A 144,179-nucleotide genomic window follows, 5' to 3' on the forward strand; every position below is an offset into this window, starting at 1 on the left:
TAGTGGCACTCTGTGCAGGAGTATTAGAGGTAACCCTGAAAAAGTTTTAAAAAATCGATTTACTCGCCGAAAAAGTTGAATATTCGCATGCAATTAATTGTGCTCTCCATCCGCTCCCTTGATCAAAACATTTTAAAAAGGTGGGGTGACTAAATCAGAAAAATATATTCGATTCCTCAGCGGAAAGCAGAAGCACAAAAAACCCTGTTATTCTATATGCATATATAAAAATAAAATAACATTATTTCATTACAGTACTATAACTATACATATTTTTTTATACACAATTGGTGAGTTATCTGTTTTTATTTATCTATTAAGTGTAGATAGTTGTATAACACCATCACATAACCAAAACTTTTATACTTATATATTATACTTGATTATTATATAACTACAGTTATGTACATTCATACCAACGTTTTAAGCGAGCGGAACCGTAAACACATAATATACAATTTATATATATATATATAAAATATTTTTCTCGTTATGGGTTAATTTTGACTTGGGTGATTCTTATGATTTTTTCTAGCGTTTGGGGGTGGTGGTGGAGCGGTGTGAAAGAATAATTGTCTATATCGTATTATATTTGGATGGTAATTGTCTTTACACGGCTTTGGGATAGTATAAGTTTACTTGCTGTCGTTTAATTTATTTATTAATTTTAACATGATAGTAATTTTAGACATGGATCTAACCTGGAAAATTTTTGAGTTTATTTTTTACATAACTAATAACTATGCTATTTTATGTTTCGAACAACGGTAATTATGTGTATGATTTTAAAATATCACACTCCACATTTTAAAAGTACAATAAAAATATAATGTTTTTGTCGATATATTTTATTCAAACTATAATTGCCAAATTCAATTATTGTTTCACACTATACAAAACATTGCCATGCTTCTACAATTATAGCTTAAACTCAATTTTTTTATTGATCAAAATCACAAAAACGTAATTTATTAATTTTAAAAATAGTTCACCAATAATATTTGCAATTTTTTCATAGTATGATATTATGAGCAATTTGTTCAATTTTAAATGTTTGGAAGTTTTTGATATTATCATGATCCGGTAATACAGGTTTTTAGCCTAAATTTAAAATATGTTATAACATATCAAATATGCCTAAAGGTGCCAAATCTATTTTACAGGTGTATAAAACGAATACCATGGGCCACGTATTAATTAATGGTCGTCCGGCAATGTATAATGAGATGATGCACACTAACGGGATAAAACAACTTTCTTAAATTCGAGTTAGGTGGGAAATAAGCTTTTGTTTTGATATGTTTTTAGAATATTGTTATATTCAAAGGGAAATATTTACTTCATATTGAATAACCCTAAACGTCCTTAAATAAACAAGCGGGTATGGTGAGCAAACTTTTTATGACATATTTCACTGTGATGGACATATATATTTATAAATTATATTATGCATTTAACATTGAAAAGTTCAATTTCTTCCACTTGAAAATGAAATAATTCATATGTATCGTTATTTATTCTTAATTTAAAAGTGAATTAAATATTTTAATTTATATCCTATATTTAGTGGATGGAAAATAAGCAAAATATATTTAATATTTGAACGATCCCTTCTACCGCAGATCTATTCTAACAGTTTGACGTTGAACGCTGTCGCATTATGATACTCACAACGTAATCTGATATAATTTATAAATTAAATTATAAACTAACAGAAACTGCTCGAAGAAATTATTTACTACCTTTGAATTTCATGAATTAACCTCAATTATACGGTTTTAATGATTGCGTCAGTACGTAGATAAAATAAATATTTATGTAGGTAATCATATTTAATACATGTGCTGCATAGTTCATACACATATTATGTTTATGGCAAAAAATGTGATTAATAATTAAAATTAAAAACCAGCATTTTTCGTTAAATAACTATCTATATTATATTATTAATTATTATGCTTATTTTGTGCAATACTATATAGAGTTTGCACAACATAGAGTATTAATACAAAATACGTTTTAAACAAGAATCGTAAAACATTTTATCTATAATAAGCAATATGAACATCCATGGTACAAACATTTATAAAGTCATAGGGTTTAATTTAAGTTATAGGAAAAAATAAAGAAAAAGGTTAAGCTATGCAAATGTAAATATGTAACCATAACTTGAGAGCGATATTCAAATCCAGAGATACAGTGAGATCTGCCAAGCATGCTCACACACATTTTTTTTATTATTTTATTACATTTATGATTTTTTTTAGTTGGTACGTATATATGTAGATACTTAAATACTACAGTTTTAAAATATTAGATTTGTTTAACACTAAAGAGTGCCCTGTGGATTGCGGTGGAGATGGTATGAAACTATTTATTTATTTTTTAAATGAGAGCCATCTGTGATTCGTTCTATATAAATAGTAGATGATTGAGTTGAAAATATTGATTATCTGAAATAAAATTCAAATGGATAGTTAATACCCATACAGAAAAACTAAAAATCACAATTTTATCAAATGTATTATGCGTTATGTTTCAGGATTAAACCTGTACATCTACACTTCCCTACCAGAACACCGCATAATGATGTAGGTACAATATTTTGTTTAGTTCCGTCGGAAGAGAACGCGATAAAAAAAAAATCGTTCGTACTGCTCGAGTAAACGAATAATATCACACATATTATATTTCTTAATAATATTATATGAAACACTTCAGGATTTCGGGAGGTTCTCGGGGTGTAAATTACATATAATATCTCTGGTAAATTATTTATAATATCGTAGAACTATATACGTTGTAGTCACTTTTATTTTATCTACCTATTTATAGTGCACGATTTCCATACATCGTGCAGGGATATTATACTCGTGTTATTCCTATATCCGACAAAATTCGTTGTAATATGCTCTAATATTATCGGTTTTTCATTAGTCGGTGTACTATAATATTAAGAAGTATATTGCCATATAGGTATAACGTATACTACAATATATATATATTATATTGTTTGTTTTTACGACCGATAAAGTCTCTGCGTTTCATACCATAACGAGGTGCACACACACGCTAGAGATAGTAAACACTAACAATGAAAGTAGGTACTCACAATTCGATATAACAAAAAATATATGTAGTCAAACAATATACAGAGTGATCTACCGTCTATATATCTTTAAATAATGTACTAGGTAATAAAATTTCTGACTTCAGAGTTTTTTGTGTATACTTATATATAAACTTATACAATAGACCACGATTCGCAGATACATAGATTTTTTTATAACGTTAAATTTTCTATTTCATTTAATAAGGATATTTTTTTGTAGTTATAACTCATAATAGGTAAACATATTTTTTTCGAATGAAAAATAACATTTTTTTTACATTAAATTATTGTTAAACACTCAAACAGATTTTTTTGGTGAAACATGTTGATGAATCCAAATTTAAATTTAAACGTGTCTGTTTTATTTGACTATAATATAATATGTTCTAACTTCTAAGGATAAAAATCATTTACGATTTTTTTATATCAAACATAAAATAAAAATAAATAAATAATATTACTTGCTCTATTGCTAATCATTATTATTAGTAATCGGTCATTTTTTTATAAGTTTACAAAAGGCCAGTAAATTAATCGGATACTATAACTTTTAAATCATTATATAGCCTCAATAATAAATTTTAACCTATTATCATATGGACTAGGTAGTATGTCTCTTACCATTCTTAATGTATAAAATCGTATTACTCAAACACTACCTAGGTACACTAATATTTTACAGAATAAGTGATTCTCATAAAATATAAGCATTTTGAAATACAATATTCATAATTTATATACTTAAAATTAAATAATTTTTATAATTTAATAAAGGAAAATGGGAATGAGCGTGCCTGGTGAATCATCCTGTATGCAATGAACATTATATCGTTCAATTAAGTAGCATAGAACAAATACATAACATTATATTCAATGTTATAATAGATTAGAGTTGGTAGGTCACTGAAACATCACCAAACTAACCGTTCATATTGTTATCACGAGCTGAACTAAAAAACAGCTACCAAATTTAACTAAACTCAGGTATAGGAGACACAAAAAACAGGGAGTGCCTCCGGTTCCTGTTATCTAGCTGTATTCTAATGCTTTCCGATGTTGAGTATTATTTAATCTACACAACGTAATCGATTATTTAGATATAACTACCATTATACATAAAACATCAGTAGTGTGATACGATACATATCAGTGCAGAGCCACTCATATATACGTTGTATACATTTTACGATGATGGCATAGGCGCACATTCAGTTTTAAACTTGGAAGTGCTAAAATCTTTTACCTCAAAGTGACTAATGGAGGACTTTACTCACATAACATATACGGTTACACTTACTATTTCAAAAAATTACTACATTAAATGTCTCAAATTAATGAATCTGATTTTCAATATATCCTATAACATTTTTTTTTTTTTTTACTCAATATAAATTTACTGGAAATATTGAAACAAGTTATATTTACTACTCGACGCCTCATTAATAAATTTTTGGTATTTATATGTACAACAATGGAAATAATGATAAAATAAAATAATTTAATATCAATGATGTTGTCAGTGAATCGAGAACACTATATTAAAAAACTACTAAATAAGAATAGATGGCTGAACATTTCTATACCATAAAACTAAACTATTTTAGTTAATATAATTATATTTTCATATCAATAAATCATAATTTCGATAGACATTGCAGTATACGAAAACAAAATTTTTTAGTAAAAATTAATGCATTACCAATATAAACTGGAATTAATTCATAATAAATGCAAAATTACACTTTACACAATATTTTTAACCCAAAATAATTTGAGGGTGCTAAGCACCCTCTGACACCCCCGTATGTGTGCCAATGGTTAAAAAAAAATCTAAACTGTGATCTACCAATAATTATCGAGTAGTCATATATTTTAAATACTTATAAACTTTATAAATGTTTTTGTTCTAAGGTTTCATCAATCAAGCAATATTAAATAATTTTATAACTGTGTAATGTTATTTTTAAGAATATTCATTCTGCTTATCATCACATACCTATCTACTATAATCCATGTTTTGCTTGATTTAAAATATAACACATTATAATTGTACCATTCACAATATTGATTCACTAAGCATGCTCGCCCACATTTTTTAATTTTTTTTTAAGGAATTAATTCAAATTATGGTTTTTTGAATTTACTAGTTAAATACTACTTACATATTTTATTCTTTATATTACTTGTAATAAGTTTCTTGTTAGAATCAATTTTTATTAATTATACGTCAAAAAATTAACACAAAAAATGTAAACTAATTCCTAATTAGTAATATTTCCCTGGTAAAAATACAAGTCAAATTGTTGCGGCGTTTCGCTGAACAATAATGCAATTTCGTTGCCTGGGGGTGAGAGCTATATAAACGTTATTAGATATATTACGTGCATGGATTATATATATATATTAATTACGTTTTGACTGACTAAGTCTGCAAGGCGCATAGACGCATATATGTACAATGTACATGGTATTAGAAGATAATTTATAGGTACTTGAGAAGTTTCAAACCTTGTAAATCGCGGTTCCGTGTTGAGCACCTCTCTGCTATAGTCCTCAAGATTGATCGCAAATCGGTTTCTCCGAAGAGACAAAAAGTCGTTCAAAGTGCCGGAAGCGCTCCCACTCCATACTTCATTTATTTTACTATATTATTATTATTATTATACAGGCACGTTTATTTTATAATATACAATAATACGATATAATAGTGATAATAATGATCATAATATTTCCAACCATTTATATCAAGTCTGACTCATATAAAGCACAAAAGGTTTTACGCGAGTATAGACTCAGATTCCATAATTAATAATGATTTTAATATTATACTATATGGTTGCAAGAGAAGTGGATAACTTGCATACAAACCATTATATAATAATAAAATAATAATATATATATTGTAGTATCGAAGTACTTTATACGGTATTTCGAGACTCAACATGGTCGGATTATTGTTTTCAACGATCAGCGAGATCCGAAATAAGTGATTATGTTTGCTGACTAGAATATTATTAATATTATTATTACGTACAAGCACAAGCGTTCATCAGTTTTCCAAGAGGTTGCGTTATGCTTATTATGTTCTAATTACATAATATTATATCGTTCAGGTATACCTAGTAGTCTAGTACAGACGAAATTTGCACGTTTCATACGGTTTTAAGCGCGTCAATGATCGTTTTGAAAATTATAAGCTCAACAGTTATGACAATAAATATATGTATACGTATAGGTACATAATATCATGTCATACCTACATAAATAGTGAATAGTGCAAGTTTGTTATATATTTTTTACAATGGTTTACCTGGTTATTTATTTAAAAATATTACATAAGTAAAAATGAATTTTATCATTTGAGTGGCTATAAAATATTCTATGACCTTCGTCATTAAAATATGATATACTTAATTACGCACCACGGGTTTTCAAATGAAAGAGAATGTGACGGCGGTCGGACGATATTTTTGAATTTCAATAGTAAGAAGGTGTCTTAAAAGTTTAGCCTGAAGCATCTATTCTAAATTTCTACCGTATTATTTTACTCTTATCTAAGAAGAGGATAAATTTAAAAAAAAGATAAATAAATTCAGTCGAGAATGAAAAACTTCAAACTTTTCACTGTTATTTATGTTACAGTCAAAGAAATAATTCACACGGTGGTCGAAATTAACCACAGCGAGAGCGCAATGGCCGATTACTGATGAATAATTTTCAAACACCGAAATGCATTTGAATTTTGCTTTAAGTGTTTATTGAAACCATGGATTGTAATATCCAACGTAAAGAACCTACCGTGTTAGATCCGGTGACCCATGCCGGAAGCCCTATAGGTGTATTATATATATAAGTTTATATATATATATATATATATGTAACTTTAAAACTTTAAAACTTGAAATTAAATCCAACTCGATTTTCGAGATAGAAGTTTTTCAGTGATTACAGATTATTTTTTATTGTAATAAATCGTAGGTAATTAAAAAAAGTTTTGCTTTCTGCTGATCGAGATTATCACATCAATTTGGCAATGTCAAATGTTTAGTAATGAAATACAGACGTATATTATTATCTTATTTTATGACCAAACTGGCTTTTATTATTATTATTGATCTTAAGGCATCGCCGCATCGGCAACTAAAGCTATTAGCACTTTGTAGAGGCGTTACGGTTAGTTGATGAATACGGGTATGTGGATCGAGGATTCATCACTAAAATCCCTGGTGTTTACCCATCCGGTAACAAGCGATTTCGGCCGACTCACCGACTTCACTGCATTTCTTTTTATCTTCGATGACCAATAATTAATTATTTTCAGAATGGATTCAAACAAATAGCGAACAAATTCACTCAAACAAACAAAAAACAGTAAACCATAAATGTACATGGATACTGTGGCGCCCAGCCAATATGTGAAAAGAATGCTTGAGTAAATTAAATTCAAAACCAAAACCAACTTAAATTAATGCGTATTTTAGTCATCATAATATCTATATTTACTGGTACTTTTTTTTTTTTTTTGAGGGAAGTGGGGTCGGACACATTAAAATTACATTAGACGATCGGTGTCCGCTAAACCACACTGATAATTATTATAGTATTATATAGGTAATTAATACAGGCGCTCATTAGTACATTTTTTTAATGTTTTATTTTATTAACTGAATATTATTACCGACCATTAGAATTATTACTATACCTACTTATAACTAATAAGTATATCATAACTCATTCCTACTTATATAGGTATAATATAGGTATTAGGTACAAGTGCAGCTAGTGAATATAATGGTTACCAAACTTATTCTCACTAAAAATTGCTTTCTGCAGTTATTAAAATTCACAGATATATTTTCAATAAACACTTTATAGGTACTACCCAATATAAAGTAAAAAGTAGGCGGTATATCTGCTTTTAAGCCCGAAAAAACATACGGCACGTCGGCACATACATACCATTGATTTTAAAATCAATGATAATAGGGACAATATTAAATTGAATTATTAAATTATTGTTTTTTTTTTTCTATAAATAGTTAACGTACCAGTATAATAATATTTATTATTTGGTATCTACAATGATTTATAATTTTTTTTCAAACTATACTGTAAAACTAATGTTTACTGTTATAAAAAAAATAAGAGCCTTCTAAAAAACACTTAACGTCAATTAATAAGCCTAGTCTAAATAATGCCACAATACGATATTTTGTTTCGACCGCGGTTTTGATTTGGCAGCATCCACAATAATAACAAAAGTGTGAATAATTCTATTTTATTATTTTAGTCTATATAGCGACAACTCCCGATTTCAAACTCCGAGAACACGAACAATAGGTCCTATATTGATCAAAAAAATATTCGGCCATAAGTATACTAACTCTACCATTGAGAAAATAATAATGCACTATGGCACACATTATGTGGTGATTTAAGCGGATCGGTAAATTCCCTCTATGCATTAATATATAACATTAAATTTCATTCAATCGAACGTTCAAACCTTACACCCAAATACCCAATCGTTTAGTACATACCTAATATTCTGATTGGATTCCTTCGTGGTACGATGAGAAATTATATTTTATATTTTAAGATAAACAGTTGAATAAGGATAATTTACGAGCATCAACGCGATATCATACAAATAAATGCTCGATTCGGACATAATAAAATACTATAAATATTAAAATATATTATATATAATATATATACCTTCCCATCAAGTGTATAGTATTTAGCTAGGCTTGTGAAAAGGTAAATGACAATATCACGACTTCAAGAATCGATGGCTCCGCATCCGCTGATATACGATTACGTACGATTGTCCCTTTTAGTAAAACGATTGCGTACGTTTTTACGATTGCGTACGATTTCTCTACCTAGGCCTCAAAAACATTACGATTGCGTATGAAAATGAGTGCAACGTTGCCAACATGTACTAATAAATTAAATTAAATTAAAAATAATAATAATATAATTTTAAAAAAATCATTATTATAATATTATAGTCAATAAAAAAAATATAAAATATTTAGGCATATAAAATACAATAATAATACACATAAATTAAAACGTTGGTATCGATAACCAGTTCCTGAAAAAAAATTTATTATATTACCATCTATTTTAAATTGGTCGTATAGTTTTATTACATGGTTAATTTTTTGCATATCTTTAGGTGGAATAGCTTTAGATATATTTTTTTTATATTGGTTTCAGCCTGAATTTCTTTCAATGCCTCAAGCACAAAGTATATTGGTGGATGTGAGTTATAGAATTCAGCGTTAAAATTTCTGTGGAAACTCTCTGGACCATTTGTTGTTCTGACATTAAAATACGTAAAAATTACGGAATTAATAATAATCTAAATATTTTATGACACTTTATTTTTATGTATCAGAACATAAACTTTAATGTTATATTGTACAAGAATACTTCTAAACTTTTTTTATAATTTATAAAAATGTGATACCTTTTATTTATTGAAGGTTCTTCAGCCCATATATTAGTTGGAAATATACAATTTGGTTGTATATAATTATTTAATACATAGCCTGGAAATAATAGTCTCGGTAACGTTTATGCAATTGTATCAAATATAAGCAATCGTTTCCTAAAATAAGTTATATTACAAATTTTCACGATTTTGAACAACGGCAACGTTGCACTAAGTATTGGTAGGTAGAATGAACGCAATCGTAATAATGAAAAAGATCCATACGCAATCGTAACGCACCCTCCGCATCGACACCAAAGACATCAGGTACCTAACTCGATTATATAGGTCTTACTTATATTTTATACGGTTAAACGTATGTTCACTACTTCACTTATATAAATAAAATACACACTTATACATGTTTACTCTGAGCATCGCATGCATAATATATTTATATATATATATATATATATAACTTATAAGTTATAAGTTATAACTATATAAGTTTGAGTAAAAACCTAAGTATAGGTAAGTGTAGGTTTCAAAAAATCATCGGACACTGCAGACAAAATAAAGCCAAACAATGATTAAAATGGTATATTTATTTCATCTAATCTATTTTTATCAATATAATAAAACGACTAGGTATATATATATAATATACAGGTCCTGTATAGACACTAAATACAGTTGACACTCGATTTTCATTTAGAGTTTAGGTATATTATTTGACTGACTTTTTTTTAAGCTGCAGTGTAATGTTTTCGAGACAGTCTTTCGTGCGGTTTTATGGAAAACCATTGAGGGGCTTAAAAATATGACTTGTCTAAATAGCACCATCTGCTGCGTTCGATCGGTTTACAAATCTTCACGGAGGAGAGCCGCATAATATGATGGTTCTTTTTTTCATTACAGCCCGAAACGCAAGTTGATATGAAAAAAAAAATAAGAGATGAAAATATCACACTTCATAATAAAAACCAATATAGAATATAATATATGTTACATAGCTCACTTGTTTCGCGCTCAGAATCTAAACACAACAAAAATAGCATATAGCTATACAACAGTGAAAGAAAATGGATTTATAAAACACGCGCTTATTTTGCATTTTACATTCGAACCTCGCGCGTATTAAGTCTGTAACCATCATCATATATATAATATATATATACATGCGTTATCATACAGTACAATATATATATAATATATATATACTATTACGATTAACATACATTATAGGTCGTCACGTATCACAATAGTATTATATGTATATAATATACCCACCTATCCAAAATGTATACCTATATGTATCCCTATGTATATATAATAAATCATATATTATATAGGTACATATATATATTCGGTTCTTATATAGTAGTGCATACTAGAAACAAAATTATAAATGAAAAAAAAACAAGAGTATAGGGCGCAATAGATTTTATAGCGTAGAAGTAGTAGAAGTATAGAATTACTATAATAATATTATGAATAAGTATGTTATTACCTATATATGCGTACAGTTGTCGAAATTCGATTGCATAACCATGCAATTACGCTCGTTTTCAAATTCCAATAAACCTATAGAGGTACATAGTATTTGCGCGTATTTATTTCTAAATTATATAAATATATATTTCAATAACAATAGAATAACATATATTACATATACTTACCTATAATACTATTGTATTGGTCTCGACACATAGCGGATGACAGATTGTTGTTATTCGTGTTATACTATAAGTCATTACTTATTACTTATCAACCTAACCTAACCTAACTATAATATACCTGCAATGATATATCATTAGGCACTTAGAATTATAATAAAATGTCAATACAGCTGCACAGATAAAAGTTGAAAAATAAAATATCTTTAATCATTAAAATACTTTTAGATTAAAGAAAATAAATAGAATATTATTTATACAACTGCATAAACATTAAATAGATTAATATTAATTAACTCACTTTTGGATTTTGGACAGTAAATAATCATAATCTTTGCAGCTGTATAAACATAAATTATTTAGTACATATTACCTATAACAATTTAACAATTTACTTATAATGTCACGGAAATAAGTAAGGCGGCAACTCGCTAAGTCGAATACAAAGTCGGCCATCAATATCTATAAAAGCAAACACGAGAATCAACACCGTGCTCAGTCATCCAGTAGCTCACCCGATGTTATATTTTTAATAATTTGTAAATTTTATATGTGTCGATTTTTATAAGTAGAAATAAATTCAATTTGCTGTAATTATTTTTACCGATTTGTTCAATCACAATATTTTAATATACCTCTCACTATTCTGGTCAGTCGACTTCAACAGTACATTGGATTGTACAAGATACAGTTTTCTATCAGTGGGTTCTTCGAAAGGTAAGTAAAAATTATACATAACAAAATATATTCTAATACATTTGTTTATTTGGAAAGAAAAAACTCTCGTACCTATCCCCCGTAATATATTTCATGAAGTGATGAGTTAAAAAATATATAATAATAATTTAACACTTAAAATACCTTTCAATACTATCATTTTCTATTTTCTTACTTCATATTTTTAACTCATTACACCTGAGAGACATAAATGACGCACCTACTTACAATATATTATGTTTCCATTGTATAGTCTCACCCACCAAATGCTCCTACCCATAATAAAAATACAATAAAGTTTTATACGGTTTAACATGCAGTGGAGGCGTATTGTATAGGTATTATGGCACAGCATGCATGCTGCTTGCCTGAATGTTCGACGTACCTATAATATACTACTTGTGTTTATTTCAGAGTGACGAGAGCGCACGGGATTTTATCCAACATTATATCCATATATCCATTATATAAATGAGAACAGCATTTTCGAGACGTAAAAAAACTGAACACCTACACCTAATTATAAATCACGAAATCAAATCCTGCAAAACAAAACGAGAAATCAACCTGCAGTGTTAACCGGTAGCCCTCTCATGGTCTGTTTGTATGAACAAAATAAAACTCGTTTGTACACCAACATCGAATTAGTTTTAAAACTTTTAATTTTGATTACCAAATATAGAACAGATAAATTTACTCGGGAATTAATTTTTTCTTCCTACGAACAAAAAACAATAAAGCATATTATAGGCCAATAGGCTATAAGCTAAAAGTATAGGTATAATTCATACCTTACGTTCGTCATAAGCATAACTTATAAGAAATAATTATAATAAATTATATTTTCCCAAATTAATCTATGCTGAAACGTATAAATGTTTAATAACAAATTATATTATGTAAATGGACTATAAGCTATTTTTTTTCATACAAATTACAAATTATGTGTGTGACATAATATCACGGTGTTCACTGTTCTTTCGATAAATCTATACCACACATAGTTGACATTGCGTATAGCATAATTTTTAAGTATGAGTTTCTATTAACAAATTACCGTGGTATGGCTCATTTGACATTTCTGATGTAATCAGATGTAATTTACATATTTCTTATGTACCTATCAATTTAGTTGCTTTAAAATGTTGTGTTCGGGCTATAGATAGAGGTATTATCCGCATTTTTAATTTGTTTCTCTTTTTAAAGACCACACTAAATTTTACCTTGACCGATAATGTTCTCAATAGGTAACTTTTTTCTATTTGTATTATAACTAATCATAATTATAGTATATAGGTACTAGGCAGCACTTAGTTGATAACCTGAGATCAACTAATATAATAATTTTAGTAAGTACTAAATTAATTAAAAGTACCTCATAGTTTATCAGTTTATCACTATACTTTTTACAACAAAAACGTCAAAAACGTGATTCTACTGCCTTAAATTATTATTAAGTAATTCAACGTAATTTCATTAAATGCATTCAATACCTATAACTAATTTTCATACCTACTGATAATCACGAATTCACAAAGGAATGTATGAATATTTTATTTCCCCATCATTTGATGTGTAATCTTATTTTCCGATGAAAAAAATATTAAAAGTGATGAGCAATGAGTGCTTTAATACAATAATATCCATTATCCCATTATGCAGAGTAGGTACAGACTTTCAAGCTCACGCATGTGTCGTACAATTTAATACGATAAGGAAATAAAAATGATTATAAATAATATTACGGAGTCGATTAGGTACATAGCAAAATATATTAACTAATAAGTGTCTATTGGTTTTAAACATTAAACGTCGTTCGAGCTGGGTCGCGTGCTCACTTTTCGAGTAAAAATCGCGTAAATCTGCCGTCGTGGCGGGTCCGCCGCGCGCGCTGAACGTCGGCAGTTCGACACGTTCGAGCGTCGAGCCACCGACGTTATCAATCGCAGCATTGCTGATAACACGCGGTGTGCCGTAGATAAGAGCGTATGCGAACGAGTACATCAGCGGCGGGCGTACCGCAGACAAAGTACACCGACAAACTGAGAAACTGGAGATCGTAGTCGAATAGTCGATCGAGAGGTGTTACTAACCAGCCGTTGTTAATATTATTAGTTGTTAGTGTTATCGTCCGTTTATTATTGTTTTTGTTGCTGTTTCACCGGCCCAGCGCCAACGTTATTTGTTCGTTGGATTTCGTTACGTCGTCGATTTCGCGTCTCGATCCGGTCAATAGAACACGAGGCATTTCGGTTCGTTTACTTACCTCGACCACCGGCCGATGAGTTTGTCGGCCGGCCACGGCTCCTAAGACACTAGTGTGTCATTAGCTGACAAAGCAGAGCGGTGACGTTACGAGGTCGGTGCAACCAACGTCCGTCGTTATTATGGGCGCCGGACCAAGTCATGGTGAACTGGCAGACAATGACTGTTTGCTGCGGTTGGCCGGTGAGCTGGAGATCACAATAGACGACCCTTTTTGGGATACATTCCTCACGTTCTCGTTGAATCCGCCAACCTGTAGGTGAGTAGACAATTAAAGTTACAGAGGTCTTCTTATTGACGAGTGTATTCGCATCCCATCACCGTTTGAACATTCCTCTTTTTTCAGCCAAGATGACAAAATGTTGACTGATCGTCTCAAGAGCATCTGTGAATCGCTGGTTGTTAACAACAGAAACACTTCAAATTTCAAGACATTGATCAGACTGCTGTTGGATAAAGTCGATTTCCAAAAGCTAGAAGCCGAAGAAAAGTAAGCTTTTCAACTTATTGAGAATCAAAGCATCCCCTTATTGAAATATTTATTTTATTGTCCATAGCAATATTCTACGGTGGCAAGTATTCAATGGATTGTTTATTGCTCGATATTTTCTTAAATATCTTGTCCAAAACGCTAAAGAAATCGAGCTTATCAATCAATTTGAGTTACAAACTGGTGAGTTATTACCTATTCAACTCAAAGCTTTTTCTTTCTAATTTCAATATGAATTTAATTATTCAACACTTAAATTTTATGTTGCTCACTTTGATTATTTTACTTATTAAGATTTTATTCTAATAAGTAAAATGTCTTTTAAGAAATTAATCAATTTAAGTAGATATATCATACCAATCTTTTTTTTATGAAGTTTAAGAATTGTAACAACCATATATTATATTTTTTTTCTTCTGTTGGTCAGTGGTATAAAGGAATTATTAACCAGCAATTACAACTTATATAATAATATCCATAATTTAAAATTCATAAACTTCAATAAACTTGCTGAATTTCTCAATAGTTTCATGTAACAGTATAATTGAATTATTGTGTTAAATACTATTATCCTTAATTAATAAATATAAAATTAATATTAGACATTAATCAAATTTTTATCTGTGGAGTATTGGAACATGATTAATTTTATCAACTACCTAGAATTTGTATAGTAAAATCAAATATACTTTAAAATCTGTTACACATCATCATAATCCTTTATTGTTTACATATTCAATTGGTAAATGTATTTATTATGAAGTTAAATTATCTTTAATCATAGAATTTATTTTGCCCAACATTGGTGCCATTAAACATCTACAGCCATTCTGCTGTTTCTTAAATTTCCAATGTATGAAGTTTACAATAAAATTGTTAAATTAATGTTGTTTATATTTTTTAAATGCACAAGGCACAACACATTTAAAGATTTATTTTCTTCTTATGTTTTAGATGGAATTGAAGTAGCATTAGGTGATCGTAAGGAGTACGCTGTTCCAGAAGATTTAAATGAAACAACATCATTCAAGTTTTTAGCACTTTTAGTTAAAATTGTTTCTGAATTAAAAGTAACGTAAGTAATGAGTATACTTGTTACGTTGTTGTAATCAGGTATTTCATTAATATACATTTTACACAATATTTTTATTTTTCATAGGGATTCTACCTATTCAATTCATTTAGAGAGTTTAAATTGTATTATAATTGTTTTGTCTATTCAAATGTATACCATTCAACCATCTAGTAGTCTTATCATATACAGGTAAGTTATCATTAAATTAATTTTGAAAATTCTTACCTGACTTGAATCATAATTTTTTTTAAGAATATTCATGGAAAATATTGATGCACCAAAATTGTCAAAAGCATTATTACAAAGGTATACAGAACAGATCAAGCCACCCATTATGTCAGGAGGTGGAATTTTCTATGGAATAGCTTGTGAGAATATAATTACTTTTTTTTTTTTAAGTACTAATTTTTTGTAAATTATTGAAGCAAACTTATGGAATATACTGACACTCAGTACTAATGTTCCTGTCCAAACCAATCAGAGTCCATTAAGTTCATTGTCAATTAGTGTGTTGTTGATATTGATTAATCACTGTACATCACCGCCGCCTCCAAAGGGAAACCCATATCGTACCTGCATTGCTTCGCTATCTGGTAACGATTGTTTCAAAAATAATAACAATAATTAAATTATGACTAAATAATTCTTAAAATTGTTGTTAAACGTATTGTTTGTTACAGATAATCTTGTGGTAATTTACCAATTTTTAGGTGAGAATCCAGATGCTCCATTAAGTGAAGAAAAGACTTTATTATTGTATCATCTAATACACTGTAACTCCAGCTTTAAATCATTTCTTCTGGCTCGCACTGATATTGAAGTAGTGGTATGAAATATTTATTTTCACTTGTATTTTATGCAGAAAAATTCTATATAAATTACTTATTTACTTTAGCTGATTCCACTTTTAAGAACAATTTACAATACACAGAGCAGTAGATTTCAACATATGTACATGGCACTTATTGTACTCTTAATACTGACAGAAGATCAACTCTTCAATAAAACCGTCCATAGTATTATACTGAAAGGTGCTACTTGGTATCAAGAAAGAGTGTTATCAGAAATCTCTCTAGGAGGTCTTATAATTTTGGTCACTACGAGGACAGCACAATACAATTTACTGAAAATGAGAGTAAGCAATTATGTTCTTGTCATAATCCAAAAATGTTTTCTTTCCTCTTACTCATTTTGTTCATTCACATTCTTTTCAGGATAAATACTTACACATTAATTGTTTTGCGGCATTAGCAAACATGTCATCGCAATTCAATCAGCTGCATCCATATGTTTGTCAAAGAATGTTGAGCCTATATGAAGTGCTTTCAAAAACATTTTTAAGATGCCCAAACCAAGATGTTAGTTTAGTTTTTAAATACCATGAACCTTTAAATTTGGCTTATGTAGACTTACTAGATTTCATTATATGAAATTCACATGACCTATGTTGTAGATGAGTGCCATTGATGAAGCATTGCGTATAGTATTGGAAGTGATAAATTCGTGTCTATCCAATCAGCTAATACACAATCCTAATTTAGTGTATGCTCTACTTTACCAACGTAAGGTGTTTGAGCCGCTAAAGAGCCATGAAGCATTCCATGACGTAATCCAGAACATAGATATGGTAATAACATTCTTTTCAGCAAAACTCGAGCGTGAAGAAGAATTATTGAATTCATCTGATGTAAATACAATGCTATCCCGAGTGCAACATTGGTCCCTTCAATGGCCTAGAGACCTTATGAAGGTAAAATTGCAAAATGTTTTTAGTTATAGTTAGCTTAAGTTTTCTAAAAAAAAAAAAAACAATATTTATCATTAATTGCATATTTTTACAGAAATTCCCAGATCTTAAATTTAAATATGTAGAAGAAGAGAAGCCTGAAGAATTTTTTGGTCCATACGTTTGGTCATTGGTGAACATATTGTGTGGTATTAACTTTGAATCAACTCTCTATAAATTTAATTAATTGACAATAATATAAATCTTAAGTTTTTATTATTATTAATTTTATTTCATCAATACTTTATACATAATTTTTTGTTAACATATTATATTATTATTGTGTGATAAGAGTTTGTATGTAATATGTATAGTTTAACAAATACTAAAATGCTTTACTTAAACCACAGCTTTGGATAAAATGCATAAGTATTATCTAAAGCCGTGGTTTAAACCATTGTTATTCTTACTGGAATATATTTATAATAATTATTTTCATAATTAATTGTTAAATTTTTATGTTTTTATATAAAAAAAAATAATTTATGTTATTCCCATATACTTTTTAATTCATATTCCTTTTATGAAAATCGATGAAAATGTTTCTTATTTATAGTTATATTACCTACAAGGTTTCAAATGAAAAAAACTTTTGTTTGTACAACAAACGGGTAAATGCCATTAAGAAATCATTAAGTTAATCTTGTGTTAGTTGGCAAAACAGCTTAATAATATTGATTTTGTTATATACATTTTTAAATTTCCTTATTGAATATTTTAATCTGGACAATCGTTTGTAAGTATTGAAAAATATTTTAACAGCTTCAAATCTATTAAATTATAGTTATTTGCGTGTACTCAGTCTGTTCAGTCATAAGTACCACACTACTTCAAGTCTTGAAGATTTCATTAATTCTTAACATTTCAAAGCAAATTCCTTTGCTAACTATTAACAGTAAAGTTATAAGTAAATTAAACATTTTTATTAAGTATTCCATGGTCCACTGTGAGGCACTGGTTAAGGATCGCTACTTAACAACACTGAACTATTAAATTACAAAATGATGTTTTGTGGAAAAAAACTTCTTTACATATTCATCTGCCAATTACCCGATACCAGTCTATTTTCAAATAGGTATTTTATGCATGTTATTTTTACAAATGTGCGAGTTTTTAAGAATAACAGGTGACCCGCCGCCTAAAAAGGTTGAAGACCGTTGATCTAGATCCTAGATTGAAAAAAATGCATAGTTCGTGCGATTAAAACTTTATAATACCATAAAAAAAAACTAATCAAATAAACCTGAGTCACTGTTTGGATTTACCGCCGTGACTCATTCTATAGACTTCTCGTTTTGTGCTCAAAATGGTCGATGCGTATCATTTCTTATTAATATTATATTGTTTATTAAAGTTTACAATCGTTTCATTTCCCAATACAAATATAATACATAGCCACCTAGGTATACTGTATAGTATGTAATAATAATGTTTACTTTGTTTTACTGTTCTATACTCTATAAACAGTATAAAATAATCATACAATAACAACAACAAAATCATAGACACGGCTAAATAGCACTTATAGCTCTTCCCACATCGTATAATATAATCATAGCTTTAGGCTGCATATTTTGAGTTATAATAATGTTATATAACTTATAATATAGCCATTCAAGTGATAAAAATGACATGTTATATATGACTAATTATGCAATATGCAGTCTTCGGCCCGAAATTGGATAAAACGCTCCAAAATATACTGAACAACACATATTTCAATGAGAGTTCCTAGTCAGTAAAGGTACCGTTACTAAGTTATCACAGAACAACATACTAGTATAACATAATACTGTATTGGTGTAACTGTGTTACGGTGTAAGTATACCTAGTAGGAACCTACCAAAGAAGTCAATCGTAGAATAAGGAATTTGTTCATCGGACACGTGACGTGAATATGATATTAATAGTATCACGGCCTTGATCAAGGTGATTCTGTTAAAGGTAAACACCTATTTCTCTCGAAAAGTAAAAAATAAAATAAAATTTTTAACGAGTAATTGCTTATCCCATGACGAATGGAGTAATGAACATTTGGCGAAGTACTCCCGAGTTCCTGATCATTCCACTTCGCTCGTTTAAACTTAAAATTTTAAGTACTTATAAGTTATAACTAGGTAATTATATAATATATTATTATATTATTATATCATATTATTTATATTAATATTATATAATATTCGTAGTACTAGTGTACTACATATTATATGAAATTAAAAATCTATACAATACTTATTGCTTTTAATTACTTTTAATGATGCTTAGAAAATTAAGTGAATAACTTAAAAATGTGTACAACATATATTATATATTTAAAAAAAAGACTAAACGTGATTTTGGAAAAACAAAATAATATACTCTAAAAAACTTTAAAAGTTTTCGAGAAAATTAGTGTTTACTAATAAAAGATTCACTCTGTATATTAAGTACAAATTATATCATGTTATGATGTTAGGGTATAGTTTAATTTATTAAAACTATTTTTTTACAGTGATCCGCGTGCTATAACAACTATAATTATACAGCCGTTTGGACATTGCGTCGTGAAAATTCATATTGGTGGGGAAAACTAGTTTTCAGACTTCAACTATACACAATTCCCTTTCCCCTTTAAAACGACACGCCTGTAGCGGACAATCGCGTTTCCGGAATATTATAATAATAATAACACGAACGACGTATTATAGTCACTATCATCTTTATAATATTATAATTATCATCAACGCCGTCATAATATTATTATTATTATTATTGTTATTGTGTTGTACGCGTACCTACCTGCCTATACGCGCACTCGCGGCTGTCGTTCGGGTAAGAAACGTGCGGCAGCGCCGAGAAGTCACTAGTTCACTACTCATTATTCAGAAACAGTCGCAACCGGACCACAGTTGGCGTAGCTACCGACTGACGGACCGTAAAATTTTATTTTATTTTAATAAATAATATTGTTATTCCGGTATACCTAGGTAAATGGTGGTAGAGATCAGACGTGTGTATCTCGCTGTTGGTTATCAAACGTATAGTTTTCCGTTTTACGCTTACCCACGCTTTCGACGCGATTTAACGTCGTCGAAAATTTCAATTATAGTGTCATTATAGTCCGTTGACTTAAATATTACTATTAATATTACCTACTAAATTGAAATTATACCAACAGTATCGCCAGCGCCGAAATCCAAGTACTAGCGATTTGTCTCCGTAGCGATGTAGGTATGAATTCAATATAAATAAGTAGGTTGGTAACTGTTTTGTTTTACATGTTTTATTATTGATATTTCCGGATGGAAGTTTGTCACATTTGCATGTAATTAGTAGGTATAAGTACCACTACTATATACACGGGTGAGAAAGAGCAGTATTTATTTAGAACACGTCGATCAAATTTCCGCCGTATCGACGAATAATGTAAAAGGTGTAAAGTTTAATAACACAAAATGTTTAGTAAATTATTTTAGGTGTAATTTGTATTTAAAAATTTTAAATAAATTACATTTGGTATGTTATGTTATGCATAGTTTTTCACTTTCATAATTTATTATATAGGTAATTTAAATGTTTTTTTACTACCATTCCCTATTTTTTAACCTTGAGTAAATACTTTTTCTCGTGTTAACAGCTCCTAAACCTAGTTGACAAGAATTTTCAACTTAGGATGCTTTTCTGGTTTTCTTTTCAGTTCACACTACGATCTGCAGTCCATATCCCTTACTATTTGACTTATGCAATCCAGTGGTGGTCACCATCTGCTGTTTTTCCCACTCGATGGCACCTTTTATATTATTCTGCTAAGTAGATTGTTATGAAGTAGTATGTGTCCAATTAACATGGTAAATAATTTATGCATTTATGTTTTAAGTACTTATAGACTATAGTAACATACATAGGATGAAGTCTCTTAATTTTTCAGATGGCCAACAAATAGCATAAATTATTATGGTATTATTCACCCTCAAGCCCCCCTCGGTCCCTCCAAAAATTGAACTATGATCGCACATATTATGTATTTAAGTAAAAATTGTAAGGTTACCTAGTATAGACTATAGTCACATATGGCCTGACTCGATTTTAACAATGCAGATTTACATTATTAATCGTTAAAATGACTAACTCTTGTTTCTAAGTACCTAGTTATAAATTTATAATTTATAATTTATTCATTTTATTTATATAATAAATAATTAAACTTTATTGAAACCATCGCTTTTGGCAGGTAAACGCGTATGGCGAAGTGATATATAGAAATCATTTTCAATCAAAATAGATTTTTAAGATTGGCGATTTTTCCTATCAATTTATTACCAATAAACATTATTTTTTAATACATTTTGACCCACGAACACCAAATTAAACACTTTGATTTGCCTTAAAGGGATGGCTTTCCCGTTTACTATGACAGGCTTACACTTCTAGTGAATAGAAGTTTGAAGGTGATTATTTTTTGTTTAGTGGTTTATACATATGAATGAGTATGGTTTGAGTTGGTGGGGGAAGGGGCATGCTTTGCCTAAAAGTCGAATATTATAATTGTTTGAAATTTAATAAAATACAATGCTTTTGTATAGAACATTGGTTTGGATGGATTTGAAATTTGCGGATTTAAGAAGAACCGAGTTTTTGAGATAATAGTGGGTATTTTCGTTATTATACGTATACCGATGTTTTGGATGGATTTGATAATTTTCGTTATGAGGGACCGACGAAAGGGGCCCATTAGGAGCCAGCATATGTAAGAACAGGAAAGACGTAGAGTATGCTAAGTTGGTTAGGTATGGAATAGAGTTAAACATCATTACATGGCTAATATTTATAATTTGATGATTGAACGGTTGATATAATACATTATACAAAAAGGGAAGTCCTTAGCTAAGGTTGTATAATATGATAATTCTATTTATAGATATTAATTGGCTAAAATGGACATCAATATAAATTATAAGCCTTTTCACTACCCAACTGATTTTCACACTGCAATATGTCCATCCTACATAATTTTACTTTCATTTTACCTACCTCTCATGTTTCGACTCTTAATTTTAATTTTTAATATCTATATATAGAAGCATCAAGCACCTATAAAGTTATTACCATTCTTAAATCATTATAAACATGACTATTTATTCAAGTTTTTTTTTAAATGTGTTTCTAAGTTTCTGAGGGTGCCTACGCTCAAGGGAGGATCTTCGATATTTCGATAGGGGAAGGAACATTTATAAATTGTATAATTTTAATTTTAATTAATAACTAATGGTCATAATTATAAATAGGTATTGATAAAACACTAAAGCTGTAAATCCTGTTTTATCAGCTTGAATGCAAATAATGATTATAAAATTATTAATTGATAGTATTATTTATTATTAACTTTTCGTTTATATACTTGTAGTTAGATAAAAAAAAAAATTGTCGATAGTAAATTTATGGGAGCACGTGCACCTGTTCCCCTCCTCTGAATCCGCCACTGCTTATGTTACAGAAACATTTAAAATGTACTGAACTCATTGATTTTCTATAAATTCACGTGAATTGTTGGCAAGAAATGTACATTTTACATCTCAAGATTCCTATCATCATTGTTTGTCGTTTAAAAAATATTATACGAATACAGATGTTCGGATTTCTCTATACCTGTATTATAAATTATAATATATCTGAATTATTACACATATATTTTAGTATATTAATAGACACTATTGACAGTCCATATTTATACATACTAATAATATCATTTTACAGACAAACCAATATAACCGATTGGCATTCCAATTGCGTTTGTTCGAAATTACTGTTTAATTATCCATCTATAAATTCTTAATGGTTATTTCGTCTTGCAGTTCTTGTAATAGGTACATACATTATATTATGTACATTATACTAGGTATTCTAACAATTCGCGAACTAAAATGTATATATTATTATTTATTACCTATGTATAAGTGACGCGAGCAGAGCAAGATTTATTTTATGCAGTAATTAGTAATACAATTATAGTTCATAATGAGTTCCGTTTAATAATATATGTATAATATACTGCATCATAGGTCTTTTTGATTATCTATATAAAACATATATATATATTTTTTAAACAAGCTATACATAATATTATTGGAAGAAAAAAGTATTATCAGAATAATATAACAATACCTATAGTACATAGGTGATTTAAATTTGGCGTAGTGTAATTTATTTTCCATATAAATCTATAATATCAAAACATGTATAAGTATCTACCTAATTTTTATGTTATGGTGAGAATAAATTATGATATAACATCTGTATTTATTATTACTCCTGAAGTCATGAGTAAGGTTAGGATGTTTATGACCTTAAAAACATTAAAAAATGCATACAAATATGCCCAATAAATATCAAAGTACCTATGCCCTTAGAAAAATGAAATGTTTTTTTTTTAAATTTTATTACTAATCAAAAATGTATTCTAAATTAATATAGGTATAGGTAACTTTTTTTTTTATTTAAAATTAAATACAAATATACAAAACTATGGGTTTGACTCGGGTTTTGATGATGTAACGAATCATTACAGAACAAATTAGTACAGAATTTGTTTTTTAAAGATTCAAATAAGTTAGGTTTGCGTCGTTGGTTAAAAAATAAAACTTATAGGTTAAGTTACATTGTTAGATTAGTTTACATAGTAAACTATCCAGTACCCGTGGATCATGGCACACCATACCGATGGTGAACGATTCCGCAAATTTGCGGAACACCACATCTCATTTTGACAACTCTAATATTTTTATATGTCATATAATTTGTATAATTAATTATTAGCTAATAATTTTCTTTATACTTAATTCCTTTCATATGACTACCTATTATCTAATATCTATTTAATATAATTATATAATTATGTTTTATATTTTAACCAGCTACTTGATTTTTTTATTAACCAAACAACTAAAATTAAAAATAATAAGAGAAAACATTTGTATGCAAAGTTTCATTTAAAATTATACGGAGTCGTGTATGTATATCAATGGCTATTAAAATCTAGGTTTATTAGATTTGCGAATGCGTGTTATAACCCAATTAACTAAAGATTTTATAATGGAAGTCATTATGTCTTATCGGCAACACCATTCTATCGCGAGCGATTATCGGTCGTATACATGAATAATACACCTAGAATTGTAGAGTTATAGTAAATATAGGTAAGCAATAAAGATATTACTATATTAGCAATAATAATATAAACTATAATTTCATATTTTCTCGTTTACGTTAGTAAGTTATGAAATTAACAAAGTAATTGCAGTTTGATGAAATATACATTTATTTAGAGTTTTTTCAAAATATGCATTAATTCATAAAAATCCCTAACCGGAACAAAAAAACGTAATTAAAAAGCGGGAAAGTGGACATAGCTCTGCTGTATAGTATAATAGGTTAGGTGTGGGTTACTATAATATGGATGGAATTAAATTTAAATCCAATGATATTATATCATTATATTTGAAAAATGATTCTGAGCGGAGACGGTTTATCTGTCTAGGATATATTTTTATAGATTATTATAACTTATTGAAATATTTGACTTTCCGGTTGATATTTTTTAAATTTTTTTTTTGATAAAGGTAAACATACTCATAAGGAATCTTGAATTAAATTTTCATATCTTAGATTTAAAAAGAACATTTTTATGAATTTCTAGCTTAAAATAATTTGTGATTTTTACGTTTTTTATCAAAATTCAAACTTTGAATGCTTATAAAAAACAATTGTGACTATGAATTTATTTTATTTTTCACTGCTATTGTCAAGCTTTTCTACCCAACAAATACATTTTTATCGATATTAATTTAAAAAAAAAAGCGGTTAAGTGGATGTCGCTCTGCTGTACATTAGGTGGTGGGGTGGACCTCTGACTAGGGTAGGTTAGATTTGAATGCAATGATAGGTATCATTGTATACGAAAAACGATTCTGAACGGAGATGATTTGTCAGTTTAGGATATATTATATTAAAATATTGTCATTTAATATTCTATTTTGAAACAAATATATTATTTTTCAATTAGGACGCAACTTGAATAAGGCATGGTCAATCAATTTTTTCAAAAACATTGCATGTAGTTATCATTATTCATAATACCTTATATTATCATAGATATACATATACCTGATTTCATAAAAAATTAAAACTCAAACGCTCAAAACATTTTTCCTATAATGACGCTTCAAATTTTCTATATAAATACATGAAGGACAACTTATGGAAAACTTAGTGTTGTATTTTTAATCTTAAGTTATAAACACAAACATTTTTATGATTTATCAAATACAAAATTACTTACAAATTTTCGCGTTTTCGACAGATTTCGTAAAAATTTGAACTATAAACGCTTATAAAAGAAAATTTTCAAGTTTTTTTGGTGATCCAAAATTTTTTTACCGACACTTCAAAAAAAAATTTTCATAAAAATCGAAAATTTTTTGAAAATTTAACTGTACCTATATAGATAATACTAACATAGGTAATCATTTAGTGAAAATTTCAAGTATTTACAGTGATTAGTTTTTGAATTACAAACATATTATAAAAAAATCGATTTGGTCGAAAACTGGTTTTGCGTAAAAATTCCCGTTTTTCTGTCATTTTTTTTTGTTTTTCTCGATTTTTTTGAAAACTTTTAGAAAATGTTTACTTTTGACTTATAATGCACCAAGAATATTCCCTTTTACATCAGTAACCACCCCCAAAGTTTGAAATTGAAGCATTATTTCGACTAGTTATGTGCTGTACACACACACAAAAAAAAAAAACACATCATTGTAAAATCATTACATTCATCACTTCGTTCAGAATCTAAAATCAATAATGATCGAAAATTGCAAATACCTATGAATAATTGAATAGTTCAAGTTAAGTCAAACATTTTTGAAAATTGCATGATGGATAGAATATACTTATATAAACATTCGGTGAAATTTCATGTACCTATCTATGGTCATTTGTTTTAAAGTTATATCAAAAACCAAATTCGATTTTGCAAACTGATTGTGCGTAAAATTTCCCGTTTTTCCCTTAATTTTTAGTTTGTTTATCCTGATTATTTAGAAAAATATTAAGAATTTTTTACTTTACTAACCCCCCAAAGTACCAACTAGATTCACTTTCTGATCGAACGAGCTACTGAAATAAAAAATCGAAGCACTTTTACTGCCCCAAAACGTGATGACAGGCACAAAAAAAACACACATTATGGTAAAATCAATACATTCCTCGCTCCGCTCAGCATCTAAAATGTACCAAAAATATTGGAAAAATTAAATAAAAATACCTTATAGTAGGTATAATATAATAAGTCTTACATCATTGATTATACGAATATTATTAAAATCAAAATACTGCAGATAATACGTATTCAAAATTCTTATCCGCGGATTATTGTAAAGAGTATATACTATATATCGATATAGTTTCGACTGTACTAATGAAACTACTATACTTAGACAGCTTTTATTTATTACTACATAAATGGTTTAACATATTATTTTTTTAGGATCCCTATACCTACTATTAGTGACCTTAATTATATTTTCATTGGAAATGAAATAGCGCTAGTCTAACAGTAAATTCGTGTGTTGTGTGTTTGATTGATTGTAATGATTACCACGGTAAACTTCCGATCCCTTTATTACACTTCACTAATCAGTAATACTACATAATATGGAAATATTGAATTAATACAAAGTATACTATACACTATTGAACAATTTTCTTGATAATATAGTATAAATCTGAGCGCACGGCAGTGCGCCAGGCCAAGTTACAGCAATGCCAGTGTATCTTTACACGAGCCAATTCGCCCTTTTTTTCTAACCCATATATCTCTGTTTCATCTTAAGATACAATTTTGAAATTTAAAACATAGATTAACCTCTAGTAGCTTAGGACGCTATAAGAAAATGAGCCCTTAATATTGTGCCATTTGAAAATGGCAGGATTTAAAAATTTGCAATATTGTTATTGAATCACTGACTCACTCACTCATTGACTGATCATCAAAATTATAAGACACTTCCCGTATAGGTAGAAACGTGAAATTTGGCACAAAGGTAGATTTTACAGTGTAACTAAAGGGAAAAATCTAAAAATAGTATTTTTTTCAAAATTAATGCCTCTCCAGAGTGTGTATTTCTAAACGTATGAAGTGGCGCGCTTAGCACGCATAAACGTTTACTTTCAAACAGCGTTACAATATGGTAATAAGAAATTGTTTGTAGTTGACTTATATATATATATATATATATATTAATTATAAAACATAATCATGTTTTCGTACATTTATTTTATTCAAATACAAAATATAATATACTCATACAAATACAGAATATTTTAATAATATTCGTCGGTTTGCGAATGATAATTTTACGTGATAACTTCACAAAAAACATTGATGACAAATTGCATAATGCATACTCTTACGCTGAAGGCTGAAAAAAGGCAAAGTTCCAAAATCCCTCCCAAAAAAGTCGGCCTATCAAAGTAGTGAAATCTACATTGTGGCCAAGTCTGCTATTTTTTAATTCATAACCTCAATGCACTCCTACATTAAAGAGCAACACTTCTCTTTTATTTGTATTTTTTAAGACTTGGTCAGTTTCTGAATTAGGAATAAAACATCATTATCGAATGTGCTCACTTATGACTTACGAGGATGATGGGGAGAAGAAGATTCAGAAAAAAGTAAAAGGTTTAGATTTCTTCTCAGAAAAGACAGCGAATCATAGTAAGTAGTAGTATCTACATTGCGGCCAAGTCTAGTTTATTCCTCATTCAGAAACTGACCAAGTCTTAAACAATATAGGTACCTAAGTTTGTAATCATATATAATATGCGGTAGAGGTAGTACTTCAAAATTTTACGAATGAATATTCATTGAAGTTTATCAATTATTAAGTACTTATTATAAAATGTATACTGTATAATAATACTGACGTGGTTCGTTTATATTTTATTGGCATTTATAATATCTAATGTTATTATAATATTATGTAATAATCAATGAACAGATACTAAGGTATAATCTGTTATAACATAACAATAATAACTACGAATTTTATTCTAACAGAAAAAAAGCTATACATACCTACAATATTAAATGTTTTTAAGTCCAGTAATTTATAATAGATTTTAATAATATTGAATTTGTAATTTGATTAAAGATTCTATCAAATATGTTTATTAGTAATTAATTAATAAAACTTACGTATTACAGTACAATATACAGCTTAATATAAGTAATGTATTATAATACTCAGTTCTAACTTCTAATCAATTCGATGGAAATATTTTATACAGCCATGTTGGTAATCTGATAATGTAACAAAAGCGCACTTTAACCTGATTATAGTCATTACTCATTATTATAATACCGAGTCTCGATAACTCGGATCTCAAAGGGAATAAAAATAAATTCGAATTTTTTGAGTTGTACCTAATCTTCAAATACTAGTTCAAGTTTTCGAGTTATCGAGTTATCAAAACTCAGCTGTATTTATATTTTGTATTTAGGATTTACATGCATTGTAACAAATAACTAAAAACTGTTCGTACTTGTTGTAATTATATAATAAATATTATATTATATATTAAATAAAATTTTACAAAACCATTTCCTAGTGTTTTATTGTCGCTGTATGTATAAAAAAAATAGTTATAATAATTTTAAAAACAAATTCCATTTATGACTTAATGAGTATTAATATTATTTAAAGTATTTAATAAATAAAAAGTTTAAATACAGCTTTGAAAAAATTTTTTTTGTTCTTAATGGATACTTTAGGTATGATTGTATATGTTACATGATTACAGATTCAGTGATACAGTATTATATATTTACATTATATTTGGTATGCGTAGATTTAGCTTATGATACTACCTATTATGCAGTTACAATAAGGTATTTTGATTAAAAAAAAAAATTAAACGCTTTTTTAATTTAAGCAAGAATACCTTTGTTACAATCTGTAATATGTGTATTGTAAAATATAAGTAAAACTAAGATTCAAGAATATGAAATTATTGAAATTGTTTGAGGAGGTTATGGGCCGTACTAGTGTGGAAATCCTCTTTGACTTGGGCGAAAAACCCTTTTAATGATTGAATAAAAATAAGTTTTGTGTGACATAATAATAAAAGTCACTTCTATAAATAAATTAATGATTCAAAACCAGATTATACGGTCGTCACGTACGTACCTACTTTATGTGGATAATAATATGTACAATTGTATGAACATCATAATATTAGGTATGTAGGTAATTTGTAGGTATATATATGTTTATAATCGCGCTTGTTAAATTATTATTATTAAGCATTCATTATATTTCAATCAATAGCGTGGTGATAAGTAACACATTATTTATAAACTATGTATATTATATATAATACATAAAAACGGCAAAACATATGAAATCGACACATGCGTTTACAATATATGTTATTCGTTAATGTCAATGTATCTTCTACTGAATATATTATGTATGACTGGATATGGGAGCTATATAAATGATAATTTGAAGGTAAACAACGTTATGCATTTAAATGATCATTCGATTTTAAACCAAAGCTTTGATATAAGTAAGTAGATAATAAATAATTGTACGCTATAACCTTAATTTAGTTTATGTTAAAATAAATACATTTCAACCTGAGGAATAATTTAAAAATTATTTTTTCTAGTTTCTATAGGTTGTTAGATAACTTATATTTTGAACGACGAGGCAATTATTTCTAAAATATATTATTTAAAACAAAAAATTGAAACTAGTGATTTTAATTGTATACTTCACAATCACTTTTTAGTGTTTATCAACAATCAAATGTTTAACATTTTAATTTTGAGGCTAAAAAAGTACATTTAAAATAAAAATTAAAAAAGTAAAACCCGAGGTAAAACCCTAAATATTATAAGCTAATTTAACTTGTTTATAAAAAATTTACTCACCGAGTAGGTATTCCCGATAAAATATAACATAGTATAAAAGATTAAACATAAAAACGATAACATAGTGCAATATATATCATTATTTTAACTTTTTGTTAGTTAAGAAGTCATTCTTATAATGATAATGAATACGATTTTTAGAATAATTTAAAATTTAAATATCTATTATAGTATTATAAAGAAACTCATCTGCAAAGTTTTAATAGAACGCCGTTTGAAATTTGAATTGTTTCAAAATACAATATAATCATTAATCAGTCTTATGGTCAGTATTACACACAATGCATCATATTAGCTGGGTGTATTTGAATTAATTAAATATCGAAAAATACTACTTATTGTATTCTTATAATTTTTAAGTAGTAGGTTAGTTTAATTATTATTTTGATATTCATTCAAAATCTGTTTTTCAACCACTGGATACGTATAAACGTATAAATAATAATAATATACGAGACAGAGATAAACATAAGCAGTCGTCCTTCGGGCTTCAACGTCTCAACACGTCGTCAGTATATTTTAATATTTATATGTGATTATATTATTTTAGATCCTGACCGGAGTGAGGAAGAAATTACAGGACACTACAACGATGTGAGTATTTAATTTTAGAAATCTAAATACCTATTTTTCGTATAGTATCCCATATTTGAAACTTAAATATACACTTTGTTGTTACTTTTCAAACTTATGAATACTTATTAACTGTAATATTACGTTCAAAGAAATCTGCTGAAGATTTAAGTGAGAATGTTAGTCTTATAAAAAACCTCAAGTCTTATGATGGTGTTTACAGATCGTTTTAGACCTTAACTGAGACCGAAATCCGAGTGAGATGTACATGTGTAAAATCTGCGCCACGAAGACGACGACAAAAACTCTGTTAGTTCAGAAACGTAATCCTGTGCAGATTTGACAGCAAAAATATTAGCATAATAATATTATTAAAATACATCAGTCCAGGAAGAAGAGGGGCAAATCACAAAGAATAACACATCTAGCCCAAAAAAAATGGTACGTCAAAATGTCAAATAATAAACAGTGATTAATTCAACCGTACTATAATTTTAACGTAATTCTTACACTTCTTCGTCAATGTATTTGATACATTTTTGTTGTTTCATTCTATCTCTTTCGTTTAGCAGCCATTAAAAGTATATGGACTGTTGTCGTTAGTATGGGTGCTGTTTGTTCGCTCGTCTTTGGCTGCACCCCATCCACCATCACCTTGCCCTGATATATTCACTTATGAAGGCTCGGAACCGGAAAGCAACAGGTGGTATGGCGAAATATCGCTGCGAACTGACGAGAGCCTGGTGGGCATCCGACTGGACATCGAACTGGATCGACCTTCAGATTTGATGGTAGTAAGTTTTGTATATAGTATAATATCTATACTCTAAAATATGCATAAAATATAGGTTAGGTTAGATCTCCAGTTGGATGTGAATTTCCGTGCTCCAATCAATTAATAGTACCTCACACTTTCGCACGTCGGGAAAACCGAATAATATAAATCGTTACAGTTTTTTTTCTATAAAATATTATTATGAATAAAAGTAATTTAGTATTCATTGATGTCATATTTTTAGGTTATAGTTGCCTAATATGTTATGCCTAATGGCTAATACGCTTACATTAAGTATATAACTATTATGGTTTATGACTTAAATTGGACGAATAAGTTAAGCTTGAATAAAGTATTAATTTAAAGTACCTAGTAATTTATAATAGATACCTAATAGGTAAACCGTAAACATATCTAGACGTACTACCTAACACATCAAAAATTTTGAAAAATCATTTTAAATATTTAAAAAAAAACGATATGGGTTTAAAGTTATTATACATTTATCATCGAACGATCATATAAAATCTCGAAGTAAGAATATTTTATCATTCGTGCCCACTGTGCATGATTTGAAAAATACGTGACGTCATAAAATCTGGTATTTTAAAACGTTCTGTTTGTTTAAGGTTTAAACGCCGTTAGATTAGGTCACAAAATAAGATGTGTATCTATAGATAATATAATATATAATTATCACGCCGTTTATTCAATTTCAGTCGTGGATGGGAGAAATAACGACAAGTGACAATGTGAAATTCACAGTGTTGAACTTAAACCAAAAACTGAAGCCCGGGCCACCGGTACTGTCAAGGATAATGGTCAAGTTCAACCGGTCGACGGGCAGTCCTAAATTGCGCTTCATCCGACTCAATGGTCGTAAGATCTGCCCCGAAGATTCCAGTGAGTGAACTTTTATATTATAAACCTGTTTATTGAAAATAAAAATATACAATGATTATTGTTATTTTACAAACATAAAAAATTATCACTAAACAGATTTAACCCTTCAAAAGGAACTCGCTTTTCCCTTGAAAACATAATATTTTGTAAGGCTCTTACAAAATTCATTATTTACAAAGTCCCAAATTTTACAAGAAATACATCAGCGTTACTTAGTTTTGTTTCTACATATATATTTTTCGATTCGTAGTGAAAAATTCCGGGTAAAAATTTCCGCTGTAGATAAGTCCTGAACTTAAAAAGTCCGGTATATATAATATACTGCGATAATATAATATATTAAATAATATTTAAAAAAATGCTATAGTTATAATTTTAATAATATTAATAACAATGTTACTTATATTATGATTTATCAATTTAATTAATTATCATGAAAAGAATAATATACTTTTAAAAAAAGTCTGTAGGTATTTATAATATGTATAACAGTATTTAAAATAATTTATAAAAAAAATTCAATAATTATAATAGGTATTGTTAATAATATTATTACTAATTAAATATGTTTCGGACTTTTTTGCTCAGAACATTTTAATAATAATAATCTTGATCAACGGAAATTTGATTCCAATATACATTTTTTTTCTATATAATATAATACATAATATGTTTATACTGTTTATAGCAATGAGTCTTTAATGATAGGTACGAATTTATAATTTACAAAAATAATTTACAACAGTTTTAAAATTAAATCAAAATTGTTTACACAAAATACAAAGAAATATATGAAAAACTTAAATAAATAATAAAAATAAAAACAAAAATCTTTATAATTTTTATTTTTTTATTTTTAATATTTGAACAGAAATTCTATCAAAGTGTAGTACAAAAATCAATATTTTCAACATAATTACCAGCTAACATTAGAATATTTGATGGTGGATTTGACATGTATATGACGTGGTTACATTTTTTATATAAAATAAGTTTTTTTCCCGACAATGTTTTGCATTTATTTTAAAATGTAAGTTTTGGAGTGTTTCAGAGCAATCAATCATATTATTTATTTTTTTGTATAAAAATTTTAGTTTTATTTGAAGGAAACGGTTTTCAAACGTAAATATGTTAAAAAATACTTGATTCCACTTCGTAGCCTGAATATGGTTGTACCATAATTTGGTAGTATATTTTTCATAGGTCACATTTAACATTTTTATGGAATTCAACTTGATAATTCTCTAATTCGTATTACTCTGTGGTGGCGACTCAGAATTTTTATTAATAAAATCTGAAATAATATTAAGGTTATGAATAATGATTATTTAGGTATACCAAAATAGGTACCAATTATACACTTCGTGTCGTACTGATTGGCTGACCACTCAATTTGCCGACACCGGAATTTCCGACATTAAATAATATCAAATATGATATCATAATATATAGTCAATAATGTAAAATATAATATCATTAATAATAATACAAATTCTATATCAACTATATAAGACTATATCAATATATATATACATACATACGTGCGAGTAGACAGGACAGCTCTCCAAATTACCCACCATTCATGCGTTTTCAAAATTGTACATGTTGTATGAAAGTATTTTCTGGACCTCTTCCTGACTTCTCAGGCCGACCGGAATCCGCCGCCCTTGAATTAACGTGCCTGTCATCCGGTTGGCGAGCCGATCGGAGTCCGCCATTCTGCAGGATGTCTCTTTATCTGTCGGGACAGTCACAATCGTGCAGCGCGCACGTTACCTTGTTCCCTTTGCAAGGCCTCATCTTCGCGTTCATCACTTTCGTTTGTCGACAGAATCGTCTCGACTATGCGGATGAACTTCTGGCGATTGATTCCAAACCATGTGATGATTCTCATTCGGGCTTGAGCGTCTTCTGGCATGTCGTGTGACTGGGGCTGCACAGAATTTCTTCCACGTCGCCTGCGTGGATCGGAAATCGCCTCATAAGCTCAGTCATTCGAGAACCGCTTTGTAGCCTACAATTTTAATTTTAAACGTTCGAAAAAAGAAATTCAATATAGTTATTCAAATTAATTAAAGTGCTATATACCTTTGCAAATGACAACCATTGATAACATTCCCTCCAAATTACATAGCTGATTACAATTTTTCTGTGATATATGAGGTCAAACTCAAAGTCTGTATGCTAGTTTTAGATTTTAGATTGTAATATTTACACATACAAATAATTTTCGTATTTTGTGAACCTACGATTTGTTGGTGAGTTGGAGCTTCTTCCATTTTTACCGGTGATTAATAGTCGACGAATCAGGCCTGATTCATACCACTTTATGTGGTAAAAAATACTAACTAATAACAATAATAACCAATCATAATTATTTGTTACACAGTTCTAACTTATAAGTTGTAGATAATTTACACATAAATAATAATAACTAATATTACAGAAGACGGATTGTTTAATTCTTAAAAATATTGAGTTATATGAGTACTAACATTGCAGTTTTATATTTGAAAATGTCAGATATGTTTCTGTAATTTACTTTCGAAACTTCATTGTTCATCGATCTTTTTTTGGGAGAAAAAGGATGCAGAAATCAAAAATGTGGTGGTTTTTTGAATATACTGCTATACATATACTATTTATTATACCATGACTATATTATGTACATTGTGTATTATAAACTGAATACAACCTTTTCTCGTCATCACAGGTTACAGTTCTGGGTACGAGGAAGAATCCCGGCCATCTCAAAGGCCGCAAAGTACCAAGAGACCAGATCCCGAGTTCGGTGGAGATGTGGACGAATATCCGGAAAGCAGCAACAACCACCGCGACAAGGAAAACCCAGCCAGACCTTCAGGATCCGACTATTCACCGCAGGATAGTCGTCCGACGACCACCGTGACGGAAGGACAGTACACGACCCGGAAGACCAATAGGGGGCCGATAACGACGTCGACGACTACGTTGCCGCCTCGAAATCCGTATGAACAACAGGGCCACGGCAACAGGCCAAACACGGTAACGTTGCAGGCCAGCAGCACCGACCCAAACAGCGACATAAACGGGGTCATTAACGGACTTTTGCAGAACCAGAACAACAGCAACAAAACTGTAATAATAACCGTTATTGAAAATCAAAATAACCGGCCGAATGGCGGTACCGATGGTGGCGGGCGACCGTCGACCGTAGACGGCGGAACTACAACCAGGCCAAATGTCAACAACAGACCACTCGGCCAGCAAACCGGCCAAAAACCCAACAGTAACAACAACAACAACCAACAAGTCAGCGGTGGCGGTAGTAGCGGATCTTATACCGGGTTGGTTATAAAATCGTGATTATGTAATTGGCTATGATAACGCATAGATTCGACAGTCGTATACAATTATAAGTTACAATACCTAAAAATTATATAAACATTCAAAATTAACTTACATTGAACTCTTAAAAAAAAAATAGTTTGTATCGAATTCATCGTGATTTAAATTAAAATTGGGTAAGTGTGAGGTCTCTTCTTTTAATTCTGGGTATAGTAATTTTATAGAAAGTGGTAAGAAGAGTAAGACTGGTTTTACTTTTAACACGTTCGACAATTTCATAGCTAGAACATTTCGAGCTCAATAGTTTTTCGGTCGTTTAAAAATCCTGTATAAGAATATAATTTTTTTAAATTGTTTTAATGTGTTAAATTTTTATTTATAGCTCATCCGTCAATTCGCTTTCATCCAGTTCCCCGTCGTGTGGTGAAGTCAAGATGGCAGTGCCACTGGTGACTTCTGGACAGTCTACAAAAAGGGGACAATGGCCCTGGCACGTGGCACTCTACTTGATCGAAGGCATCAACTTGAGCTACCATTGTGGTGGGTCGCTTGTGTCTAAAAATAAAGTCATCACTGGTAAGTTGCCTGGTTTGAACCAGTTATTAGATAATTCCAAAAAGAGTATTGGTGCACGGTTTTTTTTTTTTAAATGCCCTGGGGCTTTATTATTTAAACGACCCAAAGGTCTTTATAAATATGTTTGACAATTACACATATTTTACATACTTGACATAAAATATATAAAAGAATATTTAAACATAATTTTCTGATATTTTTGGATTACCTCCCTGTTCCCACCCACCTAAAAAATTGCATTCCAATCTTAAAGTGACCTGTTCGTGGTGTCTTTACTAAGGGGCAATATTTAGGAAATATGCAATTTAGGTGTCGCTGAAAATGGTATTTGTGTTAGTTGTTAATGGTTAAACTATCTACGAATTTGTTGCATGCGCGCACTTGTCAATAGCATGTCGACCAAAAATGAAACACGAGATTTTTTGCTCAAAATAAATTTTACACAAAAAGTTCTCACGCATCACTGAATAGTCTGAGTTAATATTTTTCTTTTCGATAAAAAGAGGATTTTCAAGTCCGATGTTTGTACCCTATATGATGTTTTTCTCTCTGCGACAAAAAATATGTACTGATTATAATATATATACTTATGGCGATACAAAATTGTTTGAGTAAGCTGTGACTTTAATTAATATAATATTATTGGCAGTACCAGTTTATGATGTTCTATGTTTGAGAAAGCTATATTATTTATATCTAAAACATATATAGGAAATATTAATTAAACTACCTATATATGAGATGCAATTATTTTTAAATTTATTTATTTGATTTTTTATTTCTCTCAAATTATATATCTGCTATAATATACATCATGTTCACATATTTTTTTTTTTAAACTTATTGTTGACAAAACCATCAAAACAAGTTTTAAATTTTCGAGTATTAATTTCTTACTATGCGATAACATTATTATTATTTTATTATAATATGTAATTTTCCCATTATTTCAGCCGCTCATTGTGTAACAAACAAACTAAACGATGCAGTTCTCAACTCAACCAAAATAGTCGTCTACCTAGGAAAATACCATCAGCTCCAGTACAGCGACGAGCTAGGCGTCCAGATCAAACAGGTGATGTTTGAGTCCGAATCCTCCGGGTCTATCGGCCATATTTTCATTGTCGATAATAAACCGATTTTTTTTTCACCACAGGTCATCCGGATAAAGATTTACCCGTCTTACAACAGCAGCTCATACTTTGGAGACATAGCTATGCTGACGCTGTCTTCGGACGCCGAATTTACAAACTATGTGACGCCGGTGTGTCTTTGGGAAGAAAGAAATGATGATTTGGACGACATCGTTGACAAAGAAGGAACAGTAAGAACAATTTTTCTCTCTAAATTGTATGAATCATTTTTCATTATAGTGTTTTGTACGTTTTATGTTATCAAACCTATCTATATGCTATATAAAATAAAACTAAACCATTTTTGAATTTAAATTCTGAGATATAATATGATTTAACTATTTAAGATTAAAATAATTCAAGATAGGTTTTCCTAAGTATGTACGTTTACCGGCAATTTATAATATTTTATGTAATATAAAGTAATGTATATATTATATTATAACAGTGCGCCTGGATCAGTGAATGATGTAAATGTTTTGGAATTAATAGTATGTCTGAAGCAGTGACTGGGTTAATTGAGTATTTGTGAATAACATCGGCTACCTATAACTTTTTTGTAGGTTAGGAAAGATGAATTTAATTATAAAAAAATATTTGAAATTAACTGATATTGCTTGATCATCAATCTTATTTTAAATTTACTAAAATTTATGATTGGAATCCAATGCACACTATTTGATGCAAAACTGCTATCTAACATGTCATCGTCTTCGATTATATTATTGTCATTTGATTAATATTACTTTTATACTTTTTTATTTTATCTCATTCTCATAGGTCGTCGGTTGGGGCTTCGACGAAAACAACACACCGACCGAAGAACTTAAAATGGCCAAGATGCCGGTCGTATCACAACAAACGTGCCTCTGGAGTTATCCACAATTTTATTCGGAATTTACGTCTGAGAAAACGTTTTGCGCCGGATTCAGAAACGGTAATTGATTAATTATAGACTATAGTCCAGGAGTGGCCAAAATCTTTTTGATTATGATTTTCTGAGAATATAATTTATCTCCTTCTAGGATAGAAGAAAATATTATTTTTAAGTCTTTATCGCTAATATTAATAATAAACATACTAATATACATAATACAACTAACGAGTAAACTCACCTAAAATTTAGTGTTTCACAACAAATTTATTTGTAATTTCAAGATAAATTAACAATATACATATAGGTATACTTAAATTGATGTAGGAGCGTGTCATTTGTATATCGTTTACAAATTAATAAATTATAATTTGGGGAATAGTCATCCAATAAAACAAAGACACTGCTTTAATTGATCATCAGAAAGTGTAGATCGTCTGTTCAGAGTTTGTTCATTTAACTAAAATCATCCAAACAAGTATATCCAAAATCTGTAATAAACTCAATAAATTTATTTACTCAAACTAAATGTATAATACGTTTTAACTCCACTTAGTTAGATATTATTACTAATATTTTTAATTCTCCCCATCCGTTGATCAAGATCGATAATTTGGCTACTCCTGCTCTATACTTTTATTATTAGCGCGCAAATGTTGGAAACCATTTTTTTTTTATACAGTTATCAGTTAATGAATTGCTTATTACAGCAGTATAAGTAGGTCGTAGATTTATAGTTCATATGCTATTGCCCGCTTAAGAGTTTCATTTAATATTATCGTTGGTTTCCTCGTACCTGCAATGCGATGATACGGCGTGGTTATTTTATATAGCAAGCAATACCTAATTTATAGATAAAATAAATAATTTCATATTGTAAGTACAAAATAAATATTGACAATCGCAAAAAAATTTTTAAATACTTCAAAATGCCTTGTTTATTTCCTATAAGATATTACCCACACATAATAAACAAAATATGGTTTACTGCAGTGATCAAATTTTGTTTTGTACAATATTATTTTAATCTACTCTGTAATAGGCACAAGTGTATGCAATGGAGACAGTGGTGGTGGAATGGTGTTTGCCAGAAACCATAAATGGTTCCTGAGAGGTATCGTGTCCCTGACGGTGGCCAAAGACGGACTGCGGGTATGCGACACCAGACATTACGTAGTGTTCACAGATGTAGCCAAGTACACAGATTTCATCACGAAGAACTTACAATGATGGCGGTAATCGTCAGATCAATGATACACTATAATAATATATTATACAATGATTGAATGTATAGTACGATCAGCATATTATTTATGTAGACTAACTATATAATAAGTCTAACCGATTCCGATTATATGCAGACGTCGCGTTTATACTTTTAACATTTCATACTCTTTCTACAATATTTTTTTTTGAAATTTTTATATTTCCATTAATTAAAATAAAATATTTTTTTATTGAATAAAAACACTAGTTCAAATTAACAGTCGTGTGGCTAGAATGTCCTCGGAACTCTACGGTTATAGCCATAGGTGGAACTTAAAAATATGGATTGCAATCATTATAAATGCCTTACACATATTATTTTTATTTTTCCTAACTCAGTTAGAAGAATATAATACGCTCATTCTCCTTTAAAATCTAAGTAACTCCAATGAAATTTGAGAAATGATTTTCTGTCCCTTCTCTAGTGAAAACCAACATTTTTAACAAGACGTTAAAAAAAAAAATGAATGTCTACGTGTAATTTTTGATAATTTGTTATACTATAAATCGTTGCTATATTAAAATAAAACATCATGAAGTTATAAATAAATGAATATATTGGTATAAGAATTGGTTATAAGAATGTTATGTGACATTTTATGTAAGGATAATAAATCACTATAAATGTTTATCCAATATGTTATAGCACTTATAACTATAATTTTCATCACAAATAAATCATAACAAGAATGTTGGCGATCAAATTAAATTGTAATTCATATCTTCGGATCGTATATTTATAGATATCTATATTTTCTTTAGATAATATCTAGATTATCTAATCATATATGTTTACTACTGCAAAGTATCAATTATGACCTGCGCGGTGACTGCCTACAGTAACATGGAAGCTTTCAGAGGTTTTTAAATTTTGCTGTACCTATATTTCATATTATTTACTATTTATTTATAATAAATATTGAACGATTTTCGTTCTTACGCGTTTCAGTTAACATATTTGGTTAAGTTTATATAGTTGCAGTGAGTGAAACGCTTCATCTTTGGAGTGGCTCACTGTCCACTAGTATACGTATAAACTTAACCAATGTTAACCAAAATGTGCTCAATGCTCATATACGAAAATAAAAAAATAATGCGTATGGTTGAAACATGCCTTTGACGCTGTGCATATGACAAATTTAAAATTAATTATTACCACCTACCGAGTGCGTGTATTGTTTGTGTGTACCAGTCAGCCACAAATATATTATACCGATAGTTTATCAATTCTGCTCAATACAGTGTCATGACGGAAATATTAATATTATACCTATATTATATTAAAAATCACTCACTTGTGATTATTATAATAATAATATATAATATATTAAGTACCATTGATTATAGGACAGAATATAATACTACTTATTATCTGATCAATGATCATACTTAACGTCGGTCAATTGATCCAGGCAAAATAACTTTGGTCCTTCAAAGTTTACGGTAGTAGCGACTATATATACCTGCATAATATTATTAAAATTTGTAAATTTTAATTGTATTTAAATTTGTATTTAATTATTATGTTAAATAATAATACTCATATAGTATTTGGCAAACACAATAAAATTAAGAATATCATTATGCAGGGTTACATAAACAATTATTAAACATTTAACGAATCGATATAAGCTAAATATGATACATTAGTAATTATAACTTACCTTTAAGTCACACACGCGCAGTTGTCTTACTGAAGTAATAGTTATTAGTAATAATCTAATACAAACAGCTTAAATTTAGTTCAATTCTGTAAAACTACTAAAAGATCTACCATATAACAATAATGAGGTGTCCACGTATTCACTAAAATAGCAATTACTGTGAGCTTGTTCTTATTATGAGTACTATACAAATACTGTTAAGTGATTATATTATACAAATGCGTTTGCTTAATATAAGCAGGTAATGTCTAGGCACGGAATATTCAGCCTCCACAGTTTTAATTTAATTTAAATTAGTGTTCATTACAAATAATAGGTATGTAATACCTGTGCTGACAGTTATCTAGTACCTACCTATCTATATACTAACAAATTGAACTTGTAAAAAAAAGGTTTATATTATTATATAATATATCAATAATTAGTTGGTTTTTGAAAACTTATTCAACGATGAATAAATCATGACTAACATTTAGGGATGTTAAACAACTCCCCCCCCCCAAAAAAAAAAAAAAAAAAAAATGTTTTTAATGACATTATTATTTACGCAAACCTTCATAATTAACATCCAGATCGATATCATATACAATATATGATTAAGTCATAAGGATAAATTGTCGATGGAATAAAACATAAAATGTGTTTAATTGCCGCCGATCCACGTGGTAGAACGAACCCAAAATCATGGATGAAGATTAAAGACCTTATATAAGTAATAGATTTATATAAAAAAAAAAAAATTAGAATTAAAAGTTTGTACTAATAGGTATACCGAATATAGATATCAACTCGAACAAATCCAATCGAAAATTGAAAAAGGTACCTTGTATCCTTTAGTAAAATGTTTGTATACTTATAATATTCCGAGTAGTTGAGATTTAAATCATGTTTTTGAGTTATTCATAGCCCCAATGATTATTATGATAATTATAATAAAAAACACAAGATCGATTTTATTTTCATTTATTAATTTTTTATATCATATCGTAAGTATGTAGTGTGATGAATGCCCCGAGCGAATTTTGCGTGACCTATATAATATTGTGATCGTTAGGCTCTTCTTTCGTCGCTATCTAACCGACACCGGGTTTAGGAACCATCTGGCCCAGCTGCTGTCCGGCGGACAGCATCGACGCCATGTTGGCCATGTTGATGCCACGCATGGGCACTACGAAGGCGGAAAACCCACCAATTATAAGCGTAGAGCCCTGGCCGCCACCGTCTCCCTGTAGGTACGACGAAGGCAGCCCACCGGCCCCGGGAATTCCGGTCGGCAGGCCCCCGAACGGCAGTGTCGATCCCCCCAAACCGTCGGCAGGAGTGTTGGTGGCCGGGGCCGAAGTCGTTTCGCCACCGCCACCGCTTCCGGGCACGAGACCGGAAAGAGCACCTTTGGCCAGCATGTCACCTTCCGTGGTCGAGTTGGAATGCGTGCCATCGTCACCGCCGCCGATCATTGGCAATTCGATTTGGTCCACATTCTTCGGGTCTTCCATCTCCTGTAAGCAATATATAGGTACGTTGGCATTGCGATAATTGCACGGTGCGAACAACAAATTATGAACGAAAATAACATTCTCGAATCATTACAGTATTACACACACATAATAATAATAACAATAATTATTTAATATGGTAAATTTTATTATAGCGAAATGGTAATTGAATTATATTCCACAGGTGTGAACGAAACATAATAATGTGCGGTCGACGTCAAATTATATCTACTACAATGCGTTTATGCTCGTGAAAATGTGCGCTTAATTAAATTACTACGACGTTTTACATAATTATATAATGTTTTAGTGGTAGAAATATATTTTTATGTTATCATTGTTTGTATTGCGATTATCGTGAATATTATTAGCTTCCGATCACTGATTCGTCCTTGCGCACATGTTCCATCTTGTCCAATTTAAAATCGTCTATATCCTGCAACGCGTTTTCTTCGCTCAAATGCTCAACCCCATCTGTGTAATTATCGATCATCGCTTCCATCGCCGTGTCAATATTGTGCAGCCCTTGAATAAAGTTATCAAAAGTGGACTTATTTGGTTCGTCGATTTCATTTTCGTTATCTTCTTTTGTCAGTACTCTGTTATCGACATCGACAGTTTTAGACGCCTATAATTTATAGTAAAAACACATTATAATCGGCGTCAATCGTTATATTGTTATTAAAATACTACCTATACGTAATCTTACGAGACACTGTATATTTACTGTTTAGCACCAAACTCGTGATGATGAATAATGTAGTCATAATATTATACAAATATATACATTTCAACTTTAAAGATAGGTTAGTTGTAATTAAAAAAAAAGTTTTTGATTTTACCGTAATTATTACAATCATTATTTTTTTCACATAGACCAGTACTTAAATATTATTATTACATGAAATTATATTTATAGATCTCTGCATAAAATGATAGTTTTACACATTAAGACGGATTCACATTTACGTCGTGTGTCGGTCGTGCGAGTGCGTCATAATTAACCAGTTGTAACCATATTGGTTTAAAAGTTGAGCTATTGATATAGTTGGTTTCAACTTGGTTATTACTTGATAAAAAAAATTACGTCCAGTCACATTGTGGTTTGAAAGACATTACACGACAAACGACGTAGCTGTGAATTCGGTTTTATAATATTGTAACCATGTAAGTGATAAAACTGTTATATATAGCAATATTTGTTATGATAAAATAGAATCAAAGTTTATAGTATTATTATTTGAATTTGAATTATTTATTATACATTAATATTATGTGCTACTAACATATACTGATGCCGGTAATTCAAAAACAATATTATATATTAGTAAAATACTCTATTACGTACCCTATTTGCTTATAATACAAAATACTAGATTGTGCTTAATAATATTCTGTTATCTGTGACCTGTGTTATTAGATAGGTATCAAAGGAATTATAATGTAGGTATGATCTGTTTATTTATTAATGGTCTGAAATGTGTTGGAGAAAATATTAGACGTCGTAGAGTACATATTTTATTTATTTAATTGATTTAAATAAATTCATATACTTACATTATTTACAATTATTATTAAACATAGGTACATTAAATAAAATATTTTATCAGATGTAAAAAAAAAAAAACGTATTCGTTTTTTGTAAATGATTCTCATAAATGTATTTAAAATGTTGAAGCATGAGCTGCAGGAATACATGAATATGAATTTTTAGTTTTCTTACAACTATTAAAATTTATTTTGACATTTAAATACACAATAATAGCATAAACAGTCATTTAAGATTTAAGTAATAATTTCATATCTTGTAACCCGCATTAAATATGAATTACAATATGTTTGTGCTCACTGATCAGCCATCGATGCAAAATATAACGCTTTTCGTTCAGTACCTATTATATTCTGAGTTATAATTGTATAATAATAATGGTGGCGAGTGTTGTGAATGTAACATTTCGTTAAATCCAAAAAACGTGGAGACTTGAGCACTTAACCGTGTTCGTATGATCAAAGTGAAACTGTACTGCTTAGAATATTAAATTTATAACATATGGGCCCAAGTAGGTAGTGTTTGTACAACATGTATATATGTGTAATACAGGGTGATTCTTTTAAGCGGGTACACTAATTATCTCGAAAAGTATTTACTTTTTCAAAATATTTTTTTACGTGGTTTCAAGTTGTTAAAAAACCAACGTTTTTATTAAAAAAATATTTTTTATCCTAATCATTTTTTAAGTTTTTACTTTTTTGAATGACAATATAGAGTTTTAATTTCATATTCCAAAGCAGAATATTTTTCTAAGTATTTTGATTCATAAAAATCGAATTTAGGACGAGTAGTTTATGAGTTATATGTATTTAAAGTTTAGACAAGCGGAGTAGTGGACAAACATTTTGCGGGGTAACCCCGTACCACTCCACTCTGCCAATCAAAACTTTAAATATGAAATTAAAACTCTATGTTGTCATTCAAAAAAGTAAAAAACTTAAAAAATGATAAGGATAAAAAATATTTTTTTTAATAAAAACGTTGGTTTTTTAAAAACTTGAAACCATGTAAAAAAATATTTTGAAAAAAGTAAATACTTTTCGAGATAATTAGTGTACCCACTTAAAAGAATCGCCCTGTATAATATGTTGATATCATACCACGAATTTCTTAATCGACATTATTAGAATAATAATATAGTTGTGCATAACATAATATTATAGTAATTATTATTATTATTATTATTATTGTCGAAACGTGTCATATTATCTAATTATCGTGATGGCGATGATGATGACAACGACGATAACATTATTGACAATAACATAATATTATGTGACATTATATGTTGATAATATCGTGTAAAATATAATATAATAACAGCAGTTGTAGATCCACCGCGGCAAATTCGAATTTATCAGAACCGGACGTCCGCGAACATGTCACGTAGATTTTTCCGGGCGTCGTCGTAGTACTCGGACCGGAAGAACAAGTCGACCGCCCGCGACGGGTCCCGCGCTACTGCGTCGGCTTCGGCGTCCGCCGACCGGAACCATCCGTTCATGCCCTCACCGAACTGGAGCATGCCCTGCGACATCATGTCGCACGTGCCGTGCTGGAACTTTTCGGAACCGACGAACGTTCCCATGTACGACCACGGGGGCGGCGCGTTGCCCATCATGCCGCCCATGGACGACATGCCCGATCCGCCGGCCTTGCACACGGCTTGGTGGAACTCGTCCGACACTATGTAGTCGCCGACCATGTTGCGCGTAATCGCACCGCCGTCCCGTCCCGCGCCGTTCCCGAACTTCTTGACCATCTGATCGGTGGCGGCCTTGCGCCAGATCCGTTCGAACGCTTCCGAGTCCACCAGTTCGGCAAGCGAGCCGGGCAACACCTGCGGCCAATACACCACAAGTGTTTGTGTGCGTGTTTGTTTGTGAGTGTGTATGTGTGTTTGTGTGTGTATGTGTTGGAGTGTCTGCGTATATTTGTGAGTTTTTGTGGGACACGCGTGTTTCGAAAACGTCTCGCGAGACCAATGCGGTCGAGATATTTGCTGTCGACTATTTATTTCGATCTACAAAATGATATATAATTTGAAGTCGCGTTATGAAGGATATATACTGTTGTATAGATGTTACATGGATATGAACGTACTGTGTATGATATGCACAAGACGACCTATTAAAGTGTCCAGTACTGTCTACGCACTTATTAATTTTAAGTTGTAACTTTTTTGAAAATATCATTTTACATACCTCAGTTAAAATATACGACCTACCATAAATCAAGCCAAATAATTTATGTCGCATTTATTTTGGAACATAAAAATCAAATTTTACACGAAATTAAGAAATGTATGAAAAAAGGTTATTTACTTAAGAAATGTTACGAGGTTACGACTGTCATAAATAAGTTGTACGTGCAAGCATACGCAAAATCTAAACATCTGATTTAGTGGTGCAGCACGCACTTAGAAGTTAAAGAATATAATAAGTAGGTATACGTTTTCTACGACCAACTACTTGAAATAAACACGTAGGTACCTATAATTATTACTTAGTGTTCATATTTTCGAATTTAAAAGGGTCAAATTTCGATTTTTCCTACTTATAATACTCAGACGTTGTAAAGTAAATTTCACGGGACGCCAAGTAGCGAATGAAATAAAATATTTTTATTGTTCACTTCCAACTTTAAATGTACGTGTTAAGAAATTGTTGACTATAAGTATAAATGGATGGAAGCATTTTTTGATTATGTTATAAAATTATTTCAAGTTAATATTTGTGCTGTAAATTTTATAAATAGTGATCTACCAACCCAACAATGATAACATTACAAACTATTTTTTCTTTTGACTTATAAATTAATTGAAACGTGAAAAAATAATAAAAAAATATTTAACAAAATTTAAATCTATTTGTTATGGAGTCGAAAGACTTAAACTATGAACGATTATTTAGGTATGATTATTCGATTATCTAGCCTGATGACTTTTACGTAGAGATTGGAGGGCGAGTGAAACAATTCTTTTTTATAGACCTTTGTAAACGTAAATAATTGCTACTGGCCGAGTCATATGGGATTCAATTACAACTTACACAAATGTGGACAATAAACCGTTATATTAATTTCAAAACGCGTTTTATACATGAATAATATTCGATCATAAAGAAGTTATTACTATAAATTCACTCACAGACACACATATACACACATACGCACAAGTACACATTACATTTATTTATAATATATTAAACATAATTAAAAAGTGGTTATGATAATACTAAATTTTTAAATTTACTTATTAACTTAACTAATTAAAATTTCCATTACGAAAACTCAAACATTTTTCATTAATATCTAAAAGAGAACACTTGAAGTTAAAATCATGGTTATAAAATCTATAACTATGTAGTATGTATGTAACTAAAAATAATTAATTGATATATATAATTATATATTATATGATATAACATTTTAATTACACTGTTATACAATATTATTATAAATAAAAACTAAACATATTCCTAGATTTAATATGTAAGTTGACACGAATTCTATTATAGGAAGATGACAGTGTGCAATATGAATAAGTGTTAAGGTAGGATCTGTGAAGCTTTTTTAAATTTTTAGGTATTATTGGAAATTTTTAATGATGCACAAATTCTCTAGATGTTATATTTAAAAAATTAACTTTTATTTTAGCTGAGTAGTGTTAATGTTTTTTATTTGTGTTATGAATTTGAAACGCTCAGAGTTAAATATATTATTTAGTAACTATTATTAACTTACTAATTAAGGTTCTTAATGTTATAGTCATAGTATAATAGTATTTTCGTAATATAAGTAAGTATAATAATTTTACTGTTGCGGTTACAATTCAAAACAATATATAAGCAATAATCATGCATAGTAGGAGTATTATAATAAATTATAATTTGTACAGTATACAATTATTAAACATCGGGAAAAAGTTTAATTAAAAGTCTGAACCATAAATCGTTATACTTCGTTAATATTGTTTCTTTGTCATTTTGTTCACATTAATTGCACATGGTAAAATTAACTGCAGCGATAGGTAAATAATAATATGATACGTGTAGTACTGTATGGATGTACTTGGGGGAGCCGTTCACCCAGAACTGTCGCATATTATTATGCATAATCGGCTATTTTAAGTGTAGGGAAGTCATGTGCGCTGCTCCGTAACTTCCTTTGTGCTTATGACGGACTGTTACAAATTTATTACGATAATGATTCGAATATATTGTATTTTAATTAATTATAGCGATTTAAATATTTATTGATTGAAGAGTTAATCATTATTTCAACAAGTAGTATATTATTATCTTTTTTTTCATAAATTTCGCGAAAGACCTGTATTTATGATAAAGCGGTGGAAGGAACTATCTGTTTTATTACTAACAAATGTAAAATGTTACATTTAAAAACATAATATCGGTAGGTTTGTAATATATTGTTTTTTATATGCTGGTATAAAATAATTTTATTCAAATCGTTAGTGCAAGATGTCATATCATATTTGAAAATATATATTATTATTTTTGTATGATGGAATTCGAGTAAAAACTTTGTCATCACGACACGAGTGGAATACATTGTTGTTATATATAATTATTTCGTTTAAAACAAAAACAATAAACATAATATTGTATTATTTTATGATATGATTGACTTTGATTTTTCGCCACATACAAAATAGTATACTTTTATAATTTTTACTCGAATTATATACAACAAAAATTAAGTATATTCGAGTAATTTTGAATATTATAACAATATAATTATAGCAATAGTAATTTTATATGTAACAATCCAACAATAAACACGACATATTATGTCAAATAGTATTCAGTTTAAAGTGATCGTTACGATAGGTTCCTGTTAGCATTCGATCGTGGATTTAACTGAATAAATTTTACTCCTGTTAAATTCATTAATATTAGTTATGACTTATGAAATATAAACTATATTTTGCCGTACGTTCACCTTTATTTTGTACATCAAATACATTAATTCCAATAATTAATATACATAGTTATAATTTTCTTTCAAAATGGTATTGTAATCTTTTTTGGTCGTGGCTGGAATTATAAAAACTAACTTCAGTCATTATAGGAAGTAAATCTATATACTCGTATACAGAGTTTTCTCTCGATGAACGGAAACACTGAAAACAACAAAACCTTAGCATAGCAGAGTCATTTTACTATAATTATTATAACTATGATTTTCTCTTTTTTTTGTTACCTTATTGAGTTACTAAATAATACACTTATGTTTATAGTTGTTTTTATAAAATTAGGTATTTAAGGTTCACATATGAAAATTAATATCAATCTTTATTTTTATATTTTTAATGGCAACCCCTTATTTTCGTCAGTGGTTGTTTTTTTTTTTTTGTAATTTTTGCGAACTTAAATAGTATGAACAACTTAGTAAATTTAAAAATGGCTGAGCAATGGTATCTTGAATATTTATATAATAATATATTATTTACTTGCGCAATTATTACATATGAAATTATCATGATTTACATGTGTATATTTTTAAACATTTGTCAATAGTTATACATTTTTGAATAGTCTCAGAATAACAATAAGTAAAATTAATTTTTATCTCTGTACGATATTATAAACTTTTAAAAACATTAAATAATAATTATTTATTAAATTATATTCAGCAACCATATATTATGCTAAACAACCAAAACAAAAACAAAAATTATGGAGGAGATAAAGATATTAGGAAGGTCCAATCTCATTAAGATCAGATACAAACCTTCAATGACTCCAATAAAAATAATTTTACATATTTTGTACACGAAAATAAATTTTAATATTTGAAATTCCATTATTCAGACATTTTTTTAACTAGGAAGTTATAGTTTGATCACCAAAGTTAAGTCATAACAATTATAAAAAAAAAAACAATAATTGATGATGATAATTTTATTTCCGTCGAAAGAGATTGATTATTGAACTCTGCCCTTTAAAAACTTTTGCCCAATAATTTTTTTATAAAAATTAAAAAAAAAACAATAGCAGAAAATATTATATTATTTAATATCTCAATAAATAAATCGTTGAAATTGTATGACTGGCCACTGAGATATTGAACGTTTGCAAATAGGTACAATAATCTTGGACATGTTATACATATCAAAATAATATTATTATTAAAAATAGATTATCATATTATAACATAAATTAATATATTATTACGGTAAATTGTCAATAGTTGTGTATTGTGTTACGTAGAGTTGTTTTCGTTTTACATAATGATTTACATTAGACATCGAAAAATGCCTTATTCGTCTCGAATATTATATTTATAATATAACACAATTACACAATATATGAATATTTAACATGTTCAAGGAAATTGTAAAAATACGTTTTTAAATAAATTGTTGTGTGTGTGTTTTTTTTCGATGTATACCATTGCAGCAAAGGAACAAAATGCAACGTCTGTATATTGTTATATTATATTGAATTATGATCGAATAATGTGACAAAATTTAATATCGAAGTATTTCAGTCTAGTAAATAATAAAAATAAATGATTAATTATTGTAAAACATAATACATAGTATTCATAAAATAATACAATCAAACCTACATACATACGCGACCTACATAGGCACTTATAAACTATGGACTACCATTTGATGTATTAATCTGACGGTTTAACAATTATTATTTCACACGATGTATACGTATATCACAAAATATTAAATGCTTGAAGTAGGCACGTTTAATTATATAAATAAATCCTATAGTGCCTGTTTTTGGTTTTTGAACATTAATTGACGTACATGTACGTATAATCAAAATATTTAAAAACACTTATAATATTAGTAAGAGTGATCTCCTCTAAACTGTTTTACTTAATAAAAATAGTAATCTATGAATTCACTTATCATTATAATCAATAAACAATATTTTAATATTAAACATAAGTACTCACAGCAGTCAAATCGTCACGTGTAATTGACGGAGCGGCATCTACGTAGAAAGCGTCTGAAAAAAAAATTAAAAATATATTATCTAAAAATAAAAATAAAATCATATAGGTAGGTAATACTATATTATACAATGGTGCAAAAACAATAAAGGATATTAATCGTGTACGAAGACCTTTCAATGTCACTAATTAATCAAATATAATATATTATTATTTATTATTATTCATTGATAGTCTACATTTTTGAAAATACAGTACAGTGTACACGAATGTCATCATCGCCATGGTTTTTGACATGTTTAGAGTAAAATAGTATTATGTAAAATCGATTATTATAATAAAAAAATCTCGACTGTAAGATTTAAACAAACGTTGTTTTGATTTAAATTTAACCCGTTTAAACGTAAACTATGTGTGTGCGTATATTGATCGACTACAAATAACTTCGTAATATGATGAACGTCACGATGATCCAAAGATCTACGATTGCCTATAGTTCAGAATTAGTGTTCGAATAATTTAAATAATAATGATTTTCAAACAGTCACTGCGTTGTATTGTAGAAACACATCGGTGAAATCCACGCTAACCGTACTGATGCGATTCGCCTGTTGACCGAACGATGTCGATACAACTAGTCAACTTGTATCATACAAGCCACGTGTAATAAATTAATAATGCTAACAAAATGCAATTATAATAATATTAGAATGTTTTCGGCTTCAGTGTCGGATTACTTGTGTTTGCGTCTAATAATAATTGATCGTCTGTTTAGTGAAACTTAAAATAAAACATGTATAACATATAATAATATACATATAACATAATAATAAAATAGTAACCGAAACTCGTAAGCAGTTTTGGAAATTTCAACGGCGTACCCACACTACCCACCTATTGTTTTTAATCGAAATCGAAATTCGTACGGTCGCGCGCATTTAAATTTTTTATCAGCTCAATGTCTGGCGTGTTGATGCCACACCAGTATAATAGCAAGCCATTAATTACGGCCGTAAACATGTAATTAGGTAACTATTATTATGATACACCGTGACGATAGTACGCCTATAATTATTACAGATATAGATACCTACTATGGCGTTTGGACTTACCCTTGACGATGCACACCAACACGATCAGCGCGAAATTCTTGGAGGACATGATGGCTGCGGTGTAATAATGTATATCGGTACGACAATTATAAGACAACGCAATAACACCTAGTAATAATAATTCAAAGTTTATAATACGCGGTCGCACGGAGCGCAGTATACAGTGCAGGTGAGCAGCAAACGCCTAGTCGCTTATAAATTGCTTATTTTTGATAGCAGCGACAAAAGCGTTTCCGGCGATTGGGCTGTAATCGCGGTTCTAATTTATTACCGGCCATTTCCCGTGCATACCACTGCAATCGGGGTCGGGGCGATCGAATGCAAATCCGTCTGGATCTTATCTGTTTCAGCAATTATTGTGTAAAACCTCGTTAATGGAGTCCAGTCGGTCAATCCCCTCCTCCATCTACCCTCCCCGAACACTAAGCAAATTCCCCATCAGCGCCGATCCGGCGAACATTGGCCGCTTTATAAATACCAAACTCCCGGCCAACCGAACATCAGTCGTGTACAGTCTGCAATCCAGAATAAAAACAAGAAACATTAGAAAATCGTCATCACAGTGAATCATATTCCGTGAAGTACCTACTGTTTATTTATTTTAGTGTCCCATCAAGACATAAGACATGAATTTGAAAATTTCTGTCATTTTGTTCGCAGTGGCGACGCTTCTCCAGCTATCTCACGGTACGCACCAACATTTTTAATCGCAGTGTTAACCCGGTATTGAATGTGTGATTTGGATTTAAAGTTTTGAACTTAACATTATACATTTGATTCATTTTGAATGATTACATTATGTATAATAACATATGATAACTGTTAAGATAGTTTTATTTTTTTAGTTTCATTCATCGAGGTGATATTTTTATTTATCTTCCATATTTATTTTACTTGTCTTACGACTTCCGAGCTATGCCTTTTTGCAAGTACCTATCATACAATAATTTAAACACAATTTTTTATTTCAATATGTACTCAAAACAAAAACATGATTTGATATGTTTAATAAACAAAGAAAGTCATTAATCAATTTTAAAATTTAAAGTGGAGTAAAAGAATATTAATCAATTTTTTTTTCTCCAATTTTTCCCCTTTTCTCCCGTTTTATTTTAGTTCATAAAGTTATTAGATAAAATTCAAAAAATATTTTATTATCTAAATATGCTTAAGAACACCAAAACAAATTAATGTTAAATTGAAAAATTCTATAATTCCCTTATCTCATTAATTTTATAATTATTATTAGGTATACCAACGCATCGTTATGCTAGACAGGCAACAGATTGGTCAGCTAAAATCAAAGAATACTTCAGTAAGATTCAGGGTTACGGATCATCTGAATCACAGACATCACCGTCATCAAATCAGCCAGAATCATCAACATATCAACCAGGTACCGCTGCCGGTTCTGAAGCAGGTGCATCTGAGCTCCACTCTTTAATAGCAACTAAAGACGGAAACCCCACATCTTCCGGTGGCTCTTCAGCTGGAAGTTACATTCCAGATATGCAAAGTTATCAAAACATGATTCCAAATATGCAAAGTTACCAAAACATGATTCCAAGTGGAATGAGTGGTTATTACCCGAGCCAAATGCCTCAATCAATGAATCCTAGTGGTTACTTTGGTTCAATTCCAGGAAGTCCCAGCGGCGCTGCGGGCAGTGCAGGGTCTGCATCCGAACCAGAAGCTTCGATAGCTGCTAAAGAAGGAAATCCTACATCATCCGGTGGCTCTTCAGCTGGAAGTTACGTTCCAGATATGCAAAGTTATCAAAACATGATTCCAAATATGCAAAGTTACCAAAACATGATTCCAAGTGGAATGAGTGGTTATTACCCGAGCCAAATGCCTCAATCGATGAATCCTAGTGGTTACTTTGGTTCAATTCCAGGAAGTCCCAGCGGCGCTGCTGGCAGTGCAGGGTCTGCATCCGAACCAGAAGCTTCGATAGCTGCTAAAGAAGGAAATCCTACATCATCCGGTGGCTCTTCAGCTGGAAGTTACATTCCAGATATGCAAAGTTATCAAAACATGATTCCAAATATGCAAAGTTACCAAAACATGATTCCAAGTGGAATGAGTGGTTATTACCCAAGCCAAATGCCTCAATCAATGAATCCTAGTGGTTACTTTGGTTCAATTCCAGGAAGTCCCAGCGGCGCTGCTGGCAGTGCAGGGTCTGCATCCGAACCAGAAGCTTCGATAGCTGCTAAAGAAGGAAATCCTACATCATCCGGTGGCTCTTCAGCTGGAAGTTACGTTCCAGATATGCAAAATTATCAAAACATGATTCCAAATATGCAAAGTTACCAAAACATGATTCCAAGTGGAATGAGTGGTTATTACCCAAGCCAAATGCCTCAATCGATGAATCCTAGTGGCTACTTTGGTTCAAAACCGACTGGTTCATAGAGTAAATGGTGCAAGTCAAAGATAATAAGCTGGCTCACCTAAGTTTAAGAACATATTTAATTTACTGAAACATATGTACCAACGAGTAATACATAGGTTAGGTATATTATATACAAATTAAATTACATATATGTTTATATTCTCTTAATCTATTTATAAATTTAAAGATGTCTTAATTCATTGTTTTTTACTGTAAATCATTTATAGTTTTTTTTGACATAATGTAAGTTCTGGAAATAAATCAAATTTTATACTTAAAAATTAATATAATACTATATTAATAATTAATAATGGGTTTAACTTAAAATTTATACTTGGATATTATAGCTATAGCTATTCCAATTATATGCAATCAGATGGGTGGTTAGGATAATATCAAATATTACATTCCTATATCTATAAATATTATAGGCAATAACACATAAAACAAATGACCAAATTTAAAGAATAACGATGTTTGATGACATATTTAATAAAATCTAATTACCAAAATAAAAAGATTGTTGAGCATAACATTGTATAGTTTCCAAATGATAATATATGTTATCACATATATCTATCTTATATAATATATAGCTTATATAAATAAGCACGATATAATGCTTATTTTTATTAGAATTTAGAATTAGTACCTAGAAATGTGATCAACCATTGTCTTTCTAAAAATGTTGTTTTTAATTTCACATTCATTTTACTGAAATATTCAAATATATACGCACAGATTTGTAAAAAAATAATATGTACATGGAGATACTATTCTGATTTACAGTAGACGTCCAGTGTTTCAATTTAATGAGTGTTAAATTTTAATTAAATTATATAAATTGATTTCATACGAATATCAACTCTGTACAAACATTATCTGTCAGCATATATTATTATAAAATACATTTTATGAAATTTTTGCTATTAAAGTAATATTGTTAATATTAGTATAAAGGTATAGGCTGAATTCGTTTTTTCTGAAAACATTGGATTTGCATTTGAAAATAGTGTGTATAAAATATATAAATATACTTAAAAAGTTTAAAGTACACACGAATATTATTTTTAACATACATTAAATAAAATAAAATCGTTATTTTTTGTTAAAATACCAAGGAATTGAACATAAAATATTTATGTAAAAAACAATGTACTTGTTGTATTGGTACCAGTTTAGACTAAATACAAGTGTCCGTGTATTCAATTTTTAAGTTGTAGTAATATACAAGTTGGAAATTTTATAAATTAAAAAAAAAATTGAGTATATGTACGAGTACGTGGTTTTGAAAAAATTTGTCGAAATTTGAACTTCAACCGCGTATAATCAAACTATAACTTCTATGAATATACTATAATATTTTCCAACTGATTTAGTATCCAATTAGGAGGAATAATTTAATTATGCTTTAGATTTGTGTGATTTTTAACTGAGTGAACATTTTTTTTTCATAGAGATTCTTTAAATAAAAACTAAAAAATAATGGACATTGAATATGTCCATGAAAAATCGTTATTTTATGCGTGAATCTTCAAATGCGTGAAGATTTGATCTCCAAACTATTATAAAAATATATATGAATTTTCGTTAAAAGAAGAAAATATTTTTCGGAATCTTGTAATACATTCTTAAATCTTAAATATAGAAACAACTGTATATGTATAAATAAAATACAAATTAAATTGTTAGTATCTTCAATAATTCGCTTTTAAGTTACACTAAAAAAAAGATTTTTTTAAAAGTACTGTTAACTTTCAATTATGAAACCCAAAATTATCAATTATAGTAAAACGTTTTTTGAGTGAGGCATTAATCTCCTCCTCCAAGACTTAATTTTAAATAATTAAAAAAAATAAAATTATTAGGTATATCCCTGCCTATAAAAATCGAAACTTAGCTTACATATAAAATATATTTATTGTCCAAGAGCTTGGAATAAGTATAAACTTTTATCATTTGAAAAAACAAGATCGTATTTTAATACTTTTAATTTTTAAGCTTTGTACGATTTAAATCGATCCATATACAATATTGATGTTTATTATTATTATACTCATATGTGTGTGAATTTGGTAATGATGTATTAGATAATCTTAATAATATGTAAATAAATATGAACGCGTATAACGACATGATAATTCTTTATTTTTAATATATGGTAGTATCGAAGTATATTATATTATTATCGTTCGAGTTATAGTTGTCAGGCCAGCTAAATTCTAACTCTAACCATTACCTGAAAAAAATTTCACCCGCACTTATAAGGGGTTCATGTGATATTTTAACTGTTAACTGATTGACCTATTTTGTGTTATGGCAAAATATATTGTGTTAAAAATATGATATAGAACATAATTGTACAGCAAAAGGAAAAACCCCTATAAATGTGTTCAAATTTTAATCAATAATATTAAACGAAAACGTTCAAACAATAAGCTAAAAAAATATATTTTAATTATAATATTTATAATAAAAATATTAATCACTTTTTAATGTGTTAATCATGTTTTAGAGGTATTATGATTGTGTTAAGTTGAAAGTTCCACAAAATACATTTCAAGTAAAAACTACTTGCATCATATTAATTTCTGTATCAAAAAAAATAAAGTAGTTCGTAAATTTCTACATGAAAAATGAACTCATATGCAAATTATTTGTTAATAATGAAAACATAAAAATATGTACCTAAGTTCCATCAGTGGCCAAATATATAATTGTTCAGACCATAGCTGATAAGAAAACTAAAAATAGTAAAGCATAATAAATTCCTTTTTCCCCTTATACAAACTAAATACAAACAATTTACGTTATTTTGCTGGTTTGTTTAAAATTTGTTGATTTTTGTTCAGCTAGGTAACAAAATAAAAAATGTCTTCTATCCATTGAGCCCACTTGACTGCAAAAGCTCAAGATAACGTAACATTGGTATTTTTTTTATCTCCGTCTTACAAGTGCATAACATAGCAAACTTACACTAAGCAGATTACGTGTAGCTTTATTAGCTTAAAAATTAGAGTTCTGACCTCATCAAAACTTTTACAAGTATTTTAAGTTAGATTTCTACCAGCCTAGTTAATAGCACACATTTTAGAAACAAAGGTACTATTCGTAAGCAGTTTTTATCTCAAAAAACCGTCACTGAACAGTTTAATTTCATATGTCAATAATACTTACGTATCTAGCTATAATTGTATCTAGTGAAGTAACTTATAAATTGGTATATTATCTCAGTTTTTATGCATGGTTATGCTTACAACAAATTTGCTACGCTAGCATTATGGCAAACGGAAATTTACAATAATTATTTTACATATTTTTTTATTTGACAAATTTCCATAATTTTTTTTTTTCGACAATCAAATAAATAACAAATTGAAAATAAATATAATAAATGGCAACATTGCAAATAAAATCGTACGAAATCGTGTTGTTTTTGGGGTCATTTTGACAATCCGGTGCCGTGACTTGCTTATATAAATCAAGTACTAAATAATTAAGTACACTCAAAAAAAAAAAAAAAAAAAAAAACGAGCGAGTGTCATTAATGGGTGGCTGCTCTCATCAAACGTAACATGTAGTAGGTATATAATTTATTGTAAACTGTTTTTATATTAATATTAATTGTTTTGATACCTTGTATATATTCTGTCTCACATTTACTTATTGTGCCTAAGGTATAGATTGTAAATTTCTTTTATAAATAAAAAAAAAAAAAAAAAAAATTTTGACAATCCATTGTTTGATCAAAATCGTACGGAATAATGTTCTCAAAAAGGTAAAACGTACGGAATCGTGCTTTACCGATATAAATCGACATTTTTGCAAATTGAAATAATGTTATATGTTCGTAAAGTTAACAAATTAATATAAAATCACGCAATCGCATCAATACACGATTATATCTGTATACAATGATTGAGTAGGTATTGTATTCAAATACTTTATCATGGTTTAAAATTAAAAATGATAAATTATTACGATACAATACATCCTATTATCATTAAAGTATTACAAAGTCAAATCGTTTGTGTTGTAAGTATTTACATTATATTATAATTTATACTCAAATAATCTAACAGTCAATTTATTATCTTTTATATGTAAAAAAAAAAAGTCATTCTTATCAGCAACAAATTGTATTTAATCACCGTGCTGTGAAGTATCAGCTATTTTGATGTAAATAGAATCAAACCCAAAATATTTCCCCTTTAAATTCAATAATACTATACTTAATGTAAATTCTGAGAAAATACATTTACAATTAACGACTATCTATGTTTTTTGGACACTTTATACTGCAGCTGCAATGTAGTCTAGTCTAGTATTTATTATATCATAGTTAGGTAGGTACATCAATTATCCAAACAATCGCAATCCAAATTGAATTGCGTTTCTTTGTGTACATAATTATGTGAGGTTATGGTGGGAAAGGTAGAGATGTGGAGAGGTGGAACTCTTATAGAACTACATCGTTTTTATTATAATTAAGACGCTGAATTATTACGCGTAACTCCAAGTCTCCAAAAAATAAGAAAACTATTTATTCATTTAGACATTTAACATTCAAACGAATATTTATAGTCGATATACTTGTATATACAGAGTGATACCTTGTTAAAGCATTTTATTTTTTTTTATTTTGGTTTTAACCAATACATTTTTAGTGATATTGAATCGTGAGTGAATAAAATTCGTCAAGCAGTTCTAATAAATCTGCATTGAATAAAATAGGTAAGTTTGCATGTGCATTAAAATTCGCTATTTGCAATGATTTTTATAATAATGTCTCAGTAATCCAAATTATTCTGTTAATATTAAATTTACCTACTACCACACCAATTTAACTTATCTTACTACGAATGCCTTGAGTATTATTTACGCACTCAAAAGTTTATAATATTACAATATTTAGGTTGTATGAGTTTCTGGCATGGGAAATTTCCTAGATAGGTATAAATAAATAAATAATATCAAACAATTTTGAGTATCATATATTATTATAGTACTCAAGGCAAAACTGGCAAGTTAAAGTAAAATAAGAAAGGAAATTTTATTATTATAAGTTTGACGAGATACCTATGATGTATAGAAAACAGTAAAATTGAATACGGACAATATTTCAAATTTTTATCAAGTTTACCTTATTTTTATGCATTTATTATGTTTTTTTAATGTTATTTCCTTGTTACGATCTATAAATAATAGATTCTCATTTTCAATTTATCAAGTCATTATGTGAATTTATTAATTATTACAGATTTATTCAAAATGTATATGAAATCAATTGTATTTATCACGTTGGTTTACATCCATCTTTCTTGTAAGTATGATTATAATATTGTAAAAAAAAAAAATAATAATAATTTTATGTACAATATCAAACTAAAAATGTTCGTGAATTAATTTAAAAAAAGTAAATTTGTTAAAAAATTTTGTTTAGAATGTATGATAATATCATATTTATTAGATGACAGTAAAAAAAAATGGTCGAAATGCTTACAATTATTAACTGTTTTAGATAAATTACTTTATCGTATAATCATATCCGGGTATTTATTTAGATGAATAATTAACAAGAATTAAAATTTTTTGGAAAATAATAATTACCTAATAATCCCCCCCCCTCCTTTGATTACATATCGAGCTTCAGTTTCTCAAAAATTCAATGATAAAAACATGGACTTACATTAAACTTTAACGAAAATAGATAACACATAAATATTAGTATTAGTATTTAACTTTCAATTTTTTTTATTTTTATTAATAGGTACCTAAATAACTAAACATTTTTTTTTTAACTGCAGTTATACATTCATATATGTTAATAAAATACTAAAATTAATTATACTATTGTACAATGTATGTTTGTAGTGAATATTAAAAACATATTTTATAATAAATAATGTACTAATAAGTAATAGAGTAATCAATGATTATTATAACTAATAATATTTTCAAACTATTAATTGTATATTAAATATTTATATATGTCTATGTAAACTTAACCCAGGTTTAAATGTACAAAATGTCAAAATATATAAAATATAGTAGTATATCATAATTTCCTGATTGGTTGTAACATAGTTTGCAGATACCTCCCTTTGTGAACTAACTTGATAAACGTAGGACATCTGCCTATGCGCTGGATTTAAATAAGTAGGTATCTAGTATTTTTTTTTAACACAATTAAATAAAATCTCTAATTTTTTCTAAAATCTCTAAACTTTTGTATCATATTATAATATAGATTATAAAAATGTCTCCATTTAAATTTGAATATTTCTGATAAATTATTGAATGGGTGATGTGGGTGGGTTGCTCATAATGTAACCTACCAACCATAATAATACTATCTGTGCTTAAAGTACTTAAACAATTTGATTATTTTATAAAATTTTAAATAAAAAAAAATATTTGATTATTTATTCAGACTATGTGATGTCAATAAGTGATATCTGTTATACATGTAATACTGTCAATTATAATGATCTATTTTTAAATCTAATTTACTAACTTATATTAATATTGATAATTATTTATGTTTTTACTTTATTTAAATACATCACAAAGTCGACTTGCATTTTCGAAAAATGTTGAATGACGGTAAAATAATTTATTTTAATTTTTTTACCTCATCGCCCCTTAATTTCTCCACTGAAGTCGACACTTAAACAATTTAACTATAAAATATTATTCTGTATAAGTATAGGTACCGAAGTAGATGATGGGAGGATGAACGTAATCAAACCAACAGTGGACAAAGTAATGGAAGTAATACAATCCGTTTCTGGTGTTGGTGGGCCATATAATTCTGCAGAGTCAAATTCCGGGTATACGAATCCAGTGAAACCTGCAGTGTCGGAAACAACAGTACCACAACCGGGATCATCGACAACCGCAGAACCGATTACCACAGATGGTTGTCCAGAGCAGCCAGAGGAGACCTATCGGCCTAACTCGTGTAGTTGTTCGTATATCGTCGAAAACTTTTGCGAAGGTTGATGCTAACTATGTTGATCAAGGCGATTGAATTCATTCATATGTTTTCGTAAAAACTTCACTAAAAACACAATACCATCTTTTATTGTATATGTCATTATAATTATGCTGTTTTAAAATTTTATCTAATACCAAAGGACAACATTTGATTCATATTATTCAATATCTATTTTGCTTATGTATTGAGTTCAAATATATAGAAATTATACTACCTATTTAAGAAACTTATTATTTTTTTTCCTCAGAAGTCTGCAGATTGCAGTAGTAGGCCATTTTTTGAAGCAATGCCAGAAAATGTAACTCTAACCAAGCCCAGTACTGTTAAGAATCATATTTTATATCGTTGATCATGATTTTTAACTTAACTAAATATGACTAGTTTACTGACCTGTACATTTTTAATAATAAGTAAATAATATGTAAATCATGATTCCAAATTTAAAAATTGTGAATTAAATGGTTTTTTTATAAAGCTAAATTTAAAACTGGATGAACTAATAATATTTTTACTAGGTAGCTTATGCGTTGGAAAGTGAATTACATTTTACTAATATTATGCAAACAATGATATTTTCATTCAGATGGAGTAGTCGATTATTATTAATCAATTGGATTTCGTATTAATTAAAAATTCTAAAGGGTAGATACTTTGTCAATTTATCCGTTGGTTTTTAATTGGCCAACAATATCATACATTTGTGTTAATACGCTGTATAGATAAGCGTTTTTGAAATTCGAACAAACGCAAACCACTGATCAGCACGGAATCAAATGCGATGAACATTTTAGGTCTTAAATTCAACGCTGCCACACAGAACAGTTCTGCGCAGAACATACGTAATGGTGAGATGAAAGACTGACATGCTGCAGTTAGTTGGAGGTATTTGATAATTTAACTAACGTAGGCACTTCCGGTGGGTTTGTCTAATCACCCCAATTTGTAGTTATTATTCCTACTTTCCTAGGCATGTAAATGGCTTTGGTGATCTATAATGAAACACGCACGATCACAAAGACGAATAGAGGACAAACTTTTTTACCTTACGCCTCGGTAACCGGCCAAGGGGATCGAATGCAAATATGACAGACACAACGTTTATCTATTTTGGCAATTTTATTGTGTATTGTTAATCGTGTCGGTCAACCGAAAGGTATGTAAATTTTTCACGAAGGGGCGTAAACGTTCCCAGCTCTATAAATCCTTAATGATATTGGTCACCGAACACCAGTCGTCTGTATGTGATTCAATATAATTTTTCGTATCATTTATCCGAAGCTCATCGTACCTATATAATATAACTATTATAAAAAACGGTTTTTTTCCAATTTCGTACCAGCAATTCAATATGAACGTAAAAACTGTAATCGTATTGTTCACAGTTGTGACACTTTTTCAGCTTTTCCACTGTAAGTATTATATCACACAATGATATTATATTTTATTAACCGAATAATATTATAGTATATACTGTTCCATTAAGATTAATATTTAATGAAATAAATGTATTATACTAATCGTTACATACCATATAAGTAGGGTTAGGATGTTTATGATTTTTGCATATTTTTTTTTCTTTTAGTCGTGCACATTGCAGACCAAGTTATAAATTCGTTTTCTGCGACATAGAATCAGATACATTCAATTTTATTTTGTATATTTTTGCATATTTCGGCATTTTTATGAATGAATTCATATTTAGCCAAAAAATAACTTAAATACAATATAAACCTCAATAAAAACCCAAAGGTAGGCACAGTCGGTTTCAAATTTAACGAAAATGAGAAAATATGAAACCCGTTGTTCATAATTAACTTATGTATATTACTTACTTATCTTAATTTTAACTCTACGTTTATTAATCATGTTTACCGATGATTGCGATAGTGTGTCGATAGGACAAAATAACTTATATTATAAAATCATTATAGAATTGCATCAAAAGTAACACAATAGAAAGCAGTGACAATAAATCTACGCATTTGTATGTATACCTATTTGTGTTTGTTGAGTAAAAACAAAATTAAATATTAATTTACTGTAAATAGTAATTAATTTATTAATTGATTTAAGTACCCATGTTTTTAATTTCAAAATATCATATTTTTATATATTTGTTTTTAAGTTAAAAGTTATAAATTAATTTAAAATACATTTTGGATCAGAAATAAAGTTTTATGACATGTTTAATTTTTTTTAAGGGCATATTTTGATATTTTTCGTGCATATTTGCATGCATTTTTTAGTGTTTTTAAGGTCATAAACATCCTAACCCTACATATAAGTATTTATATATAAATTAGACACTCATATAATCGAAAAAATTTTTTTTTATTGATCTTGTGATTTTGTAACTCGAACAATCCATAGAATATTGATGTATCAACAAACGTTTTCAAATCATACAGTAAAGCAGAACCTGCTAATTAAAGTATACAAATAATATTAGATTAATATACCGAATGAATATTCTTATTGATAAAAACCACTAGTGATGCTCAAATTTACAGCTACACATACTTATCTATTAGAGACCCTCCCATGTATAACTAATACTGTAATTAAGTCCCCCCGAGTCCCGAATGTCTGAATTAATGTGTACAACGTTTTTATTATTACATGTTGTCTTACATAGTTTAAAAGCCAGTATTGTTGTAACATCTAATTTTGTAGAAATTTCACAATTACTAAAATTAAGTACAAAAACCTTAATTTAATCCTAATTATAGACTGCGATTTTTAGTGTGTTCTATTTTAAATTTCGTTAAATTCACAAAAAATAAAATAAGTTCCACTAAAACTTATTTCAGTGCTCTGATAGTTAATATTGTGATTTATACATTCAAAAATTGATTAATTATAACAATAATAATAATAATAAATAATAACTAGAATAATGTTTTAAATGCTCTAAAATCTCATTATTTAAAAACATGCAAGCATGCATCAAACAATATCAAATATTATGTAGGTTAGTAAAGCTAAAAAAAGATAACCTACAACTCAATAATACGTATCATCATTACGGACTTGGGAAATTGAGTCTTAATTAAATATTTTTAGGTAAACTGAGTCCCTTGTAAAATATTTACAGTAGTAAATTGATAATACTCTTATTAATTGATTAATGAATAATACACATTATATAATAATTTGTATTGTCAATAATAATAATAATAAATAATACTCTTGATATTAAATAGGTAAATATTTTAATGTTATTTTCCATTATATGGTAGGTATATATTAGGTTCCTACTAAAAAGGTTTATTTAAGATTATTATTTTATAATTAAAAATGTGAATGTTATTTTCTACTTAGTACACCATACATTTAACAAGAAACAAAATGCAAATATAAAACTTCCTTGCTTTTGTTATCATTTTATAAGTATTAATTTAAGAACTTCATCAACTTTACATTTTTGAATTTTTTTCCTAGGTAAACCAACTCATCGGCTTGTTAGAAAAACTAATGATGAAGAAGAAGGTAGAGCCACTAAAATCAAAGAATTTTTTAGCCAATTTTATGGAGGCTCTACACCACAAAATTCATCGCCACCAAATAATCTAGATTCTTCAACATCAAATCAGCCAAATTCATCGGAATATCAGCCAGATTTATTAACATCAAATGTGGTGGAGACCCCAGCTGGACCCGAAGCAAAAGACTAAGCTACATCCTTCCATAGCAGTTAGAGAAGTACTTCTTTGCTTGGACTTCCATCTTCATAAATTACTTGTCAAGTCGATACCAAAAATACCTACCCAAATCAATTTAATTTACTTAACATCAAAAACAAATTTCTCAATTGATGAACTCTGGTCAATACTTGAATTTTAATTTCACTGGTGCATCCGATACTTTTCAAAGTCGATGAGTTGTGTCAAGCCCAGAATACATAAAATATATTATATTGATAAGATCAAGATAATTGTATAAAAAAGTATTTTAAACAAATAATAAACACATTTGAATTTCATTTTTAAAATGGTAAAATATCCTCTACGTATGTTCTATCTAGAATTATCTATATTATTTTATAAAGAAATTTAAATATTTTAAATTCTACAAAAAGGTTATTAGTTATTTGTATTTTAGATCCCTAGCAGAGCAATAAAAAGTATGTTTTACAACTAGTATGTATAATATATTCGTCAATGTGCATTTTCTGTGTTATACCTTTTGGAGGTGTAAAATCATTTTTATTGTTACAATATTTAACAATGTTGGTAGTTTTTAGTAAAAATTATATCTATTTTTACTTTGGAAAAAGTAAAAAATAAATTTTCTTAGAATTCTAAAATGTCACAGAAAAAATAATATTCTAGGAAAAACGGAAATATTTATGCAAAACAATTTTTTTCTCATTCAAAAATGAATAGTTGTAGAGACTAGGTATATAATAGCATTAGTAAAATGTTGTTTTTAGTATTCTTAATAAATTCGATGGTAATATCGAAAACATATTACAAATTTTCTCAAGGGTTTACAGTAAGTTATAATGTGTACACAATTCGTAAAAAGGATAAACATTTAAAAAAGTATTTAACTTTTAAAATTTAACTATAATAAAAAAACTTGAAAATGTATTTCAAGATTCTTAGTAAACTGTTTTTAATGGGACAAATAACAGTTTAACGTAAACCTATGTCGTCTATGATTCTTTGGGTACGTTTGAAGTTCAAATTTTGATGACGTTTAGTTTTAAAAAGTAAAATATCGATTTAAACAAACTACATATTTCCCTCAGAAACGGCCACTGCTCGTAAAGTAGTAACAATAATTAATGGTGACAAAAATAATAATGCCTGTTTTTACATTTTCTTAACATTCAAAACGTTGTATGGCATAACGTACTCGTATAAGCAATTTAGATACAAAGATTAACGATTGATATAATAATATAATTTTAATATTATATAATATTTTAATTTTGAAGTATTATATTAATTATTCGTGTATAGTTAAGTAGTAGGTACTACAATATTTAAATAATCGTCTGAATTTAAGTTTTTTTCATACTTCTTTTGTAGATCCATCTCAATAAAGCTAAAATTCATTATTAATTTATTATATTATATTTTCTCACTTGATAGTAAGTTTTCAGTTTTCTGTAAAATATGTTTAAATTATATTTATGGATGGTAGACATTTAAAAATAATAGAACATTTTTTGTAATACTATGTTTAGAATTGTGGTTAAAATGTTGGATCTGGAGTGTAAATTTATAATTTAACGATTTTCATTTATACTAAGTCAAGTAATTATATTATACTTGTACAGTTTTCAAAATATAAAATTTAGTTGTAATGTTTTTTATAAAAATTGATGATAAACTGATAAACATAATAGTCACTACGGTTATAATATTGTCATAATAGTCTCCATATATTTTAAACATATTTTCATGGAAAGTAATTATGCTTTGTTAAATAACTCAAAAATTACTCGATACAATTTTGATTTTAGTACAAGTACATTAAAATTGTAGATAAAATTTTCTGATTTTTAATTTATTGCATAAAATATATATAGCTACGATTATCAAAATATCATTTCAGCTAGTGATCACTTCTAGATACCCAAATCATCAGAAATGAAGTTCATCCATCCATAGCGAGTAGAAAAGGAAACGCTTCTTTTAACAAATTCCCATCCTACACAAATTTTATGCTAAGCTAATTAAGTCAATATCAGTTTCAATTTCTCAAACAAAGTCAATTTAACCAATACCAATATTAAATCCCTCAATCGTTTAACCTCAGCCAATACTTCAATTTCAATTTCACTATCGATTCTGATGCAGGACAAGGTCAATGATCAGTGTCAAAAGCAAAAAACATCAACTGAAAATATATGTAGGTATATAATTTAGAGATAAGATACAAATAACTTTGCAAAAAATTAGGAGTACAGATAAATAAACAGATTTTAAATTTCATCTAAATAAAGATAAAATATGAAAATATCTTTGTTGTCTAAATTAATACATATTTAAAAAAAAAATTTCACATTCTACACGGATGTATTTGGTTATATGAAATTTATTGATCCAAAATTGTATTGCTGTTGGTTTTGTACGCTTTCACAGAAAATACACACTATATGTTTGTAGTATAGTGCTGTACCTACTGTTTTGGCGCATTTATACATGTTTGGTGTCAAATCAGAAAAATAATTGTTCCATAAATATTATATAGTATAATACAAAATATCAATGTTATAAACTTCACAGTTTAATAACGTATAATTTATAAATATTAATCATTATTAATTACAACTTATATTATAATATTATAATTCTTACTGACATATTATAATGATATATGCGTATAATTTATTTTATCTATATTTTTGATTATTATTATTATTATTATTTTTTAAAATTATACAATAATAAATGAACGATACGTCTGCATTAACACTACGATGAAATACATATACTTAAATCTATTTGACGTGATAAATAAAATGCATATTCTGATACAATGTAATACGACAATAAAATTATAATTTTAAGTATAATATATAATGTGGCATAAATTAATATAACTATTGTTCTTATGTCTACATGCTTATGCTTAACGTATGTTTAAACAATAATGAGTAAAAAAAAAAAAAAAATGTTAATAATTATGCCTATCAATTAGCCGTACAACGATCCATAGCACATAATATTATATAATTTATTTTGAAATGATTTATCCCAAATAAAATGATTCCTAAAATTTTCTTACATGCATATATTCTACATAACATGCTATTTAAAATTTAGATAATTAACTAGGTGAATATAATGATCATTGTAGTACACTTTGCAATGACAAACTAAATACTAAAACACAACGCGCAGCTTTATGTATGAGCGTACCGATATTATAAACGAAATAATAATATAGGTAATGCATCAGATATACCTAACAAAAGTATAAATATTACAATATTTTTTCATTTTTGTCTAAATCGCTTTAATGTTAATAAGTATATTAATGGCCCTAATTTCTTGTCATGGCATTTCAATATATAATTTAATAACATTATTATAGTTTATATACGTTACGTACCTAACAATTAAAATATTATTTAAATTAGATCTAGATACGCAATGTTATAATAATATGCTCTTATACAATATATAATAATGATAATAATAATCAACTAATCGATTAATTTATTAAAATTGTGCTCTGTATATTATTGGACTTAACGTTAAACTGTGTAATAACTTTAGCGCTTATACAGTCATACCGAGTTCGTAACCCTAACTCGTAGACGTATCGTATGTAATGGTCGTATACATAATAATATATTTTGAAATAGGTGCCTAAATAGGTGGAGGCGACGACTTGAATGCCGGTCGCGGGACGTAGATGTACAGTGTGACTGCGTTCTGTAAAAACAATAATAATAGTCTTCTCAAAAAAAAAAAAAAAAACAAAAAAAAAACATACACACAATAAATAAAGAGACCAGACGCGAGAAACCGGATGAGTACTCGTATATTGCAGAGTGATATTGACGTCTCCGTTGATATGATAGTGCGTGCGAGTGGTATATATAATATATATTGTGGTATAAAACATAATATAGTGATATAGTAGAGATTTTTGATGAGTTGCACACTATAATAGTGATCTAAAGCAGTATAATATACATTGTCATAACGACAAAGTGTGCAATGAGTGATATGGTGCGGTACGGTACGAAATGAATGTATACATAATAAATATATTATTGTTTTACTCATTTACTGTATAATATTATTGGTGTATAATATATTTTTTTTGTTATTTTAAAAAGTGCTTAATTTTTAATGGGGGGTGCTGAGCTGTAAAAGCATAAAATATTTTGACGTACCCCGATTTGGACTGCCAGGTTTAGTTTTACAATAATCATGTTCAAAATTTTGCAATATGCAGAAATAAAAATATATATTCGAATTTAATTCGATATTAAATTGAATTTTGTAATCAAAATTATGATCAATAATTTTCGTTGACAATATTTTAATTTGTTGTCACTGTGAATATTCATAGAATTAGAATGTTATTATATAGAATTATATAGAATAACTATGGTTCATCAATTTATTCAGTAATAGCCGTAGTTTACTTTGCACTGCGATATACTTTCGATACATCATGTTGCATAGAGGGGTTATTTTAATATTATATCTATTATATAACATCGGTAATAAATTTTGTCTTACTTATTATGTTGGATGTGTTTTACAATACATATATTTTAGCTTATACTACAGGAACGAAAATAATTGCAAGTGTATGTGTTTTCAGCGTTCATATCTATATGTTAACTAGTGTATAAGTTTTGCAGTTTCTAACGATTCTAACACCGAGAGTTACAAAATTATTAAATTAGGACGTCGCCGCTTGGCTGCCACAGTCGTCTTACCACTTATTCCACGGCTTTCGGCCAATCCACCGGGCCTTGATAAGATCGGAAGCCTTTTCGGCGATCATCACTACTGGAGCGTTGGTGTTTCCGGAAGTGACGGCCGGCATGACGGATGCGTCGACCACTCGTAGCCGATCGACGCCGTGTACGCGGAGCTCTGAGTCGACGACGGCGCCTGGGTCACTGGGTGGGCCCATCCTACAACTTCCGGCCTGGTGGTTCTCAGGTCCTGTATTTCGACGAACTGCACATTCCCAGTACGCGTCGCACCCGAACTCAAGGTCCTCGCAGCCCATCGCCGGCGTCCGGTCCAGTTCCATGCCATATTTACGGAGCGCGGGTGTCTCGGACAACCTAATCGCGATCTTGATGCCTTCCACAAGCACGGCCACATCATCAGGGTGGCTCAAGTATCGGGCGTAGATGGCTGGGGGTGCGAGCGGGTCAGATGACTTGAGCTTGAGCTGGCCGCGGCTCTTGGGGTGCAACACTGCAGGTATCATGTTGATGGTTCGCCGGCCGTCACCGTCACCGCTACCAGACTTTTCGCCCACCTGCCCGGTCTTGGCACAATCGGCTAGGTAACCACCGAAGAAGAATTGCAGGTCAGGGTTGTCATCGGCGGGGTTGACGTACTTAGACGGGAGCACGGCGGTCACCTCGGATATGCCGGTACCGGACATGAGCCCGTCTCGGAACAGCAGATATTCCATGGCCGTGGCCCAGTTCAGGGGTGTTGTTGACGTGTCGTTTATGCGGAAGTTGACGAAGAACGCCACGTGATTGTGCAGGTTCCGTCCGACTCCAGGCAGATCGTGCACGACCGGCACGCCGACGGCACGTAGATCCTCTTTGGGTCCGACGCCCGACAGCAGCAGTAACTGTGGTGAGGCAACCGCGCCCCCTGATACGATCACTTCTTGACGTGCACCGATTTTAATTGTCCGTCCGTCCGCCCCGTTGTATACCTCCACTCCGTATGCCGCCTTTTTTTGGGGGTCGATGAGCACCCGGGTTACGGTGGCGTTGAGCATTACATGCAAGTTGGACCGGTCCTTGGCTGGTCGTAGGAAAGCTCTGGCCATGCTATAACGTGATCCGTTCTTGGACGTGGTCTGCGCGATTGCGAAACCCGTGTGCAGGGCTCCATTCAGGTCACGCACCTGGTAGCCAAGCTCAAGACCTGCCTGCAGGATGGCGTGCGAAAGCGGTGGATGATATGGAAATTGGCCAACCGGCATAGGGCCGCCGACCCCGTGGTAACCAGCGTCCATGATGGTCGCTTGGTGGTTGTCCTCGGACTTGAGGAAGTACGGCAACACATCCTGGTAGCTCCAACCCGGATTTCCCATCTTGGCCCAGCCGTCAAAGTCGTGCCGGCTGCCCCGCATGTACATCATTCCATTCATCACGCTCGTGCCACCTAACACCTGTTGAACAAAATGTGTCGTCAATAAGAATGATAATAATATTGAGTAGTAATACTTAGGTGGAAGACGAAAATAGGAATACAGCTTACGCTGCATAACGATTAGTCAAATCGAACCAAAACGTGTTCTGTTTGGGTGGATAGTTAATATTTATACATAGTTATACACCGAGTGGGCGAGTGTTTGTCCATATAAAATACTGTTTGAACGAACAAGTATTAACAATGAACTATAAATACTGAATAAGTTAAGTTAGTAAATAGGTAAAATAATTTTTATATTGTTTGTTGACGAATTTGAATCACCTAGTTTGAATCACCGAAAATTCTACAGTTGAAGCGATGTTCACTGATACCAGATTGGCGAGTTATAAGTTGCGGAAATAAAATATTTATTAAACTTCCATATTTTAAATTGTTTAAATGAATAACCTAGTTTTATAGCATACAATTCACAACTGAAATTCAAAACATTTTACTAGGTATCGCTCTTAATATTTATAGATATTACGTGTGTGCAAATTATTATGTTCATATCGTGCAGGTAGGTTAGTACATTACGAATAATTTGAAATTATAAAACTGATCAATGTAATGACATTTTGACGATTTATATTATTTAATTATACATCTATAACCTATGCGATTACTAATAAATATCATTGTTAAAATATGTGTTATCCACATAAAAAACGGTATTGTTTACTTTTGTTTTTATTAAACTTCACTTTTTCACGTATAACTTTTATTTCGTAGCCGATGATGCATTATTTTATTATGTTTTTCATATATACAAACATACAACGTCTGTCAACTTTTGTTTTACTTTTTCTGATACATTATTACGTAAAGTTTCATTCTAAAGTTAATATTTTCATGTTAAAATCACTGAAATATTATGTTTTTCAAGTTTCGACTAAATTAACGAATACAAAACGAAATGAGTAAAATATAAAAACAGTAGTTTTTAAGACCTTAAGTAATAAATAATATAGGTATAGATTTGAATTTTTTTCCGTTGTCTAGATAAAAATCTCTGCTTTATAGTTTTCATAACATAGTTTTGTACTTTTCAAATAAGTACACGTACACAACTTCCAGATATTATAATTATTGTATTTGTAAGTAAATTAAATTACTTTACTTTGCCACCAAGATCTCTATTAATATTGTTATCAATTCACTACTCCAGTTGAAATTATAATTAAATTATTAACTACCATTCTTTTATTCACTCGCACTATAATATGTGTATGGTTTTCTAACGGTTTGAGCCAATATATATAGTTATGAATAGAATATGGCATTGTTTGGAAGTTTGTGAACAGTGCACTGGACGAAATCAAATCGATTGAAGGGATATCTCAGCAAATACAGATTTCTAAAGACTATCATTTTAATATGAATAGTTTACATAATACGCATATCGCTTTTAACAAACGGTATTATCATCCGCGAGAATTTCTCTAATTTTAATTGACGACTAAGTTCTGTCTTATTTGTTAAGGATTTAATAGAGTACTACAATACTAACCTATCTGGATAACAATACAAGGTAATTCGCATCATCATAACAACGCATATCAAAAATGGAGATAATTAAACTGAACGGTGTTATATAAAACGACAAATAGAGTAACACTCTATCGTAGTCCTGATTGAACGACAGCGAACAAAACCGACTAATGGCATAATAATAGCTATTTGTCTAGCACTGACGATGTAATCGCTTCAAAATGTATGAAATCGCCGACCAAACTCAAATAATATACTCGAGATCACGATCATGCTATACATAGCTAATAGTCACGTATACCGTTCTAATGAATGGTAACGTATACCCAAATAACGTGCATTTTTTTATTTTATATAAACGTACCTAAGACATTTTAATTATTATTCATCATTAAATAATAAAATAATAATAATTTCAATATTTGGTCAAAATTTATTATTTAGCTATAATTATTTATGTAAGAAGAAAAAATGCACTGTCCCTGAATTTAAAAAAAAACGATTCAAAACAAATCTCTGTAACAATTATTAATAATTTTATTCTCAATTAAAATTTAATATAACGAAAAAATTTTAAAGTGCGAGACTAATTTAGATTGTGTTTATTTCTAAATTATGCACCGTTGTCAAGGTGACAATTTTTCATCAAATAAGCATTATAAAAAAATCTGAAACCAAAAGACATTGAAATATGTTAAAAATGTATATACCTAATTGATGAAAAATATTCATATTTATTGCACAAATTTGAGGGATATCGAACTAAAAGTAGGTTATCTAATTTATTATTTATTGTGCAAATTTTAATAATTATCATAAAATAAATAAATATAATAATGCCTACAAATATACAAGTGTGCACTTGTCCGCAACGAATTTTCAGAGAAAAAAATGTGATGTGATACGAAGAGCTCATCTCAGTATCTCACTACCTTTATTATAATTATGTAATTTGTGTCATTGTTGGTTTATTAAAAAATATCTCCGTTCGAAATCTAATACGGTTTTTATGGTAACCTATATCCATGACAATTATACAACGCGCGCATTTTTTTTTTTAATATCCATTAATAAACGTGTAAAAAAATTATCTGTGACAACAATTTAGAGAATGAAGGTTATATCTTCAAGAATCACCTCACGATAATAATCTAATATCAACTGTCAAACGCTTATACGGTCAATGAATAATTATTTTTGTTTCAGTTTCACAAGTACAAAAGGATTGTAATTTTAATTTTTAAAGAAAACACTTAAACATTATTTCAAAAAGTTTTGATATTTTTGAAAATATTATTGTAAAACAAAAAGATTTTTTAGATGATAGATTTTTCTACTATTTATGCCATGATTATTTAGGGCTTTACTTTTTTGAATGACATACATTTTCTATTTCTCTTTTCTGAGAATTAAAATAGGTACATAAAAATTGAGTTTATATACCTAGGAATTCATTTTGTTGTATCTTTTTTAAAGCATTGATAAACGAAGTCATCCCTATATAATTCCACTCCGCTAGGCCCATCATAACTAAAATACATTTAAGTTCATCAAAATTTGATATTTAAAATGTAAAAATCAAATTCTGTTATTTTCCAAATTCACAGAAACATATTATATGTTTCTGAAACTAAAATTTAAAAAGCTATCAAGATGGTGACTTCTTTTCTGAACAGTTTTAGGTGTTTAGTGTACCATTGACTGAATTATATGTAACTGTAATGTATGTTTTAAATTTGAACTCACTGAAAAATAATCGTACGATAAAACGATTTTTAGAAGATGGCCAACTTTTGGTAATCATTATTACTAAACAATTGTTTTTATTATATTTTTACAAATATTCTTATCTCCCCTCCCTAATTATATGAAAAATTACTTAGAAGTGTCTAATATTAATCAAACTTTTTACAAGAAAATTCTTTCGTAGTTGATAAATGGTGCATTTTTCTTTTTTTTTAAATGCATTCAGTTATCCGCTCAAAATTAATAATGGGTTCTATTGTATATTGCAAATACAAAAAATTAATTGAACTGAGAAGTAAGTATGTGAAAAAAATATATTTTGAAAAACTGTTATCATTTTCGAAATAGAGACTGTTAATAATATAATATATAATATATTACATAAATATAATCACACTGTATATATTATAGGATAAAAAGAAGTACTTATTAGTTGTTACAAATAGTAAATGTAAGAACATGCTGAAATAAGAAAGTTAAAAAAAAAACAAACACGAATACTCGACGAACAAAGGAGCCGGACGAACACGCTATAACATAATAATATATAATTCCGTGTTGTTTCTATTAAGCATAATATGGAGTAGTATGGATATAATATGTACATTATTATAGTAGCTATCTATTATCCTGAGTGTTGGACTCGCGGAAAGTGACGTTTTTATGAATATGGAGGCACCTTAGGCACACAATGAAGTAGCACCTCTTTACCATTAAAGTCTAACAACAGTTACATAAATTGTAATACGATTTTTGCCGTGGTCTCTAACAGTAACATAAATCTCCCCCCTTCCCCCCAAAAAAAAATTTTCAAAAACTCACCAATAGTGTATCTTCATAAATTAATGTTTACAAAACTTCCACTCTTCGAAATATTTTACAATTATTTTTTAGTAATATGTGAAATTTTAAAATGATTAAGCTAGAGTAAAATTTAAACTCCATCTTTGGTACTCTCAAAAAAGTACTATTTGAATCTTAAATGGGATGCAGCCACTTACGATAATCTCTATTTAAATTTAGCACTCGTGGACAGTACGGACGAAAGTTGTAGGAGTTTTCGCGTAGTACAGTAAGTTGTCGTTTGAACCCTGAACACGAGAAGGAAAACAATCAATAGGTAAATATTTAACTTATTGGCGTCGATCGTCCGCGGTCTTGACGGTCTCGTAAGTTATTACTTATTAGGTATACAATTCTATGTCTACTTCAGTCGGCTATAGTTGCTCCACAGTATGAAATCAATTTATTCCATCGAAATGTATATAATACAATTTCAGTGTAGGTAAATTCTGTTATAAATGTCACTATTGAAACCACAGTGAAAAAAAAAAGAACAGCCAGTAGTTGGCTTGTTTAGTTCCTAGATGGATAAATCACGGATCGCCTCGTCTCACAAATACGCGGCCGTTACCTATTGTCAGTCGTATGCATACAACGTATAATTTAATAATAATTTGTATTGTATTATTTACGCATAATTCATGCACATGCAACTACCGCGACAATTGAAACGGAAAATAAATAAATCAAAATTATCTGCCGACCGACGTGATAGAGATATCAACACAGAAGTATAACAAACACCTCTGAGCAAATTGTCAAGTCCTAATAGTTTGAACTGTGCATTTATAATGTATTTATCAGTCAATCCGTCTATCAATCTGTTTCATTACCCATTGCGGTAAATCAAATTAAGTTTGTTTCATAACTATATGCATTGCATATTATATCGGCAAAATCATAATATATTTATACAAACGTATAACCAGGATAAAGGAGTGAACATTTTGAAAAATTTCACTCATTTTTGTTCATAAAGTTCTTAACAATATTTCAAAAAAAAAATATTCAGTTCAAATTGTCATTTTAAATTACATAAAAACTACGACACGTGCTAATCCACACAATAATAATAAAACAGTATATAGAAATCAAATAGAATTGCTTATGATTTCGTATTTTTAATTTCGTAAACAATTACCAACCGAATTCGAACTATTACCTACGTACTTAAAAAAGGTCGATTCGTCCACGCTAATCAATTAATGAAAACACGTTTCTTGAGTCATCGAGTCTCACTGAAACGATGCGTTATATTCTCCTAAATGTCAACATGAAAATAACGATCAGTGAATGGTACAAATGGTATTCTCGTTAAATCTCGTGGCGATGGTGCGTCCATTGAAAACCTCGACTTACAGCAATCACCAATGTAAATTTCACGTTATCATCATCGTCGTTATAACCGGCAAACGCGTAATATCGGCCGGCGGGCGCGCCACTCGACGAGGCTTTCTATCTATTTTATTATTTTTTATAACACACACGTTGTATTATAATAATGATTTACACTCTACATCGACGACGCGTATTTCCGCTTAGTGTATTTATGTGATTTATTATTATTATTATTATTACTTTTTGGTCGCCCGATCGAGTGAGTGTATAATATATTACACTATTAGAGTGTATATGTAGGTACGTTGAGGGATTATTAAAATATCATCGTAGCCCAGCCGAAGTCACTAGGAAAGTCGAGAATCCGTGATGAATAAGACAAAATTAAAACCGGAATAAAATATAATATAATAAATTCGTGACAGTGTTTTGTATAACATATCAGCACGGAGACATAATATTATATTATCAAATATTGTTTTTGTTTTTGTTGTTGTTAACGGATGAAACTCAGACGGCGAAAATTTAAATTGTATTTCATATTATATTATTTGCGCATTATTTTTGCGCTTATTATTATTATTATTATTACTATTATTATTATTGTTATTATTATTATTATTATTATCATTATCGTCCTAAACATTATTATCGGACCGACAAGGTGATGGCGGCGCACGCGTGTGGGTGAAACGGAAGAAGACTGATCGTGTGATATACGAATGGAAAATGTCGTGTGCATATTGTAACGAGAGAAAAAACGCGTTACAAATTATTATTATTATTTTTTTTTTAGTTAGGCTAATAGATATTTATCTATTTTTATGCCGAGGTACCTTCGCAACAAAGCACTACATTGTACCAGACTACCATCCGTGTACGGTCTACATAATATATATCGAGTCTGACGTTTTTTTAATAATAATATGAGGTACCTAATGATTTATTTTTCTAACAATGTTTATCGCGATGTATATCGTAATTTTATAAATTGGATTTTATGACCAGTTACCAGGGCTTTCAATTGAAATTATTTTTTTACCACCGTGCCAAAAGTAATAAATGATTTATCGTTGTTATATTATTCTACAAGAGATTCATAGAGTACGAATATAAATGTAGTACATTGTCTTGCTGTTTGTTAAATTGTTGTAAATTTTTTAAATATATTATTGAATTTGAATAATATATTGTAAGAAGTTTTTGAATAATTATTCAATACAAATTAATAGACACTTGAGCTGATTCAGCGAAATCCACAAATAAAAATACAAGTTTTCTATTACCTATTTTACATAAATTAAGTAAGGTATATATTAATATTTTGAAACTATAATCATCAGTATCAACGTACCATAAATGAGCGTGCAGTGCCTTCATCGGCAGGTTAATATAAATTCGAACCCCCAAAATATATGGTTTAAACCATCCCCTTAAAAAATATATCAAAAGAAGCATCTTCCAACTTGTCAATAAGTTATTCAATCTAATCCTTAAGTTTTTCAAGTAATAATGGATTCAAGGGGACATAATTGCTCTTTTTTGGATTTTCTGCGCTTTTAAACTTGATTCTTGGTGCTTTGTATGATAACTCAAAAATATAATTGAAAACTGTGAATTTCAGACACGTAACTTTTGTATGGTTTGGCAGAAATTTAAATTGCAAAACTCGGACACTTTGTGTTATATTGTATACTTGTAATTATATAAATATCTGAAGTCATAAAAAATTATGTTGAAAATTTAATAAAATTTATTGAGTTTCAAACGTTATTTCTTGTTTGGTGTCTCATATTCCAAATTGAAAGGACGATTTCAGTTATAAGTTATATCATAGGTTATAACTTAGTTTTAAAATTTTAAAATCATAAAAATGTATTTGCGGTTTAATGGACTCGAATAATACAAATAAATAATAATACTCAGACAAGGAACGGAGGTTTTTTTTTTATGTATTAAGGTAAACACATTTTTTAACAATTTATTGGAACAACGTTTTCACGTTTCAATCTGACTATGAATGTCGCTTAATAACTGTATTATTGTATTGGAAAAAAAAAACGTAGAGCATTGTTTCACCTATACCTGGGTCAATACGACGAGCAACGAGAAGTAATTAGGTACAACGACGAAAGATACCTTCCTAAGACCACGATTAATGGAATCCCTCAAATGTTTCGCCAATGGTCCATGATATATTTGAAGATCGATACTAGGCTAAAATGTTTAATATACACCAAGAAACATTTAGCACGGAGCTTTCGTGTTTCTAACGAATATAGAATTATGTACCTATCTACATCATTTTATTTTAATATGATTAAAAAATAATAAACCACATTTTGTCTTGAAACATGTGTGCTCAATAATAATTATTTTTGTTATTGAGAAATATTAATTAAATTTGATAATATGAAAGTGTTCAGAGTTGTACAACGGTATTGAGTCATAATTAATTATATTGTATATTCATGTTCGTATATCTACAAAAGCGTACGATCAATTTTATAATATTATAACTTATGATTTTAAAGTAAATATCATCATCATTTTGAAAGTATTTTTTTATAATATTATTATAGAATGATTACATTTGGAAAGTAAATACTGAATAGTATAAAGTATATCACCATAGGTTTGAAAATTTTATCTCAATATTTACGTATGAAGTTTTTTTTGGTCAAAAAATATCAAAATCTTTTTTTTTATCTTTCTAGAGACTCAAAATTATAATTATTAATATTTAGTATACACTAATGATAATGAATCAACGGTGCCTCGTCTTTAACCAACCGTTAAATACGCATTTTTGTTTTTATTGTTGATGACTGATGAATAGTAGAAAATATATTTTAATGTAGGTACATATAACAACAATTATTTATAATATATTAGTTATATAATTAATTTACTTTTTTATTATTTTATTTCAATCTCAATAGGTATACGGCATTGAGTTAAAGAATCCAGATTTTTTAATTAAATAATATTACGGGGCTTTTATCGGGAAATTATTAAGCCTTAACCCGGGTGGGTAACTAATAAGTAATAACTTTATTGTTTGTACCATTTATTTAAACGTCTTTATAAAAACCGATAGATCTCACATCACGAATTCCGAATTTGTTGAACAATATAACAAAGCCGAGAAAACAAACAAATGATATATCGCTCATATTTTAAGTTTTTGTTTAACGTGCCTTTATGCATTTCAGATCACCGTCAGTTCCCATTCATTTTTTTCCGTCACGAAACTAAATACGCAGTGGTTGGAAAAAAAATGTATACTTGCAAACAAGAATCCGTAGAAAACCACACAACCTCGGCCGGTTTATGGCCCAATGATCAGCTTTAACTCAAAAACCTCATTAGGTACAGTAAAATTACCTGACCTGAATATTCGAATAAAAACCAATTGCTAACGTCGTGACTCCATAGTCTCATCGGACATATTATATAGGTCAGTCGTATATAAGGAAAATCTCGGAATTATAATATGAACTTAATACTGAGAATATATCACTATTCTACGAAGGTTAACGATATAATATATTATATACTATTAGTACATTAATTCAATAAAAATATAATATATATTTATTATTAGAAAAAACAGAAAAAACGGATATTCAAGGCTTTTAGAGCTGGTGGTGGATTGCGATACTTTTGCGAAAAGCCGTTTTGTTTTGGATGATTTTATTAATAAAATAATATTGCATTAAAATGAAAAAATATATATCTAATATAATTACATTAAGTCATTAAAATTGATTCTATTTTTATAGAAGTACAGCCTGTATGTATAAGCCGTGTTGGTATAACTTCATAATCTTGTGACCTCCGTGTAATTACTCGTTATCCGCATTAAAATTATTTATATTTTTAACTAAATGTTTTTATTTTTTTTACGTAGGCCACTGCGTATTCGAGTGATGGAATTTATAAATTTTGGGTAGTTACTTGTTGGGTAGATTAAAAACTCGATGGCTTGTAAACCTCAAAACATATTACTAGTAAATAATGCACTAATAACAAATGCATTTATTATCGTCCTTTTTAAATCCAAAGGCTTGAAAATCGAACTTATAAACAATTTTAATGCAATAATATTAGTTATTATTGATCTACCATACTATTACACCTAAGGCTTTCTATGAATATAAGTAATCAAAATAAAATATGAGCGTCGTTAAAAGCAATTTATTAGAACAAATCTTGTAATATATTAATATTAAACAACAAATACTTATTTATATTATTTCATTTAATTCAACAATATTTAATACTATTTATTTTATTCTTATAAAATATATTAAAATTATTTTTAATGACTTTTTTTAATTTTTGAATGATAAAATTAAAAGAAAACATATTTATTTCGAAATCAAATAATTTGTTAAACATTTTGAACAAATCAAACAAATAATAAATCTATTTTCTACTTGTTATAAATGGTTTTCATTGTACATGATATCATTATCATCGATTCACCGAGTAATCGTGTTATATTAATAATAATTTAATTGGAATAGAGACGTGAGTAAAATATCGATTCCTCTATGTACTGGGCGTCTAGGTGATTGAATATTTGTGTTGGTATATTATTAATATTCACCTAGTTAAGTGGAAATTTATTTTATTAACCTAGGCATATATGATTATTATAATGCGCATGTATTTATCTTATAAATTATTATTATGATAAGTTATGCGTTTTTAATTCATCCGTGTGTTACAACAATTATGCAGGTGTTGTTACGATACAATAATATCAGGAAATAATATCACGTATAATTGCAGATACACTGAGTTTAATTTTAAACTAATCTAACCGGCCGTCTATACGCGTGTAGGTACGTGAGACTATAATTTGTTATTTAATTAGGCGGGTTATTATATATTTCATGTTTAGTTATGAATTATAATAGTTCGATTACGCGATCGTTTGTTCAGTAGAAAACTATATTGTTGATCTTGATTTTCGTCACGGGTCAGTGCCGATTTTGAAACTATCCCTCGTTAAAAACATATAAATTACGATTTATTTTACGTAACACGCCGTAGTCTGTTACAGTTTGTATCCACCGACGTTACTAATTATTTTTTGAAAATAAAATAGTATGTGTTCCTCGCGTTCATTTCACGCCTTTAAAAATACGCTATCTTAGCAATTATTTCTAGCAATTATATTTTAATTCCGGAACTTCTATGTTCGATAAAATCAATTTGTAACATTTCTCGAATAACAGAATAATATTAACTCGTTTGTACGTTACCTTTCCTCTGGGCCAATTGCATCGTCTCTCCGGGCTGCTTAAGCACGCCATTTCCTCAGGTTCCGTGTTATAACTCCAATCAATTGATGAACCCAAAAAATTCAAAAACATTGACGGGACTTGTGTGCCGGTGGGCTCATCGCCACCTGATTCAATTAACAGAACTTTCCATTGTGGTACCTGAATAAGTTATGGAAAAACTATTAAAATAAAAAATATAAAATTGTCGTTTTTGAAAGAAAGTCTGAAAACGGTACCAATCGGATTTTGATTAACGTATTGTAAAACAATTAATATTTTCCACACTAAAACTTGGTATTTTTTTTTAAGTCTACCATGAGCCAAACTTTAGTAATGAACTAAAGGTTGAAATTAAATTTCAAAATTTTACTTAGGATATAACAGTTTGACGTTTCACCAATTTTTTTTTTTTTTTGAAAAACAAATAAAATTGAACATGCTTTCTTCATACGATTTCGTATTAATGTTAAGTTATAATTTAAGAGATGGGATACCCTATGACTTTTCAAACGCTTGATTTTACGAAATTCGAATAGTTCGATCAAAATCACGTCCGCAATGTGCGAGTGCGACAAAAGATTTTTTACTATTTTAATAAACTTACAATTTTTATCAATTTATGCGCAATTGGTTAAGACTAATTTAGGTATTATTTATTTGAAAATTTTAAAGTTTAAACTTAGCTGAAAATTCTTGGTCTTACCAAAGATAAGTTATCAGATAAGTTTTTCCTTCTCATAAAATTTGTTTTTAAATCATAAATATTATTTAAAATTTAATTTACTTATTGTGCTATGTACGAATTGAAAAAAAAGTTTGGAAAACTTGGTAAATTTGATTAAGATTCGAGTTTCAGATAATTGAAGTTTTAACAAGTTTGCAGGGATAAATTAAGTTCAATCCGTTGTCTTTGGATATGATAGTAAAAATGCATTATATAAAATAGATTTAATGATAACCTCGCTGAGTCTGCTGGCCATCACACTACCCGCCGATCCACCGCCCACAACGATGAAGTCGTATTCCTTGTCCGGCAACGCCCTGTTCGATGGCCGGCCACATGGGTCTTCGATATCGCATTGCGACCTGATGAACACCTCCAATAGGCCCATAAACAACATGAACGCCGACCCACCACACGTGCTGGCCAACGTCGGTCCCGGCTGGGTCACCGGACAGTTGCAACTGCTGCTCATTCTGGATGCGTTTCGTAGGCTGATGCAGTCGTTATATTATAATATCGTATTTATTGCTGAAAAACGAAAACGAAAAGTCAGCCACGGGTTAGGTTAGGTTAATAATTAGATCATATTTAGGTAGGTTTAATATAATATCCACCGCAGTTAATTTAAAATATTTGTCTCGAAAATTTACTTAAGAAATAACAAACGAAAAATCCTGTGTAACGCATATTTCCATATTTTAAAGTGCATAATAAATATTTTTCGTACATTTTACCAAAATCTATAGTTGTTAATAAATTCGTTATTCAGTTATAAATATAATATAAATAAATTATGGTACCTATGTAGATTTTTTATTACTATTGTCTTAAAATAAAATATTAGGATAGCAATCGTAAGGATTAGGACGAAAAAATACGAGGCACTGACATGTTTTTAATGGTGTCTACCATCACTAACAAAATATAGATAGTGATAGTAAACAGATAGACCGGGTATAGTTTATAATACGATAGTATAATATTTAAATAAGTAATAACACTTAAAAACAAGCGGATTTCACACGGACGACTAAACAACTTTTAGCAGATCTTTGGTTTTTATAACGTCGCTGGTCAAATATCACCGTCATAAAAAACTGGTTACGGAATTTGGTTTTTCCTTTTGGAGTTCGTCGGCGAAAAACCCAATAATAATGTTATGTAGGAACGATTGTAGTCATTTGGTTGTTTACTGCACATAGAGTAATTTATAGTAATTTTATTACTCTATGGGTGCAGTACTGTATAGATAATATTTATAATATACGAGATGAAACACGACGGATACGATCACCACAAGACGTTTATCAATTTTTTTTTTTCATTTTCATATCCACGAACAAATCTTATTTATTTATCGTCGCGTGTTGCGTCTTTATTACGTGGATACCGAGACCACAGTGTATACACAACGCGTATTGCCCGTACTACGTAATTACAATTTTTTTTTCATTTTCAAATTAATAGTTTCGAATATCTCGTACGTGATGTTCGTTGGGCACGATAAACGTACGATGTCTTATAATAATAATAATAATATACGTATCATTATTTATTATTGTTAATATTATCTTCTACGTTTTCCGGTCCGGTCAAGGTTATGAACAGAATTCGCGAGCGCTAATAATACAATATTATGACTCAATCGGTGAAACCCTTCTAATAAATAATTACTGATTTCCATCGAGTCGCAAACTCGCGAGAAATCGTTGGTGAACGAACCGCGAGCTCGACGAAAAACCATGTGAATACGTACTCATGATCATAATATATTAATATATAATATCATTGCATGTTGTGTGGTTGTGTCGTACTTGCTACATTATCTATCTCACATGGCGTATATTATAATGATATTATCACGCGTATTACGGACGAAGTCTGAAGAGGTGAACAAACTTTACACGAAATTTCAAAAATGTATTAATAATTATTTTATTAAAATCCTAATTTTAGGAACTTTTAATTATTAGGTACAAACTTAGACTACAATATTCGAATTCTTAGATTTCTTTAACAAGGAGTGCCCTAATACTAATCAAATAGGACGCAAATATTTTGGACAAATATTAATTATCTTTTCCAACGAAAACCGTTTAATGTAAATTGTTTACCACGTGTTTTTTATATGCAAATGCTAATGCATTTAAATAAAAATTCAAATACAAAGTTTATAAATAGTTAAACTATTAGGTAAGTATAGATTTATATTTTTTTTTTTTTATTGATCATATATAAACCCGGCAGCTGTGGCCATTAGTTACAATTTAATTTGGAATAAAGGTATTTACAATTTTTAAAAGAGTTTTTTTTTGGTAATACAAAAAATGTAGAGATATGTGCGGTTACATTGTATATCCTATTGATTTACATATTATTATTAGATTAGATTTAATTTTTTTTAGATAATATTTTGGTGCGTTTGGTGTAACTTAAATTCTTTTTTTTACGAGAAGATAATCACCATTATGATTTTTTAAGTTCAATGTAACAACACGCTGAAATGTACATAACATACAGACATATACAGTGGCGTCGATCACCTAATTTATCTATGACCTTATGTCAGTAGATTTTTCGATGAGCGTGCCCATCTCAAGGTACCAAGGGATCCAGAATTTGTGTAGAAATTTGAAATTGAAATATGATTAAACATTGTATCATATAGGTGATTTGAATCACATATGATTGCTAAATTAAAAAATGGGAGATGATGGGAGGCTCCTTGATATACCAAGTCATAGTGTAGTTTAAAGTTTAAACACTTCAGTGCCACTGGCACATACAGTTCGGAACGATCAGGTTCATTATGTCGCTCAATCAATAAATGGCATATGTTATTGTTACTAATTTACAATAATAATTTAAGACGGATTTTGGTTCCATTAGTGCTGAAGCGATGTCCGTGCTAGTGCACGGAATTTGAATAATTACCTAGTCGGTTTTATTATCTAAATTTGTTACTACCAACTTCGAAATTTGTTATACAATTCCACCTTTTTTCATGACAAAAATTCGTGCACTTTCTTCACGCGTGGACTTTATAAGTAGACTTTGTGCTCCTTCTTATCTCCAACAATAATCACCTAGTGCGATTATCATTTAATATTTATATCGTAAGCACTTTCCCCTGAAAGGCGTTTAGGCATATGTAAACGCGTTTTAGACGACGATAAAATTTAATAATATTACTATGCCTACATAATACTATGTGAACAATGCGTATATAATCATAATATTTCTACTAACTGTATGATAGGAAATCGCATTAATATTATTATTATTTACGTATTCAACTCTCGCAGCCGCCGTTTCCGGAGCGAAACACAAACCTCAGCCGTTCTGGTCTGCAAAACCTTTTCGCTTGACTATAACCGTATATTATCATTATTATTATTGTATAACGATATTTCACGAACGACAGATATGTATATGTTATATCGTCTGCCGAGGTATCTATACGTGAGTCCGCACCGTCTACGGTGAACAGATTGTTCATATTGTTCAGTAAGCGCGTCAGCGCCTACACTCTAAATGCCATAATAACGCAATGTGCTTAATGTAATTCCCGGTACGTAGTATAGAATCGACCTATAAAAATCTAAACCAAATAATACGTGACTGTAATGTTAAATCGTCCATTTGCGACACAATCACCACGTACCGAGCAATTGAATCCCTGTTATAGTTTTATGGAACTATTTGATAGATAATCAAAATCAGAACTGATAATAAACTCGTCAATGATTTTGATTTTGTGCATGCGATCACATAATAATATAATATTAGATTTGAGATTTTCGCAACCAAATTACAAATACAGATTATTAGTGAAGCTGTCTGTCTGTCCTACGCATTACCTGGTTTTGTGAGTACATATTATTATTGGAACAGATTTAAGGTCAAACTTTATAGAGCTACTTAGAGCTTTTATATATCGATTTATTCTGTGGTAAGTGGATGTTGTTCAAATCTGATTGATTCTGTGCAGACACTCCAAAACAAGCTCTATACTTCCAAGCTAAAAATAATATTATATTGGGTACATATTTTATGCCTTGTAATGCATTTTTCACTTTGATAAATTATACGCTCTATTATAACCACAGCCTACTATAGTTGAGAGCTCCAACCTGTTCGTTCTCAATAGTTATCAAACGCAAAGATTCTGTTTGCACCCGTAAACTCTATAAATTGTAGGTAATGGTCGTCCCTGTATAGTATCATCTTCACGTTGATGTTTCAACCATGAGACGTAAACAACGACACTGCTAAGTGACTATCAGAATTTATATGGTTACAACCCTGTCGTTCATCTATAACCCTACAAAACAATATATTATGCATGCACATTGCCCACCTAAACTTTGAAATATTTGGCAAGTACAAAAACCGTATTCCTGTTTACGGGTGATTGTTAGAAAAAAAATAATTAATGTAAAAGCATACATCTATAATATTTGTAACATATGTGTACGACACGTCCCTTCGATACATTAAGTCATCGTTTAACACGAGATTTGCAGCGTTTAATGTGTATTACGATTTCAAAAGTTGATACAATTCTGATCGTCACGATTCCAAATATTTGCATTAATAAATCGTAAGATTAAGATACATATATTATATTATACAAGTGTATATAATAATATAATTATACGCTAAATTTTTTTAAATCTAAAATATTCCGTTGATAACACAACTGTAGAATAATGATTAACGGTCACGAACTGTTCGCACGTTTTTTTTTTATTACGATCGACACGCGATTTTGATTATTATATTTATTTATTCATTCTTTAATTAGACGGATTAATACCATCGAACTAGACGAAACTCGGCCATAGGTATCTATATGATAATATTTTATATTTATATTTATATACATACATATTCATTCACGACGGACGCGTTTATGAATTTAATTCGTCGGCCTATATTATAATTTCGGTGATTACGAGTCAACTACGGTACACTCATTTGCGTTACGCGTATTCAGGAGCTTTGTACAAGAATAACATACAAAAACTTAATTTCAAACAACGTAAAATAAGTAGGTCTCAGACGATGAACACGAGTAATAATCGGATCGTCTCCCCGGATCGTCGACCACGGTTAGGTAAGGTGATCTCAACGCCCCGAACTGCGCAACACTATCGCATTCGATTAGTCGTCGTCGTCTTCGTATCAATATAATATTGTGTACGAATATTTTTCCTTGATTTAATAAACTTCATTGAGTCCTCTCTAAGGTAGCTGAGATTTTTGTCATTTATATAGAGTAATTATTTTATTGGTCTTTTATATTCATTTTCTCGAAATGTATAGGCATTAAAGTTTTTGGAGATGTATTGTTTTTAATCGTTAGAAAACAACATTTTGGATAAAAGTTTCTTATATTTTATAGTCTTAATTACGTATGCATGTCTTTTGTGTTTTTATTTTTTAAATATAAAAAAAAAAGTAAAAGTCGCTTTGTTAGGTTAGCTTTTGGATCTGCTAAATAAAAACATTGATAATTTTTCGAGATAATGAGTGTTTACCAACAACAGGTAATCTGCCTATGGCACAAAATATAGACCGTCTGGTTTACACGACCTCAACGATGACCGGTGAATTATGTCATCGTTATTTAATTTTATTACTTCGTCGCTGAAATCGAAAACCGATTTCATAAATAGCATGCAATATTAATGGGGATGTACCAGTCCTGTGGCTGTGTATGTTTTAGTTTATAATATGATAATTTTATATACGTGATGGACGCGTGCGGACACGAACGCGGCGCTTCGTGAGCGTCTTCTTATAACTTCCCGGCGCATCGCGACTTCGTGGGAAATTGTTCCACTCCATTGTTCGGCGAAATGCGTTTTATGACGATGATGACGATGATTATGATGATAATAATGATGATGACGACAATGACGACGGCGACGAAGACGAACATGGTCTCATCTGGTGACTTCTTAAACGAAGGCCTCGTACAAAAAAATTGCGACTCGTGTACCGTGACCAATCGGCCGCGTTTGATGTTACTCATCGACCTGCGCGATAATAATAGCCTTCTCGATTGCCAATGGATTTCACACACACACAGCACAACACAACACAAATCGTTTTGGTAAATACCGTTCAGTATTTCGACTAGCAAACCAAGTTCAATAGTTCACGAGACGTACATAGAATGATTTTTTTTGAATATTATTATTCATTGCATTTTTTTTTCTTCAGAAAAATCATTTAATATCTCTATACTTTTTAACCGTAACGCTGTGATGCTGAATTATAATATATATTATATAAGCGTGGTACCTTATGGGTACTAACTATATTATTATACGTACTGTATGCTTGAAACAAATTACGGTTAAATATGGTTAAGTATAAAAGTGAGTGACATTTAAAGTACCTAACCAAGCATTTAATATGCAAAACACGTTATTAAATAATTGAAATTGAAGTTGAAAAAAACACGCTGAAATTAAAAATAAATTACAATCACTTTTATGGATGATCTTACGGACTTAATTAAAATGTATAGCCAGTAACTATTATAGTATTATCTCAAGACGTCTCTTTTCAAATGTTTGCTTAATAATTATTGATTAGCAAACACGTTTTCTCAATGACCCGCAAGCCAAAATATAATAATATGTGTACATTATAATATAATATTAAATATTTTTTATTTGTTTTATTTTCTTTTTTTAACAGCGATTGACAAATTACTTACAATATAAATAATATATCAACTGTATTACTATTTAATGAGTGAAACGTGTAGACATATTTTAATGTTATAGGTAGGGCTAGGAAAATGAAGCACTAACATTTTCCGATAAAGCGATAATATTTCACTACGAAATCACAAAATACATATATATTATATATAATAAATAATTAATAATACAATTAAAATTAATTAATAAATAATAATTTAAATAAATATGTACGTAAATGTTCTAAAAATGTTAAATATGCAGATAATTAACAAAAACTCATTAAAAAGATAATAAACTGACAAAAAAATACTAAAAAAGCATTTACTTACGAATATCATAAGAAAAATCAAAAAAAGCAAAAACAAAATTTCATATAATCATGCATATAATGCATATAATCATATAATATGAACTCTGTGATGAATGAATCGAATTTTGTTTTTGATTAGCTATGTCCTAAAGTACTATGAAAGAAAATGCAAATGCTACAAAATCCTAGCCCTATAGTTATAGTTAATAATAATATGCAGTCGACGTCGAACCATATGTTTTCCTACGATTCACCATAAAATTGACTAAAAAATAATACCTATTACGTTTGGGCAAACATGAAACCAAACGAAACTAAAATATTGTCGTTACCTATGTTATATTTTGTAACAAAAAGATTTTTTTTTTTGTTAAAAAAACACCCAAAACTTAATAAATATGTACACGATGTGAACAATTATTCTTAAAGTATAATGAAAATAATATACAAGAAGGGAACACTGCAAAATATGCATAGTGTTATCAAGATAATATGTTCCATTACAATGGGAAAAGTAATAAAATAATAATGGAAACGAAGAGCTGCTGCTACTTCATTGTCTTCTCTACACATGAGTAAATATAACATTATGGTACCTATACAAACGGTTTAGTTTCGTTCAAATATTATACAGCTAGAAGATTAATATTGCAGATTTGTATTATTTTTTTGTTTACATAATATATCAATGTTCGCCAAGTACTGAACCTGCCCATATTATCGTAGTGGACGTAACCATTTATAGAAGACAATGTAATTTTTAAACGAAATCAATGTACCTATAGCGACAATGATAATAATAATAATTCCTTGGCATAATGCCAGTTAGGAAGTATAGTATTCTATAGATGCCTTTGGCGATAGTTAAAAATCACCATCGCCTGCGAATGAAGAAATTATTATTCCTTGTAAGTCCATTTATCTGCGTTCCATGATTTTCCACGCTCCCTCAGTTTGATGGCAGTGATTAAAACAAAACATTTAAATATTATATTATCAATAATTGTATCTGTACAATAGTCACCTGGACGATTTCCATTTTGCACACGTTTCCTTTATTGAAGGCTTAAACCCAAAGATAGATGAAATGTATCGTGTTCAACATAACTATTATAATATATTATTATAATAACGCACGCAAACCTGATCCGTTAATAATATTTTAATGGTATTTTTTAATATAATACTGTGCTATGCCATTAAATAATGCATTAACAAAACATACTTACACACAAGTGTACTAATTTCCTTTACCAATTTAATAGAAAAAAAATAAAATTATAATATTATAATTTCATTAAATACTCATAGATAATTATTAAAACTACGATGTTATGGTGTTCGTACAAACATGTTTTGCATGTTATAAAAACTCCCAAAATTCCAAACGGTAAACTAATTGAAAACATTGGCATAGTACGCCAAATCCGCATGCGTTGTGTCTATCCGACAGACGAGAACGACATAACAAATAATTGGCATTTTAATATAAACAAGATATTTTAGTATACCAGAGTGGAATGAAAAATAATCAAACTGAAGGTCAAGAACAGTATGTATGATTGTGCATTGGTTTTGTTTTACGATATTTTTATTTTTAAGAAGATGTTACACAGACATGTCAGACATTTGTTGTATTTCCGTCTTCCAAGTGCATACATAGAAAATGTACGTTCAATAGATTAGGTTGACTCCCAAAAGATTAAAAATTAAATTGTATCTACCTCTTATAAAATTTAAAGCTAACATTAGGTATTATCTCATGGTTTTTTTTTTAAATACTCTTAACCCACTTTAATATTAAAATATTATAATAACAAGCCAACGATATGCCCTAAATAATAACCTTAGATATAAATTTTATATAAGAGGTCAATTCAATCGAATTTTTCAACCTTTTAACCTAAACGTGATCTGCCATGTTACGCAATTATAAAACGGAGAAAATAAACATCCGTGTAGCGTCCTCTTAAGCGATTAATGAACCTTTTTGACTTACTTACTCATAAATCACTCAAAAATTAAAATGTCGTAAAAAACTAACGCATCTAATAGGTTTAATATCATTAACATATAATAACAAATAATAATTTCCACAGAAAATAATATCTACTGAACAAGTAAATTTATTTTGTAGTTCGAACACGATAGAGATATGCAGATATTTCGTCCTCTTAACTGTGGATTTAATGATGAACTACCCTATAGTAATATTATGCATGTCTCGCAAAATTAACATAGCTAAGTGTAACAGATTTTGAATCATTTTGTTGTTATGACGTTTATAAGATAATGAATTTGTGAATTATTATACATGTTTTTTATTGCAATCGCATTACAGTTGTTAATTAACACTATAAAAGTAGCGAACAACAGCTTAGAATATTATCATATAATAACAATTAATGTTATAAACATTTGTATTATATGATATTATATTATATAATCGTGTTGTTTAGTGTAATTTTAAGGACACCTATGGATAAACCACCAAATTAATTGCGAAAAAACCTCTAACCTACAAAAACCTATTGTACTTTTTAATAACTATGTAGTTCATTTGCACTTGTAGTTTAATACTCAGGGTTCAAAACGCTCCAAAATCGCGTGTTGACAAGTATTCGCGTGACGACAACAATTTTGGTGGGACTGAGGTATGGGCTCCACGCCTAAATAAACCAGTATATATATATATATTATATATACATAACATATATTAATCATTGTTATTTATGAGATACATTAATAGTATTTACGAATCCATGTTGGTCTATTTGAACAATATTCGTGGTATATTTCGAACCAAAATGTGGTCTGTTTGGATGAATAATTGTATATACTGACCAGATGAGGGTTTATATCTCAAAATAAATTGTTTGGGCAAATAATTAAATTCATACTAATATGTATATAGGTAAATTAATTCAAATGCTGTATTATTGTATAGTGATGTACATTGGCAATTGAAAAATCAAATCACGAAAAAAATACATAACAAATAGTTAACTATAAATCTTACCTTTAAAAAAATATATACAATTTTTTAGCAAAGATATTGATATAATAATATTGTTGCATATAGTAGACATTAAAAAAACATTTTGCAATTAATAAAACAAAATCATTTCTCAATATAAATAATGAATAATGAACCTTATTTATCAAAAGGTTCTCATCAAATAAGTCACCAGGTTTTTACCTCACGCAGGTAAAAAATAATTTCACTCGTCTGAATACTAATATTTTGCTCAAAATTATTACCTTTACCGAAACGACCTCCACCCTTTCTCATAAGCAGTCATAACGATTCGAACCAGAATTTTAAAGATTCGAAAATTCATATTAAACGTGGTATATTTTTTTTTTCGACGAAATTTGATAAACATGTATTATAAGTGAATAGATACAAGTATTGCGCTGCGGGGTGGCGTCCAATCTATAACAATGTAATGTAGGTTATGCACTGCGGTGATCTATGATCCTCGTCGCGATGTGTTCATCGCTTCAGACATTGCTTACCGAGATAATAGCATATTGACGTACAATAATAATAACAATCATGTTGTGTTTCGCGCTTGTTAAGCTGATTCCATTTTTAACGACGTGCGGAGAATCCATGTGCACATGAGTTTGCAAACTAAAAAAATATTACAACGCAACATTCGACCGATATCGATTCGGGGGGCACGGCTCCAAATAGTTTCAAAATCGATTTTATTTTTTTAAATCCGAAATGTATACATCATACTTATTATATAGTTCACATTTTCAATGATCAATAAAAGTTAGAGCTCACTGATAACCATAAGTAAAGGAGCATTATTACTTAATGAATTACTTATCCAGAAGATAGAACTAAGCGGTTTTAAATTTACAAAGTTTTATTTACAAATATTGAATAGTGATCTAAATATAAAACATTTCAATTCTTAACTATATAAAATTAAATTAAATTTGATTATTATACCAATAGACATCAATTATGAAATTATGAAATTAATAAAAATAATCACAAAGCACTACCAATTTAATATTTATTTTGGTATAGCTGATAACATAAACATCATGGCATATTATTTTTGAGTAGTCAAATATTGATTTTTCATATTGATATACATTTAAACCGGACAAAAAAAAAAAAAACTAAGTAATAGAGATAATAATATATTAACAACCCAAAGCTTCAATTTGTAGAATGTGTTTCTTGTCGGTAAGTGATAATATTTACATTCAGTTTTACGTTGAATAAATAACAAATTTGAAGAATTATTGCTGAACAACTTTGTTAATTTTTGAGTTGACAATCAATGAAATTCATTCGTTACGAAATTATACACTTTACAGTTTGAATTTTTCAAACTTTGTGAACACGCTTATATTTTGAATTAGAATTTTTTAGATATGAGTCTCATTATTTTATAATTACAAACATATAATGTATTAAAGTCTGATCTGTTCTCGATGTGTTATCGGCATAGTTATCATCGTCAATGGATTTCGAATGTCAACCTAAGCAAATCTCGACGGATATCCTTTCGAAAACGCTCTATAATATCCTCTGAACATTGCCACGAATTATATAATATCAGTATACCCATTGTGGTTGTTGTACAATTGCCATTTCGTTTGTTTGTGTTAGTGTGTGTGTGTGTGTATTTTTTTTATGCGCAGTCGACCACATTGTCTAGTAACTATCGTCATCGGGTCGTGTTCGGCATGCGAAAATAGAAAACGCGCCGAAGAAAACAATCGATCGCCAGTGAAAATATCGCGACTACTATTTACGGTATTTCATTAACTGCTGCATAGTATAATAATATATACATAAAGGTACACCTACGCCTATAATAAATCGCTATTGTACCATGATGACAATATCATGCGATACATATGAGTCATGACAAACGTGAACAAGATCTAAAATATCAGTTCGGGTGAAAAATTTTAAAACCATTCGTCGAACGTTTAAAATACAAAAAAATGATTTGTTTTGGTCCTTCGTTAATAGCTATGTATATAGGTACCGCCTATTATAATAATATTATTATTTATCATGTACACAACTCGTCGCTATACAAAAAAAAAGTAATTTAAAAAGCAATAATTGAACTATATTATATTAACAGGGTTATCATTAATGTATTTTACAGGCGTTTGAAATGTGTCATTTGTTTGAATCGTATTTACGGAAAAAAAAAACAAATCTTAACTCGGTATATAATTAAATCGAAAATGACAGTAAGAAATTAATTTTGTATAATCAATTTTTTTTTCTTTTACAAATTATATCACATCGACATAAACTTAAATACAATTAGACTGGATTTACACGTGATTGTTACGGTCATGTTGCAGACCATAAGGAATCGCTGAATTCAATATATGATAGTTTTCGCTGGTTAATAATGTAATAACATTCAATGAGTCATTTTTAATGTAAACACGCACGCATTGATTTATATTATTTATATTATTACTATTGAAAAAAATATCAAGAAACAAAAACCATCAATAGTATTGATTAGTCGAAATTAAACTTTATTTTAACTCCACGTTATTTATATTACTTTTTATCATATTATATAATAATTATAGCCTAAAACAGCGGTTCCCAACCTTTTTGGCCGGCGGTGCCCTTTTTTTTGTACAAATGTTGTTAGGGGCTCTACTGCTCTTCTGTGAATATCACGAGGAACGTGATAAAAATAAACACTTTTTTTCATTCATAACTGATTTAAATAATTTTATTGAACATATTATAAACAAATTAGAATTTTATAGTTGAAAGTAAAAAGAAAAAATTCTGCTTTAATAGTGAAAAACTAATAATTAATGAGATATTTGAAACTGCTTATTTTTGGAAAGTTTGGCAATATTTTTATCTATTATTGAATTATTTGACACATATTAGAAACACCATATTTAATATTAGATAGGTATACAGATAGTGTGCTAAGTAATTTTGTACGTAAAACATTTTTTTTGTCTTTTCAACTAGAATACATTTTTAATTTTTAATGTATAATTTAATAATTATTTTCATTCTCGGATGAGCCGTGGTGCCCCTTAAATGAGCTCGCGGTGCACTCTAATGAAATTTAAATATTTAAAACTATACAACCGTATATGATTAAGTTTTGGGCTTCTATACAATTCCAATAAACTGTTAACTGTATTAGAACTCCCAGTCTATGCATTATGAAGTATGGACGTATGACTGATTGTTAATAATCACTGAAATTTTACATCTGCAGTGAAAATGCAATACGGATTATTATGTTCGTATATAGGTAACTACCATTATGACGTGTCGTGTCATAGGCGACATGTCAATAGATATAATACGACAATTATTCCTGGTCCCTTCGAGGTCATAAAAACGCATGCAGTGTATATATATATATATATATATAAGCGCCATTATTACTTAAAATATTATTGTGATACTAATAATAATACTTTTGGTTGCAATTTCATAATAAAAAATTATCGGAGGCCGCTTGACTAAAAACGTAAAAATAAAATAATGCCAACTACAATCGGAACAACGTTGTGATTTATGAAACAGACACTGCAGTAGAGCACCTTTTCACTGTTCTACGAGCGTTGTTAATGTAAAAAAAATTATTATCAGCTGGTTTAATAATACCCATTTAGATACAAATAATACGTCTCTCATATCTGTACAAGGTTGTACTATCATCTAGTTCAAAACTTAGTAGTTTAAATCTGAAATATTATAATATTATAAACCATAAGGCACCTACAACGATTATAATCTATAATATACTTGACAAGATGGCATCAATCCGCATGTGGCGGACGTAACTAAATACTAAAACTAATAATTTATTTAATCGATAACGCGTTGTATTAGAAACGGTTTATTATATTATTATATTTCGTTCTGTTGTGAAATGAAATATTAAAACATTGTGTCAGCTACAAATGCAGAAAATATAAAATATAAAGTCACCTTCTCAAATTGTTTGACGTTTATTATTATTCAAGACGAAAAAAATATATTATACATAGCAGTTAACAATAAATATTTACATAAAAATATGCAAATCCACATTTTCTTGTGTTTTGTATCCTTGGTATATATAACTTAGCCACACATAACTATATTTGAGAAAATTTAGTTTTAAAATTGAATACGCTTCAAATCAGGCAATAGATGATTTCATTTCAATACTTTGTAATTTTTTCAAACTTAATGTTGAATTGTATACTACTTAGTACTTAATTAATTCAAAATCTCATCAACATGTTCTAATAACAAAGCTGCCATACTCGTACTTAGTTTAGTTTCAGCTTTCATAAGCAATTTTATTTTATTTTTTTTATAGGAGTCTACCGTTGAGAATTACATTACCTATGTTAAAATTTATTTCAATCCAAATTGAGGAAGTTTTGATTTTTGATTTTTGATGGTATGAATAAAAAATACATTTAACTGAATGAAACATGTCAATATGTGTCGGTATTTTTTTTATTTTTATAGCAAAATCAATTAAATTCAATACCGACATGAATGTATTATGTAGGATTCGGATAAACTATGACTTCTACTATTCTGTCTGTATGGAATTTTGTGATACAATTTATGGTTAGTGGATATAGTTACATAAAAAAATAAACTAATTAGAGAAATTTCAATCTTAGACCAAGGATATTATTTATCGCATTTATTTTGCTGTGGCTATGTGGAGTAGTATAAGATAGTCAAAATAATCGAGAATCGCTAAGTATATTATTTACTATGATGATATGAAAAATAATTATAACTCGTTTAAATGTATAAAAACGCCTTTAATCTAAAAAATATTATAGGAAAGTTATTCAAAATGAGTCCAAAACTGAACATTTTAACGACTTGTAAATTACGAATTGTAGGTTAGGTACCTATATCTAGCTGTTTTCGTCTGTCGGTCAGGAAAACGTACAAAACTCTTGTGGTCGAGTCGTTCTGTGAAGTATAATTATTATTATATAGTGTAATACTATTCAATTATATTATTTTGGAAAAAACACACACACACTATGCATAATACTTTTACAGTAAAATATTAGAGTTTTAGTGCTTAGGTAATCGTGTGTAACGGAAGGTAGACGAGAGTAATAATAATATTATTGTAAAGATAATTAAAACTAATTGGATGAGAATATTTCTGTTGAACGCGCAACAAGTGTTGGCTACACGCGGAATCGCATAATAGAAATTGTTCCATGACGTGATTTATAATTTGACGGCTTTGTAATTCAAAAGTCATACTTAGGAAATAATTTACCATCCACGTGGTTGACATTTTTGATCACAACATAACATTATAAAAAATCAATCTTTCCCGTTCCCATTGTTGATGGTCGTACGATCGTGTGAAGAAAGTGGCAATAACATTTCGATGTCTTACGATGCATTTGATAAATCTGTAGTGCTATGCTTGGAAATATAAACTATTTTGTGCGATTTGATCAAAACGATGAAACACGTAAATTGAAGACGATTCGTCGTGAGTTCGTTTTCTGCGGACGCAATGAAAATATTATTATTCGGTTGTAATTATTATATTAAATAATAAGTCCACGTGTACATGACTTCACTAAAAACTTGTGCAATATGCCTCTTACATCGAAAAAGGATGCGATTGCGGAACGATAGACTGTGCTGACTGAATTTGGAACAGTTGGAGAAAAAAATCAAACAAATTTTGTGATAATATAGTAATATAATATAGTAACTGTTCGATTGTATTTGTACGTACCATCTCGACTAGAAAATCGTGCTACACCATCCTCGACCGAGCAGTATTAATAATTATTGAGTGGACGTTACACGGCCACATGGTTGGTTATGCAGATGTGACGGTGACGGTGGTTTTTATATTTTTTTTTTTTTCGAACAAAACCGTAATTAAGTAAACGGGACCACATGCTATTAGGTAGGTACTATAGATATTTATATACAACATGCAGGTATATCGAAATATAAGGGCCGAAATAGGGTCATGTAGGACACGATAGTATATTATTATAAGATATAATATTGCTCAACTTAACCGTCGTTTTACTTTTAATCCGATTTCGCATCAAGGTTTTTGACGGCGCTCAACGTGTAATTTTGCGGCTTTTCCGCCAACAGCGTATAATTTGAATAATATCAATCAAGGTCCAATTCTGGCAGATTCGAGCGGCTTGGGAGAAATATTGCGTATAATACAAAACGCCATAAATTGCGCGGGTCCCCGACCGCGGTCGAAACGACGATGACGACGGCCTGCAGGTAGTTGTAGTGGGTGGTAGGTACTCATTACCCACAAACAACGTACACGATATCATATTTTATTGAAAGTCTTTTCCCAAGAATCTTATATCAACAATCGCGGATGGAAATGTCCGGAATCTCCATAAGTCAGACGACGGTAGATTTTATTGGTCATGACTCATGACGTGCATATTATTATTAATATACTAATGCTAATAATAATTATTATTATTAATATTATGGAGTTTCTTGGGTTGTTTATGTACTATTATACTATTACTTCTGACTACCTAAGACTCCAAAAAGAGTTTATTCATACTGTTAATTATTATAGATATAAAAAGATACCTAACGTGATTTCAGTTTTATATTATAGATTTAGATCAGAAAATCCTTCAAGGTTTTAATAGTTAAGTGATACATACTACTTTTTTGTTCCTAGATTTGTCATAAAATGATGATATTGAATTTACTAGGTGATTTACGCGTAAACATATTTAGGTACCTAGATACCTATATGATTAATATAACTTATAAGTATTTAGTATGCAAAACTAGATCTGACGATTTTATTTTTTGTATCTATAGATATATAAATAATATGTTTTCATGTAAAACATTGCTATTCATCGGAGTAATACGAATAATTTGTCAAAATAACAAAATAAAATGTGCTTTTCACTTAAATATTGAAATTTAAAATGTCATTAGTCTTTAAAATGTGAAAATAAATGCTGAAAACAACGATTATTAATGTTATATATTTCCAATTATTAACTTAAATATATTATCATATATATATATATTAAAAATAGATATATTTTTTAAAATTCATAGGTGCAGAATTACGTACATTGTTTTTATCGTCATTTACCGTAATATATAATAATATTACAATATGAGTATATTATTATATATTCGTATTGTGTATTATTATATTATAATATGGCATAGTCTAGCGATCTCGTTGTATTATAATATAATATTCCACGGTGGTTGTCGGTTGAAGTCTCTCGATTTCCACCCGCTTGGAGTTTCATCAGATAACGTGGACCGTGATACGTTTTTTGTATTTACATTCCTCGGTTTAAATATTTGTTTAATTTTCCCTATTTAATTTTTCGGTGGGCTTAAATCGGCAGCACCAGCGTGTACAATAATATCCATAATTATTGTTACGCGTCACAGCGATGACTATAACGGTTCGGTCGGAATTTCTCGCCGAAATAAACTGATACACATACGCATATCATTATTTGTATTATCATAATCATATTCTTCGTCGTCATTTTTTCTATAATATTCTACTGCATAGAGTTGTACCTTAATAATATCTCGTACGGGTTTTGTAACCACACGATGGTTCGAGCTCCGTCCGCGGCTGCATTGGCACTTAGCCGACTCACGATATTCGTGACCGTCACACGTCGAGATCAACGCCGGTGATACACATTATAATATTATAATAATGATAATAATATGACGTACACACGCACGTCGCGAACGAACATAAAACTATATTGTTCAGGCGCGCTTCAAAATCTTCGCGCAAGTCCACCGGCGGCGTGTGATGCGCAGCGGTCGAGTCTGACGTGGGTACGAGTAAAATATTATCTTGCGGTTGACGAGAAAATATTGATCAAATAAATTGTATTTATTTAAGTAACCGACTAAATTATATTTAGCATCAGCTAGACGTGTGAATGCCATGATATTATTATTCCTTCGAAACCAAATGATTGTACGTACGCGGTTTAACTTTAATGGATTGTCTTTAGAAAAAACCAACAATTAAAGGATTGAACGGAGTGGAGATTTTCACGAACGGGGCACAGTCTTAAGTTGTTTTGTTCTTTGATAGCTCAAATGGCACGTGCAGTACTTGGCACATGGGAAGGAATTGAAATGTATTCTTGATAATTTATTACTGCGTATCAAACTAAGACTTAAGACGAAGGTATATGAAAATACACCATATAAAATAGTAAATTAACTAGACATACGAACAAAATGCATCATATTCTTCCTATTTTACCTATAGCTTGTGGCATATTGTATTTAAAAAATAATAGTGTTGCGTGGTAAGGTCAGGTTAGATTTATGTGAACTAATGTTTTTTTCCGTTGCGTGATAAAACGATGAATCAAGTAAATTAAGTAAAAAACATTTTAACATGTAAGATGTAGTCATATATTATGGTAAAAAAAAATATAATTAGGCAAATAAAAACATATGATTAAAGAAAGAAGTATACGAAATAGGTTGTTTTGGTATCGTAAGTATTACATTATATAAATCGGTCGCAAGGGGTGGCAACATATAGGTACTGTAATGAGATGTCGGACAGGAAAAAACTTGAAACCATTCCAAAAAAACACGTTTACAAAGAAAAATCGATTAAAGGTTAAAATGTGTGTCTTTGTTGGGGTTTAAGAAGAAATTTTCAATTGCTTAGATGTATATATTATAGATAGATATACTTATAAATATATAATTAATATACAATAAATAAAAACTTATATCATTTTAGGATATTAAGATAAGTGTCCTGTAAAATAAAATCTTCATTTATTTTTGACGATTTTGCAAGACAGCAGTGATGCTCTGTTTCGTTCGCAATAACTATATTGCGGTAATATATTATAGGCTATTATAATATTATTGTATTTCATACTTACTACGTGTATGGGCCAACGGTAGTCGAGCTTAGGTATACTTTCTCTGCGGTTCAGGTACGTTTAAATATTTTTTTTAAGTACGAACACGAATCACATAGGACTGATTTATTTATTCAGTCATTATAAACATATAAATACTGTTATCATTATTTTATACGAAAGTCGTCGTTCGTGGGGGGGGGAGTAGGGGAAGGAGATGTAAGGCATTTACAGTGACAAAGTAAACTACCTATCTATAATGTTCTTTGCAAAACTATCCTTTCTGCGCAATATACTCGTATCTGCGTGATACCTGCTATTACACACGAGTGTTAGACGTTTAGACGCCTCGAGAAATAATATTATAACGCTCTGCGTATGATTTTCAGTTTTCGGTAGCTCGAATACACTGTATTTATATTTTATAACCGTAAGTAATGCACGCAATGTTGTATAATGATATGTATAATAATACAAAAGAGGTATTATAGCTTACACAAATATATATATATTTAATACTATGTTGAACGGCCCCTCAAAGTAGCTATTTACTCGGTGATTGCGGTGGCGTTTTATGATAGAGATTTTAATTAAAATAATCTAGAAACGATATAAGTACTACCTATCAGATAGATATTGAAGTGCGGTGCATATACACACCGCATACAAAACTGCTTGTACTACTTGGGAGTGATGAAATCAATGAAAAACCTAAATCTCAGCGTAGACGCCCACCCACAAAACACGAAATTGGTACCTAACCGTCCTAACCACATTATAAAATTATTGCGTTCGATCATTAAGTATCATTTTCATTTTCAGACGTTTCGTTCGCTATTCATATTATACGAGTATATAAACCATATAATGAATTGTTTGTGTTTGTGTCGTAAAAACTTCAAGCGATCTTTACTATGAAAAAATTAAAAACGTAAATGACTTAACGTAATAATATCTTGATAAATGATCTGTCACGCAACTGTCAAAGTTTCCTACCTACTCGATATTAAAACAAAGAATGTTAAATTATTATATTTTGATACTTTGAATAAAACAATGGTGGAATACACGTAAAAACTAATGTGTATGCTCATACAATAAATCGGAAATAGTTTATTGTGTGCAAGAGCGGGAGGCGAGCTATAGCCCCCTCAGTTGCAGGTGGACGTGTGCAGCCATATCTTGGCATATACCATATATTATTTTTTTTCATGCCTTTGTGATCATCGATCATGACAAAGATATTATAGAGATCTATTTAACAACCCGACTATTCAATGAAAAACATTTTATGGAAATAATGTTATTTTGATATAACGAAAGTTTTAAACAGACTGATAAATTATTATTGGTGACGTTCAACGCAATTTAAAACGCAGAAACAGTAAAAATGAAATATGTTTGAATTATTAATAGATTTCAGTGCCTGATTGTGTAGGCGTGATGCACTCAGCAATTCTTGGGTTTTCCATTTTATCACTCGGCACATTGGAGATTTTCACTTTTTCACCCTCTGGAAGGAAAAATGACGCTTTCCAAAACTTCAATCGTCATCGAAACTAAACTTTTGGTGTAAGTGTGACAAAATACAAATTATAGCCCAGTCACAAATCGGTATAAAAAGCTGCAATAATGAATTACTACGCACTACGGATCAGATATTTGTAAGTTTCAGTCCACGAACGGTGAACATTTAAATACTTTGGACATCTACTCTAGCCATTGTGTTACGATCCTATAAAACAGTGGTGGCCACTAACTTTAATTTTAGGAGCCACAAATTTATGAAGCTATTTCGAAATAAGCCAAATTGTTAAGATAGGTGAGTATGTTTATAAAATAAAAACACATTTTAATTTAATAGCAAATAGAGGAAAATTCGTTTTTTTACACTACACAGAGCATTATTGTTTGGGCGGGTATACATTAGGAAATGGGATTTTATTTTTGAGAAAGCTTTTTATATTTTATGAATTAATTTTACTCTATGTTTGGTGTCAAGAGCCACACGAGACTCACTTGGGAGCCGCATGAAGCTCACGAGCCTCGTTGCGGCCACCCCTGCTATAAAACACAAAATATACCGGTATCGTTCTGCCACTAAAAACGCTAATTTACTAAATCCACAATCAAATATTTAATGTTATAATTTATTCATAATAAGAATAACTATGTTTATATTTTCACTATTTAATTACTTCCATGGGTTAAGACTTGAACAAATTGTAAATAGAAAAATGTAAGTTCAAATTAATGCATTTGGAAACGCGTTTTTATCTGCATGTGATAAACTAGTTTTTTCCTCAAATAACCCAAATGATATACATGCATTTATTTATAAGCGTTATTGAAAATCATAATATTTTTAATCCTAATTAAATAATAAAACATTATTGATTTTATTTGTTTTAATTTTCATAAAAAAACTTTTTCATAAGGATGCTTTAATAAATGGTATACAAGATAGATGACATTTATATAACGCACATGAAATTTGAGCTATCCAATAAAATATACTTAGAAAATGCATAAATTATATTTTCAAAACGTATTTGAACATTCGTTAAAAAAAAGTTTTTAAATAAATACGAATAGTCACCTGAAGAAAAAAAATTAAACCTCATAAAACATGAATTTTAAATGAATTTTTCTACCTTAAATCCGATTTCAAACGAGTTCTTTGCATTTCTTACTAACCATTAATTTCATTATGAGCTTTAAATATTACGTTTACATAATAAAGTTTATATGATTTTATTTTTTTATTATACAGCTATAAATTACCTATTACCTATATGTTTTTTTTTTTTTTTTTTGAAACATCAGAAATGCATGTCACAATACAAAAAAAAATATTTCGGTCGCAAGAAAGAGCATTAGAATATTTAGCGTATATTTTTATAAAAGTATTTCTAGTTGTATTGTAAAATGAATAGATACGTTTTAATATTATTTGGAATTAAATAGATAATGCCTACATGACTCTGTGGGCGATTATATTTATATACTATATATAAAACTATTTGTATGAAAAATAATTTATGGTATATGATGTCTACCAAATTTTTATTATTTTAGACTATAGGTACATTTTATGACCGATGCATATATCAATCAAACAAATCATTTTCTTAACGTGATTGAGCTTTAAACAGTAAATATATAAATAAGAAAATAAGTATTTGATTTTAATATTTGCAGAGTAGGTACTACAGACGCTTAAAAAAATAAAGAAATAATTTCAAATACTACGTCTGACCACTTTTTTGACTCCTCAAGTACCTAGTTTACAAAACGATGCAGATGATCTTATTAATAAAATGAAATATTTTTTTTTTTTAAATAAATTTATTTCAATAATTTTTAATATCATATATAATAATTATCATTGTTCATAATATGTAATAATATGTATATAATACATTATATTGTGTATTGCCGTAATAAAATCGAACTACTATTCCCGAAGGCGATGACATTTATTGCGATTTCGTGTATTATTGTTTTCAATGAAATTACAGTTATGAATGAATAATAAATAGACAATATGTAGACATTGTGTCGGTATAATACCGCAATATATAATATGATAATGTTGCTCCAATAGCACGTAAACTGTTGTTGAATAAACTCGCCTATAACCTAACCTAACCGAGTCGTAACCCGCGGCCCCCGAACTTAGCTTTATTATTATACAGTAAGTATTGCGTCACGAGGAACTTGTGTTATATTAAAACGGATAAAAAACTAACGCATAGTATACAGAAACATATGAATAAATTAATAATATATTATTCTAATACACTTTTTGAACTCGATTCCCGTCGAGTCGTTCACCCAAAATCTCCTATAGATGTACCATTGATTATAGAATAGACTATAATAATATATTCTATAATCAATGGATGTACCTACTTCAAATTATTAAACTCGGTTGTCCTTGTGTGACTGTTTACACCGTGCTGATAACCATCATTTCATCGGTAGTCCGTTCGTCCATCCGTCATACACTCACCCACCACTACGTCGCGAATTAATATGACCGGTTGACGAGTGGTGTATAGGTATGATATTAAAATATGTTTTAGCTGAGCTCTACCCACAGAGACTCCAGAGACTTAAACGACCGAGTAGAGACAAAATCAATGTTTGTGCTTATCAATTATGCCTCGTAACGCAAAATATAAATAAATAATAGTGGTTATAACAGTGATTTAGTATACACTGCAGTGTTGTACCAAGTCTATGCGCACGAGGTCGAGGACGAAGATCGTTGACCTTCCATGAGTATAAAGTTACGCTAACGACACCCACCAGAGAAAACCAGATGCCAATTTATGATAAGTACGTGGATTTGCATGTTGTCTAATGCAGGTTCAACACGACAATGAAATCGACGACCGTTGGTCGTGCCAACGAGTTGAGCCAAACACGTTTAAACGACTCGCCCAAAAAAATTATGTAAATTGAATTAAAATAATATTATGTTGTACACTGGCGAATTAATGATGATTTATGAAGCAGGATCCACCGGATAAGTTAACGACCCGATCGTACAGAGAATAAATCCCGATTGAATTTTGATTTCATGATACTTTTTTTCTATAAGTTTAATGAAAATGAAGAATGAAGAATTTCAACAAAATAACAAACACTGAAAGTAGTAAAGAAAGTGTTTTTTTTATTATAATGATTGATTCCAAAAATATGCATAAAACAAAATGATTTGACAATTATTTCTCCATTCTCTACCACAAAGTTTCAACATTTAATGCGTTTTAACGCATCTTTATGTTTATCGGCTATAGGGTTGATTAAATTCTAATCCAAATATTGTTGGAAATAATATTAAACTGAAATATTGGTATTGTATACCACATAACTTATAGATATTATCATTTCGTAATAACTCTGTGTAATTTTAATAAACTGTTCAAGGAAGTATTATTTATTCATATCCTGAAAGTGATATTCAATTACACGATCATATGGGCAGTTTTATTTTATACTTGTGAAGTATAATATGAAATAATTTCATTCCATATGATTAATGGATATCATTAAAATTCAGAACACATTTCCCTTAGAATGTTCGATGTATGCAATGTTATTAAAATTACCTCCTCCCATCACTAAAAAAGAACAAAAAAAAAAAAAACGAAAATGCCATGAAATATTTTACAGTTACAGTTATAGGGGGGAAACGACGAAAACTCGTGCAGAATAGATAAATTAGATTATGAAGAATAATATTACATATTATTCAATTATAATAAAGTATATTATATTAGTATGCACTCATATGATATTATTTATATCAACTTATGTTAAAAAATCTTTTTTCGAATATTCCTATTTTGCAAAACAAATAAAACATCAAAAATGAGTAAAGTCAAACTTTGAACCTATTTTATTCTCACCAGAAAGATAAGCAAAAAATGCTAGATATAGTAAAAATCAAATGATAATTGAAATGTCCTTCATACATTGTGATGCTATTTAAAGCTTTATATATTTATTTTAATATTTAAATATGATAAAATATTTTGTATTTACTATGTACGTATATTATTATCAATGAACTCATATTTGAATAATATCCATACGTTTCATAATATTGCTTTATAAGTTACAATAGCGTGGCTATTGGTTCATAATTAAAACATTCTTAACTATACATTTATCACTTAATATTTAGTATAAACCCAAATAGTTGACTATATGTAGTTAACTAAACAGCTAGTTCATTATAAAAATAAAAATATATTGAAAATGACTGTAATGTCAGTAAATATTAAATAGATAATTTACTATATAAAATCTATTATATGGAACATTATAAAACGACTATTACTAGTAGGTAATTTGAATTTGTGCTTATAAAATGTGTTAATTATTTATAGTTAAATCATTTCCGACGAAATTTAGCACAAAATAATTAATTATGCGTATTATTCTTGTTATTATTATTATTTGCTACCGGGAAATATGTCCAGAAACTCGATTTTTATCAGGTTCCATGGACTATAATCGATTGGAATACTATTGAACACACGTGAACCCTTTGTATGCAATGGTCAAAATTAACATAAATAGTATACACCTACATGTCAGTTATGTTATTGTTTAATAGATAATTATACGATCTATAAATCAACACAATAAAATAGCATACCATTTGGCTGAAACGCCGGCTAATTGTTTGCCAACCGTTTAAATATGTCACCAACGCATGATTCCTAAAAATGTACCATTGTCGTGGAAAACAAATAAATGTCAGTATCCGCAGTATTTTCATCCATGTATCATATGCATATTTGAATAAAATTATCCAACGTAACGGTTTGACTGTATTAAAATCACTATAATGAATAGACTACCATAAATTATTCCATTAACCTCAACTCCAAAACCAAATTTTTATTTTTTTTATGGGTCCTAAATTATAATTATTTTGAGTTTATTAGCATTGTTACTTCAACTCAATCTTGAAGAATATCATCAGATCAATAATACTCTAAATGCTTATTCTCGTTGACGAATTTTTAAGTAATTTTTATATAATGTATATTATACAAGTAAATAATTTCAAATTAAAATAATATGCAAAATATTGTATAAAATATATAATATATAAAATATATAAATATTGTACTATTATTTGTTGAGAGTCTGTGGCATATATTTTATACCACGGCTACGCCATACAAAAATTGTTTTTTTTCTTAGTTTATTATAATGGTTTAATAAAAAAACAAAATTTAATGAATGAAAGCTAAAATATTTAGTAATTATATAACATTTCGTTTATAAAGAGTATAACGTTAATTAATTACTTATTTTACTTTTGTAAAACTATATTGGAATTAAAATTATTTTTAAAAGCTTTTCGGGTATAACATGATATAAAATATAATTTTCTTGTTGAATCGTGTCCGCTATCTATCTAACTTATATAGGTACTCTCATTACTTATCTAATTTTAAAGTGATTTATCAAGTCCTATAAAAGATTTAATATTCTATCTACTTTGCATTCGATTTCTAAGTACTTAAGACAAAAACGAAAAGTGTTTGCCTATCGTTTGCTGTACCTATATAAGCTACATACACTGATACACCATACCTAGCTTATATTAGTAATTACTTATTAGTATACACCTTTACCATAAATGGTTTTTAAAAATCATAAAAATCGAAGTTAAATTTTCAAGAACTTTGGCCGTCTCAAATGTTGTTATAGTAGGGGGAATTGTGGATTTTTTATCAATTCATTGTGAAGTTTACAAATATGATATTGGCGTTCACCAGTTGCCATAAAAAGCACTTTTTTTTAACCAATGAGTCCCCTTAAACTTGATGTTCGGTATGGTTTGAAATTCAAACTCGGTATGATAAAAAATATCGAACTGAACTATCAAGCAACTTGTACTGTTTTAAAATCGAATCTTCAAAATATTCTGAATCAAACAATATTTAAATTTAATTTTCTTTACTTTATAGTAATTTAAATATAATTATCATAATAGTATTAGGCTATTTACTATTATTTTTATAATATTACTATTAGGTACGATAAAATAAAATAAAATTCTGAGTTTGGATTTAAGCTCAATAAAAAATTAATTTCAACTAAAAACTAATGCAATTTTTTGAATTGCATTAGTTAATAGAAACTGGTTTATTTTTAAAATACCCAAACAGTCGTTGAGGACAACTAATCCACACCCCGGCAACAGATTACCGCAGTTACCCACTGTTTTGTGAAAACAAATACTCCCTGAAATCTAACATATTATAAAAATTAACTGATCAATCAAGTCAAAATTAGTGTTAAAATATCTTCGCTAGTTTATTGTACAAGATTTACGACCAAAGCAAGAAAAAATTATCGAAGCACACAATTAAAAAATATAAAACAAACAAGTGACAAAACTATGTAAAAATAATAATGAAATGATAAAATACAAAAAAAAAAATTATATAATTATACCTGCTCACGTGTTGTACGTCTGTATATCACGTTATCCAGTTTCGTGGAGCTGACCAACAACAATGGAACACATTTCACCCGAGCCGGCGAGTTACTACTGAGGACCTGAACGGCGCTGGGCCACAGCAGCCATCGGTGATGGAAACAGCTGCGAAGACTGAGAGAGAAAGAGTGAGAGAGAGTGAGCAAGAAACGCAATGGTACATTAAAGTATGCGAATAAAATAATAATAATAATGATGCGGTAATTTCCGTTTAATCTTTCATTATCACGTGTATTCGGTTTATCACACTGTTGTGTAAATTATGACCGCTGACTAAGATATCTTAGTACGTGATTATTACTGCTTAAGTAATTTATGTTTTTATATATATTATGTATAACATTTTTTTTATTTTCAAGGCTTCAACAACTTGGGTTATTAGCCTGGTATTACATTTTATAGGTTTGTGTTTGAATACAGTTGATAGTACATTAAATCTATAATATTGGTTAGGTTAGGTTAGCGAAAGTTTAGCGAAAGTTTCAAAATTTTTTTGATCTTAACCGATTAATTAAAAAAAAAAAAAAAAAAAAACAGTACGATTTTGCCTGGTCAAATTATTATTCTGTGATGATTTATCATTGGAAACCTATGTTGAAGGGAACACCAATTGTGATTGAAGGGGTTAGTATGGGTTTATAATTGCAGTTAATTCCGATTCACAAAAGGGTGGTGAATTATCCTCATCGACTCCGTACGTGAAAAGTAAGAAATTGGCTTAGAACTATATTACCTACCAAAATCGATTCAATACTTGTTTTCTATTATCTATTTTCATTCCATTATTTTATTGACATTCAGCTGATAATTTAAGGGGTAACTTCTCGGAATCCTCCATATTCTTTCGCGTCAATATGTTTATATAATATAGGGTTAGAGTATTCTCCAAGGTAGAAAAATGTTATCATATTATATTCGTGCCTATATAATACTTCCATCAGATATTCAGTCGTCGAAAGGATTTTACTTGACTGTCAACATATTGTATTCGATATATCGATATGAGTCAGCTACATTGATTTTTTAAATTAGATTTCCATCCGCGTTCTTACTGTGACAGCCGCACAGATCATAATATTGTACAATACATAATATTATTAGTTTTTTTTTCCGAACGGTCCCTGTGTCAAAATTCATAATTTATATTTTATGACTGTTACCTATTGTAGAAACAAACAATATACTATTATTATTTAATCTAAATCAGATTAGCAGTTAGTATCAAACCAATTTGTAATTACCAAAAATATAAACTAGGACAAAGAGGAGAATAATAATTATTTAAAATATAAATTTAGTTTAGATATTTTTTTTTCAGTTAAATATCGAATTCGTTACAAAGATTATTATGCCTCTAAACTTCAGTCTAGGTTTGGACTGTTTATTCTAGAAAAATATAATGTACGATATTTATGGCATAAGTGATGCCTAGAAAAATCCGCATATAAATGAACGATATTATTACTACTATGTAAGTATATACATTAGGACTATTATTTTAATGCGATTCTAGAATTAAATTAGTGACGCTATAGGATTAAGGCATTGGACACTTTTATGGACTGAAGGATATCATTATAGTCATAATGCAGACATTTTAGTATTATTTTTATTTTAGGTCAAACTATACAATTTTACATTGAAAATGACAGCATCAATAAGAAATAAAATAGTTTACCTTGGATGCACCACAAACGCCTCTTCCATGCGCTCTTTTGCGTTTTAATGATCATTACTGCTCTCATAGTGATGATAATTTTAAACGTTCTCCGACCTCTCTGGCTAACCATCTATTTTTCATTTTTTTGCCATCCCTCCATCACAATATTCATTCCTAATCCTCTTCTCTCCATGATTTTTTTATTACACGTATAACTATACCTCCAGACTACCTCCAAGACAATCAACCCTATTATGATTTATATATTTATCTGATACAATATATATTGGTTTAAATATCACCTACTCCAAGGTTGACTCATCCTAAGCAAATTCAAAACTTACTTTTACCTTGATGAAATATTTTCACTAAAATATATTCTATATTATATATATATTTACGATTTATTGTCAGCTAATTTATTTGTACTTGCATTTGTGTGTTTTGTTTAATATAATATGAAAATAGATTTAGCTTGAATAGTATGCTTACTAAATTAATTCGTAAGAATATTGTTCATTACAGTTCTTTATTATCTATACGAGTAAAATACACAAATAAGTGATCTGTGGTTAGGTACTTTTATTTACATAAAAATATTGAATATATCCGTAACAGTAATGTTTTAAACTTTAGTAACCAAAAGTCACTAACACTAAAAAAATTAAATTTTTTTTTTTGCTAGTCTTAAAAATCAAAAACTTAGCTCAACAATGAACATATCTATTATTTACAAAGAATAATTATCATGATGTCGGTAATGTTACTACTGTATAATAATCTCAAACGAAAAATGTAACATCTTCCAAATTATAAAATAGATATCAAAATTATATAATGGCATATATTATGTCTGTATAAGTTATTTTTTAATCAGACTATAGGTAACTATTAGTTATGTTATTTATTCATTTTTTTTCATCTTAATTGGCATACTATTTATTTTTAAAGATAATATTTACATTCTCCACAAGTATTTTTTGTTTGTCTAAAAATTCTTAAGCTTATTTCAATAACATGCTGAACTGATTAATAGATCTATCTTGATATTTGATTAGACATAAAGACCAAATAAAACAAAATAATTTTACCTACACCAAAGATATTTTCCACCTCAAATGTTGTTAAAGTTATACAAAATTTTATCTACTATATTATTTTGTTTCATGTTTATCGATTCGGAAACACAAACATCAATACATAATATTATCATAAATAGTTATATGCAATACAAATTTGTAAAATATGCATTTGGTTTGTTAAGAGTCTATAAATATATGATAAAATATGACACAACTGCTTATTGTTACAAATACTAAATAATGAAATATTTCCATACATTTAAAAAACTGTATTAGATATTTATTCTGCAAACTGTAGTAATTTTTCACTGATACCTACATTGTATCTTTGGCATTTTAAATTATAAAAGTCAAATTAATATGTATGCACAAACATCATGCAACTGTTGCTTGCTATACACGACGAATATATTACATAAAAACACATAATAGTTTTACTGCGTTTAGTGTGATTGTAAAACAATCTTGAATACTAAATATAATCTACTGATTCAATTGTACGACTATATGTCAGTTTATAATGATAAATTGATAACTAATAAGCTTTAAATTCAATAATTTTCCCTGCTGTGAAGCAAATGAAATATGTTGGACATTTTTGGATAGATTTTATGTGCTTATATTGCCAAAAACCATTTTTTTTTTTTTAATAAACCATATAAAATATACATGCATTGTAAGTGTTTATAGATAAAATTGCGATCTTAATATAAAAAAACATAAAATAAACACGATTCGCTTCAGCATGCCATTTAGACACCATGAACAAAATCACTAATCAAAAATTTCAAAAAAAGCAGATTATAAACTCTGGCTTTAAGAACAAACATTTTATATAACTACATTGATTAGTGTATTTGATAAAATGGTCCACTGTTATACGCAGACTAAACCAATAATGTCATCAAAAAAATGTATGTATAGATATGGTTAAAATAAGTAAGTACTCACCTGAAGTATATTCTTAGATCACAAAAATGTAAAAATCAATTATGTTGTAAGTTTGGATCACTTGAATACAAAACATACTATTTTAACTCTAAAAAATTATTATGATTGCACTTTATTATATTAAATTTTAATGATTAATAAATTCCTATTATATATTAAGGCGTTAATACAATCAGGTATTCAATCAAGTTGGTATATTATATGTTATTGATTATCTACGGCCCAATGAGAAGAACTATAAATGTACCTAAATGTAATTTTCAAATGTAAACGAATCTAATATGGTCCGTGTACCTGTCAATATTTTCCGATGGATGAGATTATGATAATAAATTTAAAAACAATTTAACTTATTTGTGAAATATATAGCTAACCAAGTTAGTTATACCATGGATTTGAGAATATCAATTTTTAAATTATGTTATATTTTAAAATTATGAAAATGTAACTTTGACTTTTCTGGAGTTCAAGATTTAAAACGAAACATGACGCAACGATGCTAAATAATCAATTTAAAATAAATGTATATATAAATTGTGTTTATTATTCACACGTAATTAATATGTTGAAGCACGTATTTTATTAATAAATAATACTCACGATAAAATTTAAAAATAATGCCTTTTTTTTTTTTCAAAGATAAAACAATTTGATTGATGTTTTTCAGTACAAATTAATTATAACTTATTACCTTATAGACTATAGTATTATTTTTAATAGAAAAAAAAATAGAAGAAACAAAATAAAACTAATTTTACGAAGGAATGCAAAAAAAAAATGTGTACAATATTAAAAACAACGAGAAAGTTAAATACCAAATCACGATCTTCATAAATATATAACTTTTGAAATACTATTTCTACTGCTTTATAGCATATATTATGCATCATTAATACTAATCAATATGTCGTTATTTCGTGTCATTTAATTTTTTTTCATAGAATTGAAATGCTTTTTTTCTTTATTTAACCGTTTATAATAGATATCCTAATTGAAATTCAGTTTGCGAAATTCATGTTCCATATGAAATAAGTAATAACATATATTACTTATTCTGAAAATAAATATTGTTTTTGAATTATGGGCTTTATATGTCGTTCTATACTGATGAAATTTGTTGAAAATGTTTTTGACTTTTTATTTGCATTTAGGTACATATTTGAGGGAAATATATTTTAACATTAAAAAATTAGTTTAACACATAGTATTAAAAACGAATGAATAACGAAATTGTGTAGATATTGGCAATACGTTTTTTGGAAATAATTGCATAAATAAAAATCATTTGGTACCTTATATGTGCGAACACGTTCGATAGTCGATATAACGATCATTGCGTATTGTGCATTTTTAATGTCAGAATGATGAATCATCACTATTTAGTAGCAAGTAGATAGAATATTGAAGTGAGCTGGAATATGTTTATATTTTCACAAAAGAGAGTACTTCAACTTCATTGGATTCCATATGGAAAATATCATAATATATCATTTGTAAATGACTGCACACAATATTAAACAATATTAAAGTACACAATATTATATTATTTATACTCTTTCACTCTTTCGTTTTGACTAAATAAACATTTTCGTTACTTAAGTACGACTTCTGCTTAGTTCGCGATAAGTGTGCATCGACTGGCTTTCCTAATTATACCTTAAACCTATGCCCTATAATATAATGGACAGTAAAACGTGTGCTATAAATCATAGAAAGAAGTTAACTAGGCCGATTAAAAAAGCTATAAAAATGTATATTATATATTATAATGTTTATTATGTAAATTATTTAATCAATGATAATTTATTGGTTTCGTCGATTGAAACTAAAATTTATATCAAAACACATTATTGTTCCCGATAAATGTTAATTGTAATGTGAAAAATTTAATTTACTATTACAAATATAATTTTCAAACTTTCTATAATATATATTATATTATTTGAAAGTTTTATAGCCCATGTATGTTACGAGAGAACGGCCAGTTTTGAAATATTGCTTAAATTGATATTGAAATAATAATATGTTAACTGAAGAATATAATATAATGAATATCCATACAACGAAAAGATAAATTGAATTGGAAGAACTTGTCAAAACTTACAATTTAACACTCTAATAATTTAGTTATTATGAGTTATGTGCTATTATAAATACTCAACAAAAAATCATTTCGATTGTAATTAGGTAAAGTGTTATATAGTGTAAATGTATAATTTTTATTTTATCGTGAACGTGACATTTGGGTTCACACGTGTTTTAAAATGTTCTGTGCTGTTTTACATGTAGTTGCCTAAGGAACTAAAAAAAAATGTGTTCACAATAAGGACCTCACATATCTAATAATATATATCTAGATTACACATAACTGAAACGTTTTAAGGAGTAAAACGTTATATAATAATATGAATGTAACTAAAATACATAATATTATTAATGAATAATAATAAAAAACGAAAATTCATAACATGCAACGCCGTAACTATAGTAAAGTACCTACTATTAACCAAATGCCTCCAGAGATAGACTGATTGTCCCTTGCAATTTTCGCGAAATACTACCAACCAAACTAGAGATGACGTCAAGGGAACATCCAAGGGGGAAAGCTAACGATCTCAAGCCCTCATCCCCCCCCCCCCAAAAAAAAATAGCTGGTCTATTAGCTTTTATCTTTACGTATAAGCCATTGTATTAATGAACGCATGATTTCATCATGAAGTCAATTCATTTTAAATTCATCAAAGATACAAAAAAAAAAATATATATATATAAATCATTAAATGTATACTAGTTAAAGTCTAGTTTATATCATATTATTTGAAATAATTTTTATACTGTACTAAATGTAAAGATTTTTTAGAAATACCAATTAGCCCTTAAAGTGTATAAATAGATTTAATAAAAACAAAACAAAAATAAGTAATATTATTATTTTCAATAAATTGCGTTTCGTGTAAGTATATACACATAAATTAACAATATAAAACGAACTCTATAAGGCGATTACCCAAGGAAAAAATATATCCAGGTAACAATTCGAATCGTGGCGTTCTGTTAAAAAATTTAAATAACCTTGCAACCAGAGTTTAATTATATACATATATATATATATATAGTATAAAAGTACCAGATTCGATTGCTCTCTGAATCGTATACAGTTAAAATGGCGAAAATGCATGGTAATTAAAATGAAAACTCGGTGCGTTTAACCTGTACACGGTTCACAATGCCTTAGCACAGTTTTATTTAGCAAGTACCAACAGCAAATTAAAAAAACCCTTCCGTGAAGGTTAAATGTCCAACTACATATTATATATTATATAAACTAGGTACGTGAAAGAAAACTTTGCTCCCATTTAGTTGGATAAGAAGTAAAAGTACTGAAAAACCATAACGACTAGACAACATTTTAAATAAATATTTTTTGGACGATTTACAACGTTGAAACAATAATGATATATTTACTTTACGTCATCTGATTTATTATTTTCGAGTAGAATAAAATATTATTTTAAATATTTTTACTGTAATTTCAAATAAATTATGATTGTAAGGTGATTATGTCAGTGCTATTCGGGATTATTTTTCTGAGATGAATTAATAATCGTCCAACATTATCAATATATTTTGTCACAAAATTATCGAGAACGTTACGCAGATAAATATGCATATGCATGCATCGTAACGCGAACAATTCAAATAAGTATTCAAGTACCTGGAACAGTATTTGAGATTACTGTTAAATTTATTTATTTTTTACTTTTACTAATGTAGGTACCTAATTGTTATAGAATTGCCTTTATCATATTAATAGGTATACTCGCGGAAACCGTATGGACCGTAGACTTATGACGCACCACTGCAGCAATATAACCGCGAGTCGATATAAGTACCTTAACTAGAATAGTCGTTTTGTGCACATAGAAGTGATTCGGTACATTTCGAAAAAATGACTTTAATGTCTGACCCGACGTTTTGATATACGACTGTGAGACGAGAATCGTTACGCGCAGAGTATTCATATTATATCACGGCCAGTGCAAAGTAGTCCGACGACGCCGTCCAAACGAGAAGTACACGAGTTCTAGTAAGCCGTATTACACGCGGTCGGGTTCCGAAAAATTAATGGTCGATCGTGTTTCGCTCTCGGCAAAAATGAAGAAAAAAAATAGGAATATAGTGCTGGTTTCGTAATTTTTTATTATGTTTTATTATTATATTATTCCCCTCCCCACAATATAATAATAACAATAATAATATATAAACTGGATTTGTGTTGCACGGAACTGACATCGAGAGCATTACAGTAAAATATATTATAATATTATGTAAGTTTTACAAGAATTTTTACGTTTTCAACATTTACTTGAAATATAATAATATGCCATACGTGAGTAGGTAATTTACATTTACGAATGCACGAAAGACAAGTTACAAAATAGGAATTACCCAGCATTTACAAATTTTTTAGTTTTTGACGCTATGATTTTTATTTAATTCTCTTTTCTATATTAATTTTCTTGCACCTATTTTCAGAAATATACGGTGGTTGAGGTCCATCATATAATAGGCTTTACATTTTTTAGCAGCCAACCAAATTTTTGGACAAACATTGAAGTGCTTAAAAATGCATAAAGATTAAGTATACTCATGAGCTTGTCAGCAACCGCAGTCGTTTAAAATAATATGTGAAATCTAAATTTCAGTTCGATGGTATACTTATAATTTACTTTTCAGTGAAAAATTGAGGGGATCATACCATGTTTAAAGAGTAAAGGCTAATAGTAATTTAAGAAAATGTTGGGAAGTTGATTTTTAATTTTCATTTAAAATATCATGATACTATATATTATTAACACTATTAATGATGAAAAACGCAAAACCAACCAGTATTTCTGCGTTCAAAAACTCGTTCTGTAAATTTTCTATATCTACATTTCCGTAAATCGTAACTAGCACTGGAAATCAGAAAACGCGCATTTTTTCTTTGTAACACATGACTAGATAATTTACTTAAAACTATAAATTATGATCCAATAATGTTGTTTAGCCAATTTCGACCGCGGACTCAAATTATCACTTTTTATTTTTTTACCAATAATTTAATAATGTGCGATGAACCCGGTTTTTAGATTACCGATTATTCCAATTACTGGGACGCAAAATGCTGATGTTCAAACTACAACATCTCGGACCCCGGTACCCGCAGTTTTAAAAGATCATCGTATCAAATTCAGACCAGTGTGTTACGACTTCATATGAAAGATATTAAGTGGTGTTTGATAAACCTAAATACTGACAAGTCGTATTCGATTTTACTGTCAAAAGTTCAGAAAAAATATAAGCTTACTTCTCACGTAGGTATTTACTCACATTTTTATCATATCCATAGTGCTCTACTCCCACCTAAAAAAAAAACAAACCCAAAAACAATAAACACAATTGTCGGAATTTGGTAAGTAAAAAATATTCAGTGTTTACAATAAACTATAATATAGTAAATGAACGCACACGAGTACACGTGTACATAGGTGGTAAAAACAAGATGGTATTTTAAAATGAATGTTTATACCAAACTTTATTTAGACGAATAACCGATGATAATAATGATATTATACAGACCAAAAACCACACCCACGTGTTATTTTCACCAAGTGAAATATTTAAACGATTACGGTCGCTGATATTTTGATAAATACGAGAGGCCATTAAACATTTTTTTTAATGTTAATGTTACTTTATAATATTAATAATAATAATAATAATTATTATTATTATTATCATTTTTCGTTCGGGCTCTAAATTACATACGTTTGATGAAACACAATCGCACGACCATTGTTCTGGCAACGTTAATGACAATGCTTCAGTTTGACCCTCGGCGTCTACTTAATATAGGTACTAAATATTATGCTTTTAAACGCTTATAACGTGGATTCATGGGCACTGCCGGAAGGAACTGCAAAACGATCGACAAGGTATTAATAGTTAGCTCGACACGGTGACATTAACATCGGTGACTGTAGATATGATCAATTAGACAAGCCCACGTAGAATGGCAGAAGGTCTGATTTCTGCTCTCGATTATCGTCTTGTCGGCAGACGGTGCTTGCGATGAAAACTGTGCACAGTGTTTCAAGTTTAAACCCATAACGATTTTCTACACTTTCTGTTTTCTGTGAGACGCGTAACCGGGCCACGAATCGATCGTTTATCATTAACAAATGTGTACATAACAATGACGCCTGACGAATGACGACGGCGATGAGTAAAGTTATAATATGAAACGATTTAGTCCATATGTTATCATTGTACTATATGTTAATGGAATTCTTTAGCGCTGTTATCTTTTTGCGTTCATAATAATAATATAATCTGCCCAAAAGCATCATTCGACAACCTCCGACATAATAATTATATGTATACAAATAAAGAATGGATGAAATACTACGAAAATTACACAAAATTATTTAGTCATTTCTAGCTCATATCTGTTTTGAGCATTGTACATTAAAATTGATCGTATCAACCAAACAATAATAATTGTTATTTCTTTCATCCGAACATAATAACACAATATTACGTAATTTGTATCTTATAAAATCATTCAAAACATTATATTCAGCTTTAGAAGTTAAAATAAATACGTGTAATAAACATAAAAACTTTCAGAAGCTTATATATAAATATATTACTTTATATTATGTATTCGATAAATAGTTAAACAAATATATATTATCCTTTTGTTTATAATTATTTCCAAAATATATGAATTCATTCAGCACTACGTTATGTTTTGGCTAAATAGTTAATTAAACATAAAAGTAAGCTCAATAATTTTCTTCTAACTATAATTTACTCTAAGATTTTAACTAACCAATTAAATATTTCCAAAAAAAATAACGTTATGTGATTTAAATTATTTTAACACAATTAGGTTAAAAAATATTTTTTTAAATGTATGAGGTTTTTAATATTGTTCATGATATGCTTTGTACTTTGAGCACTATAACATATTAAGAACTGAAATATAACTAAATACACTTTTAATAAAGATTAATAATTATTGATAAGACAATTCGAAACTTTTTTTTTAATATATACTGACAGTTAAAAATAAAAATAAATAATTTATCAAAGTAAAAAGGATTTACGATTTACATTCTTATATTGTTTTCACTACTAGATTTCTTTATGTGTATTAATAATTAGCCATACCATCAGCTCCGCACCACGAAATGTAATGAGTTTTCTCCATTATATTATTTACATTAAATCTGTTTCATTATTTATGTTCTCTGCCGCTATATTATTCAGCAATAATAAAGTAACTTTTAATTTACCCTTAGATGCCTAGTATGAGCTTCCACTTCTCAGATTAAAGTTTAAAAATAAAAAATTTTCCAAAATAAATTCCTGACTATAATAATACTTTAAGCACATTGACGAATTAAACAATATGTGTTCATATGGATATGGCTACATCCCACATAACTTCCTTGAAAGTTCAAAGTTATCCTAAATAGACTGCGAATCGGGCACACATAAATCACTTATAGCCATTTAATGAGTAAAAAATGATCACTCCATATATCCAACTTGTGGCACCGATCTAACAATTAAACACATAATGACTGAATGTCGATTATACTCCGGACCAAGATTAGCCTTAAACTTTCAAGAACATTTATCAGAATCACTCGGCCACAACAGATAATCGCTCTCTGCCACCTTAAAGTTTATCACAGAGGCAGAACTGCAAAAAAAAAATATAAACACAGTATAAATACTACATTTGTTGACATAAATAATAAGCCGATGTAACCCAATGGCCTATGTTATCGAGGGTACATTTTTGTTTATAAAAAAAAAAAACCATTGGTTCCTGCCAAATAAACAGCTATAATACAATAACATTATACATTGCCAACCTATCAATATGTGTATAATTTAAAATTCAAAAATTTCTAATAAAATCGATGGAGCTTTACTTTTCAAAATCGGTTTTAAAAACATTTAAATTGAAATGGCCTATCGTGAAACATTTTCATAGAAGACTAATTAGGTTGCTACTAGCTATTTTTTTTTTAGTATCCTATATGCGCAAATAATTTATAAATTTAATAAATTATAATGACCATTTTATGGTTCATCAGTGTGTAATTTTGTTGAAATATTGTAGCATTGTAGTAATATTATACCTAAGTATTATGTTGGCATATCTAATTAAATTAATTATATTTAATGTGTTCAGCTTTCTCGTTTTATTTTTTTACTAACTGGAAGATGACACGTTCATAATTATTTTAATTCACCTACAGCACTGCGTAGATAGATGACACTAACATAATAAGTAATAAAGAATACATTTCCATAATTATTTAACGAAAAATTCCAATAATAATCTACGTGTCAAGGTTATGAATATTATAAAATAATACACAAGTAATATCCGTTAAATTTCGTCTTGAGTTCAAACATTGAGTTTATGTCTTGACTTTTGTGACGAAGGTCATTCAGTTACGTAAATTATGAAAACTTCTCTCACGATGATTTACTGTGATTTGAAAATATTATAAAATATATACTGCACCTCGTTCAAGTCGTTCAGCTTTAAATCTATTATAGTACCCACCCGTTGCCACCCAATATACCGTTTTAGCCGTTTTTATCTCATAATAAAGATATTTTATTATTCTTAAATATTTAAGTAATTCAGTGTATAAAAATGAAAACATTATTTTAGTTAATAATATGAGTTTTTAAAATTTTACCGTGTTAGATATGACTGGTCCGAAATGAATACAATTAATTGTTATCATTAAGTGCCTATTAAAACCTTATATGTAGGTAATTGTGATAACATCAATATCTATGCAGCTTTTGAGATATTAATATGTTATTTCTTAAAACCAAAATATAACTCAAAAGATTATCAGTATCTTAATATTGTCGTATGTGATGACTGATGAGTAATGACTAAAATAAACCATCGAAATAATAATAATATATAGGTAGATGGGTACAATAATAATTTTAAAATTATTTTACGCACCCTGGAACGTCAGCAACCTTACACTCCACTCTGACCTTAATATCCCATACATAAGCACCCTAGCCTCCCACTACTATAAATTATTTCACAATAACACAGTCAACCACCCTAATCCACCCATTCCCAATCTCTCTTCCGTCACTCACCCCGATAACCCTCCACGTCGTCTAAAGCGAAATTGGTCCAGGGACCTCTTCTTTCATTAAAAAAATAAATAAATAAATAAATAAAAAAAAAAAAATATCAACAAAAGTCTAGATTGAAGTAGTGTCGTTTGGACACTCCCTTCCATCAAGCCGTCCAGTTTTGTATATTAATCAACCATATTACTTATTGCATTGTTTATACAGATTGTATATATTTTCTTTTAATAATAATAATAAAAAAAAAAAAATTATTTTAGAAACATGTTTACCTACATAAGTCGTATTTAAGTCACGAGATTAATAAATATTTAAATATTTAATTGCTTTCTTCTTAACCTTTTAAGTGATAATTTATATAAACTTCTTTAATACACAAAAGTGTAATTTAACCTGTTATAGGAAGTACTTGAAATGGAAAACCAAAAACCGGATTTAATTCAATACACCAGCGAGGATTCTTCGTCTAGACAACTAATAATTACAGTCTCGTTTATTTTTTGACATTTTATTTTGTCATATTTTAAAATTTCAGTGCCTACATTGCCTACATTGAATTTTTTTAATCTTACTCATAATTTCCCTAATCAACTTATTGTTGACAAGATCAACTTTTGTCAATATAATATTACTTAATAAATCATCACTATGTACTACTCGTTGGATGTCACATTAAGATTTTTATTTTGTATTTTACTCATATTTCATATGATAACATTGTAAATATACTTAGTGCGAGCTTATGAAAGTCTGTAACATGCAATCATAATGTATTTAAAAGTAATTTTGTATGTAAAACGACTAAAACCTGTATAAACAAACGAATGTCATTAATATTTTTGGTGTACCTTTCCAAAACAATGATGTGTAAAAAAAACTGTTATCAAATTACTATCTCAACTTACTGTCTTTTCCATGGATAAAAATAATATGTATAGGTACTTATATCTGAAGAAAAAAACGGAAAATACAATAAATGAATAGCTGCTTAGTATAAAGTAACGTTATAATTTAATATAATAAAAATAGACTACGATTCCTAATTTCAAACATTTATTTCTGTAATATATATATTTAGAGCCTTAGTTTTGAAATAACTTTTAGTAATTATCTACGACCAATCTCCGTGGTATTGTTTGATTGCTATTTGTGCGATGTCCTGTAATCTTATTCGTGATGGATTTAACAATTCAAAACACCAACACCACTATAATTCTTGTGGCAATATTATAGTCAATGTACAATTGGAACCCTAAAGTCGTAGAATAATATTGTGATCTGCTTGCCGGAAACTTATATATGAACATGTGCGGTGTGCCTAAGTCTGTGGATAGATAAAATCAAAAAGAACTAAGTTCGTCCTCCTAATGTTACTCGCCAAACCACCCACTCAACGATGTTGTGTAATATAGTTAACTAGTATCTGTAAGACACAAACGCGAACAAATAAGTACTTAATCTAGAATCGTTGCAAAAAAAAAATAAACTTAACTAATTTAAATATAACTTGGTACCTACTTCAGTTAGCAGTATCCGTAATACGAGTGTATATTGGTATTTATTTTATTGAACCTTGAGTGCAAAACTGCAAAATATAGTTCTTAATAGAAACATATTTTTCAGATTATTAAAAATTTGTCATAACGAATTATAATAGCAGGTACCTCTTAATCCACGTGTATGATTATTTTTCATACCAGCTATTATCAAAGATAAGCTTAAATAATTTTATGACCAGAATAATTCAAATTTGTTGTGTAATTATAGTATGATTATCGTTGATACCTGTGATTAAAATTTCGTTGCAATATTTCTGTACTACTACTTTGGACCTTCAGTGTACATTAATTTTAAATAAGTAATACTATATTAGACATTTAATAACATCATAAAATGTATATAAAGGTATAAATATATGTTATGGGCGAGTAAAGTCCAAAAACGGATGTTGTGGGTATCTACATATTATTATTAACCGAGTGATATAAGCCTTAACCATGTGAGACGGTTGGTCGGTAATATTGTGAAACATCTCATACACCTTTTTCGTTATATATCAGCTCTTTAAATTGTATTACTCGGGTATTGGAGCACAAATGAAATTTATATTTTCAAAAGGACCCAGAGAGCATGGTACAAATGTACAACACAAAAATAATTGTATATAATTATATAAAATTTAAACGTTATACGATCCCCACATTGGTATATATTTATACATTATCCAAATAAATTTTCGTTTGAAAAAAATGGTTGATAACATTCGTAGGTAGGTATAGTTACTGTCCATAATAAATATTGTAACGCCATGTCTTATCTATAATGGAGAATGTAAACATTTCAAACGTACTGAGTTGTATGATAATATTTACCGTCATGTCGTGTTGTTAGTATCATTTTTATTTTTCGTAAAATTATTGCACTCGAACACAATAATTGCCTGTTGACAACTGTCGACCATGGCCCGTTTCTCCAGTGACATACTGAATACGTAGGTAAAAAATGTACAAAAATTATAATTCATATTATTATCTATTATTATTATGCAGCCAAATAAGCTACACTGTGTTCTTCGGATTTAGTAAATATTTCAAACGAACGCATATCTACCTGTATAGTGTAGGTATACTCAATTGTGTTTCGAGTCAACAGTACAATCGAATCTGTTATACGAGAAAACCAGATTATAAAATATATATTCTGTTTCTCCAGTGACATACTGTATACGTAGGTACAAAATTTACGAACATTATAGTGCATTTAATTATTATTATTATTCAACCAAATAATAAATATACTGTAGCTTTAGTGAAGATTACAAGTAAACATATATTGATGTATTATTCGATTGCGTTTTAAGTCGACCTAATACAATTATATTATGCTATAGATACATACGAATTTTTTCGCACAAGAAAATAGGAGTGGAAGTATTTTTTAATTTAATATAAATAATAACGTACCTCGAAGAGTTAAAGCTTAAAGTATGTATATTACGCAGCAAAAATTGACGAATGGTAATAATTTCTTTTGGTTGTAGATCCTCTATAGCAGCGGTTCTCAACCTGTGGTACGCCGAAAACTCATAGGTGGTATGCGAAGAAAATCCTCCTTTATAAAAAATTAATTTATTAATACAATTATATACATTTAACATAAACGTATACATTATTAATAAACAAAAAATGGTCAGGTGGTACGTAAAAATTTTCAAATTGTGTAGGTGGTACGTGACTATAAAAAGGTTGAGAACCGCTGCTCTATAGTGTATATTAATATATCATTGTGTTTACACATCCAGAAGGATCGAACGACATTTAAGGGGCCTCTCAATCACATTTATTAATGGAGCAACGTTCGATCAATTTATAATCTCGTCGTCACCGCCCGTAATCTACTTGTGAGTCGATAACACCTGCGAAAGTGGCTGACAGACGGTCGAAACTATAAAACACGCACTTGTACCTCTCCATTCTTATAGATATTATTTTAATTATTATTTGAACTTAGCTTTCTTTTAAGTACCTATCGTTTATTTTTTGTTCTACTGACCTTAGGTGGATTATAAATATGTACAATTTTGATGTGCCGTCAAGATTCGAATAACCTAGTGTGTTTTTGTAGGCATTTATATATTTATTTGGGCATACAGATCAATTAATTATAATACATATTATGCCTATCATTAAATCAAAATAATATTGTGGATTGCTTTTAAATTACATTTTCCTAGACGCTTGGGAATGGAAGCGATTAAATAATTAAACATATGTGTTCATAGAATTATATAGTAGCTTCAGTGTCTGGAACCACCTACTTTAACTACCTATAGACACTGAGTAGGTCCAATTATAACATTAAATAAGTTTGTAAGCTCAATTGCACATTCGTACTAAATATTTAGCATTTTTTACTATAGTAATTAGATAATTACTTTTGTACCCATAGTTAATTTGTTCATGTAAGTGTATATACTTATAGAAGTAACTTATAGATTATATTTTATAATTTTATAGTTGAAAGTATTTAATAATTATACCGGATCATCAATCTTCATAGGTACATATATTTCTCGTACTTTCTTATAAAAAGAAATACTGATTTATTGATTTAAAAAAAAATGTATAAATTAAATTATTTACCATGTTTTCAATTTTGTAATTATTGCCCATCATTTTCATTAACTAACATTCTATTTCTTAACACTTAAGTAATAACTACTAATAAATAGAACTAATAATAAAATATAAACTTATATAATATATATATATATATATCTGAAAAATACCAAAAAAAATTGCATATGTAAATTATGAACGATGGTAAAATATTTCACAATTTCAACATTTTAAATAATATACACTCTTGTTGTTATGAAATTTGTGTTTGAAAATTTAAATGACATAGTCATATCTCGATATTTTATGTTGATAAATCACAAATTTTAAATTTTATTTAAATCATAAAATATTTTTACTGATTTTAGACACATATAAAGATAGTAATTCGAATACTTCATGAACTGAATACATAATATATTTTTTTGTACATGTTTTAAATATTTCGATACGTATTTTGGATGGAAAAATTTAAATTATTTATAAATTGTTATGGTACTCGCATCGATTAAATGTGTTTTCTATGGCTGTGGATAAATTAGTGAAAACCAAGCGATTTTCGGACCAAGTAAACTACATTAGGTGCCATGTGAAATTCTTTCTTATAAAAATATTTACCTTTTTTTCAGACTTTAGTAAATCTCAACTAAGACAATCAATCAATCTGAGTATACCTTCTTAAGTAAATTTTAATAACTTTAGTTAAAAATATCATTATCTTATGAATAATCAGTCGTAATTCTAAGTAAGCAATAATTGATAATTAATGGAAAAATAATAATACTATCATACTTTAAATAATAGGTAGTAAATAAATGTTTTTGGCCAAAGTAATTGATAAAAAATCCTGGAGAAATTTATATATTATATGATACTTTTAGCACTTCAATTTGAGAGAATTGATGAGTATCTTTTTACCTATTTTTATTTACATGTTTGGCCCGCATCACAATATTATAAAAAACAATTTCACCGGCATTCTAACATATTATTACATTATCCTTGTACATACCTATTCTGTATATAATAATATAATTAGTTCTAATTTTATCAAACGTTGTTTAATTTCTATATTATCAATAATTACTATTCTGTAAATATTTTATGTTAACCTTTTTCAAAACGTCAAAATATTATATTCTTTTAGCCTTAAGTTTAGATGACCAATTGTCAGGAAAACTTTATAAATAAAAAAAAAAAATTACATTATCCTAATAAATTATTCCAATAAAAAAAAAAATTAACTTTAGGTACTGAATTATAAAAGCTAAACCTTAAATGATAAACCACACAATAATTAAGCTCAATAATTATTCTGATAATTATAGTCACGCTACAGGTGCATCAAGCACATATGCCTGAAACATAATAATAGTATTTCTTTCTGCGTCGTGCAATATCACGCACTATTGCGGCGTCACCATACGTTATGCGCCGGACCATTTATAGTCTAGCGATAATTTTTAAATTGACCTGCAATAAAGTTTAACTACCTATGCTTACAAATTAAAATAGCAACCCTGGATATTGGAGTGGTATTGAAGTGTTTATAAGATTGGGCCATTGTTGGAAATTTTCCACTAAGAGACAACACAATCTGTATTATAAAAATTAACTTATATAACTATATATGTGAAAAAAAATACTTTTTATTTTCGGATATTGCCTCAGAAAATGCGGACTCATCTGAATATTGGGCATTTTAAAATAGTGGAAGTTGTTTTTTGGTAACAATAACTAGTAACTACACACTTTCTACAATCTGAACCATCTGAATAGCGAACACTTCCGGATAGTACAATATCAGACAACATTTCAGCAACCAATAAAGAGTGTACGATATTTAAAGGTTTCGCGGTATCATAATTTATTATTAATGGTAGAGGACTGGTTGTCGGGTTAGGCTAGGTTGGATTAATTTCGATGTTAAATACGGATACAGGATAAGGTATTTATGCTAAGCCTAATGATAATATTATTATGTAATATAAATCTATAGTAAATAATTAGAAAAATATAAAAATATAAAATGTGGAAAAGTAGATAACCTAAAAGGATTCAAGTGCATCTCGTTATTGTGTAAAGACTGTAATGGATAGGTATTAATCATTATTAAAGAAAAATGGTTCTGGACGAAAATGTCTAACTTTTTAGTAACCTAAAAAATTACCAAAAGATTATTTTTATAAGAATATTACAGTTTTAACAAACGTTCAACATTCTTTTTTAGTTTTTTCTGATTTTTTTTTAAAAGTACTGATAGCTTACAATTTTGAAAAAAAAACAGCACTAACTATATCCAATTTTATAAAAGAAATCTTTGTCGAAGTTAATGATCAGAATTTTTTTCTTCTAGGAAATGAAAAATTAAAAGCATAAAAATACCCACCGTTGTAGAATCAAGACAATCTTCGCTGAGTTCAGAATTTAAAACATAATATTTACTTAAGGAATTTAATGAATGGGAACAGAAGCACGATAGGATTAAAACAATGAAAATCATTATAAAAAATTAACTGCTTTTTAAAAATCAGTTGCTTGTAGCCACAGGCCCAACTTTTGCTTCCCCAGTACGGATCCAATATCCGAGTATTTATATATTATGTGTAACGAACGAATGTAATAATATAATCAATATAAAAATGATTTGATTGTTAAGGAGCCAAAGGTAAAGTAAGTTGTTATTTAAAATAACTTCACTAAACGTGCAAAACACAGAAACATAAAAGTTAAATAAAATACAATATAATATAATATATTTCGTATTGGTCTAAAGTTTTACTACAGCACATTATTCAATGACACAAAATAAAAATTATCTGACATGTTTTGAAATCACCGAAGACAAATCATAATAAAAATAGTAATATAATTAGTCGGGACGAACAAAAAAATGCACTCACTCGCTACAACATATCGTCTCAAACCCACACCTTATATCATTATGTTTGTGTATCGAAACAACGAGTCCGGGTGGTATGTTTCCCTGAAATTGTTAATGCGATACGTAATATCCATCAGACATAATAGTGTATTATACCCTGCGCCACCACCCCATCAACACCAGCACCCGCGTAATTATCAAGTCATCGATACCTATCGCAAGAATACTAAATTTAAGAAACTTTGACGTTGGCGATGCGTTCCATATTACTATAGACCGATGTCATGATTTTAGTATACAGTACTTATTTTTACGATGCACAACCATAGACATATAAAAGTATAAACCCACAAACCATTATACCTTCGATGAAATCGAGTTGTTGACTGTACAGTGTACACGACCGATACCGTCGTCGTCGTCGTCTACGAAAACAATAATAATATTATGATGGTTAGGGATGGGTCGAAAGCAGTGGCGAAAAACGACCGTGGTCTTTGAGAAGCGATTGCTTCTCGATTTTTTTTAAGATTTGGGGGTGGGTGGGTGCCATGGGTCGTGGGTGAAAATATGAAAGTGAATAACCATAACTAAGTACCTATTAGTATTAGTATTTATTATAATTTATAGATATATTCAGTTATAGGTACTATGGGTAATAGCACTAATGGATGAGTGGGTGGGTATATAAATTGTATGTTTGCTTATGGGTTATTTTAGGTTCGTTTCGTCACTGGTCGAAAGTGCATATCAAACTTTCGAACTCCCAGTTAAACTTTGGGTGATTCGTGCTGTTCGTATTTCGTTAGAAATTATTGATACTAGAAATTAAACAATATTTACTTCAGAAAACATTTCAAACAGTTTGAAAAAAATCAAGTGCTATATCGATACACCTATTATAATAAATATTATTACAGCAGAATACTATACAATTCTTATTTTCCGTATGCTATTTGTCAGTTTCTCCAATTTGTTCTAAAATCATGTTGTCATCTGATTAAAGTTTAAAAGTGTAGAATGTTCAAAAAGTTCCAGTTTGATCTCTAACACTACGTGATAAAAACAAAGTTCGAATTAGAGTTAGGTTAGCTTGAAATATTTTAAATTCAACCCATCCCTAATTTATGAGATGTTTTAATATTATATTGTTTTTGTTGAAACTGTGACATGACGATAATCGATATCAAACGGACATTGACAACCCCCCCCCCCCGCGCCACCTATAACACACACACACAAATCAAAATCCGTTTTCGCTCTCCCCCTGTATCGTACCTATGCGCATATTGTCTGTGACTTGGCCTAAATAATAATTATTGGTAGGTGCGTAATAACAATATTTCGGATATCTTCGCGATAATTGCAGCAAGGGTGGCAATCGCACGGTAGCGTTGATGTCTTTCGATCGGGATCGGCGGGCTCGTCGTCGTCTCCGGTTCAAAAAAAACACGTATATTCTTTTTAATTTTAATTTTATGAAACAAAAGTGAAATGCGGTGATGCGGATTATTCCAACGTGGTTGACGATCCGGAGTCGATTACGCGTCCGTCGCGTTGGACAGCAGACCGTTGGCGTTCAGTATGGCCTTGTGCCGACTGGCCTGCAATTCCAGGTGCTTGAGCCCGGCGACGGCTGACTGGAATCCCGCGTTGTAGTCCAACGTCACCTCATTGTAGATGTACTCTTCCCGCAAGTCCTTGTAGTTGTCGTTCTCGTCGGGTCCACTGACCAGTGCACCGTACAGCACCTGGGGATTGGGCTTGGTGCTCCGGTACGCTTCCCAGTCACAAGGAGCCGGTCGGTCCGGACAAGAGCTGTGAACCGAAGATATGCTCATATTTATAATATATGTAAGTAGGTAGGGTACGAACATTATAGGCTTCAAAAGACTCCAAATTTTTATAGTATAATATAATATAGTTATATTAAAATTAAGTGAATACTATATAGCCTTTTACGTTTAATTTTTTTTTTTTTTTTTTTTTAACTTCAGCAGGTATAAAAAGAATAACATATTAAATTATAAACGTATTTGAGAAAATTATTTCTAGATAGTTTTTCTTAATAATTGACACGAATTAAGATATATCTAATCTTAATTCGTGGTATTTGATACTGAAAAATGATTTAATGACAATTATTAATAGCCTGAATTACAGCAACTGTACATACGTATGACTGTAGAAATTGATACTTGTCCAATTTTAAGGCGCAATTCTATTTCTTGTTGTAATATTATAAGTATTATAATTCACGTATATAAATTATAAACTCGGAAGGAAAAGTAAATGCATTTCTATCCCAAACCTCAACAAACAAAACATAGACTGTTCATTATAAATTTTTTTGTTTGTCAATGTATAGTATAAAATAATACACTACAAAATAAAAATATTACATTATAATAACTGTAACAAGTTGAACTGCCAAATAATATTAAGAACTGTATACATGCTTTTTTATTTTTAATGAGATTCTTAAAAATTACTTATATATTAAATTATTATTTTTTTTTATTACCTTGCTGCGTGATGTGGTTGTAATGGGTAGTTTTTACCGAATCCTACAACGTAGCTTTGTCCTCCGTCTCCCAATATGTAGTGTATCTGTTCTTTGGCGAATTCTCGGTATTGCGTTGGCATTATACCAATATCTGCAGCCTACGTAATAGAAATATGGAAAGAAAAATACTAGATATTCAATACCTATAAGTATAGTGGGATGGATTTTTCCATCCTAAACACTGGTATCCATACCCTCAAGCACAAGAACACAATGTTTGCTGCGTGGCACAGTGTACCGGATTTTTCAATGTACAGCAATCCTTTTGGAGTTTTCTTCTGAACGTATAAATTATAGTTGCAGAAATTTTGAATTGCTTCGGTGTACTCAGATTGATTAGTTAGTTCGGCTAGAAGGGCCTGGAATAAATGTTGCAGATTTGGACTTATTCAGCTATCGGTACTTAAATATTATCATTTAGCAATATAATATAATTGTTTTAATTATATTATGTGTTGGGGATTTGATGCTGACCGTTTCTTTGAATTGATCATGCTCAATGACTGTTTGTACGACTCTTGTCGTTCTCTTAAATTTGATTGTACAGCACAGGGCTACCCAAACTACTACCCGTGAAAAAGTTAACACCATCCACCCCCAAATTACAGTAAATATGACTAATAACAATCATAAACATATCTGAAATACGTATTGCCCCATTAATTCCATGGATATGGTTATAGGATCAACAATAATTGTTTCATTTTTTCGTGTAAAATGTAATGATATTTTAAAACGTATCGATTAATTTTCGGCGTGCAAATCGTGTGTCGTATAATATGATATAAAATATTAATATAAAATGTATAATTAGATAGCTGTATGGATTCTGCACCTGTACGCCTGCGACCTTTTTGTTATAGTAAAATTCGTTTGGCCGTTCTTTGAGTCTGTACTTCATGTACATGTATTCGGCGTCGTCCAAATACTGTGATTCCTTTGTCGCCTTGTACAGCCAAGCTGCGGCCCACGTCAATTCGTCACCGTAATCTGTCGATCTGTTAAAAAAAAAAGAACAGAATTTCACATTTGAGTTGTTGGATCACATTAAGACACTTCCGATCGAAAAGATAATCCGGGAATGTGTTTATCGTTATAAATTATTTACTCGTAGTATTGGGCCGCCCCTTTGATAGCATCGTGATACAGTCCTCTGTACTGAGTGGCAAACATGTACAGCTGCTTAGCGTGACTCAAGCAACTGGCTGAAAAATTGGAATCGATTTTGTTGAACACTATCGATACTGCAGACAAAGCGGCGGACGTCTCGCCGGCCAAATCAGAACCTGGGTAATTGAGTAAATAACTTTGGTATCAACCACGAAACGTATAAAGTATATTGTATAGTATATAAAGGGGTCACCAAATGGTTGCTCACGGGGAAATTCGCACACGTGATCGATGTATATTATAATATACCTGGTCGATTTTTGTCGATTTTGTATGACGGCCTAGACATGTTCATGTCTTCGGGTCGACCCCAGAAACCTTGGTCCAGACTGAAGTCGCCTACCTGTCCGTAGAACTCATAGTCGCTAACGTGACACTTGATAAAGTACTCTGCGGCCCAGCGTATCGAGCCTAATGCGTTTTCCCATTCGTCTACATTAAATCATTAAATTATTTGAGATAAAAAAATCTGTTGATGATAAAGTCTTTAGAAATTATTTTGGTTATTATGCATTAGAGTATTTAGATAATATTGTTGATACTGATGTATTGGCACGTAAAATATCTGAATAATATCCTCAACTGTAGTTTGTTTAGAAAATATAATTAGGTATAAGTATATATTTTGTAGAAACACAAAAAAAATTATACTTACTAACTTCCTCGTATGCGTCTTTATAACTCAAGTATCCCCATGCCAAAATAGTTGTAGTGCTTGCCATTGTGAAGCCAAATTTTACAAAATCCCCAGCTAAAATAATAATAGTATTATTTAATATAATAGTCATTAATTGTTGTTCATCATTACATAAAATATTATAAATTACCTAACAAATCATTTAGCGATTTCAATTAACAAATCTCTTAGATAAAGGTATATTGTATTTAAATAATAATAAACTAACTCAAATTAATTGATTAATCAATACTACCTAGTACCTATAATATTATTTTTTTAAGTAAACAATATCTAAAGCCATTATATTTATAATTATTAATGATTATTAGGGATAGGATTTTAAATCAAACGCTTTTTTTTAATATAAGATAAAAATTTAATTTTTACACATAAATCCGTTCACGTCATTCTCATTCCAAATAAACCAATTTATTTTGGCTTTTTTTCGTGTAAATGCTTTTTTATTACTTTTTACGGTTATTTCGGTATTATGTTATGTTTATTATGCTATAGTAGTAAAAAAAAATTAATTTAATTAATACAAAAATCCAGAATACGCAATACGGACTAAATGATTATATTACATGGTTTTCTATATATGTATACAATATTATGTCAGACAATAGAATCAGTTTTACTACTGAAAATCTTGTTAAATATATGATGGTGACTAGTGAATTCTTTTTTTAAATTTAAATTCATTTTTCAATATTTTTTTTTAATCAGTTTTACAACTAATTTTTGGTCATGCTTTATTTTTGCTTTTGTTTTTAATAAATATGCTTCATTTTTACTTTTTTGTTATTTATTATGCTTTAAAATCCGAGCCCTAATGATTATAAATTATAATATACGGAATAGGGGGGGAGGAGAATATTTGCGGTCATTAGTGCAAAATACAATATTTTTAATTATTGGTTCACCTATAATTTATTTTTTATTAAAACTATTAAACTCCAAATTATTGATCTTCAACATAATATATAAATTAACACTTAAAACTTGATATTATATAATATGATTGGCGTGTAACAATGATTTTGTTTGTGGAGAGGGGGGTGATAATTTGTTATATATAAGGGACGCTTAACTGCAGTTGATGCCGTTTGTTGTTTTTATAATAAGTACTATATAATAATATAATAATATCGAAATGAGTAAAAATAATAATAATAATAATCATAAATAAAACTGAAAAATAAAATTTGTTACATTTAGACGGTTAATTACATCTATCACGTACCTATTTAATATTTTTGTTACACCCCGAATATTTTATATATAGGTCCTATTATACTAATATTCATAATAATGTAGTAGCGGAACGTGTCATCTACGTAATGAAAATATTAATTCATCAAATAAATTCAATAAACGCACGTGTAGAGAATCATTAGCCACATGACAGTCAAACACCAATTTATCGTAAAATAATTCAACGCGCCTTGTGTCTTTTACAAACGACAAATTCTCAAAATGAACAATATATGCAGTAGTAACTTTACATTATTTATCTAACAAGTACCCGCTATACTAATATCTAAATACCGCCTTTAAATGGTGTAAATATTCGAATAGGGACAAATGGACGTAGCCGTTTGGACGTGGCCATTTGGACGTGGCTGTTTGGACGTGGAGACAATTGGACGTCAAAAAAAAAATTAATTATAAATTAAATTTAAAATTTAAAATTTATACAATTAAAAAAAAAAAAAATCTAAAAATTAAAAACTAATTGTTCTTGTTTATATTTTATAGGTGTTTACCTATTTATAAATTATAAAACCATTAATATTATATTTGTTTGTAATATAACTAATGGTATCGTATCATATCGAAGGCTCGTGTTCATACTGGTATAACAGACTTAATTATTCTTAAGCACATAAACAATCACACTCACGACTCTGACGCTGCTAAAGTGGAAGCAAATATAGCAGTATGCAATATTAAAAAACGTGCTAGAGAAACCATGGAACCAACATCTACAGTGATAAATGAGTGTATTTCTGGATTATCACAAGCATCTAAGGTACTTAGATAATATTAGATTTTACACAATTACACAATTTTTATTATATTTATAATTATTTATAATTTATCATATTTATGAAAAAAAAATTTTAAAATGAGGGGAAAATGTCCTACTACAGATAGCTTATTAATTTAATTTATTTAATAATGTAAATATGGTTTATATAATATATATATATTTTTTTTGACGTCCAATTGTCCCCACGTCCAAATGGCCACGTCCAAACGGCTACGTCCATTTGTCCTAGATCGGTAGATTCATGAAAAAAAAATAAATAAATGAATAAATACTTATAATGGTATGTCGTATTAAATAATAAATAAAATTACTCAACATATTAGGTGTGTAAAATGTAAGATCAATGTAAGTCCTTTATCTATTGTTAAAGTTTCAACGCATAAATATTTTAATGCGAGCAATATTAATTCAACAAGTAATACTTATTAGATATAATCATTGAAATTTAATAGGAATTTGCAGAAAATCAATTATTGTACTAAGTTAGAACATTCAAAAATTTAATTGAACATATAATATCATGGTTAGGTACTACATCCACATATAATATTTCATGGCCTAAACTGTCGTTTTAAAAAATTAATTTTACCATGTATGCTGCTGCCAATAATAATTTGTGCCTAATGTTAACAGTATAAGTTATTGATAAAATTACGTGCTCAATGCTCATGTTATGTTTTATGGTTGTTGATCTTCGTCACCGCAGTCGTTCGTATAGTGTATATTATTATTATTATTTATATTGATTTATGTCGATAAAACGTTGGACTGAAAACATTTTGATGAAATAATAACTGAATTGTGTAAAAACCGTACATTTTATCCATAAACAACACGATGTCATGTACATCCTAAATAATGACGCAAGAATATTGCAACACGATTGCAAAAAAAATAATATTATTATTAATTATTAATGTGCATTCTGATATTTTATATTCCTATATAACGATTATATTTTATTGATCAAGCCCTTAAAATTTTTCCTGGTCAAAGATTTTTCATGCGAATAAGCGATTATGCGATTTTTATATTACTAGCTATATTAACCAATGAAATGTTTGAGTTATCTGACGTTTATTACGGAAATAATTTATACACCAATGTTCAAGAGGATTTATGAAATAATATTATTTTTACTAAAAATGTCCCAAATCAAAACTTAGGCTAAAATTCAGTGAAATAAACAACAATATATAAATATTTTCATTCAAAGTCAGGTGAAGCATCAGTATATCGATAGGCATGACCTATTGGCTATTATACGAGATACTATGATACAACAATGCTGAAAAACTGAAGATTCCAGTAGTTTTTAAACAATTTTTTTTAAAGTATCAAATAGTAATATAATAATACATCGATATAATTGTGTTGTTTATACCTATGGTGATGTATGTTTTCGTTTGAAAAAAAAAAATTAACTCTCTTCTCGAAAACAGTTTTCACTGAAGACCCACAAGTTGACATTTCATATTTTTTCGCTTATACTGTGTTGATTTTTTAGCGTATTAATATTATAATACTCGTAATTAATCGTGGAGAATCAAACGGCATTGCGTCATGCGCCGCAATCGATATAAGAACAAATGGTTCGTATTGTTTATCGTACAGAATTGTAATATAGGTTTAATTTTTTTCCCTCATTTAGTATGTTTTTCGGTCATCATAATAACATTGTTTTTGTAAATTTACCGTCATAATATCCTCCGGATAGGTCTTCGCCGTTTTGCCCTTTGTCTGTAGTCGCAGAATCGGCCCGCCACGGGATGCGGTTACTGGCAGGCAGGTGACCCGACCTCTGCGCTTCGTAGAACATGAGTGACAACCGCAATACCTCATCGTAATCGTAACACCTCGCCACACCGGCTAAAAGGAATGATGCCAATATAACACGATTCATCTGTAGAACATAAAAATATAATATGAATAATAATAAATGTTAAAAATCGTAGGTAGGTATATCATCAAAGTTATGGCTGAAAGAAAAAGAAATAACATAATGTTGTATAGATATCTATAGATATATAATACAACTCTGTATCGTCAAATTGCAATATAAATGCAATCCTTTTAGTAAAAAGTTTGCAAATTTTCGTGACTGACGAATTTTATCAGTTTTATGCCAATAAAATAATCCGTGCCTTTGTATATTGAATATTATTAAATAATTATATTAAAACAATAACTTATCGGGAATCTTATAAACAATTTTCAAGCTTTTTGACCAAGGTTACCAATCAATTATTTTTTAAATAATATAATTTTTTTTTTACAAATATGATTGGATTTTTTCCCCCAAATATTATAAAATTATTGAGAATTTTTGTTTTTAACCAACCAAAATTGCCAACTAGATCCAATTTGATACTAGAAACCTCCGTCGAAGTTTATGATCCAATTTTTTTCTACTAGAAATAGTAAAATGTAAAATCAACACATTCTTCGCCTCTACGTTCATAATCTAAAAAATGTATTGTAATTTTCAAAGAAAATTAATTTCTTTTATAAAGTAAGCACTGATAACATTAAAACGGTCTAATATCATCAAAACATTTCTCAATTAATAAAACAAAATTTACTGACCATCCAAATAATTGTGTTGGCATTATGGCTGTCACTATTATTTACTCAAACCAAAATTTGGTTCAAAAGAGATAGAGAGTAAAAATAAAAAAACATAATATTATATTTAATATACACTCTAAGTACATAAAAAATAAAATAAATATATATTTCAACTTAATTGATTTCTGGTAAGATTCGGCGATTGTTCGAGACACTACCAAATTTAATTTCATTAAAAAATCAAAACATATTATATTTTAAGACACGCTATAGAAATAAATTATTATAGAAGTGTCGTGGACCTTCACGTGATTCTCGTGAAATAGTATTTATTGTTAGACAAGCACGTCTATGTGACCGATAGGTCATTTTTCTTGACGACTATCAAACTAATGGTTCATGGAACGTTATTGAACTTAACGCTATGATTAATGTACATATGTCTTGATTAAAAATAAAAATATGAAAACGTTCGAAGTGTGCGGTGATTAATTATCGTTTAATATACCTATATTTTTCTCATTTTTGTCCCTCTTTGGCACTCGATAGCTACTAATAATAACGACTACAAACAAAAACTGTACATGTCTATTAGGTCGAAACTATACTATATTTTCCAAGTAAAGTATTTATCACCTACACACTAATGAAATAAGCCACATCAACAAAACCCAATAAGATTGATTCTTGATCAATGTCATGAACGTGGGTACCTACCATATATGATATGATAATTACGATGATTTACATTTTTGCTTCCATGTCTCGCTTACAACAATGATATAATATTATATTTTGTTAATGCTGTACTGGGTTCTACTGAATGAAAATTTGGTGTTGTACACGGTTCAGAATGAGAGATGAAACATAATATAGTGCACTGACATCCTCTTAATATTATTAATAGTTTTAATATTTTCATCGCATAATAGTATAATAATATCGCCTGCTATGACCTATTCGTGTAACCCCGATAGAGAACACTCTACAAGTGTTATTGACTTCAACGTTGATGCAAAAATATTGAATGTGAATTTAAAATTAATTATTTGCGACAGAGCAAAATTTTATTCGAGAAATATTAAACCTGTACCTATACATAATAATGGTATGCATATTTTTAAATTTTTATTTTTTTAGATCTGAGCGGAGCGAGCAATGTATTCATTTTACCATAATGTGTGTGTTGTTTTTTTTTGTGTCTGTCATCACTTTTTGGGGCAGTAAAAATGCTTCAATTTTTGACTTCAGTACCTCGTTCGATCAGAATTAAGTGAATCTAGTTGGTATTCCGGGGGGTCGGGGAGAGGGGGGGGGGTCAAAAGTAAAAATTCTCAATTTTTTTCTAAATAATCGGGTACACTTAGTATAAAATAATGACTATAAATTAAAGGAGATACCGGCTAAATATTGATGCCATTTTTTGATTCAACAAACGTGTTATTATATTTCTAATGATTATTAGAAAGAAAACATAATTATTAGTTATAACATCAAAGAGATATTGTAATTGTTGAACTATAATAGTTATACTGAAAGTTCTAAAAATAAAATAAAAACCTCAAATAGATAATAAATAAATATTAAGAACTCAAAATATGATTAGGTAGGTATTGATAAAAATAAAGACACGCGTATAGTTAGGTTAGGTTACTTGTACGGGACGAATTTTACAAAAAATGAACAAATCAATTTTCTAAGTAAATATAGCTATGGCTTATAAATATATTAAATGTCAATGAAAGGATCCAATACTTGGGACAGGAATACTCCACATGTTGCTTCAATCGTTCATGAAAATAGAATTAAATACAACGTACAAAAAAGTTTATCACAGAGACATAACTGTAAAATAAAATATAAAAACTGTATAAATAATAGATTTGTTGATGTAAATAATGTAAAAAAAAATATTATAACCCAATGGCCTATGTCACTAAGGGTAAATTTGTGTTAATAAAAATAAAAAAACGGTCCAAATAATTTATAGCAATGAATTAACACCTATCTTTAATGAGTCAAATTTTGGTTACATAATTAAATTGAGTTTTAGTTCATTAGTGGTTTTCCTAATTCTATTGTGTGTATGGGGGGAGGGGTATTGTTTGCATAATTAGTTAATTATATATTTATATGCTAAGAAAAATATATTGAAGACCTAGTATTAAGAGTAGGAAGGAAAAATGATTCAGTATATTCAGAACGGTTAATATTTCCGGAGAAAAGCTTAAACAAAAGTATTGTATGTATACGCAAACGTCACTGTTCTAGGTGTCTAAGTAACAAGGCCTAATAATAATCATAAGATATTAAAAATATCCAAACAAAATGAAAATTGATTGTACTTACTTAATTTAGAACTACGGTAACCTTTATTATTCTTGTTGTTATTAATGTGTTTGCGATGTTGCGACAAACGTGATTGAGTTTAACGTTTAATTTTTGAAATGTTAATAAACACTTGTACACTACAATCGACAATCGTAGTCACGAATGATGAATATTTTCCATTTCTAAGGAAGTGGAGAGGAAATATCAATTAATTATTATCAGCGCCAATTACGTTACATTAATAAATGTAGCAGATTCCAGTTCAACACCTACACGTGAGGTTATATAGTATTATGTCATACCTATCACATTGTCGTTGCGATTTTTAGGTTTCAGTTAAATGGCAAAATACAATACTACATTTAAATACATATTTATAGTTATTCGATTTCAAATATTATAACGAACAGTTGAATTATCAAAGTTACGTAATAGTTATAATTACTTTAGTATGCAGTTTATGCATGTATACACTATACATAGGTAGGTACGTAAATGAACGAAACCAGAAATAAGCAACTGAGACTTTGGCTACATTTCAAAGAAATTGATACTACGGATGAAGATAGGAGATAGAACGCCGTTCTAGTTTCACTATGTTCGCTATTCACATTATATTATACCTTACACGATGTTCATATTTCATATCAATATTAAAAATTCGTCGAAATCGTTGCTAGAAACATGATATTTCTCTTATTTGTACAATTTTTGTTTTTTACGCTTGGAAAATAAAAATTTATTTATTTTAAAAATCATGCAACTGTTTAAATACCGGGAGCGATAAAGTAAGTATGTATTATTGTAAGTAAATAATATTATAATTTATAAGATAATAGTCTTGCGTAGGTTTAATTATTATTTCTAAACAACTTAATAATAGTTTGTTTCTAACAAATATTTGAATACCTACAAAAATATTTCCTTACCTAGTTAATATTTTATAGGTACCAAAAACCTGAAATTTAAAACCTATTATTAATTGAAAAACGATGTTGAAATTTTTTTAAATAAAAATTTTATTCAAACAATTATACAGCTTTATACAAGATTTTTTCCTAGTATTATAGTAAGATACCTATTATAATTATGTTTTGTTTTATAATTTTAAACACATGCACTACAATAAAAGTATTTATGCGTAAACATTTTTAAATTTCTAATAACTTTTATAACTTTAAATGTATTGAACAGCTTAGGGGAACAAATATCACTTTCATTTGGGTACCAGGACACACAAATATTAGGGGGAACGAGACGGCAGACCAAGCAGCAAAGGAAGCGGCACAACCTAACAACCAGAATATACAGTTCCTGGACATAGTAACATATGACGACATCAAAACCCAAATTAAAAACAATACACTAATAAAATGGCAAACACACTGGTCAAAACAACGGACCAAACTCAATGAAATAAAAAACACAATCCTAAGTTGGAAAAATCAATATCTCAGCAGAAGAGAAAAAATTATTATAAATCGTCTCCGAATAGGCCACACAAGGATGACACATAAACACCTCATGGCCAAAGAAGAACCCCCTCAATGTGCAGCCTGCGGGGTTACACTGACTGTGAAACATATAATAACAGAGTGTTATCAATATTTAGAAGTTATGGAGAAATAAAACATTCCACCCAACTTGTATGGAGCTCTGGGACCGAGCAACGAGACCACATGATAGCCTTTCTCAAAGGATCGGATTTATACAACAAAATTTAAACGTATTGATAAAAAAAAAAAAAAATTGTAACATTAACTTAAATAGTAACCATATGTAGTTAGCATCATATAAACATTGTAATACCCTTAACATTGTACCTTAACAAAAACTAATAACCTTTGTTGTTGATGTTTTTTTAGTTCAATAAAAAAAAAAAAAATGTATTGAACAGTTATGAAAATCATCATCCATCATACTAAATCGATTACATTTTTGAACCAAACAGTGCATTTTATTACTATAAAAAAAAACAGAAAATAATAACACATACATAATGATTTCCTATATCCTACAAGCAACAATCAACGCGTTTTATGAAAGTACGCTGAAAGGTAATATAATATCCCAATGTTTTGTAGTCTGTGAAGTTTACGATAAACCCTTAAAAATTTTAAATTTTCTTACCTATATTACGTTCTAATAATCATCGTTTGACGATAGTAAATGGTGTTATGGCGATAATGAAGTTAATGAGTTAAAATATCTATAAAATCAAAACGTAATTTTGTAGTTATCAAGCATGGCCTAAGCGTGATATTTTCATGAGTTTATGACTCAATGAGTGATTTATTTTCGTTTCTTTCTTGTTTTAGTTGATTGTCGATTGGACATTGTGACTTATAAAAATCGCACTCGATGATTTTATCCGGAAGCTGTATTTGAAGTAGATGAGAAAAAATTTAGCATAATATCGGTTATACATATTCAATTATATCTACTGAATAAATAATATAATGTCGAGTAATCACTGAGTTTGAATAATAAAG

The 144,179-nt window shown here is 29.2% G+C and overlaps 8 protein-coding genes and 1 long non-coding RNA gene across 21 annotated transcripts in view; 5 read left to right on the plus strand and 4 right to left on the minus strand.

Moving 5' to 3' along the window:
* The first annotated feature begins 13,789 nt into the window (after window positions 1-13,789).
* LOC107172938 (dymeclin) lies at window positions 13,790-18,004 on the plus strand. Its single transcript, XM_015523260.2, has 12 exons — window positions 13,790-14,471; window positions 14,559-14,702; window positions 14,770-14,885; window positions 15,657-15,777; window positions 15,862-15,966; window positions 16,030-16,145; window positions 16,203-16,370; window positions 16,458-16,603; window positions 16,673-16,912; window positions 16,992-17,135; window positions 17,231-17,527; window positions 17,619-18,004. Exons 1-12 carry the CDS (start codon window positions 14,335-14,337, stop codon window positions 17,748-17,750), a joined length of 1,866 nt encoding a protein of 621 aa, XP_015378746.1. The 5' UTR covers window positions 13,790-14,334; the 3' UTR covers window positions 17,751-18,004.
* A 2,383-nt stretch (window positions 18,005-20,387) lies between these two features.
* Window positions 20,388-40,181, plus strand: LOC107172928 (uncharacterized). 7 transcript variants are annotated; one of them, XM_089226003.1, is made up of 12 exons: window positions 20,388-20,769; window positions 31,087-31,130; window positions 31,333-31,550; window positions 31,679-31,903; window positions 32,604-32,787; window positions 35,501-35,811; window positions 35,881-36,113; window positions 36,497-36,690; window positions 37,644-37,765; window positions 37,847-38,014; window positions 38,604-38,760; window positions 39,740-40,181. In XM_089226003.1, the coding sequence occupies exons 3-12, from the start codon at window positions 31,548-31,550 to the stop codon at window positions 39,925-39,927; spliced, it is 1,785 nt and encodes a 594-aa protein (XP_089082129.1). In that variant the 5' UTR covers window positions 20,388-20,769; window positions 31,087-31,130; window positions 31,333-31,547; the 3' UTR covers window positions 39,928-40,181. The 7 variants fall into 7 exon arrangements, with proteins under 7 accessions (XP_089082129.1, XP_089082126.1, XP_089082125.1 ...); XM_089226000.1 differs by adding an exon at window positions 21,240-21,390 and having other exon boundaries at window positions 20,390-20,773; window positions 35,501-36,113; XM_089225999.1 differs by adding an exon at window positions 21,240-21,390 and having other exon boundaries at window positions 20,390-20,769; window positions 35,501-36,113.
* Window positions 33,687-35,505, minus strand: LOC149055777 (uncharacterized). Its single transcript, XR_016191444.1, has 3 exons — window positions 34,876-35,505; window positions 34,138-34,801; window positions 33,687-34,081 (listed from the first exon to the last, which is right to left on the minus strand). It is a non-coding gene; the product is annotated as an uncharacterized LOC149055777 (long non-coding RNA).
* A 2,393-nt stretch (window positions 40,182-42,574) lies between the features above and the next one.
* On the minus strand, window positions 42,575-52,962 carry LOC107172926 (uncharacterized). Of its 4 annotated transcripts, none has more exons than XM_089227943.1 (3): window positions 52,727-52,959; window positions 51,618-51,670; window positions 42,575-43,126 (listed from the first exon to the last, which is right to left on the minus strand). In XM_089227943.1, the coding sequence occupies exons 1-3, from the start codon at window positions 52,773-52,775 to the stop codon at window positions 42,701-42,703; spliced, it is 528 nt and encodes a 175-aa protein (XP_089084069.1). In that variant the 5' UTR covers window positions 52,776-52,959; the 3' UTR covers window positions 42,575-42,700. The 4 variants fall into 4 exon arrangements, with proteins under 4 accessions (XP_089084069.1, XP_089084068.1, XP_089084067.1 ...); XM_089227942.1 differs by lacking the exon at window positions 52,727-52,959 and adding an exon at window positions 51,854-52,454; XM_089227941.1 differs by lacking the exon at window positions 42,575-43,126 and adding an exon at window positions 44,629-46,515 and having other exon boundaries at window positions 52,727-52,962.
* A 253-nt stretch (window positions 52,963-53,215) lies between these two features.
* On the plus strand, window positions 53,216-55,405 carry LOC107172925 (uncharacterized). Its single transcript, XM_089227939.1, has 2 exons — window positions 53,216-53,413; window positions 53,976-55,405. Exons 1-2 carry the CDS (start codon window positions 53,353-53,355, stop codon window positions 55,142-55,144), a joined length of 1,230 nt encoding a protein of 409 aa, XP_089084065.1. The 5' UTR covers window positions 53,216-53,352; the 3' UTR covers window positions 55,145-55,405.
* Window positions 55,406-59,455: 4,050 nt separating this feature from the next.
* On the plus strand, window positions 59,456-62,350 carry LOC107172946 (uncharacterized). Its single transcript, XM_089227944.1, has 3 exons — window positions 59,456-59,858; window positions 60,385-60,447; window positions 61,837-62,350. Exons 2-3 carry the CDS (start codon window positions 60,396-60,398, stop codon window positions 62,127-62,129), a joined length of 345 nt encoding a protein of 114 aa, XP_089084070.1. The 5' UTR covers window positions 59,456-59,858; window positions 60,385-60,395; the 3' UTR covers window positions 62,130-62,350.
* Window positions 62,351-63,331: 981 nt separating this feature from the next.
* Window positions 63,332-66,115, plus strand: LOC107172945 (uncharacterized). The gene is made up of 2 exons (XM_089227945.1): window positions 63,332-63,533; window positions 65,566-66,115. The coding sequence occupies exons 1-2, from the start codon at window positions 63,473-63,475 to the stop codon at window positions 65,796-65,798; spliced, it is 294 nt and encodes a 97-aa protein (XP_089084071.1). The 5' UTR covers window positions 63,332-63,472; the 3' UTR covers window positions 65,799-66,115.
* Window positions 66,116-67,975: 1,860 nt separating this feature from the next.
* Window positions 67,976-110,540, minus strand: Gld (Glucose dehydrogenase). Of its 3 annotated transcripts, XM_089227938.1 has the most exons (5): window positions 110,385-110,540; window positions 83,671-83,963; window positions 82,691-82,870; window positions 70,541-71,973; window positions 67,976-69,518 (listed from the first exon to the last, which is right to left on the minus strand). In XM_089227938.1, coding segments are annotated over exons 2-5 (1,851 nt in total). In that variant the 5' UTR covers window positions 83,908-83,963; window positions 110,385-110,540; the 3' UTR covers window positions 67,976-69,517. The 3 variants fall into 3 exon arrangements, with proteins under 3 accessions (XP_089084064.1, XP_015378764.1, XP_015378765.1); XM_015523278.2 differs by having other exon boundaries at window positions 67,976-71,973; XM_015523279.2 differs by lacking the exon at window positions 110,385-110,540 and adding an exon at window positions 84,236-84,443 and having other exon boundaries at window positions 67,976-71,973.
* Window positions 110,541-130,170: 19,630 nt separating this feature from the next.
* The window catches only part of LOC107172310 (uncharacterized), a 16,937-nt gene continuing 2,928 nt past the window's right edge, over window positions 130,171-144,179 (minus strand). Inside the window, exons 1-9 of one of the 2 annotated variants that reach the window (XM_089227098.1) lie at window positions 141,706-141,835; window positions 138,484-138,691; window positions 134,712-134,807; window positions 134,306-134,488; window positions 133,995-134,172; window positions 133,722-133,884; window positions 133,081-133,245; window positions 132,845-132,984; window positions 130,171-132,138 (exon numbers count right to left, since the gene is read on the minus strand). In XM_089227098.1, coding sequence (XP_089083224.1) covers window positions 131,862-132,138; window positions 132,845-132,984; window positions 133,081-133,245; window positions 133,722-133,884; window positions 133,995-134,172; window positions 134,306-134,488; window positions 134,712-134,807; window positions 138,484-138,691 — 1,410 coding nt within the window. In that variant the 5' untranslated portion in view covers window positions 141,706-141,835 and the 3' untranslated portion in view covers window positions 130,171-131,861. Of the gene's footprint in view, window positions 132,139-132,844; window positions 132,985-133,080; window positions 133,246-133,721; window positions 133,885-133,994; window positions 134,173-134,305; window positions 134,489-134,711; window positions 134,808-138,483; window positions 138,692-141,705; window positions 141,836-144,179 lie in introns of those variants that run through there. The other variant, XM_089227097.1, reaches the window with a different exon arrangement.

Source organism: Diuraphis noxia, unplaced genomic scaffold (genome assembly GCF_037042655.1).
Source record: "Diuraphis noxia isolate RWA-SAM2 unplaced genomic scaffold, SU_Dnox_SAM2 contig0004, whole genome shotgun sequence".
Classification (NCBI taxonomy): Eukaryota; Metazoa; Arthropoda; class Insecta; order Hemiptera; family Aphididae; genus Diuraphis; species Diuraphis noxia.

Excerpts from the sequence above, each read along its gene's own strand:
- LOC107172928 (XM_089226000.1), top strand. Across the intron at positions 36,114-36,496 it reads AGTAGCGGATCTTATACCGG|CTCATCCGTCAATTCGCTTT; the intron begins GTTGGTTATAAA and ends TTTTATTTATAG. Across the intron at positions 38,015-38,603 it reads TCGTTGACAAAGAAGGAACA|GTCGTCGGTTGGGGCTTCGA; the intron begins GTAAGAACAATT and ends TCATTCTCATAG.
- LOC107172926 (XM_089227940.1), bottom strand. The coding sequence starts at position 51,911 with ATGTCAAAAACCATGGCGATGATGACATTCGTGTACACTGTACTGTAT. Across the intron at positions 51,671-51,853 it reads TGTACTGTATTTTCAAAAAT|ACGCTTTCTACGTAGATGCC; the intron begins GTAGACTATCAA and ends TTTTTTTTTCAG. Across the intron at positions 46,516-51,617 it reads CACGTGACGATTTGACTGCT|GTGTTGCCCGGCTCGCTTGC; the intron begins GTGAGTACTTAT and ends TATTGGCCGCAG.
- LOC107172946 (XM_089227944.1), top strand. The coding sequence starts at position 60,396 with ATGTATATGAAATCAATTGTATTTATCACGTTGGTTTACATCCATCTT. Across the intron at positions 60,448-61,836 it reads GGTTTACATCCATCTTTCTT|GTACCGAAGTAGATGATGGG; the intron begins GTAAGTATGATT and ends GTATAAGTATAG.
- LOC107172938 (XM_015523260.2), top strand. The coding sequence starts at position 14,335 with ATGGGCGCCGGACCAAGTCATGGTGAACTGGCAGACAATGACTGTTTG. Across the intron at positions 15,967-16,029 it reads AGTAGTCTTATCATATACAG|AATATTCATGGAAAATATTG; the intron begins GTAAGTTATCAT and ends ATTTTTTTTAAG. Across the intron at positions 16,146-16,202 it reads AATTTTCTATGGAATAGCTT|CAAACTTATGGAATATACTG; the intron begins GTGAGAATATAA and ends AAATTATTGAAG.
- LOC107172925 (XM_089227939.1), top strand. The coding sequence starts at position 53,353 with ATGAATTTGAAAATTTCTGTCATTTTGTTCGCAGTGGCGACGCTTCTC. Across the intron at positions 53,414-53,975 it reads GCTTCTCCAGCTATCTCACG|GTATACCAACGCATCGTTAT; the intron begins GTACGCACCAAC and ends AATTATTATTAG.
- LOC107172945 (XM_089227945.1), top strand. The coding sequence starts at position 63,473 with ATGAACGTAAAAACTGTAATCGTATTGTTCACAGTTGTGACACTTTTT. Across the intron at positions 63,534-65,565 it reads ACTTTTTCAGCTTTTCCACT|GTAAACCAACTCATCGGCTT; the intron begins GTAAGTATTATA and ends TTTTTTTCCTAG.
- Gld (XM_015523278.2), bottom strand. The coding sequence starts at position 83,907 with ATGAGCAGCAGTTGCAACTGTCCGGTGACCCAGCCGGGACCGACGTTG. Across the intron at positions 82,871-83,670 it reads TGGCCAGCAGACTCAGCGAG|GTACCACAATGGAAAGTTCT; the intron begins GTTATCATTAAA and ends TAACTTATTCAG. Across the intron at positions 71,974-82,690 it reads GCAATTGGCCCAGAGGAAAG|GTGTTAGGTGGCACGAGCGT; the intron begins GTAACGTACAAA and ends TTTGTTCAACAG.